This window comes from Ruditapes philippinarum, unplaced genomic scaffold (assembly GCF_026571515.1).
Source record: "Ruditapes philippinarum isolate M1 unplaced genomic scaffold, ASM2657151v2 ctg3517_1_1_1_1, whole genome shotgun sequence".
In the NCBI taxonomy this organism is placed as follows: Eukaryota; Metazoa; Mollusca; class Bivalvia; order Venerida; family Veneridae; genus Ruditapes; species Ruditapes philippinarum.
The window spans coordinates 1-126,506 of NW_026857532.1; the positions used below are offsets into that span (position 1 = coordinate 1).

Below are 126,506 nucleotides of genomic sequence, written 5' to 3' on the forward strand. Positions count from 1 at the left end.
AAAAGCATCTATCATATATTGTCCATATTGTGTCTGTATGTCATATATTAATAAATTTATATATAATAACAATGTTAGCTATTATGAATATGATGAGGTTGAATGTTACATTTTAAGATTGTGAATATATAGCCATTTTTAAACTTTTTAAAAATTCACAAATATGTGATAGGCATTGTAATGAAATTAATGAGTGATTCTATAATCTTTAAAAGCTTCCATTACAATAAAATTAACATGAATTTTCATAAATTTACTATATTCCTCCATTTTATTGTATGCATTGTTGTTTATATCTTGTAAAATAGATATACATGTATGTCAACATAATTGAAACATTATCATCCATGACAACAAGAAATTCTTAAAAAATTGTTTTGTTCTTTTAAAGCAGTACATGGTATGATAAATGCAAATAATCAAAGCCCAGGAAAAATGTAGTGTAATATATTTGAAAATTTTGTGTAACTAAAGCCATATGAACATAAAGGATTTGTTTTTTATTCTGACATTGACAAATTATTTTATGTAAAAAAGCTATTCAATAAGTAAGGGGATAAACGCTGTTTTCATGTGCCATGTTCACCATGAATGAATATACAAATGGGCACTTTTTGTCTTTGTCCATCATTAAAGCTAGAAATTTGTCATATGAATTTTACACTGTCCCAGTAACTAAACAAATCCATATTTATGTCATTAGGTTATAAATTTAATCACATACATTATGTTTACATGACAGTAAATAGTAAAGAAATTTTTTTTATTTTTTTTTTCAGGTTGGCCATATATTTGGGTTTCAACATTTGTCATTTTTTATAACATTCTGATACTTGATATTTACCTTCAAAGTATGACAGATATCAAAATTGTTCGATGTTGAAGAAATTGTGAAACTTGAATATTACATCAAGTTGACTAGTGCCTACTGATGTGGAGATTGTTATTTAGGATCAAAGGGAACAGGCTGTGTATTCATTGAATTCAAATTCATGAAATGTTGTGCTTTCAGGAAGATTAATGTAGTGATATTAATATCAAAGTGCAAAAAGTCATTGTGTAAGTGTTATAACCAGTTGAGAAGTGTTATACATACATCATTGTTTTGAAAAATAAAGAGGATTGAAATGTGTGCAAGACATACTTCAGATCAGAATTGAGTTATATGCTGTGAAAAGAAGAAAGTACCTTTGACTGATAGCAGGCAGTTTTTTATGATCAATTTGCTACATTTGAGAATTTCAGTACAGCAATTATAGTGAGAAGACAGGTACCAAAATATATTGATTTATATTTACAATTGATATGTACAAGGAAATGTTAAATGCCCATGTATATATTTTTTTAATTTTCACTCTTTCTTGATTAAAGTATCAGTTTGCATAGGATAACAATTTCTTTAAGATTTGTATGAAAATTTTTAAAAAACATTTTTATTAAAGGTTAATTAAACATGTAAAAAATATCAATCAGTCTAATATTCTTTATTTGGTTTATTTAACTGTATGAAAGTTACATATATATTTTTTATTTTAAACTTCTTTAGATTTTATAGTCATTAGTGTTCAAGGCAATAAGAATAATTGAAATTGCCAGTTATTGAAATTAAAAAAGGGAGTTAACTTTGATCAAACTTAATTATGGCATAGCTTGTACACCATACTTTGAATGAGAACTACTTTGTAAACAAATGTTTTTATAAACAATGTCATTTAATTGATGGAAAAAAATATCATTTTATCATCTTTTGCAATGGATTTATTTTGAAATTTTTTCAAGACTTCATAAAACAAGCAGTGGACTTTATCTTTTGTAAAAATTAAATAAGGAATTATTTGCAAATAGAAACTTTGATATCACAACAAACAGATGTTTTGAAGGTTTGAATTTTTATGTTTTCATAGTGTTTTAATTGATTTATTTCTTCAATTTTACTACCAATTGTATTGTAATTATTGTTTTTTGTAGTGAATAATGTTTTACTGTAGAAATTTAGGCATTGTTGCATAAAAACTTAATATCATGTACCCCACCCACTTTCAGTTAAATTAGTAAATTGATAAACCCTTAAGCTTACTGCGATGTACGTCATTATGTGATTAGCGAAATTTACACAATGGCTATTTGAAACAATATAATTGGTCTTGAAATAGAACATCCATATAACATTGAGGTTAGTTGACTTCAATTTAAATTTGTCATGTTAAATACGCCGAGCCTTGGTCCACCCATTCTAGTTTAGTATTATACTTTATAGTAATTTATACACCGATACAGTCTATGTATACATAAAATTACTTTAAGCACTTTTAGAATCTGTCCACAATAAAATCCATGTGTTATAATCCTAACCCTCACCCTCTAACCCTAACTCATAACAATAACCATTAACCCTAGAAGAAATTATTCCTTAAAAAAAATAAAGTAGTAGACTTTACAGTGGGTGGGGTATTGTCAAAATTTGTAGTTAACGGTCAGGAGATGCTATAAAAGATAAATTTATCAATCAATTATTTTAAAAAACCTTAGAAAGGCTCATTAGAGAACAATTTTATATGCTAATGTATCATTCAGACTATACCAAAGTCTTAAAACAGGTGCATTCCAATCAAACCATACAACCCTTTGAGCAGCCATATTGTTTATATCAGATTCGTACTCAAGACATTTCGTACTCAATATTGAATGTACAAGATTATGTATAAACTACCATATATCCATTGTCAAACTAACTGAAGGTATATTCACATTTCTCAAAAATTGTTTCAAGACACAAAAGGGCTTCAAAATGAACAATTAACAACCCCATTGTAGTAAAAATGGGCACATGGCAAATAAAAATTTGTCACACAGGTCGCCCATTTAACTTTTTAGGACTTTTTCCATTTAATTTAACTTTTTAGGACGCCCATTTGACTTTTTAATCTAAAAAAGAAGAAAGAAACTGTAATACACAATTAGTAACAGCATTAATTAACTTCACTGAGTGTGAAAGAAGTAATTAAAATTTAAAACTTACCTTCAAGAATCAGCATCAAGGCTAAGGCTAAATTCCCGCCAAAATCTATGGTCACTGAGACGCTTTTGAAAAATACGAAAATGAAAGCATCTCATAGACATGGATCAAAACCAGTCTACGAATGAAAATAAACCAGTCTAATGATGAAAGTAATGGTCTTGTCCAATGCTACACATGGACCCCAAAAAATTATTGGACATATTGGTGCTTGTGCTGCAATTCTAAAAAGATAACAAATCGTCACAGAAGGTATTTTGGACACAGTTTGGACACTATTTCTTGTGTGACTGCCACATAAGTCAAAAAATGCACCACAAGTATACTTTTTTTGGAAAAAGTGCCACACAAGTACACCTCTGTAAAGTCGGACAGACGGACAGACGGACAAGGCGCCGACTATATGCTCCCCCGAAATTTTTCGGGGAGCATAAAAAATGCTTAGTATTTTATTGATTAATATTTTGGTCAATTTATCAGGTTCATATCACTTTTGACTACAGTCAGAGTGTGACAATCCCTCATCACAGTCGACAGATGGGACCCATGCATGTACTTTGTAACAAGGCAGGAAAATAAATATGTTCGGTAATCCGCATTGACTCTACAAGTGGAAGCAGTTCAACTACTTAATAGATGAAGATCAGTCTATAGGTATGTTTAACTATATAACCAAATTTACTTAGAAACGTATATCATGACAGAATAGGATAGTGATTGGGATGTGGGTAAATGTTGGTTATTTCATGCACGTGCAGGCATATTGTCGTCCTCCCGAAAAAATATAATTATGATCATTGCATTAATTGAGTTTTACACTACGGTATATTATTGCCATTTTTTTATTAATTGATATAAAACTGTATTTTCATTTAAATTATTGTCACCTTACAGGTTTAGATGGAACTGGACACATGGACCAAATTCAGTATTAAGCATGCTCCATCATTGTTTACAGAATTATGGATTTGGCGAGAAAGGACTTTATCTTCATGCAGATAATTGCGGAGGTAAAATCTTGTTTTCACATTAACTTATGAATAAAAATATTCAGCATATTCATTGATTAATAATACTAAAACAAGTAATATAAAGTTATTTCCGTTCCTTTTTCTTGTTAATAGGTCAAAATAAGAATAGATACACACTGGCGTATCTTTGTTGGAGAGTAAACAGAGGGTTACATGAACACATGGCTATTCCCGGGCCATACAAAGTTAAGTACCTTGATATATTTATACATAGCATCGTTGCGGGCATATTCGTAAGCGTTGGTTATGTTACTCCTTATGTTTCGTCACAAAATTAAATAAAATCCTCATATTTTTATTCAGATATAAGTGAACACATAGTTAAGTAACAGCCTACTCAAAAATATGTGACGAAGTGGATTTTACTACTACAGTGTTTTTATGGTTATGTGATAACTAATTTGTTTGTTACTGTCATTCTTTAATTCTTGTACTTTATTTTTATCTAAGGTGTCTTGTCGATGGTGGCTTCGGGCGAATTAAAAAACTATTCAAGAGGTCTGATTGCGAGAGTCTGAGTCAATTTGCAGACATTGTGGATAAATCGGCAAGGAACAATTTCCGTTTTATATCGAAATGAAAACAATGATCAAACATGGAAATGGTAATTAATTTTCTACAGAGTTTAAAATTTTTTTTCGATAACGAGGTTAATAATATAATGTAGGCTTAAACATTATAACAAGCATGTATAATAATGATGATCACTATCACAGCCACGCCGATCGCTAGCAATACACATACATAGTTAGCAACAAACAAAAACGTTATTTATTTTTAAATGCAACAGAAGAAAAGAAATGCAATGCCTAAAATCTTTTTTTCACAAAGATGGTATATTTTTCAATAAGAATATACGTTATAACATTATTAACTGCATTTTAATAAAAATAACATTATTTAACACAGGTATGACTGGAAGTCGTAATTTGACGCGATATTTCCTACAAGTGAAAAGGCCATTACAAGAAATATCACTGCTTCAATTTTCTTGGCTGCCGGGACAAAGTCAGCTGTGTTTGTAAAGGGGAAAGAACAGGAGAGCGAGGAAGATTAGAGTTCCGCTGATAAGACGTAAATTACTGAATTCTAACAACAAAAACCTTTTTCCCCCCGAAGGTTCATACCAGCCCGCAGGATTAAGTTTGCTACACGGCGCGGGAATATTATACCGGTAACGGTTAGAAAAATATGTGCGTTCCTGCATACCAAGATGTCCACGTTCGCCCGCCATTACACTTTAAGAGGGATTCACGGCTGCATGCTACAGACTGACTGATGAATTTTGTTATTTGTTTTCTCAAAGTTTCAGTTGTTTACCATTTTTTTGTCTAATTAAATTTTGCTTTTAACATTATTAGCGGCCAAGTCTTATAATTATTTAACATTAAATTTTTTTACATGTTTTATTCCAAGAATACGATAATTTTGAAAAATAGTGTTATAAAAATTAGTTTTTTTAAAATTATAAATTTTATATTCTTACTTTATATTATGTTTAGTATTATTCTTAAGTAAGTGCAAAATTAAAAGTTTTGAAAAACACTTTGACTTCATTTGTTATCTGATAAACTACATTTGACGTTCGTCATAATTATTATAGAACGTTACGTAAATCTGTCGTTGGACGTTGCATTAATGTCCTCTTTTAAAAACCTCTATATCTCAAAAAGTATTTGCCCAATATCAATGTATGAAAATAAAGTGCATCGCCCTGCACAATAATGCATGTCCTAAAATATTAGCCATAAAACTAAAAATCATAAAAAATTGCCGATGCCCCTTTTTCTCGTGGCGGCGGCCATATAATCTATTATAACACACAAACATAGATTAAATACATTACAAAACATACCAAACACACACACAGGTGAATCGCTATATGCCACCCCCATCGCAGATGTTGCGGGTTAGGCCAAGACAGAGATATAGTTTCCTTTGCACTGCCCATCTACTTAATGAGATCTATCTACCTACAAAGTTTAATGTTGATACCTATTGTTTTTTCAGAGTTATGTCATGGACAAGAAAAAAACGGTGAATGGACAGACAAAAGTGGGGACTATATGCCTCCCTTTTGAGAGGCATAATGATTGTTTTTTCAGGAGTTATGTCCTGGACAAAGAAAAACGGCATGGACAGACAAAATGGCGACTATATGCCTCCCTTTTGGGAGCATAATGATTTTTATATGGGCCAAACGTTTGATGACAAAAAAAAAAAAAAAGACTCTGATATGATGTTTAAGATTATAGATTTTTTTGTTCAAAATCAATTATTTACAAAGGCATTTTTTTTTCAAATACTCTGTATGTTATTTTTTATTGAAGTATCAAAAAGACATTTAATGTACCAAAATTTAAAATAAATAACAATTTTTTACTAAAATAAGTTGGTTTTATATGACATTCATGGTAAAACCACAAACAGTGTCTGTTGTCGCCTTAAAGATCTAAAATCTTACCTTACAAAGTTTCTTGTTGATAGCTTCCTGTAGTTTCAGGAGTCCCAGACAAAGAAAATGCAGACAGACAGAAAGACAGACAAAGGGGGCGACTCTTCGAGGTAGGAGTATTAAAAAAAACTGACCTGTTTTGGATCATCATTGTGTGCCTACAAAGAACTATCAAGTCACTCCTTGCTGGCTTTCTTTCACCGTGGAAAATAATAAAAACAATTTATTAGAAGCTCTGAAATCTTTGTAGGATACAAATAGAATAGAACCAGAGCTGCCTTATTCATGCTGTCTTGATCCTTGCTGACAAAAATTGATCACATGATCACTCCAATTGAGGTACAAATTACATAATAATTGAAAATTTCTCTAGGGTACCTAAAATGGAAAAAAAAATTGAAAAGAATAATAAAGAAATATACTCAGAATTAATTTGAAAATCAATATTCATTGTGATTCTTAGCCGATTTGAGTGTTGATTTTTTTATGGTCATTTTGCATAATAACTAGAAGTGTGTCCATAGGAAATCGGTTGCCTCCACACTCCACCGATTTGTCCCAATCTTTATGATGTCTCTAAGTTCAATTTTTTTTTTTTTTACATGTGCCCAAGTTGAAAAACTAAAAAATCTTTTATTAAAAGTTTAAAGGGCAAAATACTACAAATACTGTATTAATCCACAAGAAAACCCCCCAAGTGCATAAGTACACATGCTGACCAACATTGTTTGTAAACTTTCAGGCCTACAGGGTCATAAACTTTTTGAGTTACATGCAACACCAAGTTGAAAATTTTGTCGCTGATTTTAATTGACAATAATGGTCAATTCTATAGTTTACAAGCTATACAAAGATATTTTACAAATTAATATAAATTCTTACTATATGCAAGGACCTTTAAGAGCCCTAATAAATCTAAGAGTTAAACTTGAAATCAATAATGAAACTTCTAACACTTATAAACCCAATAATCCCAAAGCAAATTCAAGTTATTCATGCAAAATGTAAAGGGTCATTAGGGAATTGCCATTTCTATTTATGAAAAAAAACTTGTAAAAAAATAAAAAAGTTCCGAAATCTCAAGAAAAATGGAAACATGAACTATCATTACCAGGAAAATTTCGAATGGGAATAAAGTCTATACTACTATTAACAAAATAACATCAGATACCAAACTTAAGATACTTTCAATACAAATTAATAAATTTAGATTTTTTAGCAACAAATACTTTTTTAACTAAGATTTTGGAATAAAAGATAACAATACATGACACTTTTTGCAGGGAAAGTAACGAAACACCTTTACACTTGTTTTTTATGAATGTCGGTATGTGAGTCATTTTTTTTGGCGGAATTAAAAAATTTTCATTAAAAAACTAAATGCCTGAATATTGCAGATTTATGAACTCTCAAAAGAAGAAATTCTTTTTGGTATAACTGATCCTAAGAAAACGGACGAAACATTAAATTTTATTTTCTTATTGCAAAAAAGATATACAGTGGAACCTGTCTAATCCGAACTCGTCCGGACCAGAAGAAAAGTTCGGATTAGAAAGGGTTTCCGGATTAGAAAGGTTTTCCGAATTAGAAGGGTTTTTTTTACATGTTTTTTTTTTTCATGTTATTTGCAAAAATATTTTAAGGCAAGAAAACGGGAATGCATTTGAAATTGCAATTTTTAAGATATTTTATTTTTGCAGTCTTTTTTTTTTTCCTTATCGTTCCATTTTAATACATGTGAATACAAAAAATAAAGAAATGAAAAATAAATAAGAATAAGCAAAAATATTATGTCCTTCAAGGGTAAGTTAACCTACGATGTTATTTACAGGAGGCCAAGACATGATTAGATATTCCTACCAGCATTTGTCAAATTGTTGCTTTACTCTCATCCGATTCAGCGACTATCCCGAATTCACTGACATTTTCCATTAATTTTCATTACTTAATCACGTATCACTGAATTTCCAATACAAAGGATAAAAAGATATTTCTATTGCATTATATCAAAATATTTATAGAAGCCCCTGACGAAAAAAACAAATCAATTAAGCAATTATAGAAGATATCAAGGCAAGCTAAGTGTAATTTTCACCACCTTCGCAGATTCATATGTTTTTTCAACCATTAATCAAGCTAATCAACACTTATCAGTTTGGTGTATGTTTTACAACCTGCCAAGATGTACGATTATTTGTTTTTTTTGAATGAAGGTGACATTTGGCAAAATCTGTTCGCGATCCGAGAGGTTAAATTTTAGAGTTAAAATTAAGAAAAAAAATTTTGAAAAAATTGTCCGGAATTCGGAGTAGACAGGGTTCCGGATCCGAAAGGTTTTTTACTATTGAAAATAGAACGAATAAAATCGGGACCAGACACTTCGTTTTCGGATAAGAAAGGAATCCGGATTAGAAGGTTCGGATTTAGCAAGGCTCCACTGTATTTACACGTGTTAGGTATAATAACCAAAATTTCAACATACAAACTTTTCATAAAACGTTTAGTTTTCCATTATAATGTAGAAAAGTATATCCAATTATTCTTCTTGCTAACTGCGGGATATTAAAATTCAATAGTAGGTGGTCTCCCTATCAAACTCTTGTCGACGTTCCTAATTGATTAAAGTTTTCTGAACATACTTTTACCATATATTGAAACACAAAGAAAATTAACTGTTAAAAGATCAGTCTTAACAAAAATGATAATAAATTTATATTACCATCCAAAGTCGGAGATGTGCCATATTACATATAGAGTGTTTTATTGGCCCTTATTTTAAAAAATAATGTAATAAAATATATTTTTGGTGACACATCATAAAAAAAAGCTTCAGGCAACTTAGTATATTGTGCATACTGCATTACATATTATACACTTCTAATGTTGATAAGATATGATATAATGTTTATATGATACAGAATTATATAGATATTAAGATTGCTGGAACTATGGCCTGTGCCACCTGTACATTTGGCTCATCGTGAAGTCGGGGGTACTCCTGGACTCCGACAACCTTTGAAGATCGAGGGTCGGGAGTGCAACTGGCATGGCCTGGGGCGCGCGTTGTCGCAGGAAGACCCATTTTTGGAGCTTCTAGGACCCATGTCATGCTCTGGTTGAGTTCAGGTCCACGATAGAGTGGGCAGAGGCTATCAGTTCCGGTTGATTTTAATATTATTTGAATCTTATGTTTTATGTAAATGGGAGCTCTGAAAAACTACCTTTTTTCGAAGATTATAATAAAGGGAAAATAAAATAAGTTAACGTATTTTAGGAAATTTATGGTAGTTATCCTTCTTTATGTGACATGACTTTTTAGAAGCATAGCAATGCTAATGTATATGGAATTATTGTCACTTTCTTTCTTTTACAAGATCTTGTTTTTTTTTTGTATTTATACACACATTTAAGCTTCTTCAATTATTAAATATAAAGATCCTGTGATGAGAATAGTATTTTGATCAACTATCTCGTTAGGAGACATTAAATGTGGTTTATTTTAATGGAGATAATCCTTGTCTGCGATGTTTATAAATAAATAAATATACCTACCATATATGTTAACATAATACTTCCGCTTCCGGTCATGTCGGACGTGTTTTGAGAGGCTCCTTTAACTCTGTTTAATTCTTTGGCTTTATTTGACAATTCCAACAGTGGAATGGATCTAGATATGTGTTAATGAACTATTAATGATCTTGGATTTAAGAATGTATAAGAACACGAAATGTAAGTGTACGTAAGAGACATTATTGCTACTGTTATTTCTTATTATGTCAATTCAATTCAATCCGAATTACAAGTATTACAAGTATCGATTATCAAAGACGTTATAAACGACAAGGGTCATGCTGAAATATTTTTCATATTGCCCAAGGGCATAGCGGCAAATTTGACCAGTGTTCATTAGCTTATTTACGATGGAGATAAATCCTATTATTGAATTTGAACCAGTGTCCACGGGTGAAAATACCGAAGTTAAGATACCAGTTACTGCACATGACGTCACAATATTAAACGCTGCAGACGACAATGATACGTGCATTTCTCCTTGTTTTGATCAACAAACAACAGGACATGGGCCTCATATTGACAATAGTGACACAACTTTCTTTTACGAATATAATAGGCTCATAAGCCTTTTTCGTGGTATGCCTTCTGTAACTTTTGTGGCGACCCTTGTAAGAGACTACGCATCTAGCGAATCAGATTTAGATAACGTGAGATCACAATTATTTGAGGCTCTTAAATCTAACGAGGACTTTCCATACAGAATTGACTCCGAGCTAAAGAGGCGTGTGTTTAGAGGTAGAGGCGATCCAATATCTATTAAATTGGCAAACGACATACATACGTTGTTGTCAGTAATGGAGGGGAGAGGAGTATTCCGTCATCAAAGAAATGATCAGTGCAACTAAGGTTCGAGCCTCTTCACAATCGTCTACACAACAAACGCCTAGGTCAACGAGAAAAGGGACAACCGGAACCGGAACGACACTCAATACTGGAAACCACACCTTGTCATTGCAATATTGAAATTCAGATGCTTAAAGACACCGTTTCCAGTTTACAAGCGGACATATTACTTTTAAAGCAAATGAGTCATGCAAATGATAAATTGCGCACCGACCAGGTTAATTGTGTCTGCTCAACAGTTAAAGGAATTACACAAGACATCGTAGACTGCAAAAGGCAGATCACTGAAGCAGTAAGTGAAGGACTCTCGCAATGTAATATCATTAAAACTTTAAGTGCATCAAATGAAGGGAAACTACAAACCCTTCAGAAGAAAGTCGATAGTCTTGAACACTTTGTAGATAGCGCTGGTGTTGTGAAAATAGCCCAGTGCAGTAAGCACCATACCCCATATCATTTCAATTCTGATGAAAACACCAATGTGGAAACCACCGTCGGAGAAATCTTTCCAGATGCCGATACATATTTTACACACACAGAAACACCATCGTGTGATCAAAATATAACTGAAAAATGCTTAATTCAAAATGTAAATGACCAATCAGAACCCTGTTCGTTTAACGATAAAAACGAAATTCATACAGAGCAGTGCAGAGACTTAAATATCTCTGAAAAGCAATGTGCGACTTTGAAGTTCACAGAAATGCGTGTTAATAAAGCATGTCAGGACGCCAGTAAACATACTTCTCGCCCAGACTCTAGAACATTTTCTATTCCAAAATCAACGTTTCCAAAAATGAAAAATATACCAGTACGGGTTACCACGCGAGCGGAGCGAGACATACGTCAATATGAATACTTTGATTGGCATGTTACAAAACCGACAAAGAGATTCTTTGTTGGGGGGTTCAGTAAGTCTGCGTCAATTCAATATTTGTCCAAACTTTATAAGAAATCGAGGCGCTACTGTTTCAATGATCCGCAAGTTTCCAATGCGTAAATCACCAAACAAAGTGATAATAAGGTTAAATTTAGAGGCGAATGAAAATGCTGACTTAGTACTAGATCCGGGATTTTGGCCAAGGGGAATAACTTGTTCGCCATGGTTATCGCGCACAGAAATCAGAGAGCGTAATAATAAAGGCAACCGGAATGCAGATAAACACTCAAGCAGGATACGCAACGTCGAATCAAGGAGGAATAACAGAAAGATCAATAGACGAGTTTCCTCCCTTTGCTCATTTTAACATGTACAGCCATCTAGATGTTGACTTTGAATAAAATGTTAAATAGTAAGACAGAAATAAACCTTGTTACATGGAACGCTACCGGCATAATGTCGTCGGCAGCTTACCTGTGCGATATGTTAATAAAATACAACGTTGGAGTCTTAGGTTTATCCGAACATTGGCTATTTCAGCACAGTCTTTATTTTCTGAATTCTCTGAATAGTGATTATAGTTGCCATGCAGTATCAGATTTTAGTCTGTCATTACCTAGTAATAGGAAAGTGGGGAAAGGTGGGGTAGCCATTTTGTGGCACAATAGGCTTAATAAACTAGTAGTACCTCTTCCGATAGAAGACGATCATATAATAGGTATACAGTTGCAAGTAAAGCCTGATATGTTTTTGTTCATATTTCAAGTTTATTTACCTTGTTCAAATTATTCAATTACCATGTTTAGTGACTATATTGACAAGTTGTATGACTTATGGTTTAAATACAGAGATTATGGTATACCGATATTTATTGGTGACTTCAACGTCAATGTGAGGGCTGATTCTCAAACTACGAGAGAAAAACTATTTTATCAGTTTCTCTGCAACACAAATTTGACTGCTATTAACAAACTAGAAATATGTAATGGTGCTTTAAGTACTTATGTATCATATGATAGCTGTTATGAATCTCTGATTGATCATATTTGTTTACCTATTGAATCGCTAGATTTTTTAATGAACTGTGAGATTGTAGATGATAATTGCCTGAATGTATCACGACATCGGCCTGTACGAGCGTCATTGTGTTTCCCGTTATATGATAACGATAATACCGAGCGATTACAGTACGCTCTCAATGAACCAAAGATTAACTGGAAACGTGTGACTGATAATTGCGCTAATCAGTACAAACAGGTATTAAAGGATGATACTGAATTAATGTCTTTAGAATATTGTGAGTTAGACAAAAAAGGAATTGATTTTGCATATGGAAAATTAACTAAATCAATTACAAATGCCTCTAAGTGTCTTCCAGAATCAAAAGTTAAGAAGTTTTCTCAAACCATACTGGAATCATGAACTTGAAAACGCGCACAAAATTATGATTGAAAAAAGAAAGGCGTGGTGTGCGGATGGAAGACCTCGAAATCCGTCGGATAATATATACTGTCAGTACAAAATTGCAAAACGTGAATTCAGGCGCACACACAGATATCACGTGCAACAATACCTTATGAAACTAGACCATGAGTTAGATCGCACGGCTGAAGTTGATCAAAAACAGTTCTGGAAAATTGTCAAGAGTCGCAAAAACTCAGCTAAAATATCCACAGGTGCAGGTATAAAATTCAACGATCATATCTACAGAGATGCACAAGATCTGACTGAGCAGTGGCGTCATATTTCAAAAATTTGTATAGTCCATGTGAGAACCCATTATATGACGACAACTGGTATGGTGTAGTAAATGAACTAGTCTCTGATACTATCCTAATAAATGCCCCAGATAAACATGTTACAGTTACACCAGATAGTGTGATAAAATTAATAAAAACGTGTCCAAAGGGAAAAGCCTGTGGAGCAGATAAAGTGTATTACGAGCATTTAATTTATGCATGTGAAGCTATTTCTCCCATTATTGCAAACATTTTTACTTTCATGTTGAGAAATGCTTACATCCCAGACTCAATGAAAAGTGGCATAATTATAACCTTACACAAGAAACATGGCAATGCCACGAAACCAGGTTTTCAATTATCACCATAGTAGATAAATATGTTGTATTTGAAATACAAATACAAGCAACAAACAATATAACTATGTGCAATGTAAAACATGAATAATGTAGGAGGAATTGCCACAGAAGAAGTGTTCACTATACATGTATATTCTGTATGAGGAAAAAAATCAAAGGGTCATAATTAGGTCAAAAATTATCCAATCACAAAACCCAGACAATATGCGCCAGGGCACTTGATGACAAAGCTTCTATGAAAGTTTAAACAAAATCCGTTGAGAAATGTAGGACGAGTTCAGCACAGAAGAATTTGTTCACTAAATATTGATAATTCTGTATAAGGAAAAAAAAACAAAGGGCCGTAATTAGGTCAAATATCATCCAATCACAAAACCCTGACAATATGCGCCAGGGCACTTGATAACAAAGCTTCTGTGAAAGTTTGGTCAAAATCAGTTGAGAAATGTAGGAGAAGTTGCACACGGTAAATTTGTTCACTATATATTCTGTCTAAGGAAAAAAAACAAAGGGCCATAATTAGGTCAATTATTATCTAATCACAAAACCCCGATAATATGTGCCAGGGCACTTGATGACAAAGCTTCTGTAAAAGTTTGGTCAAAATCTGTTGAGAAATGTAAGAGGAGATACGCACAGAAGAAATTGTTCACTATATATTCTATATAAGGAAAAAAATCAAAGGGCCATAATTAAGTCATATATTATCCAATCACAAAACCCCGACAATATGACCTAGGGCACTTGATGACAAAGCTTCTGTGAAAGTTTAAACAAAATCCGTTGAGAAATGTAGGAGGAGTTGTGCACAGAAGAAATTGTTCACTATATATTCTATATAAGGAAAAAAAACAAAGGGCCATAATTAGGTCAAATATTATCCAATCGCAAAACCCCGACAATATGCGCCAGGGCACTTGATGACAAAAGCTTCTGTGAAAGTTTGGTCAAAATCCGTTGAGAAATGTAGAAGGAGTTGCGCACAGAAGAAATTGTTTACGCCCGCCCGCCCGCCCACCGCCCGTCCGCCCATCCGCCCGCCGACATACCTCAATCTAATAACCAGTTTTTTCCTTCGGAAAACCTGGTTAATAAAGGCGGCAATAAGAGGAAAGATGATCCGAATAACTATAGAGCTATTTCCTTAACTTCAACTATTCTTAAACTATTTGAAATGGTTCTGCTAGAACGTTGTAAAGATAAATTACTTTCGACAATAAACAAGCAACAAGGTGGATTTCAAGAACAATTAGGGACATTAATGACGTCTTTATTTTGCGCGAGAGTGTATTTTATTCACGTGAGCACAGCAGCAAGCTTTACGTTTTTGTTTTTTAGATGGAAAGCAAGCGTTTGATCGAGTGTGGCATAACGGCCTTTTGTATAAAAACTGCTTGAAACTGGAATTGACATGACATCATTCCTTACATTCTCAAATTTATACAAAAACATAACTAGTTGTGTGAGGAACCAGGGATTCCTATCAGCATGTTTTCCAATTATGCAAGGTACCAGGCAAGGTAGTAAGTGTTCACCAACTTTATATCTCATCTTCATAAACGGGCTTATCAACGAATTGACAGATAGTAATTTTGGTTTTTGTATGTTTAATATGAATGTATGTGCACCCCACTGTGGCAGATGACATGATTCTAGTATCTTTTTCTAGGAAAGGTTTGGAGGAAATGATGTCAATTTGTCATAATTACTCTGTGAAATGGCGTTTTGAGTATAATGCGAACAAATGTGGTGTGATTGTGTTTAACGAGGCGGGAAACAGAAATATGGAACGCCGATGGAAATTAGGTCCTCAAACCGTCAATGAAGTAGTGGAATATACACACCTTGGTATTAATTGTAATAGTTTTTTTATCAACCAAGAAATCAATCCAGGACGCTTGTATTAAACTACGAGGAACGTATATTAGTGTCCTTAACAGCGGTTTGCATCCGAATGGAATTAATCCGCTTACTTTAAAAACAATTTACAAATCCGTTGTGATTCCGAAGGCATTGTATGGGAGTGAACTCTGGCACACGTTTGCTGAGAGGGAAATACGTCAACTTGAGATTTCCCATCGTTTTTGTGTAAAGAATATACAATCTTTGAAACCTGGAATAAGTACAGACTTTTCACTTTCTGCATTAGATATAGACTCTATAGAGACAATCATAGATTATAAAAAGCTTGTCTTTTTCGGGCAGCTGTGTAGACTTCCGGCCCATTATTTAGCCAAACAAATATTTATACAACGTTTAACTAGGTACCTGAATAGTGATGGTCAAATATCTGGCTTTATACCTGATATATACAGACTTCTCAAAAAATACAATTTACTTAATGAACTAGATATATATATAAGTACCGGCATATTTCACTCAAAACAACAATGGAAAACACTATTACATCTACATGTGATAATTCCAGAGAAATTTCAGAGGAATGAACGATTAAACCAAAACTTTTCAGACACTATATCAAATGTTGATTATTTGCCAAAGTCCGGGCACCCGTGTGATCTTTGGATTATTGCAACAGTGCATCCAGAGTTACGTCCCATGTGTGCCGTAGCTGTTATGCTTGCCGGAAAGAGAGTTTCACGTCAGTTTACAGAACTATGTAAAAAGTGTGAAAATATTTGTGACGATGTAAATGACCATTTATTGAACTTTTTGCCAAGTCAACAATTCAGTCAGACAGTCAGTATGGAACACTATAATTAATGACGTCGGCTTAAACTATTATTTGAAATGGATAAATCAAGCAAGAGCTACTCAAATGGACATGCTCTTAAACTTAACATACGCGAGTGCCAGAAAATCACGTTTTCTACTGTTGCGTTTGATTTATCAAATGTTCAGTTGATTAGGTGTAGCAACAGTGACACAATGATGCTATGTTTGTTATTATCACTTGTTTGTTCTTGTTGTTTGCGCTGTTTGTCATGCATATTTTGATCTGAATACGCTTTAATCGCTAAAGTTGTTATAACGACAACTTGTTTCATAAACGTAAACCTAAACATTTGTTTAAAGTTCAGATGGTTATCCATCATATATCATCAGTGATAATTAATGAATAATTCTTATCTATATTTCACATAACTATTTTATATTACATGTATATATATATAATTTAATATTGTAATGTCGAGTGACTGTTCGCTAAACATATATATAATAATTTATTTGATAATTACAGTTTTATGTCACTTATATTCAGATAACTTGTCTAACTTTTCGAATAATAGACAAGTGTTGTTTTTAAGTGAAGTATATATTATTCATTTACCAGAGAGAAGTTTCTAGAGTTTCGTTTCGTCTAGAACTCGCACTCTAAAAAGCTTTACAGTCACTCACAATTATGCTATATAAATTCTTTTCATATATTTAGATGTCACGAATATTTGTATTGTTACATTATGTACATTGTATGTAATTGCTGTTATTGTTTGTTCAGCTCTTCAAATATTGGAGGAAATAAAAGTATCTATATAATATTTTACTCTTTATTCAATAACTATCCACGGAAAGACCTAATTTGTTTTTCGCATACACTTTTCGTTTAGGTTATCTTGCTGGAAAACTTTTGGAGGACAGGATAAAAAAAAATAAATAAAAACAAGATTGCATTTGTAAAAAATGCTATGCCACCGCATAAATACAACACTAAAATAGTAATGTAGGAACAATTTTTTTTTGTTTTGACCCTAGGGCTTTAATTTGAATAATCTTGCTAATGTTTCACTACACAATGTTTACTGCAAAATGTCTCACCTCTAGCCTTTGTCAATTCAAGAAGGTGATTTTTTAAAGTTTTTACTATATACATGTAAAGAAAATCTATGACCCCGGGGCAGGGCTAGTTTTGACACCAATGGCAAAATTTGAACAACTTTGGTAGAGTACCTATAAATGATATCATATACCAAATATCAAAGCTCTAAGCCTTGTACCTTCAGACAATAAGATTTTTTAATTTTTTACTATATGTACATAGTGAAAATCAATGACCCCCAGGGGTGGGGCCAATTTTGACCCGAGGGCTATAATTTGTTCAATCTTGCTAGAGGTTTAATACACAATGTTTCATGCAAAATATCTAACCTCTAGCCTTTGTCAATTTAGAGAAGATGATTTTTTAAGTTTTTACTATATACATATGAGGAAAACCTATGACCCCCCGGGGCGGGGCTAATTTTGACACTAGAGGCAAAATTTGAACAACTTTGGTAGAGTACCTATAGATAATAACACATACCAAATATCAAACCTCTAAGCCTCGTACCTTCAGACAAGAAGGTATTTTAAGTTTTTACTATATGTACATATAGTGAAAATCAATGACCCCCGGGGCGGGCCGATTTGGACCCCAGGGCTATAATTTGAACAATCTTGGTAGAGGTCTACCAGACAATGCCTTATGCAAAATATCTAAGCTCTAGGCCTTTTGGGTCTTTACAAGAAGATTTTTTAAATTTATTCTTAAAATTCCTTTTGGTTGCCATGGCAACCAGAATTCTGCATGAAATGAAATTCTTTGAACAACTTTGGAAGGCCTTCACCCAAGGATCAATCCTGCCAAGTTTGGTTGAAATTGGACTAGTGGTTTTTCACAAGAAGATTTTTTAAGTTCACTATATAATCTATATAACACACACACACACAAACAAACACACACACAGGTGAATCGCTATATGCCACCGCATCGCAGATGCTGCGGTGGCATAAAAAATAAACTGTATATAAATGAAAGTAAAATCATCTCAAAAACCATCCGTTCATAATTATTATATAATGTTATTATAAACCATTGTTTTCTTCTAACGTTCTTTTTATATTCTCTCATCAACTTCAAAATTTATACTATAAATGTTGTGTGAAAATCTTATGTCTCCTTTTATTTAATCTTATGTCTCCTTTTTGATCTTATAAAATGTTTAAAGATTTATTGTATGATGTGTATTTGCATGGTTATGTATGATTATATGATTGTACGTTTCGTTGATTTATTAATAAATGGGGTTCCACATTTGTGGACCTGAAGCAATGTAAAAACTAGAACTCCGCGAGTCGGATGTGTCGCCTTGTGAACAATGTAGTTTAGGGGAAATGGCCAGGACAAAAATGAAATATGAAAAATAACAAAGGGCAATAACTAAAAAAATAATACGTGCAGAGCAGCATTTCTGTACACTGCACTTCTTATCAATAAGATCTATCATTCTATGATGTTTCAAGTCCATAGCTTTCATACTTGAGGAGAAATGACCAGGACAAAAATAAAGTAAGAAAATCAACAAAGGGCAATTACTCAAAAATAAGAAATGCAGAGTATCAGTTCTTATGCACTGCACTTCTTTTTAATGAGATCTATCATCCTATGAAGTTTCAAGTCCATAGCTTTTATACTTAAGGAGAAATGGCCCGTACAAAATTAAAAAATGAAAATAAACAAAGGGCAATAACTCAAAAAATAAGAATGCAGAGTACCAGTTCTTGTGCACTGCAATTCTTCTTATAAGACCTATCATCCTATGAAGTTTCAAAGTCCATAACTTTTATACTTTCGGAGAAATGGCCAGGACAAAAATTAAGTATGAAAATTAACAAAGGGCCATAACTCAAAATTAAGAAATGCAAAGTACCGATTCTTGTGCACTGCACTTCTTAATAATAATATCTATCATCCTATGAAGTTTCAAGTCCAAAGCTTTTATACTTAAGGAGAAATGGCCTGGACAAAATTAAAAAATGAAAATAAACAAAGGGCAATAACTCAAAAAATAAGAAATGCAGAGTACCAGTTCTTGTGCACTGCACTTCTTCTTAATGAGACCTATCATCCTATGAAGTTTCAAGTCCATGGCTTTTATACATTAGGAGAAATGGCCCGGACAAAAATAAAGTATGAAAATTAACAAAGGGCAATAACTCAAAAATTAGGAAGTGCAGAGTACTGGTTCTTGTGCACTGCATTTCTTCTTAATGAGATCTATCATCCTATGAAGTTTCAAGTCTATAGCTTTTTTAGTTGAAGAGAAATGGCCCGGACAAAATTAAAGTATGAAAATTAACAAAGGGCAATAACTCAAAAAATAAGAACTGCAGAGTACCGGTCCTTGTGCACTGCACTTCGGGTTATTGAAAGAAGCATGCATACCAAGTTTGAAGTCAATCAGACTTATAGTGACTGAGTTATGCTCCGGACAAGCTTTAGCGGACGCCGCCGCCGACGCCGACAACGACGCCGACACAGACGCCGCCGACACCGCCGACAAAAGTAACCCCTATATGTCACCTTTTCAAGGCGACACAAAAAGAGAAAAAAAAAAGAAGTGTGTCCATAGGAAATGGGTGCCTCCACACTCCACCGATTTGTCAATCTTTATGATGTCTCTAAGTCAATTCTTTTTTTTACATGTGCCCAAGTTGAAAACTAAAAATCTTTTATTAAGTAAAGGGCAAATACTACAAATACTGTATAAATCCACAAGAAAACTCCAAGGTGCATAAGTACACATGCTGACCAACATTGTTGTAAACTTTCAGGCCTACAGGTCATAAACTTTTTGAGTTACATGCAACACAAGTTGAAAATTGAAAATTTTTACTAAGTCAAGGGCAATAACTCTAAAAATACTAATAATATCCACACCAAAATACCAAGGTGCACAACTACACATGCTGAGCAACATTCTTGTAAGGTTTCATGACTCTGGGTCAAATATTTTTTAGTTATGTGCGACACTAGTTAACAAGAGGGCCATGATGGCCCTGAGGTCGCTCACCTGTATATAGGCCCCCCCACCCCCGGGCCAATTTTTACCCAAGGGCTTTTATTTGTTTATTTGAACAGACTTGGTAGACACCCATAAGAAGATGTTTCATGCAAAACATCTAAGTTCTAGCTCATTGGCTTTTTTAAAAGAAGATTTTTTAAGTTTTTACTATACACATATAGTTAAAAACAATGACACCCCTGGGGCAGGGCCAGTTTTGACCCCCGGGCGTTTATTTTAACAAACTTTGTAGATATTTACTTAAAGATGTTTCATGCTTAATATCTAAACTCTAGCTATTTGGGTTTTTCCAAAGAAGATTTTTAAGTTTTTGCTATACACATATAAGGAAAATCAATGATCCCCCCGGGCGGGGCCAGTTTTGACCCCAGGGCTTTTATTTGAACATACTTGGTAGACACCCATTAGAACATGTTTCATGCTAAATATCTTAGCTCTAGCTCTTTGAGTTCTTTAAAAGAAGATTTTTTAAGTTTTTACTATATGCATATAGGGAAAATCAATGACCCCCTGGGGCGGGGCCAATTTTGACCCCAGGGCTTTTATTTGAACAAACTTGGTAGACACTCATTAGAAGATGTTTCATGCTAAATATCTTAGCTCTAGCATTTGAGTTCTTTAAAAGAAGATTTTTAAGTTTTTACTATATGCATATAGGGAAAATCAATGACCCCCTGGGGCGGGGTCAATTTTGACCCAAGGGCTTTTATTTGAACAAACTTGGTAGACATTCACTAGAAGATGTTTCATGCCAAATATCTAAGCTCTAGCTCTTATGGTTCTTTAAAAGAAGATTTTTTAAGTTTTTACTATATGCATATTGGGAAAATCAATGACCCTCGGGGCGGGCCAATTTTGACCCCAGGGCTTTAATTTGAACAAACTTGGTAGACACTCACTAGAAGATGTTTCATGCTTAATATCTTAGCTCTAGCTCTTTGGGTTCTTTAAAAGAAGATTTTTTAAGTTTTTACTATATGCATATAGGGAAAATCAATGACCCCCTGGGGCGGGGCCAATTTTGACCCCAGGGCTTTTATTTGAACAAACTTGGTAGACATTCACTAGAAGATGTTTCATGCCAAATATCTAAGCTCTAGCCCTTACGGTTCTTTAAAAGAAGATTTTTTAAGTTTTTACTATATGCATATAGGGAAAATCAATGACCCCCAGGGGCGGGGCCAATTTTGACCCCAGGGCTTTTATTTGAACAAACTTGGTAGACACTTACTAGAAGATGTTTCATGCCAAATATCTAAGCTCTAGCTCTTATGGTTTTTTAAAAGAAGATATTTAAAGTTTTTTCTTTTGGTTGCCATGGCAACCAGAGTTCTGCATGGAATTAAATTCTTTGAACAATTTTTAAAGGTGACCACCAAAGGAACATTCCTGTGAAGTTTGGATGAAATTGGCTTAGTGGTTTATGAGGAGATGTCATTTAAAGCAAAAGTTTACGGACGGACGGACGACGGACGGACGACGGACGGACGGACGGACGCCGGACGAAAAGCGATCACAAAAGCTCACCCTGTCACTTTGTGACAGGTGAGCTAAAAATTGGAAATTTTTACTAAGTCAAGGGCAATAACTCTAAAAATACTAAAAATATCCAGACGAAAATACCCAGGTGCACAACTACACATACTCATCAACATTCCAGTACCAGGTTTCATGACTCTAGGTCAAATACTTTATAAGTTATGTGAGACATAAGTTGAAAATTGCAAATTTTTACTAAGTCAAGGGCAATAACTCTAACAAGAGGGCCATGATGGCCCTGAGGTCGCTCACCTGTATATAGGCCCCCCCCCCCCCCCCCCCCCAACATTGCAGGGCCAATTTAACCCAAGGGCTTTTATTTGCACAAACTTGGTAGACACCCATAAGAAGATGTTTCCTGCTAAACATCTAAGCTCTAGCTCATTGGGCTTTTTAAAAGAAGATTTTTTTTAAAGTTTTTTACTATACACATATAGTTAAAAACAATGACACCCCTGGGGTCGGGCCAGTTTTGACCCCAGGGCTTTTATTTGAACAAACTTTGTAGACACTTACTAGAAGATGTTTCATGCTTTAATATCTAAACTCTAGCTATTTTGGGTTTTTTTTCAAAGAAGATTTTGCTATACACATATAAAGAAAATCAATGACCCCCGGGGCGGGGCCAATTTTGACCCCAGGTCTTTTTATTTGAAAACAAACTTTGTTAGACACTCACTAAAAGATGTTTCATGCTTAATATCTTAACTCTAGCTATTTGGGTTTTTTCAAAGAAGATTTTTTAAGTTTTTGCTATACACATATAAGGAAAATCAATGACCCCCCGGGCGGTGCCAATTTTGACCCCAGGGCTTTTATTTGAACAAACTTGGTAGACACCTATAAGAACATGTTTGATGCTAAATATCTTAGCCATAGCTCTTTGAGTTTCTTTAAAAAGAAGATTTTTTAAGTTTTACTATATGCATATAGGGAAAATCAATGACCCCCCCCCCCCCCCGGGCGGGGCCAATTTTGACCCCAGGCCTTTAATTTGAACAAACTTGGTAGACACCCATTAGAACATGTTTCATGCTACATATCTTAGCTCTAGCTCTTTGGGTTCTTTAAAAGAAGATTTTTTAAGTTTTTACTATATGCATATAGGGAAAATCAATGACCCCCGGGGCGGGGCCAATTTTGACCCCAGGGCTTTTATTTGAACAAACTTGGTATACACCCACTAGAAGATGTTTCATGCCAAATATCTAAGCTCTAGCTCTTATGGTTTTTTAAAAGAAGATATTTAAAGTTTTTTCTTTCGGTTGCCATGGCAACCAGAGTTCTGCATGGAATTAAATTCTTTGAACAATTTTTAAAGGTGACCACCAAAGGAACATTCCTGTGAAGTTTGGATGAAATTGGCTTAGTGGTTTATGAGATGTCATTTAAAGTAAAAGTTTACGGACGGACGGACGGACGGACGACGGACGGACGCCGGACGAAAAGCGATCACAAAAGCTCACCCTGTCACTTTGTGACAGGTGAGCTAAAAATACTAAATATATCCACACAGAAATACCCAGGTGCACAACTTAACATGGTGATCAACATTTCTGTAAGGTCTCATGACTCTAGGTCAATTACTTTTTGAGCTACGTGAGACACAAAAAGGGAACGGACCGATGGACGGACGAACAAGGGTAAATCTAAATGATCCCCCTATAGTGGGGGCACAAAAAAATGATTGTTCTTGAAATTAGGGATGAGTAAAAGATCTAAAATTTGCACACAAGTTATTTGCATTGACTTTCTTTAAATGGTATAAAAATCTCAAAAAAAAATCAAGTCACATCCTTGCAAAAGAACTTCAGTGAAGTAGTCCTCTTTAAAAAAAGATTGAAATAATTTTACATAATAATTACATGATAAACACCTGCCATCATACTGACCTAGGCTTATCCCCAAACTGTCCTTTAAATTCATCCAGAGTTTGGTCCAATTCATCTTGTGTTACAAGATATCCTCGGTCATGGCACAACTGCAATGTAATAATACTGAATAATAATATATAATTCTTATAATGAATGCATTTAAAATCAAACATCAAATTTGTATCATTAACCCAAGATTTTTTCCAGTTTTCCCCAACAATTTCCTATCTCTGGCCAGTGATGAGCATTTAATTATAATTACATGGCTTGTCACAGTATCACTGAAAGCAGCACCCTTAAATGTTTTATGATCCTATCATGTCTCAAGAATGTACAAGTTAAATGTTGATGCTGCACATCAAAGACGCTGCCAAATGATGTGAACAGTCAATCAGCATTGAAAATCGTTCTCTATTACAGTTGAATATCCGTTCTCTATTACAGTTGAATATCTGTTCTCTATTACAGTTGAATATCCGTTCTCTATTACAGTTGAATATCTGTTCTCTATTACAGTTGAATATCCGTTCTCTATTACAGTTGAATATCTGTTCTCTATTACAGTTGAATATCCGAGGTACAAATCAATTTTTTCTCCATGTTCTTGGACAGTGCTTGTTGTTTAATAATAAAGTTGCATATTTTTGTGAAAAAGTAGAACCTAATGCATAAATTCACAAAGTAATGCCATATCTGAAATTCTAAAATGTGTTTCTGTTGCGACAAAGATTGAAACGTCTGGTCGAAGCAAAATAAATTGGATAACAAGTAAAATTGAAATGATTGGTATACTTAAAATGAATTCAAGACAATATATGCCGAGAATATATCCATTTGAATATTGGTACGAATTGCATAATGTTTCGAATGGTTTTGAGGACAAACTGTTCTGCAGTGATCTCCCATTACTGGCCGTAGCGTAACGAGTTTACGGTTGCGGAAGAACCGCCTCTCTGATAATGGGCGTGGTTTAGGCTTTGTGACTTGTAATTTAATGATTCGACAAGTGATATTGATCAAAGTTGTCCTGGTTCCCTTCTGCCCCGTCAACGAAGACTAAATGCTAGCATACGGAGCATCATTTTAAATTTTTGCGACAATTTAAGGCGGAGCCGAACTTCAACAGAGGCGGAGCAAATGAAGTAAGTGACACTGCCTCAGTCGTAACCTCTTTCAACGGTTAAGTTTTAGAACGATCGACTATAGACTGGCTCATTGGCACGTTATTTATTATGTAGATAAAATTAGATAATGATAAAAAGAATATGATATTCAAACATGGCATTATCATTTCAGTTAGACGTTTATTCAAATCCCTTAAAGCTCCGTGACATGTTGTACATCAGAAAAGCTATTTTTATTAGAAAATTTGAGAACAGTGTGATTTTGTTAAAACAAAAAAAATACACAAAATCAAGTCTAAAATTTTCCCCATTGCTGTATGGACAAATGCAATGTAATAACAAATTTATTCGTGGCAAGAAAACTATTTTATAAAATCCAGAGATTGGGAAAGAATTTTTGCAAACGAGACTATGTTGGAAAACTTATGAGACATTTTTAAAAGTTATGAGACATTGTTCAAAACTAATGAGACATGTTTTTCTTAATGATTATAAAGTAGGATAAATGTCTAAAATGTGTATTTTGACTTCTCAAATATTTTATAAGTACCTTTCCATAACATATCAAGTAATATATGACGTAATATGGAGCAGAATTTGGGTATTTATTCATTTGACTACTTGTTGTTTTCATTTGCTTAAGTTTAAATCATATTCCTACAAATTTGATTCATCTGTGAGTAAATCAAAGTTCTTTACTTAAATATTTATTTATTCTTTCTTACTTTGTTTATAGTAAGTTGTAATATTCTGAAGCCAATGCCAGTACTTCATCTTTATTCGTTTAATTTAATATTAAATACAAATAAATTACTTTTTGTTTTAAACATGTGCTATTTCTACTTATTTAAAAAGAAATGTGTTTTCTCAAACTTGTTTCTTACAAATGTATTTGTGCAACTCTTATTTTCATTCGATTCACACTGAAAATAAATTTGTATGTAGAGGCTATAAGAATTGTCCTAGCTGGGTACCAGACCTAATATTCTAGCGCAAAATCTTAGTGACGGGAGATAACTCATGTATCGCTTCGGTATTTTCCGTGAGCACAAGGTGTGAGGATACAATGCTACGCGGTGATTTAATCCAAGTTTAAAGGTAGCACACTACAGTCATGTAAGCCACAGCTACGAATGGCCTGGGAGGATTTTTTGGATATAGTAAATATTCTGGATTTAACCTTTTACCCCATGAGCATATTGTGAACAAGAGCCACCGCCGGGCGGGGGCAACGCTCGACTTTCTACTTTTTCTAAACGCAAACATAGAAAGGTTTGAACATATCTTAACGTTTCCTTTTTATAAATTTAGTTGGTCTGTCTTGTCACATTAGTTTTGTTTATCTATTTTGTATATATATATATATATATATATATAAGCAAAAACGCTAATTTAAATTTGCCGTAGCTTTCGGCCTTGCGGCCTTCTTCAGCAGCATTTATTCTACATACAAATATATCAAACAAAACAATGGAAGTGACGTAAAGTCAATGAACGACGCCCGCCGTGGCGTTGTTTGCCGTCTGCCGCGTTATTCTTTGGTATTTACTCCATACGGTCTACAGTTTCTTAATTTATTTTTCCACAAATTTTCTATTGTTTTGCTGTATTGGTCATTCCCGTATAGATTTTCCAGCCCCATTATTGAAAAATCATTTACTGTGTGGTCGTTCGTGTAAAAATGCGCCACTAACGGATCGTTGTATTTGCTTCGTATTCTGGATAAATTAAGAAGGTGTTCTTTGGTACAACGTATCCCCTGTTTCTCCAACATAAATATAACGTTCGCAACGCTTACAATAAACTGCATGCACAACATTCGTAAGATTTGCACGTGATCTGATTTCGAACCTTATACGAGGCCCCGTTCACACCAATGAATGTGTCTGCTTCAATAAGTTATGGACAAATCGCACACTTTTTGGATCTGCAAGGAGCACAGGAATTCGGCTGTTGAAAAAATAGTTTATTGTGTTTCTTATGAACGAGAATGTCTTGTAGGTTATTATCTCTTCTAAATGCTGCAATTGGTGGATTCGGGAATATTTCCTTCATTCTATCTGAGGTGTGTAATTCAGGTAGGTGTTTTCGTACTATTTGTCCTACATTCGGGAGCGCTCTGGAAATTGTCAGTACCAAAGGGATTCTTTCAGTGTTTTCTTTATCTTTATTATAATGTAATAGGTCACTTCTTTTTTTACTATCTACTTTATTTAATTCTGTTTCAATATGTCGATCTTCATAGCCTCATTTCTGTAACTGAGTTTTAATATTTTCTCTATGTTGTTTGTAAGTCGATTCATTAGTACATATTCGCTTAGCACGGAGGGCAAGTCCATATGCTATTGATTTTTTTGTCGATTCCGGATGAGACAAATTTTTATGCAAGTACAGGTGTTTATCTGTGGGTTTAGTATATAGGTCTGTTATTAAAATGCCATTCTGAATCTTCGTCATTACGTCGAGAAACTCAAGTTTTTCAGCTGAATATCTTAATTCTAATTTTATTCTTGGATGAAGGTTATTCCCAAGCTCATGGAATGTTTTTAACGACTCGATACCGTGAGTCCAAAGGCCCCAAACATCAACATACTGGAAATACTCAAGCGGAAGTTTATCTGTTATCGTCATCAGCTGTGATTCCCATGATCCAAGATATGTAGATGCGTAATTCATCCCTAATCGTGAGCCAATCGCTGTTCCTTCTGTCTGCGTGAATTTTCTTCCATCAAATGAAATAGTGTTATTTTCAAGGACAGTGTCCATCATATTAAGAACATCTTCTGTTGGTATGTTAGGGTTGGCACGTTGATTTAATGCAAAAAACAACAAAAAAAAACAAGATTGCATTTGTAAAAAATGCTATGCCACCGCATAAATACAACACTAAAATAGTAATGTAGGAACAAATTTTTTTTGTTTTGACCCAAGGGCTTTAATTTGAATAATCTTGCTAAAGTTTCACTACACAATGTTTACTGCAAAATGTCTCACCTCTAGCCTTTGTCAATTCGAGAAGGTGAATTTTTAAAGTTTTTACTATATACATGTAAAGAAAACCTATGACCCCGGGGCAGGGCTAGTTTTGACACTAGAGGCAAAATTTGAACAACTTTGGTAGAGTACCTATAGATGATATCATATACCAAATATCAAAGCTCTAAGCCTTGTACCTTCAGAAAATAAGATTTTTTAATTTTTTACTATATGTACATAGTGAAAATCAATGACCCCTGGGGATGGGGCCAATTTTGACCCCAGGGCTATAATTTGTTCAATCTTGCTAGAGGTTCACTACACAATGTTTCATGCAAAATATCTAACCTCTAGCCTTTGTCAATTTAGAGAAGATGATTTTTTAAGTTTTTACTATATACATATGAGGAAAACCTATGACCCCCCGGGGCAGGGCTAATTTTGACACTAGAGGCAAAATTTGAACAACTTTGGTAGAGTACCTATAGATAATAACACATACCAAATATCAAACCTCTAAGCCTGGTACCTTCAGACAAGAAGGTATTTTAAGTTTTTACTATATGTACATATAGTGAAAATCAATGACCCCCGGGGCGGGGCCCCTTTGGACCCCAGGGCTATAATTTAAACAATCTTGGTAGAGGTCTACCAGACAATGCCTTATGCAAAATATCTAAGCTCTAGGCCTTTTGGGTCTTTACAAGAAGATTTTTTAAATTTATTCTTATAATTCCTTTTGGTTGCCATGGCAACCAGAATTCTGCATGGAATGAAATTCTTTGAACAACCTTGGAAGGCCTTCACCCAAGGATCAATCCTGCCAAGTTTGGTTGAAATTGGAATAGTGGTTTTTCACAAGAAGATTTTTTAAGTTCACTATATAATCTATATAACACACACACATACACACACAAACAAACACACACACAGGTGAATCGCTATATGCCACCGCATCGCAGATGCTGCGGTGGCATAAAAATGAAACAAGGCTATGAAGATCGACATATTGAAACAGAATTAAATAAAGTAGATAGTAAAACAAGAGCACCGCTAGGCGGAGCATTATATGCCCGAAAGTGATTTTTTTTTCAGTAAAGATGAAGCATTTGTAAGACATGGGAATTAAATAAAGCATTACCTCCTTCAAATAACAATCCTCCTTTGAAGTTTCAACATTGTGGTCCAAATGGAACTTAAGTTATGCCCCAGATACTGTTTTCAATTCTAAGGTAATAGTGACCTTGACCTTGTGACCCCAAAATCATTAGGGGTCTTCTACTCAATATGGACAATCATCCTATGAAGTTTGAATATTGTGGGCTAAATTGAACTTAAGTTATGCTCAAGAAATTGTTTTCAATTTCTGAGTAACAGTGACCTTGACCTTTGACCTTGTGACCCAAAAATCAATAGGGGTCTTCTACCCAATATGGACAATCATCCTATGAAGTTTGAATACTGTGGTCCAAATGGAACTTAAGTTATGCTTCGGAAACTGTTTTTAGTTTTAAGTTAATAGTGGCCTTGATCTTTGACCTTGTGACCCAAAAAACAATAGGGGTCTTCTACCCAATATGAACAATCATCCTATGAAGTTTGAATACTGTGGTCCAAATAGAACTTAAGTTATGCTCCGGAAACTGTTTTTAGTTTTAAGTTAATAGTGGCCTTGACCTTTGACCTTGTGACCCCAAAATCAATAGGGGTCTTCTACCCAATATGAACAATCATCCTATGAAGTTTGAACACTGTGGGCCAAATGGAACTTAAGTTATGCTCCGGAAACTGTTTTCAGTTTTAAGGTCATAGTGACCTTGACCTTTGACCTTGTGACCCCAAAATCAATAGGGGTCTTTTAACCAATATGGACAATCATCCTATGAAGTTTGAACACTGTAGGCCAAATGGAACTTAAGTTATGCTCCGGAAACTGTTTTCAGTTTTAAGGTCATAGTGACCTTGACCTTTGACTTTTTGACCCCAAAATCGATAGGGGTCTTCTACCCAATATGGACAATCATCCTATGAAGTTTGAATATTGTCGGCCAAATGGAACTTAAGTTATGCTCCGGAAACTGTTTTCAGTTTTAAGGTCATAGTGACCTTGACCTTTGACCCTTTGACCCCAAAATCAATAGGGGTCTTCTACCCAATATGGACAATCATCCTATGAAGTTTGAATATTGTCGGCCAAATGGAACTTAAGTTATGCTCCGGAAACTAAATTGCTAACGGTTCTTTATTTAACTACGGAATGAAGCTCATAATAATCAAATGTTGGCTCGGACGGACAGACGGACGGACAGACGGACGGACGCCAGGGGGTATAACATAATATGCCCGAAATTCTTTCACATTCATTGGTGTTAACGGGGCCTCGTATAAGGTTCGAAATCAGATCACGTGCAAATCTACGAATGTTGTGTATGCAGTTTATTGTAAGCGTTGCGAACGTTATATTTATGTTGGAGAAACAGGGGATACGTTGTACCAAAGACACCTTCTTAATTTATCCAGAATTACGAACCAGAATACAACGATCCGTTAGCAGCGCATTTTTACCACGAACGACCACACAGTTAATGATTTATTACTAATGGGTCTGGAAAAAGCTATACGGAATGGACCAATACAGAAAAAACATAGAAATTTGCTTCGAAAAATAAACTAAGAACCTATAGACCGTATGGAGTAAGATACAAAGAATAACGCGGCAGACGGCAAACAACGCCACGGCAGGCGGCGTTCATTGACGTTAAAGTCACTTCCATTGTTTTGTTTGATATATTTTGTATGTAGAATAAAATGCTGCTGAAGAAGGCCGCAAGGCCGAAAGCTACGGCAAATTTAAATTAGCGTTTTTGCTTATATACGGCAAGTTAGAGATTTTAGAAACACGCAATTCTAAAAATAGAAACACGCAATTCAATAAATAGAAAGACGTACTTCTATAAATAGAAACACTCAATTCTATAAATAGAAACCCGCAATTCTATAAATAGTAACAAGCAAATCTATAATTAGTAACACGTAATTCTATAAATAGTAACACGCAATTCTGTAAATAGAAACGCAATTCTATAAATACTAACACGCAATTCTATGAATACTAACACGCAATTCTATAAATAGTAACACGCAATTCTGTAAATAGAAACGCAATTCTATAAATACTAACACGCAATTCTATGAATAGAAACACGCAATTCTATAAAGAGTAACACGCAATTCTAAAAATCGTAACACACAATTCTAAAAATAGAAACACACAATTCTATAAATAGTAACACACAAATCTAAAAATAGAAACAAGCAATTCTAAAAATAGTAACACGCAAGTCTAAAAATAGTAACACGCAATTCTAAAAATAGTAACACGCAATTTATAAAAATGGGTCAAAGACAGAAAAGGCCGGGTTGCATTTGTACACCAAATATCATGAGGCTGTGATGTTACGAAAAAAAATTTCCATTGACCCATTAATGTTGAAAATTTAATTCAGTAGGGTATACAGGAAGTGGATGAGCTACACACCTAAAATCGAATCCCACAGTATGGGACCATGTGTCAATGCTGTATGCCAAATATCAAGAGGCTGCTGAGTTGCTTATCCTATGCTGTAATGCCAAATATCAAGAGGCGCTGTGATTAGTAGTTTGCTGAAAAAACTGTTACGAAAATTTCCTACCATTGACCATTAATGTCGAAAAAATCTAACTAATTTAACTAAAGTGGATAAACAGTAAACGGAAGTGGATGAGCGACAGACCTGAAAATCAAATCCCACAGTATGGGACCATGTGTCAATGCTGTATGCCAAATATCAAGAGGCTGTTGATAAGTAGTTTGCTGAGAAACTGTTACGAAAATTTCCTACCATTGACCATTAATGTCGAAAAATTCTAACTAATTTAACTAAGTGGATAAACAGGAAGTGGATTTGAGCGACAGAACCTGAAATCAAATCCCACGGTATGGAACATGTGTCAATGCTGTATGCCAAATATCAAGAGGCTGTGATAAGTAGTTGCTGAGAAAACTGTTACGAAAATTTCCTACCATTGACCATTAATGACGAAAAATCTAACTAATTTAACTAAGAGGATAAAAACAGGAAGTGGATGAGCGACAGACCTGAAATCAAATCCCACGGTATGGGACCATGTGTCAATGCTTGTGTATGCCAAATATCAAGAGGCTGTGATAAGTAGTTGCTGAGAAAAAACTGTTACGAAAATTTCCTACCATTGACCATTAGTGTTGAAAAATCTAACTAATTTAACTAAGTGGATAAACAGGAAGTGGAATGAAGCGACAGACCTGAAATCAAATCCCACGGTATGGGACCATGTGTCAATGCTGTATGCCAAATATCAAGAAGGCTGTGATAAGTAGTTTGCTTGGGAAAACTGTTACGAAAAATTCCTACCATTGACCTTAATGACGAAAAAAAATCTAACTAATTTAACTAAGTGGATAGACAGGAAGTGGATGAGCGACAGACCTGAAATCAAATCCCACGGTATGGAACCATGTGTATGGATATACCAATGTGTCAATGCTGTTTGCCAAATATCAAGAGGCTGTGAATAAGTAGTTGCTGAGAAAAACTGTTACGAAAATTTCCTACCATTGACCATTAGTGTTGAAAATCTAACTAATTTAACTAAGTGGATAAACAGGAAAGTGGATGAGCGACAGACCTTGAAATCAAATCCACGGTATGGAACCATGTGTCAATGCTGTATGCCAAATATGCAACCAAGAGGCTGTGATAAGTAGTTGCTGAGAAAACTGTTACCGAAAATTTCCTACCATTGACCATTAATGTCGAAAATCTAACTAATTTAACTAAGTGGATTTAACAGGAAGTGGATGAGCGATCAGAGACCTGAAATCAAATCCCACGGTATGAGACATGTGTCGATGCTTGTATACCAAAATATCAAAAAATTGGCTGTATATGGTTAGTTGCTGAGAAAAACTGTTACGAAAATTTCCTACTATTGACCATTAAATGCTGAAAATTTAAGTAGGTCAGCAAACAGGAAGTAGATGAGCGACAGACCTGAAATCGAATCCCCACAGTATGGGACCATGAATTGATGCTGTATACCAAATATCAAAAGGCTTGTGATACGTAGTTGCTGAGAAAACTGTTACGAAAGTTTTTTCCCCCCCGAACCCCGCCCGCCGCCCGCCCGGACGCCCGCCGCCCAACATTCACCATACTATAACCAGGGTTTGCACCAGTGCAACCCGGCCAAAAATAGAAACACGCAATTCTAAAAATAGAAACACGCAATTTCTATAAAAAGTAACACGCAATTCTAAAAATAGAAACACGCAATTCTAAAAATAGAAACACACAATTCTAAAAATAGAAACACGCAATTTCTATAAATAGAAACACGCAATTCTATAAATAGAAACAAGCAATTCTATAAATAGAAACACGCAATTCTATAAATAGTAACACACAATTCTATAAATAGTAACACGCAATTCTAAAAATAAACAACAATGTTCTGTTATAATATGAAGTTGATCGCTTTAATAATAGCAAAGTTACAGTCAGTTACCGCCAAAGCAATGAAAATTTCAATAATTTGACCTTCAAAGACAATGTCATTAATGAGTGAAGGTCAAGGTCTTCCGGTAAATTTTTAACAGTTATCTTTGAAGATTATTATGTTCAAGTTTCAAGACAATCCATTCAAAAATAACAAAGTTACAGCCAATAATAGCCAAAAAATGAATATTTCAATAATTTGACCTTCAAAGTCAAGGTCATTTATGAGTGAAAGTCAAGGTCTGTCAGTATATTGTTAAGGAATATCCCTGAAGATAATTATGTTCAAGTTTGAAGACAATCCATTCAAAAATAACAAAGTTACAGCCAATAATAGCCAAAAAAATGAAAATTTCAATAATTTGACCTTCAAAGTCAAGGTCATTTATGAGTGAAGGTCAAGGTCTGGCTGGTTATTTTTAAGGGATATCCTTGAAAATTATTATGTTCAAGTTTGAAGACAATCCATTCAAAAATAACAAAGTTACAGCCAATAACAGCATGAACAAGCAAAAATTGGACTTTTAACCTTGAAGGTCAAGGTCATTTATGGATGAAGGTCAAGGTTAGTGTGGTCTACTGAAAGGTCTTGTCCCAAGGGTTGTTGTGGCCAAGTATGAAGACAATACACCAAGAAATAAAAAAGTTATGTTCCAGGTACAAGTTTGCGGACGGCAACGGCTATGGCAACGGCAATGCCGCCGCGACTATAACAATACCTCTACTTTTTTTTTCAAAAAAAAAAAGTCGAGCTAAAAATGCAACTCTCAGTTATACCTACTTCACAGAATCAAGCAATACCTAGACTTACATGCAAGAAAACTATTCTTTAACTCATACATCTTACCACACCTACCATCTGGGGCAATTGCAGCAATGATCTGATCAATGAAATCATAAAATTTCAAAAAAGAGCAGCAAGAATATTTCTAGATAAAAGTTACGATGCACCCTCCAGTGATTTGTTTCAAGAACTAAATTGGATGAGATTTGATGAAAGAATGAAATACAAAAAAGCAATCATAATGACATACCATATCCACAATACATGCAAAGTAAATTCCAATTTGTTTACCAAAAACATGACCGCAACTTAAAGGAACTCCACTGAGATCCAATAGCCTAAAATAATAAATTTTGAAATTCTTTCTGAAATCAACTGGTATATTTAAATTTGAAACCAAGCAATAGATGATACATACATATACACGGCATTGAATTGATAACCGATTTTTATGCGATTTTTTGGCCGATTTGAGTGAAAGACGTTTAAACGGTTTTCATTTATTGGGCCAATTTGCACAATAAAATTGATTATTTCTGGAAAACGGAGTGAGCGAATGATCTGAAATTTTGTACATGAGTTAGTGGTCCAAACATACATCTAGTAATACAAAAATCTCGAAAAAATAGTTTCGGTCCCTTCACTTCAAAAAAAACCTCAGTGGAGTCCCTTTAAGATATACAAATAGTTCAGCTGTTCCCCGACCTAAGAAAGAATTTTTCAGAAAATCCCTAGTATACTCTGGCCCTAAATTATGGTTTAATATCCCTCTTAACATAAGAAAATCTAAAACAGTTTAGGAATTTCAAGCTTCATATCTATCCTGGCATTTCTCATCATTAAATTAATCATTTTATAATAAAATTAGAATCTAATCATTTGATGTACCACCTAAAACGTATTTCCCACTTCGTTTAACCCTTTACCTCATATATACGCGAAACAACGCACTTTCGACCCCCCCCCCCCTTTTTTAGGCCTCAAATAGTGAAAAAATGTCCTATTTGGGCCCCAAACACATGTTTTCTTTTGAGAAATGTTGCTTAAAAAAAATGAGCACTTTTTCGGCGCCGCCCCCCATCCAAAAGATACATCAGGGGGTTGCCAGAAGGGGGATGTGCCCCCTTCTGTTAGGGGGGTTTGAAGGTGGGGGGCCCGAGTCCCCCTCATCGCCAAGAAAATTTTGGACTTGTGAGAGGCTAAAAATGACCCCAGGTCGATCATAATGTAACGGGTAACCAACGCTGAAAAGCCTTTGACTCTATCTCAATCCCTTGAGAAGTTGCAGCATTTTGAAATAAATTTTGATGGAAAAAATCGAGGCAAAATAGTGATTTTTGGCAATTTTGAGATGTCCCTTCGTTGCCATGGTAACAGGAAATTTAAGACTGAGCATGTCGTTACAAAGGCAATGGTCCAGTCAACATTTGTGCCAAGTTTGATTAGTATTGAAGCATTTTTCATAGTTTCATAGCAGTTTGAACTTGTAACAGGAGGCTTTTCAGTGAAAACGGCCATTTTTCACAATATGCTCATGGGGGAAAGGGTTAATTTGATATGTACTTCTTTGACATGTATTATGCTATAAATGGACTGTATATACATGTATTTAACATGTATTTCTTGTTCTGACAATTTCAATGTACATTGTAACACAATGTTGTTGCAATTATTTTTGTAATATTGTAGTTGTATATATTGTAAATTATGTTTTTCATAGAGGCCCACATGGAAGATTGGGAAACCAAATGTGTAGCCTCGATAAATAAAGCCTTTACTTACTTACTTTACTTACTTAATTTGTATAACTTAATTCTCAAATTTAAGTTATCTTTAAACATAAGATCTACCCATTATGCAAATCTTTATTATCCGTTGTGCCGAAATTATGTCCATTTCGCTGTCCATTTAGAATCTGATATATTCAGTATACTACCTAATATAAAATCTAACATGTATAATATATGTTAAACAAGCAAATTCGTTGAATTTATATCCCCCGCCGAGTACTGGTTATTACTAACACAACAACTGAAGACATACTAAGGCTTTATTTATATATTTATCATGGCACAAACAATAATATTCTTTGTACTTGATAAATATTCAGGGCAATAACAGAGCCATAACTCTGTGTTAGATAGTAATATCTGGACATGCAAATGAAATGTAAATTGCCTTTGTGTATCTATGGTTGCCATAAAGTTTTGTTGAAATCAATACAGCAGTTGCAAAGAGCAATATTGCTCTATTATAGTCTATATGCATACTACATAACTAATCAAGGGCCAAAACTCTGAGTTAAAGTGTCTGACCTGAACAAGGGGACTATATGCACATCTCCTCTTGGTATTGAAGGTTCCCATAAAGTTTTGTTGAATTCCATCCAGAAGTAGCAGAGACATAGCGCGGAAACGATTTTTACTCTATATGCATACTGCATAACTAATCAAGGGCCATAACTCTGAGTTTAAGTGTCTGACCGGAACAAGGCGACGATATGCGCATCTCCTCTTGGTATTGAAGGTTCCACTAAAGTTTCGTTGAATTCCAGACAGTAGTAGCAGAGAAGTAGCGCGGAAACGATTTTTACTCTATATGCATACTGCATAACTAATCAAGGGCCATAACTCTGAGTTAAAGTGTCTGACCAGAACAAGGGGACTATATGCACATCTCCTCTTGGTATTGAAGGTTCCCATAAAGTTTTGTTGAATTCCATCCAGAAGTAGCAGAGACATAGCGCGGAAACGATTTTTACTCTATATGCATACTGCATAACTCTGAGTTAAAGTGTCTGACCGGAACAAGGCGACGATATGCGCATCTCCTCTTGGTATTGAAGGTTCCCATAAAGTTTCGTTGAATTCCAGCCAGTAGTAGCAGAGAAGTAGCGCGGAAACGATTTTTACTCTATATGCATACTGCATAACTAATCAAATGCCATAACTCTGAGTTAAAGGGTCTGACCGGAACAAGCTGACTATATGCGCATCTCCTCTTGATATTGATGATTCCCATGAAGTTTCGTTGAATTCCAGCCAGTAGTTGCAGAGAACTAGTCCGGAAACGAAATTCGGACGGACGTTCTAACAGGAGAGTAATAATGTGGCTACTCTATTGTTCTCTCTATTGTTCTTTTTAGCCACACAAAAGAAAATAGCCACATAAAAGCATTACGGAATGAATGACATCAAAGAGAAAGAACAGTTACCTATTGTCCCTCTAGCCACATAATTACTGTCCTGTGAATGCGGACAGACGGACGGACGAACAACGCCAAAACAATATCCCCCCATCCATCGTCCGGGGATAAAAAGTTAACAATACCAACTTTCATATAACTATTTTTTGTTTTAGAGATAAAAAAAACAGTACATTGTTTGCTAGTACATGTATTAAAAAAAAATCTTTCGCAAAAAATCATCGGCACAACAGAGTTATGAAAGTAATTACAACAATACAATGAATGCTTATAATAAAAAAATGTTTTTTAGCCGATTCTGTAATTTCAAATTATGACTGTATTTAGCATAATATTATATTAATACAAATTCAATAAAAAAGTACATTGCTAGTTTTGAAAAAAATAATTCTCCGATGCGCCAAAATTCATCGGCGCAACGGAGATATGAACGGTATTCAGTGTTTTTTTATGAAGTTTGAATACTGTGGGCCAAATGGAACTTAAGTTATGCAGTAGTATGTTTTTTCCCCTCTCAAAGCCGAAATTTCCCCTTCATATGGCAGCCAAAATTTGCCTGCAATGGATACCATTTTTTTTGCATATAACTGGTGAAAAATGTTTTATATTACGCATGTAAGACTTACTGTTAAGGAAAGTTGTTTACAAATTGTTCCCGGGTATGTAAGGGGAGCTACTTCTGGCGTCCCAACAAGTTTAACATCAGTGGCGTAGCTTCCTATAGGCACTGTAGGCACGTGCCTACACTTTTTCCTCAAAAATGAAAAATTAAATTATTACAAAAATGCAATAAAAATTTAAGGGTAAGGGCAGTAGTTATGTAGGTCCTAATATTAGAAAATGACCTGTAATCTTGCTTATTTGGAACGAGTTTTATACTCTTTATATCAAGTTTTATTTCATAACGAAAGTGTTGCCGTGTTATAAAGTTGTTCTGTGGTAAAACCTATCAGAGACGGATGGAGTTTTTGACAATATTAAAGTTTTTGAGCGCTTCGATTCAAAATATAAATATTACAAGTATGCACGACAATGATCGGCAATATCCAGATATCGGTAGTGCTAGCTTTATACGACTGATGAGGAAGCTAAGCGATATATTTCGAATGAAGGCTTGACATCTTGTCTTTTATATTATCTTCCGTTCTTAAGGTATTCATGATTTAATTATTTGTACGTTATTCTGTTCAAACTGCATTTCCGTCAAATCTTGAGCACAAATAAAACCTGGCAAGTTCATAAAGTCGATTTGAAGTAAACGTGAAACATAATCTGTGTAATTACATATTTTTAGCTCGACTATTCGATAAGAATAAGTAGAGCTATTGCAGTCTCCCGAGCGTCGGCGTAACCACTTATGTTAAAGTTTTTGTAATAGTTCAAATATTTTCAAAGTCCATTGACATATGGCTTTGAAACTTTGCACACTTGTTCACCATCATGACCCCAACCTGTAGACAGGAGGAGGTAACTCTATCAAGCATTTTGACAGAATAATGCCCCTTTTTCGACTTAGAATTTACGTTAAAGTTTTTGTAATACCTCAAATATTTTCAAAGTCCATTGACATATGGCTTTGAAACTTTGCACACTTGTTCACCATCATGACCCCAACTTGTAGACAGGAGGAGGTAACTCTATCAAGCATTTTGACAGAATTATGCCCCTTTTTCGACTTAGAATTTATGTTAAAGCTTTTGTAATACCTCAAATATTTTCAAAGTTCATTGACATATGGCTTTGAAACTTGCACACTTGTTCACCATCATTACCCCAACCTGTAAACAGGAGGAGGTAACTGTATCAAGCATTTTTTTTTTACAATCAAGCACTTAGAATAGTCCAGCGTTGCTGTCCTACCGACAGCTCTTGTTTTAAATGTATTTTAATTATATATAATATTTACAAGTAATATGTTTGAATATTGAATACACATCAAAATCTGCATTAATTAGCGTACTGGCGGAGAGTTTGCTTTAAAAGCTAGCGATGCAATTCTCTTTTTTGTAATTTATACTTTAATGAAACTTTATTTATTCATTAAATTGCACATAAAGTAACATTTACAAATATTTCACAACAATGTTATTCAGATTGGATTGGAAAATATCATTTGTAAAACAATACCTCTCCAGCTAAAGTAATTTTCAAAATAAAGATACAAAATGTTGCGGATAGATGTAAGCTCTTTGAATGTACAACGAAAAATAAGAGAATAATTGATTGTTGAATTATCACTATAGAGAGACTTAAGTAACATATGGAAAGGAAGAATGTAAGGAAACACATGATTGAAAATATCCGGTTTTTAGTAACTTTTCTTAAAATAAACATGTACATGTAAATGAATATGAGCGTTTTGACATGCCAAGTTCATTCACACTGATAGTAATTCTTACAATTGTGAAAGAGATTTTTGAACATTCTGACACTACTTCGCTCAAATTACAAAAATGTTTTATAATAAAAGTCTTCGGAATTCTTTTTCTTACATTACTGTAGGTAACGTATTGGAGGTGTAAGTTTGCTTTGTCTTTACTTTCTTTATATAAACAGGCTATTCTATGTTCTATATATGTTTCACTAAGGCTTTCATACATGAATTATGGGAGCATAAAATCTTATTGAGACGCTGTTTGTGTGACATTAGATATTTCATCATCATCATTGGTATGTAGCAAGGTGTTAGTACGGATGCATTTAGTTAATGGCGTTCGATCTTGTTGATCTTTGTTTTCATTATTTTCTAAGTATATATTTAGACAACCTTATTTTGAATTTTTAAATTTTGATGATTGCTCAAAAATTTGCATAAATTTGTTCTTTTTAAATGTATAGTTCTGGATTCATTTATTATTACCCCAAAACTATATATGGATAAAAGCTCTTTTTGCCAAAATGTCACAGTAGCTTTGCGTTGAGTTAGTGGTATAAGTTATAATGGTCATCTTTAAATTGATGGAAAAAAATGTAACCAAAATTCAGCAAAATTATGAATACTCTTCCTTCAGAACATGCCTTAACATGCCCCAGAATGCATCTTTGGCAATGTAGATTTTCAAAAATTTCCGGGGGAGCATGCCCCCGAACCCCCCTAACACAAGTGCCTACACATGGGTTTCGTTCAAGTTACGCACCTGAACATGCGACTCTTTAAATTCTGCTGTCAATATTTTAGATCCGTATATTAAGAAAAAGCGACATATTTTAAACTTGTGTTGCAAGAGTTGCTCCCCTTTCCTACTCACTGGAAAGAAAACAATGTCAAACAAAAGTAAATCTTACAGTGGTAAGTGATGTACAGTCGAGACTGTCATATGCGACTTTCCAAGGGATCTTCAGAAAAAGGTCACATATGACAGGGAGTCTCTTAATACAGTCTCAAAGAAAATTAAATTTAAATACCATCTATCTGTCTATATACCATTGTGACTTAACATACATAACTGTGTGAAGGAATAATATCTAACCAATTGCAAATAAACATGGGTATTCGTAAATTTTTTATGTAAATAAAATAAGAATCTATGTAAAACAAATAAATATTAGCATGTATATCACATAAAATTTAATTTTATTTTTTGTAATAAGATTTAAGTATACATTAACTGGAATTTGATGCATTCAAATCCATACTTGTAAAAGTTAAACATACTCTATCCATATCCAAATCTTTTTCTGGTTTGGTATCAATATTTTTTCAGTATTAATTATGCAGCAATAGAAAGGTAAATTAAAAAAAATGCTGCCTAAAATATCTTCCGTTGGCACTCTATAATTAAAAAAAAATCTGACACAAGCTTAATCCAGTTTACTAAGGTCACATTACACACACATCGACTGCATCATGCTTCCCATGAACAGACGCTTAGTGACGTCACTCGATACCTGTATACATGTTAACTGTGTAATTGAGACAGAGGTGTGTAGACTTTGTTTGCTACTGGATTATAATTGGACTTAATTATTTTGGCCCTCTGGGTGTTAAAATATGTATTATTTATCTGTTTAACGGACAATTAAAAGGTGTGAAAGTCGTTTAAATCAGACAAAACATTGCATTGGGACCAGACAATTAGGGTCGCTTGTCACATATGACAGGGAGTCGTTTAATTCAGACCATTTATATAGGAAAATACGTTGGGAGTACTGAAACAAGGTCGGATAAGACAGGGAGTCGTTTAAATCAGGGGGTCGCTAAGGCAGTCTCGACTATATTAAAATATGCATTGGATTCGTTTTTGTTTCTTCATTTGTGAAGAAATAAAATTCCCCCTCCTTTTGCATTTTTCCCCCTCTAAACGGAACCGACCCTCTTCCCCAAAAAGTGAAAAAAACCACTGGTATTGCTAAAATACAATGCTTATACGGGGAAGTCAAAGACCGGGCCCGCGAAGCGGGTCCGGGCTTTGGCTTGCCCGGCTATAGACTAAACGTGAATATTTAAAAGAAAATCAAATAAAAAACAATTAAAAAATATATAGAATTCTATACCTATCAATGAAATTTTCAGTGTCAGTTCTAGTCGGGAGCCACCATTTACAATGTATGTCAATGATAAAAGGCGGGGTATTCCGATAACGGAACAAATCTCAACTTTTCGGATTAGTAATAATCGTCGAATGTTCCGAGTGAAAACGGAAGCGGTGTATGTAATATCGAATGACACCTTTAAAACGGAAAGAATGAAAGGATTTTTTAACGACTTCCCCGTTCATAGGCTTTGCCTAATTTCATATTATTAAAGGAATAGGAATGGATGGATTGATGTCCGTCTAATATAAATATTAATGATTTAAAAAGAGGTACCATGACAGTTTTTCTGTTGACATCAACCCTATAAGTGAGAAATTCGTGTTTTAAGACACTATTTTTTACTTGAGAAATAAGTTCACGGGTGCCGCCATTTTGACGTACTGTCACTCTCGCGAGACAGACAAGACAGAGATTGTGACGTGTTACACCCACTTCCGGTATAGGTGTACACGCTGGTACAACTGAAATATATCTTGATGAAGAACTTATTTATCTTATTGCGTACATTATATATTATTTATGAAAACATCATATGGAACTGAATTGTTTTAATAAATTAAATGAAGACGCCGAGACATTAATTATCATTTGTCCGATTTTCAAGCTTGCTGATGATCCCACCACATGATTTAAGAAATGACTGCTTAATTAATAATTTTCAAAGGCAAACCATCGTACTATGAGAAACTTCTTCAAATTGACGATATATCCTTTTATTTTGTACTTAATTTTCGATAGACAAGCTGTCCGAATAGGGTACATCGCCGGTCATGTATCTTTTTTCAGCGTAAAATATCAACTTAATCCAATATGCAGAGATCTGCTGAGGACACAACGCTAAAAATGGCGCAGGAAAATCGGCAGCCAGACTAATATCGTATGAAAACAAAACTGTCCGTTAGGTTATTTAGGCATCCAGTCAAAACTGGTACCAACAGCAACAGGTTGCCCATTCCCCTGTAATTACGCATATTCTCCAGTTTATCCAGTTCTTTATAGCTTTTTTTCCACGTTATCTACTTACCCAATCCCTTTCTCACACAGATACGCATTTCTACTACCGTAAATTTAATCCAATTAAACAAAAAATCATAAATCTACTTAATATTAAAATGATTATTGGTAACTGAAAAAAAATGTGTTGCTATTTTATGAAATGCTGTTATTTACAGTATAATTTGACAGGTGTGGAACTTAATTCCCCTAAGGTCATTTAGTTCACTGATGAAGCGTAAAAAAATAGATGTCATTTCGTCTTTAGAATATTTGACAAGGGTGATTAACCAATCAGGGCAACATTGTGCATGATCAAAAGGTCTGTCGGCACAGAGGCATACAAGGAGCAATAAAATTGTCAGTACAAAGTGTGACAGGAACATTTGGTGCAAATTAGGAACAATTAAAATGGATAATGCACAGTATTAGACATAAGTAGTAAGAACCAGCAATTGTGTGAATAAATTATGCAAATTAGATTTTTGAGCTGCCATAAAAATGTTTTGCCTACAGTTAATATTAGGCTACGATTACGATGTAAATAAATACCACGCAGCATCATACGTTGACAGACATGTTAACAATTCACTTTTCAAAAGAGTTGTTTATATTTTTGAAATGTGTACATCAATTGTAACAGATGTTCACACCTTTTAATTTGAAAGTCAGAATCAAACTGCAAAAATTTAATTACATGTACTATTAAGAACACGTTTTAGTAGGATTTTTATAATAATGACAATTATCGCCGTTCAATAATTAACAGCCAATTTTTCGTTGGTGCGTTTGTTTATTTAATTGCATTATTTGATTGTGAAACTTTGTTAAATAATAACATGTGTATTTATTTAATCTGTGAAATATTGTTTAATTACATTAAGATGAGACTTTAATGAACATAATTACGGGCATCACTGGCCTGAAGTTGTGCGACCGCTAGACGTTGATTTTTTTATTTGTTTCTTTATTTTTTATTATTTTTTATTTTTGGATATTTTTAAGTATTTTGAACCAAAAAAATCTCCTCTACACCTCCTGTCAAAATTAATTTGTCTGGTCAATACTTTATTATATTAATAATTCGCTACGATTTTACTAGATTTAGATGTGGGGAAATGACATCACGCGCACCTGTTTTTATACGGCCAATACTAGTGATGGAAATCGGATGAAATTTGTCCCAATCGATCATCGGTTCAGTCGGATGGGACATAATCAATAACTTTTCGAATAAAGTCGCGTTTAAAAAGAAATAGGGAAGTAACATTTCTTCCCAAGGCACTTGATTATATTCAGTAACATGAACTTCATTTAGCACTTTTCAACACAGTTTTAACCTTGTATAGTCATAATTTTACGAAATAGCTTTTATTTTTCAATGTATGTCAAATAATAACATTCAAATCACATTACATTACTATTGTTTACATTACTTATTGATTCTGTTTAACTCCAAATTGTCTCTGACATTATTTTTTTGCGATCGGCGAGGTGAAAATTACCGTCAGAATAATTCCCTTTGACACTTTAAACATTTTCGACGACGTCGCGGAACAAATTTTTATGAATCGATTATTGTCGCTTTACATAACAGTAAGTGATTTTCGGCGACTGGCGACAATCGGAACATCACTAGCCAATACACAAACATGGCCGCGCCTACTGATTTTTAGAAATCGGTGATTTAGCGATTTAAATTTTGTTATCATTCGTTTAATATCATTATTTGGCGGCAGAAAATTTGCAGATTTATTATTTATAGTATTCTTTTTCTGAAATCAAATTTTTATTCTAACCTTGTCTTTCCCTTTAAAGAAAATATTGCTTTTAAATGATTTATATAATTTCAAAATATTACTTTATTCAGCACATGCTTATAATATCAAAAAATGCATTGCTAATCGTATTTTATTGTTTTATTTTAAATTTTGCACTCTGTTGCGCCAATAAGGCCAAATAAAAATATATGTCTGGTTCAGGAAACATTGGCCCAAAAATTAGGAGGGTAGGGATTTTCATTTTTGTTTTTTTCTTCTTTTTTTTGAAATGACTTATTTTTCATTTTCAGATGTGTTGCTTGCATACTTAAACAGAGATTGTAATCAATCAATGCAAACACCATTTTGTAACTTCCAGCATAGTGTGTTTCACTGCAGTTTCAATATGAATGGTATCGGTAAAGAATTATATTAAAATGATCACTGTCAACAAGTTAAGAATGACACAAACAAACAGTTTAGCAACTTTTCGCTTGAAGCAGCTCTTGTAAATGAAACACTTTTATCAAACAAATGCCCTAAAACATGTTACTTCACCTTCCAAAAGGTTGCCCCTTGGATGGCCGTTGACATCTCACACTCGACGTCGTATATAATACTTTAATGATAAGTTTTTTGAGATTGGCCAAACATTAAGTTGACTAAAACAATGCATGTACATAGTTTATTAAGTAACTCATATCAAATATTTGAAACAATGAACAATGAATTGCTTTTTCATATTCAAAAATATTGAAGCTTATTAAACTTTTCGTACCCAAAATATTTCGTATCAAAAATCAATAAAAAAGTTTGGGGTTGGCAGTTAAAAAAAAGGGTAGGTCGGGTTCCCTGAAACAGACATATTTTTTATTTTGGCCTAATTCTCCATTGCGTATTTTAGTGGTACCGGTGATATCATAGAACCCCGGGCTAATAAATTATTAATTAGGGATTAAAGTGTCTTAGTTGTTTGTGTCATCAATAAAATATACTTGTATTTTTTAATCATTTTAAGTATTCCCTTTTAAATATCATAAAATGGCCGAAACGTCACGCGGAAAATGGCCGAAACATCTTAGGGTCGATTTTTTCACTGGGGACGATTTGGTTAGGGGCCGAAACGTCCTGTTTGCTCGTGGAAACCCGGTACCGTTTCAGTATATAGACACTTTACATTTTTAAGTTGTAGTATTGTTGCCAATCAGTTATTCAGTACCTGCATGATAGTTTTCCTTATTTTCCAAAGTTTGTAAGTTTCTGCCTCATCATCCATTATCGATTTTGTAGTAAACAATAAAATTCAATTCTTGCCCGAAAATTACGAAACTTTAGTTAGCCTTTACCGGAAGCTATCAAAGTTAGATTCGTATTCAGTGACTCTTTCAAAAATGATTAAACATAACAGAGCTTATATGAAATAATAAAACCAGTTATTTTTCAAGTTTGTATTTTAATTGGATTAATCTGTTCCTTTGTCAAAAAAAGTTTGATTTGCTCTTTTTATTGCAATATGTGGCTTCAATATAGTTAGATAAGGAAAGTCTCAAAACATATTTTCATTTTTCAAGAAGAGGTCCGATTCGTTTGAAATGTAGATCTATATATCGCAATACTACTGGGATTATATGCGTGAAAAGGGTCCTTAAAACTTTTAATTTCTTCAAAATACACCATATTTTGTATAAAATTAATGTGAAAAACACTTGCATAAAAAAATTTCTTATTTAAGTATTATTTGAAATATCTGGACATTCATGCTGGGACATTAGTAAGTTATCTTATGTCCCAGATTCATGGTACAAAGTACCTCCCGGTATGAAGTACCTTCAGGATATATATCGTCACTTAACGTCACCCATCTTTGGAAATAATATTTTGTTGAGTGAAGGATTAAAGCCATCTTATCATGAATGACTCGTATGTTTGATTTTCTTGAGTTGACTATATTCCAAGTAAGGATATTTTTTCGTATTTCGTAACGAAGTAGTTTAGTGCATTTACTTGTCTATAAAGCTGCTATATACTGCCAAAACGAATGATTTCTCTGCGAAAAAAGTGGAAATGAAATGTGCACACTTGTTTCCCTTCAGTATGATAGATAGATCTCCACGTTAGTATTTTCACGATTGATTATTTTCTTTATTAGTTTTATACAATAGAGAATAGATTTCAAATCGTTTTGACAAAAAATATTCGTTTTTACCACAAAAAAAAACAACTAAATAAACCCTTTATGATATACAAATACCGTAATTCAAAAAAATTGTGATAATAAATTGAAAAGGATCATATAGGGGGCGTGTTTTCTTACCGAAATTTCAGAGAGAGAGAGAGAGAGATCGAGAGAGAGAGAGAGTAGTTTAATACTTCTACATAAAACATTTTTATGGAGTCGTGTTTTTCCTTCGGTGTTTTCAGAGTAAAAAATATAGGATTTAAAATAGAGAAATTTATACTTCTGCTCAATTCATTTTTATTTTAAAGGCATCCCTAGAAAGAGAATGTCAGACGTTTCACTCCCAAGACGTTTCACTCCCAAGACGGTTCACACCTAGACGTTTCACTCCCATTTTGTCAATTGTATGGACGTTTCACTCCAAATTTTTAGAGATGTTTACTAGGAAAGTTAACAAATTTTAATTTCAGTAATATTAAACAGTGTAAAAAGGAAATTCAATTTAATGTTTTATTTTGTTGAATTCAATGGTATCATTTAATTATGGGTTGAGTGATAAGAGGTGTAAATGAAAGACACATTTCTAAAATATCACTTTTATTATCAGTGTAACAACATGAGAAAATTCTATTTACAGTAAATAAAAAAAATAGAATAACATAGAAAGAACAACAAAAACATCTATATTATAAGTATCAGTTTAAATATATTGAAATCATTACCAGTAAAGTAATAAATACATGTATCACTCAAATAATAAAAAATATCGATATATTAAATATATTGACTATGTAATGATTATTTTTTGTAAGTCTTAAACAATGAAATGCAAAACATGTGTATAAAAACTATAAAATAAATTATTTTTTAAAATTATTTTCTTCATCAATTTATTAAACCCATTAAAAAAACTTAAGTAATTGTGGTGTTATCTCATTGGCTAATTAGTTGTATAAACACTGAGACAATCAACTAACAGTTTGACACACTATTAAATCAGTTGTATAAACACAGCAGTTTACTAATCAGTTGTTTATTAGACCATTAAAATATTTTTTGACAACAGCCAATTTAAACACAGAAACTTCTCCATAAGTTTTGTTTATATAATAATTGATTTTAGTCACAAAAAATGATTATACATGACAAATATTGAAAAAGTCCTAATGCTTCTAATTTTATTTAAAGATGTTTCTGATTTCAATGGCCATTAAATTTTTTGAAATATATCGCAAATGCACTATACTAGCATAAAATATTTTAACAATTTTTGATCCGATGTTTAAAATTAACAACAAAAAACATGTAACTCAAAGTTAATTCTTGTCACAAGATTGTTATGCTTTAAATTAAAATTGCCTATTGATTCCATGTTTACAAAAGATCAAATACTTAGTTATATTAAAGTGTTATTTTAATCAAAAATATTTTTTCTTTAAATGAAATAATGTGATAATCACTGATTATTGCACATTTGGATCAAAGAATAGAAAAACACCTTATTTCAAAACAATAAAGAAAATAAGCTAACTGAAATGATAGAACTTAAAGAACTGAGTTGACAAAAAATTGAAATCCTTCTTTTTAATTTATTAAATTTAAGGTCTATTTTAGTATATCATAAGTATCAAAATAATTTTGGTATAACAAGGGAGTGAAACGTCTTGGTGTGAACTGTCTGGGTGTGAACCGTCTCAATAGTGAAATGTCTGTCTACCCTAGAAAGCTCATGAAGTAATTTTTAATTTGATATCAAAATTATTAAAATTGATTACGAAATAAAGAAGTTAAAGGAGCTTCATGTTTCCCTTTAGTTTTTTTTTCAGAAATAGGGTAGAGGCGCCGGGTTTTATGCCCGTTTACTATACTGTACAGTACTCAGTACGGGCCTCCTATTTTTACGAAAATTTACCTTGAGATTTTCCCCACATCTCCAAGTCTTGTTTACCTTAATGTTATCAGTCCGCGTGATAGCGGTGAAAGTCTATAAATATATGGGATCATCTTGTTCATCAAAGAACATGGTGAGTTACAATATCTTTCTTGTTTAAAATTTTGTTTCTTAGTTTATGTGTTCCCCCAAACAAATAAGATTAGCACATTAGTAGCACATATAGTTTTAGTGTAATAGGAGGAGCTTACAAGCTTGGCTTAAATGCTGAGAAGTACAGTAAAGGTAGCCTGGAACCCCGTTGAATCGATCTATTTACCCATAAATCACAACTGCATTTAAAAAATTCAAATCTCCCTGAATATTTATTTTGTATTATTTATTTTGATCCTTTTGCCATAATATTTACATGGCAAACATCACTGATATATAGTTTTTAGCTTTGGAATATACGGATATTTACAGACATGTCAAACTGGTTGATGAATTAGGTCACGTCATTATATCGATGCATTGTGAGAATCGCTCAGTTAGCCAAAGTTTGGGAAGCCTTAACCATCTTTATGTTAGATATTTCAGTCAATTAGAATCAAAGATGTCAGTTTTAAAATGTCAGCACAAATTTAGGAACTTTTAACAGACAGCAAATGTACATTGTATTTATTATCTACAACGTCTTACGGTACTGGAAACATGTTTTTGATCATTTTACTGCACAAAAATAAATGCGAAAGATTTTCGTGACACTGTTGTAAATGTTAACAATCAGTAGGTGACGTATTTTGCAAAAAATCTAAAGATTAAATTCTGATTTGTAAATAGATCGATACAATGAATAGCACGATACAATGGGGTTCCACTATACTGGGATTAACGGACAAAAAATGATGTAGAATTCAGTAGATAGATCTATTGTCGCTTTAACTTTTATGTAAAAGCATAAAAAAGATTAAAAATTTTCCCAATTGATTTTGGGTTCTTTATACACGTAAACGTTGCTTTATAAAATACGAAATTAAACATTTTTACCTTCAAAGTAGGGCGTTGTAATAGAACATAGAATTGCAAGCACTGAGATATAGTCCAACTAAGACATTAAAAAAATTGTTGTTTCCGGTGTCCCTACTGGCATGCAAGCAGTTCCAGTACAGAAGCAGTACCCGCATTTTTCATTTAAACGCTTGATTTTTACTTGCATTCTTCAAAAAGTGATATCAAATTCACAGACACTTGGGATGTGGAGCTTAAAACGCCTTTAAAATCCAAATAAAATGTATATTTGTCAATCCAAGCACATGTACTGATCATACTGGTTGGGGACCATCAACCGGACACTTTTTGAACATTTTTTCGTACAGGTCAGATTTCATAATTTTTAACCTAGAGACCTTAAAATTTGACACAGTTCAGCAAGGTTCTTCTCCTAACTAACAACCTAGTTTGTTTATTTCTGATTGTATTGACACTTATATCTGAGGCTTGACAATGTATTGACACTTATATTTGAGGCTTGACAAGGAGGGTATCAAAATTACCTAAATTGTCTTCACTACAGTACCATGTGTCCGGACAAATATGTACATCACGCGATTTAATTCAGATAAAAGCTTGGGTGTTTTGATTTTAGATTTTTAACATTCAGCAACAAATGCTGATTTTTTGGATATTCTATTGTTTACTCTGCAAATGATTATAGCTGGTATATGAGATCAGGTATTGCTTTCTTGACCCCCCAAATTTCAACGTCAACATTGTAGAAACAGACATTAAAATATTACCATTTACGGAGGTTGAAATAAATTTATTACTTAATTTTAGAAGAAATGTGCATTTATTGTTAATGAAAAAGTGACTGACAACCACTGAACAAAGAAAATACTAAATTAAGCATTTTCTGGGCTGTCCGGTTTTGGTGGTCCCCAACCAGTATATATAAAAAAACTTAAATAAGCCGTTTTGAAAAAAATTCATATTTCGACGTCTATTATTATAGACGTTGAAATATGAAATTTTTTCAAAACAGCTTATATTAAGTTTTTTTTAGCTCACCTGAGCTTGCTCAGGGTGAGCTTTTAGGATCGGTGAATGTCCGTCGTACGTCCACAATTGCTTGTGAACACACTAGTGGTCACACTTATGACTCAATCATCATCAAACTTTGTCAGGATGCTTGTTTAGTCAATTGCTCGGATGAGTTCGAAACTGGGTCATTTCGGATGGAAAACTAGGTCACAAGAGCTAAAAATAGAAAAACCTTGTGAACACTCTAGAGGTCACATTTTTGACCCAATCATCATCAAACTTGGTCAGGATGTTTGTCTAGGTGATAGCTCGGATGAGTTCGAACATGGGTCATCTCGGATGAAAAAGTAGGTCACAGGAGCTATAAATAGAAAAACCTTGTGAACACTCTAGTGGTCACATTTTTGAACCAATCATCATCAAACTTGGTCAGAATGCTTGTCTAGTCAATTGTTTGGATGAGTTCGAACATGGGTCATCTCTGATGAAAAACTAGGTCACAGGAGCTAAAAATAGAAAAACCTTTTGAACACTCTAGTGGTCACATTTTTGACCCAATCATCATCAAACTTTGTCAGGATGCTTGTTTAGATAATAGCTCGTATGAGTTTGAATATGGGTCATCTCGGATGAAAAACTAGGTCACCGGAGCTATAAATAGAAAAACCTTGTTAACACTCTAGCGGTCACATTTTTGCATCAATCATCATCAAACTTGGTCAGGATGCTTATCTAGTTGATAGCTCAGATGAGTTCGAACATGGGTCATCTCGGATGAAAAAGTCGGTCACCGGAGCTAAAAATAGAAAAACCTTGTTAACACTCTAGCGGTCACATTTTTGCATCAATCATCATCTAAATTGGTCAAGATGCTTGTCTAGGTGATAGCTCGGATGAGTTCGAACATGGGTCATCTCGGATAAAAAAGTAGGTCACCAGAGCTAAAAATAGAAAAATCTTGTTAACACTCTAGTGGCTACTGTTGTAATCCAAATATTCTGTTAATTGGTCTGAAAGTTTGTTTTGATGATTTCTAAGTCAAGATCGAACATGGGTCATCTTGGATGAAAAACTAGGTCACACTGCCCAAATATGAAAAAACCTTGTTAACATTCTAGTGGTCACATTTTCGACTCAATTATCATCAAACTTGGTCAGGATGCTTGTCTAGGTAATTGCTTGGATGAGTTCGAAATCACATGTGAAACTAGGTCATCGGAGCTAAAAAAAGAAAAATCTTGTTAACACTCTAGTTGCTACTGTTTTGATCCAAGTATCCTGGAAATTGGTCTGAAAGTTTGTTTTGATGATTTCTAGGTCAAGTTTGAATATGTGTCACCTGGGTAAAAAACTAGGTCGCACTGCTCAAATATGGATAATCCTTGTTAACACTGTAGTGGTCACATTTTTGACTCACCTGTCATGAGACTTGGTCAGAATGCTTGTCTAGGTAATTGTTTGGATGAGTTTGATAAGTCAGGTGAGCGATCTAGGGCCATCATGGCCCTTTTGTTTATATATTTGATCAGTACATATGCTGGGATTGACAAATACACATTTTATTTGGATTTTAAAGGTGTTTTAAGCTCCAAACCCCAAGTGTCTGTGATCAAATCAAGCAGATGCATAAACGAGACAAAATCTAAGCGTCAGTTTGGTAATTAAATAGACTATGTAGTACATATAAAAAGTTTTCATTTTAAATCACTTTCACTTGTGCTTTGTCAAAACGTGACCTTCTTAACTTTGGGGGATTCTGTTAATGCGTGCATGCGCAACAATACTTACATGTGAGGCCTATTAAAGGGTTTTCCGCTTATACCGCCTGCATACAGATAAGTAGGCAATGCGATGAAAATCTGATTAATTATCAGAATTTTGACCAATATTACTATATTAACTAATTTTATGGCTTTAATGAGTAAAATATCAAGCATACAAGCATGCCATTGCATGTGTTTGCGTTGGGGTACCGGTACCGGGTAATACGTGGTCATCAGGATGCTTGTCTAGGTAATAGTTTGGATGAGTTCGAACATGGGTCATCTTGGATAAAAAACAAGGGCACAGGAGCTAAAAAGAGAAAAATCTAGGTAATTGCTCAAATGAGTTCAAATATGGGTCATCTTGGATTAAAAACTAGGTCATAGGAGCTAAAAATAGAAAAACCTTTTTAACACTCTAGAGGTCACATTTTTGACTTAATCATCATCAAACTTGGTCAGGATGCTTTTCTAGGTAATAGTTTGGATCAAATATCCTGGAAATTGGTCTGAAAGATTGTTTTTCTGATAATTTCTAGGTCAAGTTCAAATATGGGTCACCTGAGGTCAAAAACTAGGTCACACTACCCAAATATGGAAAAACCTTGTTAACACTCTAGTGGTCACATTCTTGACTCAATTAACATCAAACTTGGTCAGGACGCTTGTCTAGGTAATTGCTGACATGAGTCATCTTGGATGAAAAACTAGGTCACAGGAGCTAAAAATAGAAAAATCTTGTTAACACTCTAGTAGCTACTGTTATTATCCAAAAATCCTGGAAATTGGTCTGAAAGTTTGTCTTGATGAAAGTTAGGTCAAGTTCAAATATTGGTCACCTGGGGTCAAAAACTAGGTCACACTGCTCAAATATGGTTAATCATTGTTAACACTCTAGTGGTTACATTTTCGACTCACCTGTCATGAAACTTGGTCAGAATGCTTGGCTAAGTAATTGTTCGGATGAGTTTGATGGGTCAGGTGAGCGATCTAGGGCCATCTTGGCCCTCTTGTTTGTGATTTTTATGCTACCACAGCATCTGCAATGGCATATAGCGATTCACCTGTATGTGTGTGTCTGCATGCGTGCGTGTGTGTTATATAGATTATATAGTGAACTTAAAAAATCTTCTTGTGAAAAACCAGTAGTCCAATTTCAACCGAACGTGGCAGGATTGTTCCTTGTGAAGGGCTTTCAAAGTTGTTCAAAGAATTTGATTCCATGCAGAAATCTGGTTGCCATTGCAACCGAAAGGAATGATAAGAATGAATTTAAAAAAATCTTCTTATAAAGACCAACACAGCCTAGAGCTTAGATATTTTGCATAAGGCATTGTCTGGTAGACTTCTACCAAGATTGTTCAAATTATAGCCCTGGGGTCAAAATTGGCCCTGCCCTGGGGGTCATTAATTTTCACTATGGTGATATAGTAAACAACTTTAAAATCTCATTATCTGAAGGTTCAAGGCTAAGAGCTTTGATGTTTGGTATATGATATCATCAATAGGTCCTCTACCAAATTTGTTCAAATTTTACCTCTAGTGTCTAAATTGGCCCTGCCCCCGGGGGTCATATATGTATATCTTAAAATCTTAAAAAATCTTCTTCTCTGAATTGACATATGCTAGAGGTTAGATATTTGTCATGAAACATTGTCTAGTGGACCTCTATCAAGTTTGTTCAAATTATAGCCCTGGGGTCAAAATTGTTCCCGCCCTGTAGTCATTGTTTTTCGTTTTGTACATAATTATAGTAAAAACTTAAAAAATCTTTTTTCTGTGAAAGGAAACAACTTACATTGGAATTTCTATATTTTATGTAAAATATTCAATAGCTTGGAGTAAGTCTAAAGGTCACGATTTTCAGAGATATTTATGAAATGATTCAGGTCCTGAACTCTAGCAAGACATTAATTTTTGCTAGCTTTGTAGAGATATTAAATGAAACAATTTGAGCACATTATAAGGACATTATGATTCACACCATGTCTTTAATAATGATTATGTTTTTAGCTCACCTGTCACAAAGTGACAGGGTGAGCTTTTGTGATCGCTTTTCGTCCGGCGTCCGTCCGGCGTCTGTCCGTCCGTAAACTTTTGCTTTAAATGACATCTCCTCATAAACCACTGAGCCAATTTCATCCAAACTTCACAGGAATGTTCCTTTGGTGGTCACCTTTAAAAATTGTTCAAAGAATTTAATTCCATGCAGAACTCTGGTTGCCATGGCAACCGAAAGAAAAATCTTTAAATATCTTCTTTTAAACAACCCTAAGAGCTAGAGCTTAGATATTTGGCATGAAACATCTTCTAGTGAGTGTCTACCAAGTTTGTTCAAATAAAAGCCCTGGGGTCAAAATTGGCCCCGCCCCAGGGGGTCATTGATTTTCCCTATATGCATATAGTAAAAACTTAAAAAATCTTCTTTTAAAGAACCCAAAGAGCTAGAGCTAAGATATTTGGCATGAAACATTTTCTAGTGAGTGTCTACCAAGTTTGTTCAAATAAAAGCCCTGGGGGTCAAAATTGGCCCCGCCCCAGGGGGTCATTGATTTTCCCTATATGCATATAGTAAAAACTTAAAAAATCTTCTTTTAAAGAACCGTAAGAGCTAGAGCTTAGATATTAAGCATGAAACATCTTCTAGTGAATATCTACCAAGTTTGTTCAAATAAAAGCCCTGTGGTCAAAATTGGCCCCGCCCCAGGGGGTCATTGATTTTCCCTATATGCATATAGTAAAAACTTAAAAAATCTTCTTTTAAAGAACCCAAAGAGCTAGAGCTAAGATATTAAGCATGAAACATCTTCTAGTGAGTGTCTACCAAGTTTGTTCAAATTAAAGCCCTGTGGTCAAAATTGGCCCCACCCCGGGGGGTCATTGATTTTCCCTATATGCATATAGTAAAAACTTAAAAAAATCTTCTTTTAAAGAACCATAAGAGCTAGAGCTTAGATATTTGGCATGAAACATTTTCTAGTGAATGTCTACCAAGTTTGTTCAAATAAAAGCCCTGGGGTCAAAATTGACCCCGCCCCAGGGGATCATAGATTTTCCCTATATACATATAGTAAAAACTTAAAAAATCTTCTTTTAAAGAACCCAAAGAGCTAGAGCTTAGATATTTGGCATGAAACATCTTCTAGTGAGTGTCTACCAAGTTTGTTCAAATAAAAGCCCTGGGGTCAAAATTGGCCCCGCCCCAGGGGGTCATTGATTTTCCCTATATGCATAAGTAAAATCTTACTTAAAAAATTTTCTTTTAAAGAACTCAAAGAGCTAGAGGTAAGATATTTAGCATGAAACATGTTCTAATGGGTGTCTATTAAGTATGTTCAAATAAAAGCCCTGGGGGTCAAAACTGGCCCCGTCCGGGGGGGGGGAGGGGGTCATTGATTTTCCTTATATGTGTATAGCAAAAACTTAAAAATCTTCTTTGAAAAAACCCAAATAGCTAGAGTTTAGATATTAAGCATGAAACATCTTTAAGTAAATATCTACAAAGTTTGTTGAAATAAAAGCCAGGGGGTCAAAACTGGCCCTGCCCCAGGGGTGTCATTGTTTTTAACTATATGTGTATAGTAAAAACTTTAAAAATCTTCTTCTAAAAAACCCAATGAGCTAGAACTTAGATGTTTAGCATGAAACATCTTCTTATGGGTGTCTACCAAGTCTGTTTAAATAAACAAATAAAAGCCCTTGGGTAAAAATTGGCCCGGGGGGGGGGGGGGGGCTATATACATGTGAGCGACCTCAGGGCCATCATGGCCCTCTTGTAAGAATTGGTAATGCTTAATTGAAAAGATGGTATTTAAGAAAAAGTTACTGTACCTGCATTTCAAAGTTTAATACAATTATGTTATACAGTTAATACCTATTTTTTGTCAATAAAAAATTCTTTTTTATTTTTGATTCAATTCTTGCGCTATGGCCTTTGTATCTTAACATTAGACACATCTGCATATGTGTCTAATGATTTGACATGCTGAAATATGACCTTTACCTCAAACTCCACTAGACAGTACTGCATTATGGCAAAGTTCAATTGTATAGTAACAAAAAAAATCTACTTTTGTTATATTAATGCAGTGGCATAACATTTTTTCACAAATGCATTCTTGTTTTTCTTCTGTAATACACAAAAGGATTCATACTTTGACAAAACAAATGTGACAAGACAGACCTATTAAAATATAAAAAGGAAACGTTAGACTTGTTCAATCGTTTTTTTGTTTGCTTTTAGAAAAAGTAAAAAGTTGAGTGTTGCCCCCGCTCGGCGGTGGATCTTGTAAAAACAAAAGAAATCTTCTACTATTATACTATAGAAGCTTTATCTTAGATATTTTGTCTGAAACATTGTCTGGTGGACCTGTACAAAAATTGATCAAATTTTGTAACAGCCATAATTTGGTCAAAATCAGACCGGCCTCTGGCAATCATTGATTTTTGTTCTATGTATATAGTCAAAACAAAAGAAATCTACTATTAAACTATAGTGGCTTTGTCTTAGATATTTTGTATGAAACATTGTCTGTTGGACCTCTATTAAAATTGTTCAAATTTTGTAATAGTCATTTGGTCAAACTTAGTGGTCAGGCCTCAGGCGATCCTATGTTTATAGTAAAAACAAAAGAAATCTTCTACTTTTATACTATAGAGGCATTATTGGCTGGTTTGCACAGGACTGGTGCAAACCCGGGTAATAGTATGGTGAATGTCGGGCAGTGGACGAAAAAAATTTGTAACAGTTTTCTCAGCAACTAAATTTTTAATTTAAATGGTTAATAAATTTTTGATATTAATGGTGAATAGTAGGAATTAGTCGTAAGAGTTTTCTCAGGAACTACTTATCACAGCCTCTTGATATTTGGCATACAGCATTGACACATGGTCCCATACAGTGGGATTTAATATCAGGTCTGTCATTCATTTACTTCCTGTTAACTGACTTATTTAAATCTTCCACATTAAAGGTCAGTGGTAAATTTTTTTCGTAACATTACAGCATCATGATATTTGGTAAAGTAATGCAACCCGGCCTTTTCTGTCTGACCCATTTTTTATGCCCCCTTCAAAGAAGAGGGGGTATATTGTTTGGCTAATGTCGGTAGGTCGGTCTGTCCGTCAGAAGACCACATGGTTTCCACTGATTATCTTGAAAACTATATATCACAAAGTCTTCATATTTCACGTAGTGATCGGTCATAACTAGTAGATATCCTCTTATGATTTTGGGGTCAAAGGTCGATGTCACAGGGTTCTTAAATGTCAAAATGGTTTCCGCTAATTATCATGAAAACTATTCATCACAAAGTCTTCATATTTCACATAGTGATTGGTCAGAACTAGTAAATGACCTCATTGATTTTGGGGTCACTAGGTCAAAAGTCAAAGTCACAGGGCCTTAAATATCAGAATGGTTTCTGCTGATTATCTTGAAAACAATTCATCACAAAGTCTTCATATTTCACATAGTGATTGGTCAGAACTAGTAAATGACCTCATTGATTTGGGGTCACTAGGTCAAAGGTCAAGGTCACAGAGGCCTTAAATATCAGAAAGGTTTCTGCTGATTATCTTGAAAAGGATTCATCACAAAGTCTTCATATTTCACATATTGATTGGTCATAACTAGTAAATGACCCCTATTGATCTTTTGGTCACTAAGTCAAAGGTCAAGGTCACAGGGGCCTTAAATGTCAAAATTGTTTCTGCTGATTATCTTGAAAACTATTCATCACAAAGTCTTCATATTTCACATAGTGATTGGTCATAACTAGTAAATGATCTCTATTGATTTTGGGGTCACTAGGTCAAAGTTCAAGGTCACAGGGGCCTTAAATGTCAGAATGGTTTTTGCTGATTATTTTGAAAACTACCCATCACAAGGTCTTCATATTTCACATAGTGATTGGTCATAACTAGAACATGACCCCTTTTGATCTTGGGGTCACTAGCTCAATGGTCAATGTCACAGGGGCCTTAAATGTCAAAATGGTTTCTGCGGATTATCTTGAAAACTATTCATCATAAAGTTTTCATATTTCACATAGTGATTGTTGTTATAACTAGTAAATGACCTCATTGATTTTGGGGTCACTCGGTAAAGGTCACAGGGGCCTGAAATATAAGAATGGTTTCTGCTGATTATCTTGAAAACGGTTCATCACAAAGTCTTCATATTTCACATATTGATTGGTCATAACTAGTAAATGACCCCTATTGATCTTTTGGTCACTAGGTCACAGGGCCTTAAATGTCAAAAATGTTTTTGCTTATTATCATGAAAACCATTCATCACAAAGTCTTCATATTTCACATATTAAATAGCAATGTGTGGTAGATGTCTCCTATTGATTTTGGGATCACTAGTTCAAAGGGCAAGGTCACAGGTGCCTTACATGTAAATATTGCTTCGGCTTATTACCTTGAAAACTTTTTATCACAGTTTTCATATTTCACATATTAGTTAGTCATAATGGGGTCACTAGTTCAAAAGTCAAGGTCTTTATACTTCACATATTGATTGGGTATAACTAGTAGGTCATTATTTTGCTTTTTTCCATAACTGAAAACTTCCATGTACCCATTTATGGCAAGTTTCTATAACCAATAATGTAAGTCAAGGGCTAGAAAGGGGGTCATATGTGTGGTCCGACATTTCTTGTTTAAATTCATTTTCATACTCTTCGAGGTATACTTTTTAGACACTGGAAAATAGGGGAACTAAGTTTTTTTTTCGCTTTTGATATTTTCATCCAGCAGTGCAAGGTTCTTTTTTGAGCCTCGGAAATAGGAAATAGTCACAAGAGGCAAGATCTGGTGAATAAGGAAGATGAGGAAGCTCGACAACCTTTTCCTGTTACAGAATATTCTTGTACAATGACCGCCTTGTGTGACAAAAACATTGTCATGCAACAATCTGACACAGTGATGATATTTGCAAAAGATCGATTGTTGTATTTAGGGAACTTTTTATGCTCCCCAAAAATTTCGGAGGAGCATATAGTCGGCGCCTTGTCCGTCTGTCTATCCGTTGTCTTGTCCGGAGCATAACTTGAAAATCCTTGGAGATAATTTGTTGAAACTTCATACAGTGGTAGAGGGCATTGAGGGGGAGTGCAGTGTCAAAGAACCATTACTCTATTTTGCCCGGTTTTTGAATTATCTCCCCTTATAGACAAATCTTGTCCGGGGCATAACTCTAAAACTATAAGAGATATCAACATGAAACTGTGTAGGTGAATAGATCTCAATGGGTAGATGTGCAGTGCATAAGAACAATAACTCTTTTTGTCCTAATTTTGGAGTTATTACCCTTTGTTAATTTTAACACTTTGAACTTTGTCCGGAACAAAACTCTAAAATTATAAGAGATATCAAGATGAAATATTGTAGGTAGATAGACCTCATTGAGTAGAGGTGCAGTGCAAAAGAACCATAACTCTTTTAAGCCTCATTTTTGAATTATCTCCCCTTTTAGAAAAATCTTGTTCAGGACTTAGCTGTAAAACTATAAGAGATATCAACATGAATCTTTGTAGGTAGATATATCTCAATGGGTAGATGTGCAGTGCACAAGAATCATAACTCTGCCTTGCCTAATTCTGGAGTTATTGCCCTTTGTTTATTTTTACTTTTTGAAGTTGTCCGGGACATAACTCGGAAATCATAAGAGATATCATCAAGAAACTTTGTAGGTTGATAGATCACATTGATTAGAAGTGCAGTGCAAAGAACAGTAACTCTGCCTTGCCTAATTTTGGAATTATTGCACTTTGAACTTTTTCCAGGGACATAACTCTGAAACTACAAGAGGTGTACTTTCCTGTGTCCAAAACCTATTCGGGGAGCATCACCCGGCTCAAACCGGGCTCTTGTTTAACAATTGTTTGGAGATTCTTACCCGAGGCTGAGCAAGTTTATGCTCTTTTGTAGAGATGGGGTATCCGTATGGCAGTTATCCTTCTCATTTTTAAATCATGTCTGAGAATTGTATGAGCGGCTTCTACAGAGATACCAAAGCATTAAGCTCTATTCCTAGTTGTAAATCTTACATCAGTAGCAATCAAATCTTTAACTTTTTCAACCATTTTGGCGAAGTTGCAGTTCTCGAATGGCGTGCATTAGGTGCATCTTTTACTGAATTTCTTACACCAACGTGTGACAGAAGAAAAAGAAAGTTCATTGTTCCCATAAACATGACATATTTCATTAAATATGTCTTTGGCCTGTATACCATGAATGCAGCGGTTATTGATATAGGACCGTATTAGGTCAATGAAAAGAGACCTTTTCCCAACCATTTTAACTTTAGTATACACAAGTAGATAGCGCAAATCGAGCTATTGTCACAGCTGTACTGAACTGATTTGCCCATGTATTGTATCCATTGAGAGCCTACACAACCATCTATGTGATACATGTACATAGTTTGTGCAAAATTTGGTAAAAAGCGAGATATTGACCTAGTTGCATTCATATTTGAACACCTCGTACTATTAAAGGTATTTGTTCATTTAATATCATGGTGCTAGTTTCAGCCATAGAATTGCACAATTCTGCGTTACTTTTGTACTATTTTTGTTATGATATTATTGCAGTCAATGTATTCTGTACACTCATCCAGGCCATTTTCCTTTTCAGGCTACTTCCAAGAACTGGAAGATTGCTCCTAACATATATGAGTTTTCTGCTAAAGACATTGATGGGAATGATACATGCCTGGAAAAATACAGGTAAGTTTGTGTAATTCTTAAAGGTACATTATGTCGCAGAAATCCATATTTTTTTTAAATTTGTAGATATATCAATATGCTATTTGTTTTGTAAATTATTTACATTACAGGATCTTTATTTATTGCAAATCATATTACAAGAAACACAGAAAAATATTTTCATCATGAACTATCAATAATTTACATCTATAGGGATATATGTACGTCCCTTCTGGTTTGCGGTCACACTTGCATAAAGGTTAGCAACTTTTACATCTGTGTGATACAGGACTTTTTAGCTCGCCTGTCCGGCGTCCGTCTGTAAACTTTTACTTTAAACGACATCTCTTCATAAACCACTAAGCCAATTACATCCAAACTTCACAGGAATGTTCCTTTGGTAGTGAACTTTAAAAATTGTTCAAAGAATTTAATGGACCTTTCTGGTGTTTACAGTTTTATGTAAATTGGCTAACTTGTAATCCATTCGCTACACTGAGGTAATACATAGTCATTGGTTGACCTGGTTTGCACAAAAGAACACGTGCTTATGTTTGTGATACTGTTTGTGAGCAGTTGACCTAGCAATGAATGGAAAAGGTGTGGCTAAATGTTCCACTACGAAAAACCAGAAAGGTCCATTCCAAGCAGAACTCTGGTTGCCATGGCAACTGAAAGAAAAAACTAAAAATATCTTCTATTAGAAAACCGTAAGAGCTAGAGCTTAAATATTTGGCATGAAACATCATCTAGTCAGTGTCTACCAAGTTTGTTCAAATAAATGCCCTAGGGTCAAAATTGGACCCGCCCGGGGGGTCATTGATTTTCCTTATTTGTACATAGTAAAAACTTTAAAAAAATCTTCTTTTAAAAAAACCCAAATAGCTAGAGCTTAGCTATTAAGCATGAAACATCTTCTAGTGTGTGTTTACCAAGTTTGTTCAAATAAAAGCCCTGGGGTCAAAATTGGCCCCACCCCAGGGGGGTCATTGATTTTCCCTTTATGTATATAGTAAAAACTTAAAAAACTTCTTTTAAGAAACCTTTAGAGCTAAAGCTAAGATATTTAGCATGAAACATCTTCTAATGGGTGTCTTCCATTTTTGTTCAAATAAGGGCCCTGGGGTTAAAATTGGCACCGCCCGGGGCATCATTGATTTTCCTTATATGTATATAGTAAAAACTTAAAAAATCTTCTGTTAAAAAACCCAAAGAGCTAGAGTTTAGATATTTAGCATTTATTATCTGCTAGTGATTGTCTACCAAGTGTGTTCAAATTAAAGCCCTGGGGACAAAATTGGCCCCGCCCAGAGGGAGGGGTCATAATGTTTTTCCTTATATGTGTATAGTAAAAACTTAAAAAATCTTCTTTGAGAGCTAGAGCTTACCGGTAGATATTTATCATGAAACATCTTCAAATGGGTGTCTACCAAGTTTATTCAAATAAATGCCCCTGGGTTAAAATTGGCCCCGCCCCGGGGGCCTATATACAGGTGATTGATTTCAGGGCCATCATGGCCCTCTTGTTTAGGGTAGTACTATAAAAAAACGATTAGAAAATTTGATAACCTATATCAGGGGTAGTATTAGACAAAGAGCCAAGAAGGTTTTAAACTGATTCTAAACTTTGCCTCACTTTTTATAACAAGATATATTGAAGGGGATTATAGGAATGGCCTCCGTCTGTCAGTCCGTCCGTCTGTCAGCAATACCAAATAAGGATAGGGGGCCATATAACTGTAAACAAAGCAAAAGAGAAGAATAAAATTAATTCCGTAACAATAGAATAAGGGACCATGGCCCTTTATTAAACAAAAGAAAATAACAATAGAAATGGCCCTTTATCCCTATTCAGTCGGACGTCCGTCGGTCTGTCAGTCCTTAACACGGACGTGTCTGCTCCATAACTTTTAAACTGCTGAACAATTTTTAGCTCACCTGTCACAAAGTGACAGAGTGAGCTTTTGTGATCGCTTTTCATCCGGCGTCCGTAAACTTTTACTTTGAATGACATCTCCTCATAAACCACTAAACCAATTTCATACAAACTTCACAGGAATGTTCCTTTGGTGGTCACCTTTAAAAATCGTTAAAAGAATTTAATTCCATGCAGAACTCTGGTTGCCATGGCAACTGAAAGAAAAAACTTTAAATATCTTCTCTTAGAAAACCCAAAGAGCTAGAGCTTAGATATTTGGCATGAATCTTCTAAAGAGTGTCTACCAAATTTGTTCAAATAAAAGCCCTGGGGTCAAAATTGGCCCGGTCCCAGGGGGTCATTGATTTTCCCTATATGCATATAGTAAAAAAAAATCTTCTTTTAAAGAACCCAAAGAGCTAGAGCTAAGATATTAAACATGAAACATCTTCTAATGAGTGTCTACCAAGTTTGTTCAAATAAAAGCCCTGGGGTCAAAATTGGCCCCGCCCCAGGGGGTCATTGATTTTCCCTATATGTATATAGTAAAAACTTTAAAAATCTTCTTTTAAAGAACCCAAAGAGCTAGAGCTAAGATATTTAGCATGAAACATCTTCTAATGGGTGTCTACCAAGTTTGTTCAAATAAAAGCCCTTGGGTCAAAATTGGCCCCGCCCCAGGGGGTCATTGATTTTTCCTATATGCATATAGTAAAAACTTTAAAATCTTCTTTTAAAGAACCCAAAGAGCTAGAGCTAAGATATTTAGCATGAAACATCTTCTAATGGGTGTCTACCAAGTTTGTTCAAATAAAAGCCCTTGGGTCAAAATTGGCCCCGCCCCAGGGGGTCATTGATTTTTCCTATATGCATATGGTAAAAACTTTAAAATCTTCTTTTAAAGAACCCAAAGAGCTAGAGCTAAGATATTTAGCATGAAACATGTTCTATTGGATGTCTACCAAGTTTGTTCAAATAAGAGCCCTGGGGTCAAAACTGGCCCCGCCCCAGGGGGTCATTGATTTTCCCTATATGAATATAGTAAAAACTTCAAAATCTTCTTTTAAAGAACCCAAAGAGCTAGAGCTAAGATATTTAGCATGAAACATGTTCTAATGGATGTCTACCAAGTTTGTTCAACTAAGAGCCCTGGGGTCAAAATTGGCCCTGCCCCAGGGGGTCATTGATTTTCCTTATATGTGTATAGCAAAAATTAAAAATCTTCTTGGAAATAACCCGAATAGCTAGAGTTTAGATATTAAGCATGAAACATCTTCTAGTAAGTGTCTACCAAGTTTGTTCAAATAAAAGCCCTGGGGTCAAAACTGGCCCTGCCCCAGGAGTGTCATTGTTTTTAAATACTAGTATATGTGTAAAGAAAAAACTTTAAAGATCTTTTTTTAAAAAACCCAACAAGCTAGACCTTAGATGTTTAGCATGAAACATCTTCTAATGGGTGTCTACCAAGTTTATTCAAATAAAAGCCCTGGGGTTTAAACTTGCCCCGCTCAAAGGGGGGGGGGGGGGCTATATACAGGTGAGCGACTTCAGGGCCATTATGGCCCTCTTGTTTATACAAGTAATAAACAATGATTTTAATTTTTTTTTTCATCTTTTTAATGTCATTTTCATCTGAAATATTTCAATTACATTGTATATTAAAGTTTCACACAATTTATTACATTTTCCGTCTATGTATAACTCTTTCAGTATTTATATATAAAATGTTTCTATTATTATTTATAATTTTAATTAAACATTTTTAGTATTCAAAAAAGAAAGAAGCAAAAAAAAAAAAGGAAAAGAAAACACAAGAAGAAAAAGATTTATTGACAAAAGTAAATTTATCCCATATTCTATACTGTCAGCTTATTCGCCAGCAGTTTAGAACCGTCCACTAGAAGGTTTGTCGACAATGCGATAACGCGATGACGACAGTGCGACAATGCGATGGCGACAGTGCGACACTATCACTAACACTATCGCTCTGTCGACATCGTACTATTGCATTGTCGCCGTCGCATTGTCGTCGTCGCATTGTCGTCATCGCATTGTGGTCATCGCATTGTCGCCCTCTGTATTTTAACGTTTAACCACGATGGCCCTAACGGTATTCCATAATATGCACTAAATGATCTTGTTATCACAGCTAACATCAAAAGTGTAAAGTCCAGTGTGGCAGCTGTAAAAAGGTGCCCGTACTTCACTTAAGTGTTCTTATGTTTTCTCTGGTCCTTTGGGATCACAACAGTGCTGTGTGGAAGCTGTAAAAAGTTGCCAGTGTTTTAAATGTTACATTTTTCTGGTCCTTTGGGGTCATTGATACCAGCACTATTAAGTGTTAAGAATTGAGTTCCGTCCATTGGCAAAATTGGATCCCGCGATAATGCAAAAAGTCCTGAAAATATTATTATGAAACTTGATATATGGATAGATGGCAGTAAGGCCCCCACGGTTACGCGTTTAAACGGATTCGTTTCGATTTTCAGCCGAAAACGTTTACGATAATTCTTACCGTTTAATCGAAATGAGCATATTGTCTTACAAAATATCTTAATCATTGCCTGTAATCATGAATTCTATCAATTGTAATTGGTTTATTCCAAAGTTAAATACGGAAAATAGGTATTTACAACCCTCCACACAGCATTACCGTGCACTAATCGTGACATAATACATTGGTAAAGTTGATGTTTAATGAGGATACAATGCAGAAAATGTGTGTGGACTCAGTCGTAATGAGTTCTGAACATTAAATTATTTGTAAATAAAAAGTAAGTCATCATATGGAGACTTGAATACATGGTGTAGTATAGTACAAAGAAGTACCACCGTTTAAACGGTATCGTTTCGGTTCTTAGCAATCGTGTAAACCTTTACAAATATTGTAAACGTGGGAGCCTTAGATGGCAGTCTGGAGATTATGCATGTCTTTTTCTTTTCTTCTTATTTTGAAAAGTTTGGTTGCTATGGCTACAAATAGGCTTAAAATATGGCAAATATAGCAATATTTGTCATTACTCAAAAAGTAGTGAAACCATTTTTATAAAACTAAAAATTTATGATTCTGATCATCAACCGCATCATATGTGACAAGGTTTACAACTGTAGCACAACAATTTTTAGAATAACTTCCCTTGAACTTAGAATTTTCATGGAAAAAAAATGATGATTTTTTTTTTATAATTTCTTTATTACATAATGTATCTACTATAAACTTCATATATATGTGTCTTATTATTACTCAAGTCATTTGGGAGAAGGTTCAAACTCTAGCTTGACTATTTCCAGAATTATGTCCGTCTTGAACTTAGATTTTTTTTTCTAGAAATTATTATATTTTACTCAAACTTCTTCATTTCTTATAGCATTTCCTTCAAACTCCCACATCATAATAATAATCTAGAGTCTATATTTTCAGAATTATCTCCTCCTTAAACTTTGAATTTTTTTTACTCATTCTTTAACTTTCTTATTTCTCCATGGATTTACTTCAAATTTAAAAAAGACATTCATTATCAAGACCTTCTTCATATGTGATTAGATTTATAAGACAAGGGTTTTCATGATTATTTTCATTTCAACTTGAAATTTATTTGAATTTTTTCTTTTAATTTTCTTCTTTGTTACTATAAATGGTATATTTTGTTTCACTTTTCATTTTTGTGACTTTAAATGTTATAATCTGCTTTAAACCTGAGATAATTGTTCTTTGTTACATTCACATCATGTATGACAATGTTCATAAGTCTATCATCTTTATTTCAAGAGTTATCTCCTCTTAGTTTAAGAATTTTGCTTTTAAAAATGTTATATTCTGGTAACAACTAGGGATGTTTAAAGATTTATCCTCAGAGTCTCTGTCAGTTGGTCTGTCCTGTTCTAAAAACTGTTTCCTGAGATCACTTTTAAAGACATTGAAACATTTTCAACAAATTTACTTAAAATAGAGAAAAGTTGAAACATCAGTTATATATATTCATCCTGAGAAAATCGGATCTTTTGATAATCTGTTCTATGAATAATAATTAGGGAAACATTTACATATTACTTAGATACAGACAAAATAAGAACTAAAAAGATTGAAGTTTATTCATGACATTCATTCATTCAATTCCATAATTTAATGACCAATGGCAATGTTGTTGGGGTTCTAACTGGTAGGGGACTTAAGGATTGCTTGCATACTATGATAATTACTTGTAAAGGTTAGAAGTTTACTAAAACTTTAAATATCAATAGAACTTTTGATTATTATACCCCCGCACAACAAAGTTGTAAGGGGGGTATACTGGAATCAGCTTAGCCGTCCGGCTGTCCGTACGTCCGGCTGTCCGTCCGTCCGTCGGTTTTTTCTTGTCCGACCAATAACTTAAGATTCCTTTGATCCACAGTCTTCATATTTGGCATGGAGGTTAGTCATGATTAGTAGATGACCCCTATTGATTTTGAGGTCACCAGGTCAAAGGTCAAGGTCACAGGGGCCTTGACATCAAAAAGCTTGTCCGCCCAATAACTTAAGATTCCTTTGACCCACAGTCTTCATATTTGGCATGGAGGTTAGTCATGATTAGTAGATGACCCCTATTGATTTTGAGGTCACCAGGTCAAAGGTCAAGGTCACAGGGGCCTTGACTTCAAAAACCTTGTCCGCCCAATAACTTAAGATTCCTTTGAACCACAGTCTTTATATTTGGCATGGAGGTTAGTCATGATAAGTAGATGACCCCTATTGATTTTGAGGTCACCAGGTCAAAGGTCAAGGTCACAGGGGCCTTGACTTCCAAAAGCTTGTCCGCCCAATAACTTAAGATTCCTTTGACCCACAGTCTTCATATTTGGCATGGAGGTTAGTCATGATTAGTAGATGACCCCCATTGATTTTGAGGTCACTGGGTCAAAGGTCAAGGTCACAGGGACCTTGTCAAAAAGCTTTTCCCCTCAATTGCTTCAGAATGCCTGTCCAGAGTGTATTGATTTTGACATTTTCACATTTGAAGCATGTAGAAGTAGAATACATAACTTAGCAATGCACTGGCTTAGTAACCTCAGATTTGGCAGGGAGGTTGTCCTTGAGTTCTAAATGGCCACTGTCGATTCTGACAAAGTGGTATGCGGGGGTATTCACGCCATGACAGTGGCAGTTCTAGTTTATTTTTGCAACCTGTCTGTCTGTCTGTGTGTCCCAACCTCATTTGTGTTCGAACTGTAACCTTGTCATACATTGACAGGGATGCGGAATTACTATGCCCGACTTGCCTGACTCAGTACTTTTTGCAGCCGGACAAGTAAATTTTTACGTAGAGGTGGTCTGCAGACAAGTGAATTTCTGAGTCGAAAAAGGCAAAATGTTGAACTTCTAACTGTACTTGATTGTTAATTATGCCCCCCTTCGAAGAAGAGGGTGTATATTGTTTTGCTAATGTCGGTCTGTCTGTCCTTCGGTATACCACATGGTTTCCGCTGATTATCTTGAAAACTATTTATCACAAAGTCTTCATACTTCACATAGTGATTGGTCATAACTAGTAGATGACCCCTATTGATTTTTAGGTCACTAGGTCAAAGGTCAATGTCACAGGGGCCTTAAAGGTCAAAATAGTTTCCGCTGATTATCTTGAAAAGAATCAATCACAGTGTTGTCATACTTCACATAGTGATTGGTCATAACTAGTAGATCTATGACCCCTTTTGATTTTGGGGTCACTAGATCAAAGGTCAAGGTCACAGGGGCCTTAAAGGTCAAAATGGTTTCTGCTGATTATCTTGAAAAGAATCCATCACAATGTTGTCATACTTCACATTGTGATTGGTCATAACTAATAGATGACCACTATTGATTTTGGGGTCACTAGGTCAAAAGTCAAGGTCACAGGGGCCTTAAATGTCAGAAAAGTTTCCCCTTATTATCTTGAAAAGAATCCATCACAAAGTCTTCATATTTCTAATATTGATTGGTCATAACTAGTTAGTTACCCCTATTGATTTTGTGGTCACTTGGTCAAAGGTTAAGGTCACAGGGGCCTTGAATGTCTCATTTTGAAAACTATTTATCGCAAAGTCTTCATATTTTTCTTTTTTCCATAATTGAATACTTCAATGTACCCATTTATGGCAAGTTTCTCTAACAAAATTACCAATAATGTGAGTCAAGTATGTGTCTTTTGACATTTCTTGTTTTTTTTTTAGCTCACCAGAGCCGAATGCTCAGGGTGAGCTATTAGTATCAAAGGGGGATGCTCCGGCGTCCGTCATGCGTCAACAATCGTCTTCTTCTCTGAAACTACTAGGCAGATTTACTTCAAATTTGGTCTGTAGCATCCTTGTGACATGCTCATGTCATTTCAATTGGCCCCTTTTAGGGGTCAGCAGAGCTAAAATTAGAAAAACCTTTAAACATCTTCTTCTACAGAACTAATTGATGGATGATCACCAAACTTTGTCTGTAGCATTCTTGGATAGTCTTTTATCAAGTTTGCTCATATTAATTTGATTGGCCCCTTTTAGGGGTCTCTAGGGCTAAAAATAGAAAAAACCTTTAAACATCTTCTTCTACAAATCTAATGGATGGATGATCACCAAACTTTGTCTATAGCATTCTTGGGTAGTCTTTTATCAAGTTTGCTCATATGAATTTGATTGGCCCCTTTTAGGGGCCGCTAAAGCTAAAAATAGAAAAACCTTTAACCGTCTATTTCTACAGAACTAATTGATGGATGATCACTAAACTTTGTCTGTAGCATTCTTAGGTAGTCTTTTATCAAGTGTGCTCATAATAATTTGATTGGCCCCTTTTAGGGGTCTCTAGGGCTAAAAATAGAAAAACCTTTAAACATCTTCTTCTACAGAACTAATTGATGGATGATCACCAAACTTTGTCTGTAGCATTTTTGGGTAGTGTTTTGATCAAGTTTGCTCATATTAATTTGATTGGCCCCTTTTAGGGGCCACTAAAGCTAAAAATAGAAATACCGTTAAATGTCTATATTTCTAGAGAACTAATAGATGGATGATCACCAAACTTTGTCTGTAGCATTGTTGGGTAGTCTTTTATCAAGTTTGCAAATATTATTTTGATTGGCCCCTTTAAGGGGTCTCTAGGGCTAAAAATAGAAAAACCTTTAATTATCTTCTCCTACAGAACTAATGGATGGATGATCACCAAATTTTGTTGACAGCATTCTCAGGTAGTGTTTTATCAAGTTTGCTCATATTAATTTGATTGGCCCCTTTTAGGGGACACTAAAGCTAAAAATAGAAATACCGTAAAATGTCTATTTATAGAGAACTAATTGATGGATGATCACCAAACTTTGTCCATAGCATTCTTGGGTAGTCTTTTATCAGGTTTGCTAATATTATTTTGATTGGCCCCTTTTAGGGGCCTCAAAAGCTAAAAATAGAAATACCTTTAATTGTCTATTTCTACAGAACTAATTGATGGATGATCACCAAACTTTGTCTGTAGCATTCTTGGGTAATCTTTTATCAAGTTTGCTCACATTAATTTGATGGCCCCTTTTAGGGGCCGCTAAAGCTAAAAATAGAAAAACCTTTAAACATCTCCTACTTCAGAACCAATTGATGGATGATCACCAAACTTTGTCTGTAGCATTTTTGGGTAGTGTTTTGATCAAGTTTGCTCATATTAATTTGATTGGCCCCTTTTAGGGGCCACTAAAGCTAAAAATAGAAATACCGTTAAATGTCTATATTTCTAGAGAACTAATAGATGGATGATCACCAAACTTTGTCTGTAGCATTGTTGGGTAGTCTTTTACTTTTTTTTGCAAATATTATTTTGATTGGCCCCTTTAAGGGGTCTCTAGGGCTAAAAATAGAAAAACCTTTAAACATCTTCTCCTACAGAACTAATGGATGGATGATCACCAAATTTTGTTGACAGCATTCTCAGGTAGTGTTTTATCAAGTTTGCTCATATTAATTTGATTGGCCCCTTTTAGGGGACACTAAAGCTAAAAATAGAAATACCGTAAAATGTCTATTTATAGAGAACTAATTGATGGATGATCACCAAACTTTGTCCATAGCATTCTTGGGTAGTCTTTTATCAGGTTTGCTAATATTATTTTGATTGGCCCCTTTTAGGGGCCTCAAAAGCTAAAAATAGAAATACCTATAATTGTCTATTTCTACAGAACTAATTGATGGATGATCACCAAACTTTGTCTGTAGCATTCTTGGGTAATCTTTTATCAAGTTTGCTCACATTAATTTGATGGCCCCTCTAAGGGGCCGCTAAAGCTAAAAATAGAAAAACCTTTAAACATCTCCTACTTCAGAACCAATTGATGGATGATCACCAAACTTTGTCTGTAGCATTTTTGGGTACTCTTTTATCAAGTTTGCTTATATTAATTTGATTTGCCCCTTTTAGGGGCTATTAAAGCTAAAAGTAGAAACAAACCTTTCAACATCATTTCCTACTGAAATAATTGATAGATGATCACCAAACTTTGTAGCATTCTTAGGTAGTCTTTTATCAAGTTTGCTCATATTAATTTGATTAGCCCTGTTTAAGCTAAAGCTTAAATGCCCCAGGTCATGGCATTTCTTCAAAATATTGTTTAAACATATTCTATGCTCAAGTTTAATATGAGAATATATTGACATTCCAACACTGAAAAGCAGTTGTTTCTGGTGAGCGACTCAGGGCCATCATGGCCCTCTTGTTTTAGTTCTGATGTTGTTTAATCTGTGTTTACAAGGCGTAAATTTTATTTGTACAACATCTCCAACAGCACAAATAAATCTATACTTTAAGATGCTATTTCAACCCGTTTGAGGCCTCTCGCTTCTATTGGAAAACAAGTTTGGCGATTGAAAATGTATCAAGGAAACTAACTGGTGCCTTAGTAAAAAAGGCACAGCATCATATATTAATTGTTGGGTTACATAATGGACAAATTTTAGGTTAGGTCTAAAAAGAATCTGAAAAGTGTAAATCAAAAACACAGAGAGACGAAGAATATGACCACATACGCATTCCTGTGTTTAAATATAGCTGGTTAACCAATTTTACTGCTCCGAAAAGATGATAATTTGGACAAACTTTATTATCATGTTTGCGGAATGTTACCGCCAACTCGGCTCTTTACATAGGGATATCAATTATAAGAAAGGACACTCTAATATCACATCACATGTAGTTCAAACGTGTCATGTGTGTCCAAATACGAGTTTTAGCAAAACCCCAGTAAACAACTCATTTGTTAAATAAGACCAGTGTAATAAACTTTTTTTACTGTTTATTTGGACAAGTGAACTTTAGCTGCGGACAAGTAGAAATTTTAGTCCAAAAAAATCCAGAATTCTACACCCTTGATTGAGGGATTTTGGAATAGCTTGGCACAAATGTCTACCACATCAAGACGATGTGTTGCATTCCTACCTCAAAGGTCAAGGTCAAACTTACATTTTGATGTTTCACATTATCACAGTGAGAGTTAATAGGTACACATCAAAGGACTTTATAATAACTAGGCATAAATCAATGTCTACCACATCAAGACGATGTGTCATGTCCAAGAATTATGTCCCTACCTCAAAGGTCAAGGACACACTAACCATTTTGAAGTTTCACATTATCACAATTAGAGTTAATAGGTACACATTGGTGTCCGGGCTGTAACTTTGTCATGCATCAAAGGATATTAAAATAACTTGGCACAAATGTGTACTATATCAAAACGATGTGTCTTGGCTAAAGTCTGTGCGTCCTCACTTTCAGAACAATCATGTTTAGACTGTAACTTTGTCCTGCATGGAGGGATTTTGAAATAACTATGCACAAAAGTCTATCACATGACAATGTTGTGTGGCATCCAAGAACCACATCCCTTTTCAAAGGTCAAGGTCACACTTAAATTTTGAAGGTTCACAATTATCATAATTAGAGATTATAGGTACAGTCACATTCGTGAGTATAACTTTGTCATGCATCAAAAGATTTTAGAATAACTTGGCATGTGTTGTGTTTAAAACCCATGTCCCTACTTCCAAGGTCAAGGTCACTCTAATAGATTGAAGGTATTTATGCTCATAAGAAGAGTTTGAAGGTACACATTAGTTTCCAAACTGTAACATTGTCATGCATTGAAGAATTATAAAATAACTTGCATAAATGTCTACCACGTCAAGATGATGTGTAGCATCCAAGACCCTTGTCCCAAGGTGTTAAGTTTGCTATAAAAAGCATTTCATTCCACAAGAACAGTAATTTGTTCTACAGGATAAAATATAAAAATTACTATGTAAATATGTCCACTGACCTTTAATCATAATTATTTGCGTTACTTTTCACATGTATATAAAACATTTGAAAATTTCAAAATGTGATCTTGTTCATTTCAGGGGTCACGTGTGTTTGATATTAAATGTAGCATCTAGATGAGGAATGACTGCGAAGAACTACACTCAGCTTGCAAAGTTGCACGTCAAATATGCTGAGTCAAAGGGTCTTCGCATTCTCCTCTTTCCTTGTAACCAGTTTGGTGGCCAGGTAATTATTTTTAACATTGTACACTGTGGGAGAATTATAAGTTTTAACCCATAATCTTCTGAATTGCCTGGAAGAATATGTCCAAACTTTTATTTCAAATCGTAAAAATGAATTAACAGGAATATATCTACAAAATTCGGAAGTTTTGTCAGCTAACAGTGGAGTATAGTCCCTAATCAGACTGTACCTATGTGTCCTGTTTTGATGTCAAAGGATTGTTAGATTAGGTGTACCACTGACATAAGCTTAGCAACACCCTAATTTTTAATGTAATATAAAGCCTGTTCCATTAGCTTAGTCAATAAACCATAGTATCTTTGGATTGTAAAGTTTTGAGTTCCAGTGTGGCACATATTTTTACTTGCCAATTTGATTGATAAGCATCATATGTCTAACACAAAATGCTAGTTATTCTGTACAGATAACAAAGAACAAGCAAAATTACAAGTTGCCCAGTCTGACCAGTATAAACTACTTTCATCAGGTTTCTTTGTACATCTATATACCCCTAGGACCAGAGGTGTCCCTAAAGAAGACAAACTCATTTTTAGCTCGACTTTTTTTTTCTTTTGAAAAAAAAAGTAGAGGTATTGTTATAAGTCCTGGCGGCGTTGCCGTTGCTGTTGCCGTCCGCAAACTTGTCCGCCGCCCCGGGGATCTTTGATTGTCCTTATATGTATAAAGTAAAAACTTAAAAAATCTTCTTTTAAAAAACCCAAGGAGCTAGAGTTTAGATATTAATCATGAACTATCTTCTAGTGAGTGACTACCAAGTTTGTTCAAATAAAAGCCCTGGGGACAAAATTGGCCCCGCCCAGAGGGGGGGGGGGTCATTGTTTTTCCCTATATGTGTATAGTAAAAACTTAAAAAATCTTCTTACAGCTAGAGCTTAGATATTTATCATGAAACATCTTCAAATGGGTGTCTACCAAGTTTGTTCAAATAAAAGCCCCTGGGTTAAAATTGGCCCCGGCCCGGGGGCCTATATACAGGTGAGCGATTTCAGGGCCATCATGGCCCTCTTGTTTAATAGATCACTCCATGAAGGGTCATATCCCAGTTCCTTTGAAACTTGCAAAAGTTATGCCCCTTTTTAAAAAGGGAGACCCTCATATCCCCTCAAATTATAGACGTATATCACTTATATAAGCTGCATTGGAAAAATCATGGAAAGAATTGTATTAGTCCCCTACCGGTTTACCGGAGGGGACTTTAGGTTTACCCTCCGTCTGTCTGTCCGTCAGTCCATCCGTCCACAAAACTGGATCCCGCGATAACTTGAAAAGTACTGAAAATATTTTTATGAAACTTGGTATATGGATAGATGGCAGTATGGAGATTATGCACATCTTTTTCTTTTCTTCTTATGTTGAAAATTCTGGTTGCTATGGCAACAAATAGGCTAAAAATATGGCAAATTTTACACATACACTGGATCCAGTGATAACGCAAAAAGTACTGGAAATATTTTTATGAAACTTGACATATGGGTAGATGGCAGTCTTGGAATTATGCACATCTTTTTCTTTTCTTCTTATGTTAAAAATTCTGGTTGCTATGGCAACAAATAGGCTGAAAATATGGCAAATTTTACACATTAACTGGATCCAGTGATAAAGCAAAAAGTACTGGAAATATTTTTATGAAACTTGACATATGGGTAGATCATAAGATGGCAGTCTTGAGATTATATGCACATCTTTTTCTTTTCTTCCTATGTTGAAAATTCTGGTTGCTATGGCAACACATAGACTGAAAATATGGCAAATTTTACACATAAACTGAATCCAGTGATAACTCAAAAAGTACTGGAAATATTTTTATGAAACTTGACATATGGGTAGATAGCAGTCTTGAGATTATGCATGTCTTATCTGTTCTTCCTATTTTGAAAAAATATCAGTTGCCTTGGCAACAAATAGGCTTAAAACATAGCAAATATAACAATATTTGTGATTAGTCAAAAAGAGCTGAAAATTTTTATTTAATTGCATCTTTAATTCAAGAGTTATCTCCTCTTTAAGAATTTTGCTTTTAAAAATGTTATATTTTGGTAACAGGGATGTTTCAAATATTAACTTTAGAGTGTCCTTCAGTCCGTCTGTCTGTTCATAAAAACAGTGATAACTCAAAAAGTACTGGACATATTTTTATGAAACTTGACCTATGGGTAGATGGCAGTCTGGAGATTATCAGGGTTCCCACGGTCAGGGAAAAGTCAGGGAAAAATGAGTTTTTTTCAAGGTCAGGGAAAAGTCAGGGAATTTTGAAATTGGTCAGGGAAATTTGAAAAATAAGCAAAAGTCAGGGAAAAGTCAGGGAATTTTGTAGAAAATAATGTTTGTCAAACAGCAAGAAGCAAAATTAGTAAAAGTTAAGGCAGTTTCTTCCATTATTTTGGGTATCTTTATTGTTATTTTTGATTTTGAGCATCTGTTTTATTTTTATATTCTGATTATGCTTCTGCCTGAAGATTTTGTCATTAACAGTAACTATCTTTTTTATCAATGTGATCCTTTGATTACTAATCCAACACATTAACCACTCTGTCATGCCAACATAATGATAGAATCAGGGAATGATTATTACATGTACATTTATCTATCTGTCAGTAGATGATAACTAAAATATATATTTATCATAGTTAAAGTTGCTTTTTATTCCACTGCAGTATCTGCGATGCGGTGGCATATAGTGATTCTCCTCTGTGTATGTTTGTGTGTGTGTGTGTGTGTTAAAGATTGTATAGTGAACTTAAAAATTCTTCTCATTATAAACCACTTGAATAATTTCAACCAAACTTGCCAGGATAAATCCTTGTGTGAGTAAAGGGCTTCCAAAGTTGTTCAAAGAATTTGATTCCATGCAGAAATCTGGTTGCCATTGCAACCAAAAGGAATAGAAATAAACTTTCTTTTCTAGGACCAAACGGCCTAGAGCATAGATATTTTGCACAAGGCATTCACAGTCTTGCACATCAATGAAAATTGACCAGACCCTATACCTCTGGTAGCTTGATTTTACATAGGACAAAAGCCCCCCCCCCCCCCCCCAAAAATAAGGTAGGGCAAAAGTCCCCCAGTCCATAGTGTTATTGAGAATCTCGAGTTTAATTCCGGAACTTGATGTATTGAGACAAGTCAAATGCAATTGTTTTAAAAGATAATTTACATTAAAACTTAAATTTAAAGGTACTAAAGTTGTAATTTGGTTTATTTTGTCCACCTTGTTATTTTTAGAAGGGGGGGGGGGCTTTTGTCCTACTTTTTTCAAGTTATTTTATAGTTTGGTCATTAGTTTAAAGCAATTTTTTGTAGAGTTACAAATCACTGAAAATCAGTGGGAAAAAACAAACAAAAAAAGCCACACAAATTCAAAATTTGAACAGTTATTATAAAAAGAGTGTGATTTAAATATTTGAGTGGAAATTTTCCAATTGAATGTTTGTGTATCTAAATACCAAGTTGAGACAAAGTCATCAAAGTGGCTATCTTATCAAAATGTATGTGGGTCAAGCATGAGATTTTTCATTTATGAGGTTTCACACAAACACTTCAGATTTGCATTAATGTGGAGTAAATGGCCATTCAAGTTTGAATACTTAATCCATTGTTCTGTAACCTGAAAGATTGTACTAGGTTCTGATTTGTTTCAATTAGGAGTTGCTTGGACAACATAAATTATCTAATGAATAAAATTGTTTAAAAGGGGTACACTCCCTAAAAAAAGTCTCACAGGCAGTGTTGTTAAAAATCTATAGCCAGTGCTAGAATTTATCTTTTTTGTGCCACCGCATCTTAGATTCACCTCTGTGTGTGTGTGTGTGTGTGTGTGTGTGTATGTGTGCGTGCGCGCCTGCGTGTGTGCATGCATGCCTGCCTACCTTTCTGTAAGACTGAAGTCTATCAGCACATACCAAATGATTTTATAGACTCACAAATTTCTTGTGACTCAATTTCTTGTTTACTTTAAACCAAGTAGTCAGTCTTACCATATGGGTTGAATGTGGCTAGTGACTAATGGTTTCTAATGGCTAGTGTGGTTCTACTCAGGTGCCTATTTTCGTGCCTGAAATAATGCACAGTTTTTGCTCCATCAGAAAAGCTGGAAAGTTACCATATGACCTTTATAAAATTAGTGTAAACAAAACTACAATAAAAATCTTGAAGGCAGGTTGAAAAAAAAAGTAGCACAACCTTTAACATTCTGCTTTAATCATGAAAGACGAAGGCTGACATTAAACCATGGCAATAGGATAAAAATAAAGTGTAATGGCTGGTTTTCTGTCCATTAATTCACCAGTTACTTAAGCGTAGGTTGTCTATGGGCTTAGCATATTTTTGTTGGTTTGATATAGGTTTAAATTTTGATCATGAAACAGTTAAATGATATTTTTAAAGGGAAGTAAAGCAGAAATGTTTGGTACAAGTTATGTTTTATGTATTAACTCCCTTGATGTCTAAAAGTATTTTTAACTTTTTTTGCAAAAAAACAGTAGATGTATCGTTACATTCTTGTTGTTGCCATTGTTGTTGCCATCTGCAAACTTTAACCTTGATTATAACTTTTTATGTTCTTGGTGTATTGACCACCTCTGTGGTCGAGGGGTTAGAGTCGATGACTTCTAATCAAGTTACCTCTCTGGCGTGGGTTCGATCCCCGGGAGATGCTTTGGTAGTTTAGCACAAAGGAAGGTAGTCTAGTACTGGTGTAACTCTCCTGGAACGATGGTGAAACTACCTGCCTATATGACTGAAATACTGTTGGGAAAAGGTGTAAAATGAAACAAACAAACAAACAGAACTGTCTTCACAATCGGAACATCCACGGCTATTAGCTATAATAACCTCATACCACGTGGTTTTAGATGTAAACAGAAACAGAGAGTGTAATCTTCAATAATGTAAAACAAATGTATATATTTGACATCCAAAGGAAACAAATTTGATTAAAAATATGTCTGACAACCATTTGTAATTCAAATATGCCCACTGTTTTAAACAAATCCGACTTAATGTCAGGTTGGCATTTTGTACTTTCGGTTTCTACAACCATAATAATAAATATATAAATAATGTATTGTTTGCTTTTGTATTTATGAATTCACTTATTTTAGGTGGACTTTTACTTGATTTATTGGAAATAAACAACTCCCAGCATTAAATTACTATTTGTTTACATGTTAAGTTTCTTAGCCAAGGTCAGACCGAAATATAGTCTTTGCCATTGCCGTTGCAGTTGTCATCCGCAAACTTGTATGTTGATCATAACTTTTTAAGTTCTTGGTGTTTTGTCTTCATACTTGGCAACAACAACCCTTGGGACAATACCTTTTAGTAGACCAGACTAATCAGACCTTCATCCATAAATGACCTTGACCTTCAAAATTAAATGTCTAAATTTTGCTTGTTTTTTTTCACTGATTTTGCTATTAGTGGCTATAACTTTGTTATTTTGACTTGAACATAATAATCTTTACGGTTAGACCTTCAAGTTGACCAGACAGACCTTGACCTTTACTCATAAATTTGCTTGTTTCTTGCTTTTAGTGGCTGTAACTTTGTTATTTTTGAATGGATTGTCTTCAAAATGGAACATAATAATCTTTAAGGATGGCCCTTTAAGATAAATAGACAGACCTTGACCTTCACTCATATATAACCTTGACCTTGAAGGTCAAATTAATGCAATTTTCAAATTTTTTTGCTGTAACTGGCTGTAACTTTGTTATTATTAAATGGATTGACTTCATGTTATAACAAAACATTCTTTAGGAAAAGACCTTAATATATATCAACCTCATATTGACCTTGGCCTTAAAATGACATTGACCTTGAAGATTAAATTATTGAATTTTCACTGATTTTTGCTGTATATCATTGAAAAGACATTGAATTACCACAAAAACTGATTCCCATACCATCACAAGATGCGCTCTTGTTAGCCTGAAAAAGGGAAAACCAAAAGAGATCATTTATAAGCAATGCTGGTATACAAAAGGAACATTATGAAACAGATTTGTTTATTTTAAGGTGACAATGGAGTCCGTTATCACTTAAAAATACCTAAAATGAATTTTTTTGCTAAGTAGATTTATTAACCTTTTCTGACTACATTCATGATTTAATTTTGGAAGCAGTTAGTCCAGAAACTATGTTTTTAAACATTTTAAAACGATACCTATACCATTTTTATCTGCTATGCGCGTAACCTGTCCCATTATCTATAACGTGCTGCCCCCTTTTGAGGCATCAATGAGGGTAATCGGTAGCTCCATATATCCATGAATTACCGGTTTATTTGTTGTTAGTCGATACTGCTCGTAATACATGTATCATAAAAATACTTTACATCTTTTATGAATATTTCAACTTTATATCATCTACCATTTAAGTAGCCATTTAATAAATTAAGAAATTGTCGGCCAAGATGAAACAAAAAATTTAGCATAGCGATAAATTGCACGACCATGGGGATGGTTAAAACAATGTAGCTGCATTTATCCATAATGTGTGAAATTATTTATTTACTTTTCAAGATAATCAGCGGAAACCATTTTGACATTTAAGGCCCCTGTGTTCTTGACCTTTGATCTGGTGACCCCAAAATCCATAGGGGTCATCAGCTAGTTATGACCAATCACCATGTGAAATATGAAGACTAAGTGATGAATACTTTTCAAGATAATCAGCGAAAACCATTCCTGTAACCTGGACCTTTGACCTAGTGACCCCAAAATCTATAGGGGTCATCTACTATTTATGACCAATCACCATGTGAAATATTACGACTTTGTGATGAATACTTTTCAAGATAATCAGCGGAAACCATTTTGACATTTAAGGCCCCTATGACCTTGACCTTTTACCCCAAAATCAATAGGGGTCATCTACTAGTTATGACCAATCACCATGTGAAATATGAAAACGGTGTGATGAATACTTTTCAAGATAATCAGCGGAAAACAAGTAGACATTTTAGGCCCCTGTGACCTTGACCTTTGATCTAGTGACCCCAAAATCAATAGGGGTCATCTACTAGTTATGAACAATCACTATGTGAAATATGAAGACTTTGTGATAAATAATTTTCAAGATAATCAGCGGAAACCATGTGGTCTAACGAAGGACAGACCGACCGACAGACAGACAGAAAGACATTAGCAAAACAATATACCCCGTCTTCTTCATAGGGGGTTAAAAAAGTATCGTGTTTTACGCAGAAATACTTTATAACAATAAACAACAAAAAAGGGTACATATATTTAATTTTTTTCTTGATTTTCAGAGACATACTAACATATTTTCAACTTTTCTTTTTTGTGTCGCCTCTACGGAGTAGTGGCGACATAGAGGGATCACTTCTCCGTCGTCTGTCTGTCCCTCCGTCCGTCACAAAACTTGTCCGGACTACTCCTCATAAACTACTGGTGCAATTTCATCCAACTTTACAGGAATGATCAGTACCAAGTCTAGTTGTGCATATTGTCAGCATTTTCTGGTTCAATGATTTTTGTCAGAGTTATGGCCCTTTAATAATTTTTAATTTTAAAGTTTGTCCGGACTACTTCTCTTATACCACTAATGCAATTTCAATGAAACTTTACAGGATTGATCTGTAGCTCAAGTCCTTGCGCATATTGCACGGGTTTTCTGGTTGAATGATTTTTGGCCGAGTTATGGCCCTTTGATAAAAAGGTGTTTTTTTCTGTGTGTTGCCAGATACACAAAAGCTTGTCCGGACTACTCCTCATAAACTACTGGTGCTGCAAAATTTCATCCAAACTTTACAGGAATGATCAGTACCAAGTCTAGTTGTGCATATTGTCAGCATTTTCCGGTTCAACGATTTTTGTCACAGTTATGGCCCTTTAATAATTTTTATTTTTAAAGTTTGTCCGGACTACTTCTCTTATACCACTAATGCAATTTCAATGAAACTTTACAGGATTAATCTGTAGCTCAAGTCCTTGCGCATATTGCACGGGTTTTCTGGTTGAATGATTTTTGGCGGAGTTATGGCCCTTTGATAAAAAGGTGTTTTTTTCTGTGTGTTACCAGATACGCAAAAGCTTGTCCGGACTACTCCTCATTAACTACTGGTGCACTTTTATCCAAACTTTACAGGAATGATCAGTACCAAGTCTAGTTGTGCACTGTCCGTCTGTCTGTCCGTCTGTCACAAAATTTGTCCCAACATGAAATTGGCCATCATGAGGCGACACATGTGATTACTGATCGCTCTAGTTAGCTCGACTATTCGAAGAATATGAGAGCTATTGTAGTCGCCCCGGCGTCGGCGTCAGCGTCCGCGTCGGCGTCTGCGTTGGTTAAAGTTTTCTGTAAAGTCAAATATCTCAATTATTACTTGAGATATTCAATTGAAACTTACAATACTTATTTATAGTAACAAGGTACATCAGATTGACAAGTTGGATAACTCTGCCTACAATATTGACAGAATTATGCCCCTTTTTAACTTAGAAATTTTGGTTAAAGTTTTTTGTAAAGTCAAATATCTCAATTATTGCTTGAGATATTCAATTGAAACTTACAATACTTATTTATAGTAACAAGGTACATCAGATTGACAAGTTGGATAACTCTGCCTACAATATTGACAGAATTATGCCCTTTTTTAACTAAGAAATTTTGGTTAAAGTTTTTTGTAAAGTCAAATATCTCAATTATTGCTTGAGATATTCAATTGAAACTTACAATACTTATTTATAGTAACAAGGTACATCAGATTGACAAGTTGGATAACTCTGCCTACAATATTGACAGAATTATGGCCCTTTGGAACTTAGAAATTTTGGTTAAAGTTTTTTTGTAAAGTCAAATAATTATCTCAATTATTGCTTGAGATATTCAATTGAAATTTAAAATACTTTTTTATAGTAACAATGTACATCAGTTTGCAAAACTGCATAACTCTGCCTGCAATATTTGCAGAATTATTTGCCCCTTTGAAACTTAGAAATTTTGGTTAAAGGTTAAAGGTCTTCAAAGATATTTACTTGAAACTTTACACATGCACTTAGGGTCATAATTGGAGGGTCATAATTGTATGTCACTGACCAAGTTCCATAACTCTATCTTGCATTAAGGCTGATTCATATCCCCTTTTCTACTTAGTCTCTTGGTTAATGTTTACATGCAAGTTTTACATATCTCAATAACTATTAAAGATATTTATTTAAAACTTCACATATGCATTTAGGGTCATAATTGTAGGTCACTGACAAAGATCCATAATTCTATCTTGCATTTAGGCTGATTTTTCTCCCCTTTTTCAACTTAGAAATTCATGGTTAAGTTTTGCTTGTAAGCCGTGTTATCTCAATAAGTACTGAAGGGTTTGTGCCTTTTTTGGGACAATTTTATGCATTTATAATAATAAAGCAGTGATTTACTTGATAAAACATCTTAATAACAAGCCTTTGTACCTTTTCTGTCAAATTTATGTATTCATAGGTAATTAGTATTATTATACTCAATAAAACACCCTTGTGACATTACCTTCCGAATAGTCAAGCCAATACTGTATAATTAGACTCTCTCTAAGGCCTATAACATGAATTTATAACAAAAAATTAGCCCTTTTGTCAACTTAAAAAATTTATCATTATCAAGGCTCTTTTACTATCAAGCACTTAGAATAGTCGAGCGTGCTGTCCTACCGACAGCTCTTGTTTTAGCTCACCTGTCACAAAGTGACATGGTGAGCTTTTGTGATCACTTTTTGTCCAGCAGTTTGTCCGTCGTCCGTAAAATTTTACTTTAAACGACATCTCATAAACCGCTAAGCCAGTTTCATCCGAACTTCACAAGAATGGTCCTTTGGTGGTCACCTTTAAAAATTATTCAAAGAATTTAATTCCATGCAGAACTCTGGTTGCCATGTCAACTGAAAGAAAAAACTTAAAATATCTTCTTTTAAAAAACCCAAGGAGGTAGAGCTTAGATATTTGGCATGAAACATTTTCTAGTAAGTGTCTGTCAAGTTTGTTCAAATAAAAGCCCTGGGGTCAAAATTGGCCCTGCCCCAGGGGATCATTCTTTTCCTTATATGTATATAGTAAAAACTTTAAAAATCTTCTTTAAAAAACAGAAAGAATGAGGGCTTAAATATTTGGCATGAAACATTGTCGAATAAGTGTCTACCAAGTTTGTTCAAATAAAAGTCCCAGGGTCAAAATTGGCCCTGCACGGGGGGAGAGGGGGGGTAGGGTCATTGATTTTCCTTATATTTATATAGTAAAAACTTAAAAATCTTCTTTTAAAAAAACGAAAGAGCTAGAGCTTAAATATTTGGCATGAACATCTTCTAGTGGGTGTCTATCAAGTTTGTTCAAATAAAAGCCCTGGGGGTCAAAATTGGCCCCGCCCCAGGGGGGTCATTGCTTTACCTTATATGTATATAGAAAAAACTTAAAAATCTTCTTTAAAAAACCCAAAGAGATAGAGCTTAGATATTAAGCATTAAACATCTTCTGGTGAGTGTCTACCAAGTTTGTTAAAATAAAAGCACTGAGATCAAAATTGGCCCCGCCCGGAGGTACTGATTTTCCTTACAAGGTCAAGGTCACACTTAAAGGTCAAATGTTAAAAACTCTTCATTTCATAATAAAAAGTCTAACTTTTACTTTAAATGACATCTCCTCATAAACAGCTAAGCCAATTTCACCGCTAAGCCAATTTCATCCAAACTTCACAGGAATATTTCTTTGGTAGTCAACTTTAAAAATTGTTCAAAGAAATTAATTCCAAGCAGAACTCTGGTTGCCATGGCAACTGAAAGAAAAGACTTAAAATATGTTCTGTTAGAAAACCGAAACAGTTAAGAGTTTAAATATTTTGAATGAAACATCATCTAGTCAGTGTCTACAAAGTTTATTCAAATAAATGCCATGGGGTAAAAAATGGCCCCACCCCAGATGGTCATTGTTTTTCCCTTTATGTATATAGTAAAAACTTCAAAAAATATTCTTTTAAAAACCCCAAAGAGCTAGAGCTAAAATATTTAGCATGAAACATCTTCTAATGGGTGTCTACCAAGTTTGTTCAAATTAGGCCCTTGTGTAAAAATTGGCCCGGCCCCAGGGGTCATTGATTTTCCTTATATGTGTATAGTAAAAACTTAAAAAATCTTCTAATAAAAAACCCAAAGAGCTAGAGTTTAGATACTAAGCATGAAATATCTTCCAGTGAGTGTCTACCAAGTTTGTTAAAATAAAAGCCCTGGGGTTAAAATTGGCCCCTTCGAGGGGGTGGGGGGGTAATTGTTTTTCCCTATATGTATGAATTATAATAAAAACTTAAAAAATCTTCTTATAAAAACCCCCAAAGAGTTAGATATTTATCAAGAAACATCTTATTGTTGTCTACCAAATTTGTTCGAATAAAAGCCCCTGCTTTAAAATTGGCCTTTGCCCTGGAGCCTATATACAGGTGAGGGATTTTAGGGCCATCATGGCCCTCTGGTTAAGATAACTTGGCAGAAATGATCACCATTATGACACCATTGGCAGAGCATAATAATCAAGTCACAACTCTGAAGGTCAGGGTCATGCTCAAAGGTCTAATGTAAAAAACATCTATTTTTCATGTCCGCTGACTTTAACTTATTGACAATTCAAAGGTTTTAAAATGATCGTCACCATGACACAATCTGCAAAGTTCAACATCCAGGTTGCTACCCCCAATGTCAAGGTTATATGTTCTCCATAACTTTTTTTGTGTCGCCTTGAAAAAGGCGACATATAGGGGTTACTTTTGTCTGTGGCGTCGTTGTCGGCGTCCCCTAAAACTTGTCCGGAGCACAAGTCAGTCATTATTAGTTGGATTAACTTCAAACTTGGTATGCATGCTTCTTATAATGACCCGAAGTGCAGTGCGCAGTGCACAAGAACGGGTACTCTGCACTTCTTATTTTTTGAGTTATTGCCCTTTGTTAATTTTCGTACTTTATTTTTGTCCAGGCCATTTCTCCTTAAATATAAAATCTATGGACTTGAAACTTCATAGGATGATAGATCTCATTAAGAAGAAGTGCAGTGCACAAGAACTGGTACTCTGCATTTCTTATTTTTTGAGTTATTGCCCTTTGTTAATTTTCATACTTTATTTTTGTCCGGGCCATTTCTCCTAAAGTATAAAAGCTATGGACTTGAAACTTCATAGGATGATAGATCTCATTAAGAAGAAGTGCAGTGCACAAGAAATGGTACTCTGCATTTCTTATTTTTTGAGTTATTGCCCTTTGTTAATTTTAATACTTTATTTTTGTCCAGGCCATTTCTCCTAAAGTATATTAAAAAGCTATGGACATGAAACTTCATAGGATGATAGATCTTATTAAGAAGAAGTGCAGTGCACAAGAACTGCTTCTCTGCATTTCTTCTTATTTGAGTTATTGCCCTTTGTTAATTTTAATACTTTATTTTTGTCCAGGCCATTTCTCATAAATTACAAAAGCTTTAGACTTGAAACTTAATAGGATGATAGATCTTATAGATAAGAAGTGCAGTGCACAGAGACTGCTTCTCTGCATTTCTTATTTTTTGAGTTATTGCCCTTTGTTGATTTTCAAATTTCATTTTTGTCGTGGCCATTTCTCCTAAACTATATTGTTCACAAGGCGACACATCCGACTTGCGAAGTTCTAGTTTACTTTATGGAGGATTTCAAATAACATGGCACAAATAATCACCATCATGAGACTTTGTGCTTATGATATGCATGGCATAACATCAAGGTCGTGGCTGTAAAAGGTTCACTGCGGAAGGGGGTATAGCTGTCTTTCAGACTGCCTTGTTACAAGTTATTTTCCTTACTATTGTACTTTTTTTCGTAACATGAAATGATGTTTGCTTTTGTAAAAATAAAACATTTCATTATCAATACAGGGGTGTCAAAAGTCTGGATTAACCCCGAATTCCTGATTTTCTGCCAAAAAGTCATTTCTGAGATAAGTGCAAATTCGATAAAAAAATTAGAAGGGGGGGGGGGGGGGGTAAGGGTTCAGTTGTTTTAAAAAAAAAACTCAGTTAAGTTATTGACGGGAAGATACTGTAGTTAACATGAGTATCATGAAAAAGAAATCGACGAAAAACGGTATAAGTGCGACCAGTACTGGTATAGGTTTTAGCATCGTGATCAAAATCATCAGGCGCAATTCTTGCAAGCGTCTACTTATTACAATTCTCAAATTGTCTTTTTGAGGTTGTTTTAAAGTTATGTGCTTGTTTTAAAAGTTGTTTTATCTTTAATTGTTTACACTCAACTTTTATAACTCTTGATTAAATGCAACACATACGATAAAAGGAAAAAAATGATGTGACTTGGTCAGAGTGAAAATGGCAAAAATTATGACAAATACATTTAAAAAATATTGGTGAAGTGTCTGGGGAAATTGTTTCTAGTGCATCTTAAAATGCTGAAATTCAATTTTTCCTGGGGGACTTTGCCCCCCCCCCCCCCCCTAGACCGCCCACTGGGGCTTTGCCTCTTGACCCCAATGGGGACCTGCAGCCCCCAAACCCCCGACTTTTTCAGGATTTTCAATTTAGACTTGTTGACACCCCTGGCAATATTACAGTGAAACATGCTTATAACGTATTTCTCGGGACCTAACAAATTACTTCGTTATATCCAAAATTCGTTGTATCCATACAACGAAATTTTGTTATAAGTACTTGAATATAACGTATTTTTTGCTATAGAAGAAGATCCAATAATCTATAAGAAAATTGCTTTATTAAAAATGTATAAAGTAGATAATAAAAAAAAAAAAAAAATAATGATATGATTTTAATCAATGATGGTGATAATCTCAATCAATATATGGTATTAAAAAAAAAAAAAAATACGTCAATACGAACTGGCTAGTATATCAACATCATTAATTTACGATGTTAAATTAAAGTTAGTTTTTCCTAAAGGAATGACTCACTGATTTCTTTCTCATTTTTAGCTCACCTGTCACAAAGTGACAGGGTGAGCTTTTGTGATCGCTTTTCGTCCAGCGTCCGTCCGTCCGTAAACTTTTGCTTTAAATGACATCTCCTCATAAACCACTAAGCCAATTTCATCCAAACTTCACAGGAATGTTCCTTTGGTGGTCACCTTTAAAAATTGTTCAAAGAATTTAATTCCATGCAGAACTCTGGTTGCCATGGCAACCGAAAGAAAAAACTTTAAATATCTTCTTTGAAAAAACCCAAATAGCTAGAGTTAGATATTAAGCATGAAACATCTTCTAATAAGTGTCTACAAAGTTTGTTCAAATAAAAGCCCTTGGGTCAAAACTGGCCCCGCCCCAGGGGTGTCATTGTTTTTAACTATATGTGTATAGTAAAAACTTAAAAATCTTCTTTTAAAAAACCCAATGAGCTAGAGCTTAGATGTTTAGCATGAAACATCTACTTATGGGTGTCTACCAAGTTTGTTCAAATAAAAGCACTTGGGTTAAAATTAACTCAAAAATTTTCAGCGATACTCTTTTTCTTTAAACCTTTTTGAACTTCACTTAAAATTTCAAATTTTGTCTCCAAAGTAATAGCTTTTCGTTTTAAACCTCTATCCATTTTTAATCAAATAATCATGATAAAAACTGTTAAACACATAGGTCTAGAAATAGATCAGCTCAAGTCACATTTCATGGGAATGTTTATACTTTTAACAATCGAATTATTATAAGGCCTTTTTAACATTTTTTTAAACTTGTCACGAGAAAAACGTGTGAAAACATATCAAGCCCTCTTTTCAACGCATGATCAATAGAGATGTTATAATTAACACCTGTAGGCAATCACTTGTCTTCTCTTTGTTGTACTGTCAAAAATCGATTTCGCTATAACCGTGCTGATTTACATTAAAATATGTATCACGGGACCTCAGAATCCTTACATTATAACCGTTTTTTCGCTGTATCCAAATTCGTTCTAAGCAATTGTAAGGAGGCATATAAATAAAGAAGGGTTAAAGTCGGGGAATTGATTTCCTTTTGTTATAACCATTTTTTCGTTTGAACCGTGTTCACTGTATTCTTATTTCTATTTTGTATAGGAACCATGGCCAGAACCAAAGATAAAAGAATTTGTCCATGGTTACAGTGATGGATTTGAATTATTTAGTAAAATAGAAGTAAATGGAAATAATGCACTCCCCCTTTTCAAATATTTGAAGCATAAACAGGGTGGTACATTAGGAGAGTAAGTATGAACTATATATATTCTTGTATGTCTTTCTATCTTTTAATAGGACTATTTCATGAATATGTAGAGAATATTCAAGTTTTAACACCACACATTTGATAATTTATTTTCATTATTTTCATACAACACACTAAAATAAATCCATTTTTCTATAAATTACACACATGTACTTTTTTACGCCACCGCAGCATCTATGATGCGGTGGCATATAGTGATTAACCTGTGTGTGTGTTATATATATTATATACAGTAAACTCTGCTTATAACGAACTCATTAGGACATTTAAAATCTGTCCTTATATCCAGACTTGTTAGCATATAGCAAATTTGTTCCTTGTATCAGGACTTTTTATAGCGAACAGATTTACGCATAACGAACTGATTGTTTACCATCGTCCACTATTCTGAAGAGCATTTGTTTAAGAAAAATTAGTCATTTATTGCTCATACTTTTTGGAATTAAAAATCCTTTGCTATTTCACCCTTTCTCAATTTCTCATCAAATATCATATTTTGTTCCTTATAATCTCAGTGCTTTTCATTTTCTTTCCATGCTTAATAAGAATAAACAAGATTTTCGATTTTTTCCCTTCCTTTTATTAGCTCGACTATTCGATAAGAATAAGTAGAGCTATTACAGTCACCCGAGCGTCGGCATCGGCGTAACCACTTATGTTAAAGTTTTTGTAATAGTTCAAATATTTTCAAAGTCCATTGACATATGGCTTTGAAACTTTGCACACTTGTTCACCATCATGACCCCAACCTGTAGACAGGAGGAGGTAACTCTATCAAGCATTTTGACAGAATTATGCCCCTTTTTCGACTTAGAATTTACGTTAAAGTTTTTGTAATAGTTCAAATATTTTCAAAGTCCATTGGCATATGGCTTTGAAACTTTGCACACTTGTTCACCATCATGACCCCAACCTGTAGACAGGAGAAGGTAACTCTATCAAGCATTTTGACAGAATTATGCCCCTTTTTCGACTTAGAATTTACGTAAAAGTTTTTGTAATAGTTCAAATATTTTCAAAGTCCATTGACATATGGCTTTGAAACTTTGCACACTTGTTCACCATCATGACCCCAACCTGTAGACAGGAGAAGGTAACTCTATCAAGCATTTTGACAGAATTATGCCCCTTTTTCGACTTAGAATTTACGTTAAAGTTTTTGTAATAGTTCAAATATTTTCAAAGTCCATTGACATATGGCTTTGAAACTTTGCACACTTGTTCAACATCATGACTCCAACCTGTAAATAGGAGGAGGTAACTCTATCAAGCATTTTGACAGAATTATGCCCCTTTTTCGACTTAGAATTTACGTTAAAGGGCTTGTAATAGTTCAAATATTTTCAAAGTCCATAGACATATGGCTTTGAAACTTTGCACACTTGTTCACCATCATGACCCCAACCTGTGAACAGGAGGAGGTAACTCTATCAAGCAGTTTGACAGAATTATGCCCCTTTTTCGACTTAGAATTTATGTTAAAGTTTTTGTAATAGTTCAAATATTTTCAAAGTCCATTGACATATGGCTTTGAAACTTTGCACACTTGTTCACCATCATGACCCCAACCTGTAAACAGGAGGAGGTAACTGTATCAAGCATTTTTTTTACTATCAAGCACTAAGAATAGATGAGGGTTGCTGTCCTACTGACAGCTCTTGTATTGAATATCTTCTATTATAATCAAAATCAAGGGTGACTTTTACTTATGAAAGCTTTAGATTTCTTTTCATTTCAATCCAGCGTACTTTGTAGTTTTCAATGGATTAGCAAGGAATAGCATGCGTGATTATGTTGAAAACCAATTATAAATGATCATTATTATTTTACTCGAGAAAAGAAAGAATAGAATAAAAGAAATAACTGTTTAACTTGATGACAAGAACTCATGCTAAAAATATCTGTGCCAATGAAAACGAAAGTTGAAAATGCGGTATCTATTCATGGATAGCCGATATTTTGGATAATTTAAAGTGTAATTTTCTGTACTTTTAACTAAATTGGAACTAAGAAATGAGTTCCTTTTAAGCCATAATTCCTTATAACGTGTTTGCTATAACCGTATATTTGTGCCACCGCAGCATCTGTGATGCGGTGGCATATACAATTCACCTGTGTGTGTGTTTGTGTGTGTGTTTGTGCATGTGTTCTATAGATTATATAGTGAACTTAAAAAATCTGCTTTTGAAAAACCACTAGTCCAATTTCAACCAAACTTGGCAGGATTGATCCTTGGGTGAAGGGCTTTCAAAGTTGTTCAAAGAATTTCATTCCATGCAGAAATCTGGTTGCCATGGCAACCAAAAGGAATTATAAGAATAAAGTTAAAAAATCTTCTTGTAAAGACCCAAAAGGCCTAGAGCTTAGATATTTATACCCACAAAATGTGGGGGGGGGGCTATAATGGATTCGCTTTGTGGCGTCCGTCCGTCCGTCTCCATTTTCGTGTCTGCTCTATAGATCCTATACCAATTGAAGGATTTTCTTCAAACTTGGCTCAAATGTTCACCTCAACAAGAGGATGAGCAGAACCCATGTTGCCCATGTGTCAGCTCGAAGTCAAGGTCACAATTGAAGGTCAAATATCAAACACAATCAAATATTAGACAGTATGTCGTGTCCGCTCTGTAAGTCCTACACTAATTGAAAGATTTTCTTCAAACTTGGCTCAAATGTTCACCTCAACAAGGGGATGTGCAGAACCCATGTTGCCCATGTGTCAGCTCAAGGTCAAGGTCACAGTTGATGGTCAAATATCAAACAATCAAATATTACACAATATGTTGTGTCCGCTCTGTAAGTCCTGCACTAATTGAAAGATTTTCTTCAATCTTGGCTCAAATGTCCACCTCAACAAGGTCATGTGCAGAACCCATGTCACCCTTTTGCCCGCTTAAGGTCAAAGTCACACTTGAAGGTCAAAAATTGACTTAGAAAATATTCTTACATTTTAACATGTAATTTGAATATTTCTGAAACTAGAAAAGGTTTTTGCTTGAAACTTAAAATATATATGAAATGTCACAATTAAGATATGCTGGTCAAGTTTCATAACTCTGTATTGCATTTTAACAAAGTTATGCCCCTTTTTAAGTCTTCAAATTTACATACAATCAAATATTAGACAATATGTTGTGATCACTCTACAAATCCTATACTAATCGAAGAATTTTCTTCAAACTTTACTCAAATGTTCACCTCAACAATGTTATGTGCAGAATCAATGTCACCTTTGTGCGGGCTAAAGGTCAAGGTTACACTTGAAGGTCAAAAATTGACTTAGAAAATGTTCTTAAATTTTCACATGTACTTGAATATTTCTGAAACTAGAAAAGGTATTTGCTTGAAACTTAAAAGATATATGAGGTGTCACAAATAAGATATGCAGGTCAAGTTTCATAACTCTGCATGCATTTTGACAAAGTTATGCCCCTTTTTAAGTCTTTAAATTACATACAATCAATACTAGACTATATGTTGTGTCCGCTCTATAAATTCTATACTAATGGAAGGATTTTCTTCAAACTTAACTCAATTGTTCTCCCCAACTGGGCAATGTGCAGAACCCGTCTTACCCATGTGCCAGCTTAAGGTCAAGGCCACACTTGAAGGTCAAAAATTGACTTATAAAATGTTTAGTACATTGGGAAAATGAAAGGTTATTTGTAACTGTTTCGAACATGTTTTGATAATAAATATTTATACTATTACCTGTACAATTAGTCTTTTTTTCACCAGAGATAATTTCTTTTTATGTATTTGTGCCACTAAAGTTATTCCCTTAACCACCTTTCCAAGTTGTCTTCTGTCAAGGACATTGGTGGGTGTATGAATCGCATTCAGCGATAGTTCTAGTTTGCATAAGGCATTGTCTGGTAGACCTCTACCAAGATTGTTCAAATTATAGCCCTGGGGTCAAAATAGGCCCCGCCCCGGGGGTCATTGATTTTCACTTTATGTACATATAGTAAAAACTTAAAATACCTTCTTGTCTGAAGGTACAAGGCTTAGAGGTTTGACATTTGGTATGTGTTATTATCTATAGGTACTCTACAAATATTGTTCAAAATTTGCCTCTAGTGTCAAAATTAGCCCTGCCCCGGGGTCATAGGTTTTCATTATATCATATATTATATGTATATAGTAAAACTTTAAAAAAAATTCTTCTAGCAATTGACAAATGCTAGAGGTTAGATATTTTGCATGAAACATTGTGTAGTGAACCTCTACCAAGATTGTTCAAATTATAGCCCTGGGGTCAAAATTGGCCCCGCCCCAGGGGTCATTGATTTTCAATATGTACATATAGTAAAAAATCAAAAAATCTTATTGTCTGAAGGTACAAGGCTTAGAGCTTTAATATTTGTTGTATGATATCATCTATAGGTACTCTACAAAAGCTGTTCAAATTTTACCTCTAGTGTCAAAATTAGCCCCGCCCCTGGGGTCATAGGTTTTCCTTATCAGTAAAAACTTTAAAAATTACTTCTCTAAATTGACAAATGCTAGAGGTAAGATATTTTGCATGAAACATTGTGTAGTGAACCTCTAGCAAGATTGTACAAATTATAGCCCTGGGGTCAAAATTGGCCCCACCCCCAGGGGTCATTGATTTTCACTATATAAATATAGTAAAAAATTAAAAAATCTTATTGTCTGAAGGTACAAGGCTTAGAGCTTTGATATTTGGTATATAATATCATCTATGGTTCCTCTTCTAAAGTTGTTTTAATTATGCCCCTAGTGTTAAAATTGCCTGTCCCAGAGGCGATAGTTTTCCTTATATGTACAAAGTAAAAACTTGAAAAATCTTCTTCTCTGAATTGACAAAGGCTAGAGGTTAAATATTTGGCATGAGACTTTGCGAAGAGAACCTCTACCAAGATTGTTCAAAATTATAGCCCTGGGGTCAAAATTGGCGCCGCTCAGGGGGTCATTGATTTTCATTATGTTAATATAGTAGAAAAAATAAAAAATCTTTTTGTCTGAAGGTACAAGGCATAGAGCTTTGATGTTTGTTATATAATATCATCTATAGGTCCTCTACCAAAGTTGTTCAAATTTTTTCTCCTGGTATCAAAATTGGCCCTGCCCGGGGGCATTGATTCTCATTATATACCCATAGTAAAAACAGAAACTAAAACAAATGTTTTCTGAATTGGAGAAAGCTACAGCTTAGATATTTGACATGAAATGTTGTTTGGTGGACCTGTATCAAGATTGTTTTGAATTAAACCCTTGGGTCAAAATTTTGCCTTGCCCAAGGGGACAGTGACCTACTTTCTTGTCCTTTGATGTACAGCAATGATATTTTGACCATTTTCACAGTTTTAGTTGTAAAATTGAACTTTGATATCAGGTGACCTAGATTTTGATGATGTGACCTACTTTCTTGTCCTTTGATATACAGCTATGAAATTTGAACCATGTGCACAGATTAAGATGTAAAGTGAACTTTGATATCAGCTGACCTAGATTTTGACAAAGTGTCTTACTGTCTTGTCTTTTGATCAAGTCATGAAATTTAGGCTGTGTGAAATATGACCTTCACCACCAAATTCACTAGACTCAACTGCATTGATATATTCCTACTCTGATCTTTTATTTGAATAACAATAGATTTAACCACTAATCTGATAAAAAGAATTAGATAGGTCAGGGATCTATGCGTTATGACAATCTTCAATTGTATAGAAACAAAAAAAATCTGTTCCTACACTACTATTTAGTGTTGTATTAATGTGGTGGCATAGCATTTTTCACAAATGCAATCTTGTTTTATATTAAATAAAGAGGAGTAAAATTAGGGCCAAAAAAATTGTTCCTTATATAACTGTGTTCACTATAAGTGAAGTTTACTGTAAAACCTCCTGAAAAACTATTAGTCCAATTTCAATCAAACTTGCCAAGATTGTTCCTTCGGTAAACAGCTTCCAAAGTTGTTATACCATGGCTGTACCCGTGTCCTATGGACACATTTCTAGTTTTTATTTTTTTATGCTCCCCGAAAAATTTCGGGGGAGCATATAGTCGGCGCCTTGTCCGTCCATCTGTCCGTCCGTCCGTCTGTCTGTCCGTTGTCTTGTCCGGAGCATAACTTGAAAACCCTTGGAGATAATTTGTTGAAACTTCATTCAGTGGTAGAGGGCATTGAGGGGGAGTGCAGTGTCAAAGAACCATAACTCTATTTTGCCCGGTTTTTGAATTATCTCCCCTTATAGAAAAATCTTGTCCGGGGCATAACTCTAAAACTAGAAGAGATATCAACATGAAACTTTGTAGGTGAATAGATCTCAATGGGTAGATGTGCAGTGCATAAGAACAATAACTCTTTTTGTCCTAATTTTGGAGTTATTGCCCTTTGTTTATTTTAACACATTGAACTTTGTCCAGAACATAACTCTAAAACTATAAGAGATATCAAGATGAAACATTGTAGGTAGATAGATCTCATTGAGTAGAGGTGCAGTGCAAAAGAACCATAACTCTGTTAAGCGTCATTTTTGAATTATCTCCCCTTTTAGAAAAATATTGTCCAGGACATAGCTGTAAAACTATAAGAGATATCAACATGAAACTTTGTAGGTAGATATATCTCAATGGGTAGATGTGCAGTGCACAAGAATCATAACTCTGCCTTGCCTAATTCTGGAGTTATTGCCCTTTGTTTATTTTTACTTTTTGAAATTGTCCGGGACATAACTCGGAAATCATAAGAGAATCATAAGAGATCATCATCAAGAAACTTTGTAGGTTGATCACATTGATTAGAAGTGCAGTGCAAATAACAGTAACTCTGCCTTGCCTAATTTTGGAATTATTGCACTTTGAACTTTTTCCAGGGACATAACTCTGAAACTACAAGAGGTGTACTTTCTGTGTCCAAAACCTATTCGGGGAGCATCACCCGGCTCAAACCGGAGTGACCACACGGCCATTATCAAGGCTTTGAACGAAACGAAACCGGGCTCTTGTTTATCAAGGTCTCATATTTACAAGGAACATACCTGTACATATATATAAGGTAGTTTCATAAGTTTTGATGTAGTTTGGGGTCTCTGGTTCAAGGTCAAGGTCTTGCATTTATATATATTTGAAAAAGTTTAATTGTTAAGTTAAATATTGTTCAATTTCACCACAAGTCATAGTAATGACTTGCCAACTTATATTTTTCACAATTTCAAAACACCTGGACTGACAAATTATATAACTATGTTTACAATGTTTTAGCAATTTTCTGTCCATAACTGAGTGAATGGGTAATCCTTTTTGAAAAATTGTCACTGATAAGAATTTGAGCCGGGCGTATGTGTGTCTAAGAAACTCATTTTCTTCGGAGATTTGAGCTGGCCCAAAAATAGTTTGAAGCAGCTGGCTCTAAATGACAACACTGCTTTATACCAGTCATGTTCATTATCATTACCCACTAACTCTAGGATGGAATTTTACTGATTGTTTGCTGCCATTGTTAATTTACAGAATTTCTGGTTTAAATTTTCAGATCTGATTGCATTATTATGTGTTGATATTTTGTTATAAGGTCAGAGCTTTAATCTTATTTAACATTTATTAAACCTTACCTCTAACACATTCATCATTTTTAGAGGTAAAAATATGTACTGATTGAACAGGGAACAGTGTTCATTTGTGTTGGCTGGTTTTGGGCTGCACAAGTCACATAGGTAGCAGCTGCCTAAGGGCTAAAGATATTTTCTCTTTGCCATTTGCTAGCTTATGCTTTCGATGGTTATTTAAAAATAAGAATTAGGTGTAAGAAAAATTTCTCTTTGTCACAATTAGTTCCTCCTTTTTCAGCTTTATCAAATGGAACTTCACCAAATTCTTGATAGATAAAGAAGGAATACCTGTGAAAAGATATGCCCCAAATGTTGACCCTGAAGTAAGTATTAATTCTGAAAATTTCATTTCATTTTCCCTCCTCAAAAGTTGTATGAATCATGCACATAGGGTAAAAAGTGCACCCACACTGGGGGTTATTAAAATTTTTTAGTATACCGGTATTAGGATAATTAAGATAAAACATTTTTTGGTCAAACTTCATGAATTGGTCTCTATACTAATTGAAAGATTATATTTAATTACTTAAAGATATACTATTCTCAAATATGATATGAGAAAATATTGATGATTGTTATACAGTCTCTTTAAAAATATAAAATAAACATGTTTTGATTTCAAACCAAAGAGGATATGTTAAGTTTAAAACTTCTAAAACTCTACACATTATATGTGATCACAATATGATTATATAGAGATATTTAAAAGAACTGGCAGTTTTTTAAGAACCTAAGTTGACCTGTAATATAAAACGCAGCTTCACATACATAGTCATATCATCCTTATATTCAAATTAGTCATACTAAGTAAGAATGTCATAGATTTCTATACATTTCTGCATTTAAAATATTTTACTTAAGGATGAGCATAGTATATCTTTAACAAATTTTCATTTACATGTATATTGTCCAACCTTAGCCATGTAAAAGAACATTCTTGTCAGACTATAAGGTTTTGTAGTCTGGTGTGGCATTATTGTGGCCAACCTTTCTGACCCACTGGTAATGAATACAACTTGTCATTGTTAAACTGAGTCATGTTGAAAACAGCCAGAGAAAATGTTTATTATCATGAAATATCCAGGCAATTTAGAAATTGAGTTTTAGTTGAAATTCCTAACTATTATGTTGCACGTTTAATGCATAATGTTTGGTTATTGACTGTACATATAGGGCAAATGAACTTGAAACTTCGATTCATGTGGTGAAGAAGGTGTTTAATCACATTACATGTTGGGCACATTATCTTGAAACCCTTATTCATTGGCATGTGGTGAAGTTAATGGTTACTTGCAGAGATTTCCGTAGTGAGATGTAAGATACCAAATAAGTATACTTATTTCTGCAGGTTTAATATTCTGCGATTTTTGTCAAAATAAGGGGTTTTAAATTTCTGCGTATCTTATTTCTGCGGTGTCATCATTCTCCCATTGATGCATTTTATTTCTGTGTTTTTATTAAGATATTTGTACAAAATAAACAAATAAAAACTGACAACATTTCAAGATTTGTTGATGTTACATAACTTCTGGTTTAAAATGCAGACAACTAATAATGTGTTTTAAGCTCACCTGTCACAAAGTGACATGGTGAGCTTTTGTGATCACTTTTCGTCCGGCGTCTATTCGACGTCTGTCCGTAAACTTTTACTTTTAACCACATCTCCTCATAAACCGCTAAGCCAATTTCATCCAAACTTCAGAGGAATGTTCCTTTGGTAGTGAACTTTAAAAATTGTTCAAAGAATTTAATTCCAAGCAGAACTCTGGTTGCCATGGCAACCGAAAGAAAAAACTTAAAATATCTTCTTTTAGAAAACTGAAAGAGCTAGAGTTTAAATATTTGGCATGAAACATCATCTAGTCAGTGTCTACCAAGTTTGTTCAAATAAATGCCCTGGGGTCAAAATTGGCCCCGCTCGGGGGTCATTGATTTTTCTTATTTGTACATGTATATAGTAAAAACTTTAAAAAAAAATTCTCTTAAATACCTAAATAGCTAGAGCTTAGATATTAAGCATGAATTATCCTCTAGTTAGTGTCTACCAAGTTTGTTCAAATAAAAGCCTTGGGGTCAAAATTGGCCCTGCCCCAGGGGGATCATTGTTTTTCCCTTTATGTATATAATAAAAACTTCAAAAATCTTCTTTTAAAAACCCCAAAGAGCTAGAGCTAAGATATTTAGCATGAAACATGTTCTAATGGGTGTCTACCAAGTTTGTTCAAATAATGGCTCTTGGGTAAAAATTGGCCCCACCCTGGGGGTCATGGATTTTCCTTATATGTGTATAGTAAGAACTTAAAAAATCTTCTTATTAAAAACCCAAAGAGCTAGAGTTTAGATACTAAGCATGAAATATCTTGTAGTGAGTGTCTACCAGGTTTGTTCAAATAAAAGCCCTTGGGTCAAAATTGGCCCCTTGTTTTTCCCTAAATGTATATATAGTAAAAACTTAAAAATCTTCTTATAAAAACCCCAAAGAGCTAGAGCTTAGATACCATAAAATCATGATTTAACGCGCCCCCCACCCACTTTTGAAAACTTAATGTATAATTTAAACAAAGAAATTATAGAAAATAAAGAAACTCTCTTACTTGTTCGGCGATTTATGATATATCCAATATCATTCCGTTTATGAAAAATGTCTGTAAATCAAAACTTACACTTTAAAGTTCACTAAAACAGAGTGTAGTCTGCTTGAAAACAGTAAATGTTGAAAACACAAAAGGGTAAACATATTTACAGCACACACTATCGATATAGCTTTGCACCTGGACAACTACACAGATCTGGAAGCGGGCCTGTTGACACATTGTAAATTAGGAAAGTAGCATTGATTACGTCAGATTGTTGGCAAGATCAAAGGAGTGTCTACCAAGTTTGTTCAAATAAAAGCCCTAGGGTCAAAATTGGCCCCGCCCCAGGGGGTCATAGATTTTCCTTATATGCATATAGTAAAAACTTAAAAACTTCTTTTAAAGAACTCAAAGAGCTAGAGCTTAGATATTTAGCATGAAACATGTTCTAGTGAGTGTCTACAGTATTTGTTCAAATAAAAGCCCTGGGGTCAAAATTTGCCCCGCCCAAAGGGTGTCATTGTTTTTAACTATATGTGTTTAGTAAAAACTTAAAAAATTTCTCTTTTAAAAAACCAAAAGAGCTAGAGTTTAGATACTCATGAAACCCCATCAAGTGAGTGTCTACCAAGTTTGTTCAAATAAAAGCCCTGGGGTTTAAATTGGCCGAGCCCCGGGGGGCCTTTATACAGGTGAGCGACTTCAGGGCCATCATGGCCCTCTTGTTCGTAATTATCATATATCAGTTTTTACACGGAAATAAAATAAAAAACAACAACATGCAAACACAATTTAAATACAAGAACGGTGATGGTTTCTTTAAGAAATAATATATCCCAAACTGTGATTTTATTGCTCAATAACATCACTGTTTGGAGTTCAGATGCGGGGAATTATATCACGAGGGCGTAGCCCGAGTGATATAATGATGCGCACCCGAACGACAGACAGTGATGTTATCAAGCAATAAAATCACTGATTTGGATATATTATTTCGATTCTAACACGACATCAACAAATAAATGCTGCCGTACATGATAATTAGCTAAATTGCGCCTGATTTGTTTCCGTACTTATTGTCAGCGCGTCATATTTTTAGTGGTTACGTCGCGTGTATAATGATTACGTCACATGTCTAAATATAGAACGTCAAACAGTGATTTTATAGCATAATAACACACACTTCCGGTTCTTCTATGTTCAATAGGGAAAAATGCGGGTCGTGTTAGAATTAAAGTTAACTTGTGAAGGTAAGTGTGAAGAATAAACAATGGCAAATCACTCAGAGACACAAGCTACATGTATTGTATAAATACAAAAGACTGTTTACTGCAGGCATTTATTACAATAACAAACAAGGTTTATTTTTAGCTCACCTGTCACAAAGTGACAGGGTGAGCTTTTGTGATCGCTTTTCGTCCGTCGTCCGTCTGTCCGTCCGTCCGTAAACTTTTACTTTAAATGACATCTCCTCATAAACCACCAAGCCAATTTCATCCAAACTTCACAGGAATGTTCCTTTGGTGGTCACCTTTAAAAATTGTTCAAAGAATTTAATTCCATGCAGAACTCTGGTTGCCATGGCAACCAAAAGAAAAAAACTTTAAATATCTTCTTTTAAAAAAACAAAAGAGCTAGAGCTTAGATATTTGACATGAAACATCTTCTAGTGAGTGTCTACCACGTTTGTTCAAATAAAAGCCCTGGGGTCAAAATTGGCCCCGCCCCAGGGGTTCATTGATTTTCCCTATATGCATATAGTAAAAACTTAAAAAATCTTCTTTTAAAGAACTCAAAGAGCTAGAGCTAAGATATTTAGCATGAAACATGTTCTAATGGGTGTGTACCAAGTTTGTTCAAATAAAAGCCCTGGGGTCAATATTGGCCCACCCCAGGGGTCATTGATTTTCCTTATATGTGTATAGCAAAAACATAAAAATCTTCTGAAAAAACCCAAATAGCTAGAGTTTAGATATTAAGCATGAAACATCTTCTGGTAAGTGTCTACAAAGTTTTGTTCAAATAAAATCCCTGGGGTCAAAACTGGCAATGCCCCAGGGGTGTCATTGTTTTTAACTATATCTGTATAGTAAAATCTTCTTTTAAAAAACCCAATGAGCTAGAGCTTAAATGTTTTGCATGAAACATCTTCTTATGGGTGTCTACCAAGTTTGTTCAAATAAAAGCCCTTGGGTAAAAATTGGCCCTGCCGGGGGATGGGGATGGGGGAGGTCAGAGGTCATTGTTTTTCATTATATGTGTGTAGTAAAAACTTAACATCAAGAAACATCTTCTAATGGGTGTCTTCCAAGTTTGTTCAAATAAAAGCCCTGGGGTTTAAACTGGCCCTGCTCCAGGGGCCTATATACAGGTGAGCAACCTCGGGCCATCATGGCCCTCTTGTTTTATCATGTCTTTGATAATGATACCGCTAAATATATTTAAAAATGAGAAGATTAAAACAGCGATATAAACAACAGTATAAACCACACATGAACACAATTTAGTATTTAATTGCAATGATATACAATATAATTTTTATCGAGAATTTGTTAGTATCATATACAAATATTCTGAGAAAATGTTGATTATTTAAACAAATAGAACAAGCAAAGTAAGGATTTGTTTCTAATTGTTTATTCACGACAGATACGCAAAGAAAAAATCCCAATACCATTAATCTCTACAAAAGCAGATAACGATGCATGGTAATTTAATTATACAATACTGGTAGTTAAAATATTCCGACATATACTTAGGGAAAGGCTTAATATTCTGCAGTTTTTAGCTTGACAATACGAAGTATATGGAAAGCTGTCCTCACCCCGGCGTCCAGATTTCAGATTAAAGTTTTGGTGCAGTAAAATGTTTTTCACTATAACTTTTTCATTTCTTAAGGTATCATCTTCAAGCTTCAAATATATGTACCTTATCATCAACCACATCTTATGCAACAAGGTTCATAACTATAGCACCAATATTTATAGATTTATCTCCCCTTGAACTTAGAATTTTCCTTAAAAAATACAATTTTTTACTGTTACTTCTTGATTTTTTAAGGGATCAACTTTATACTTCAAATCTGTGTTCTTTTTCATTAAATTATAACCAGATCTTATGTGACAAGGTTCATAAAATTAGCACCAATATTTATAGATTTATCTCCCCTTGAATTTTCCTTAAAAAATACTATTTTTTACTGTTTCTTCTTTATTTCTTAAGGGATCAACTTCATACTTCAAATATATGTACCTTATCATCATCCCCATCTTATGTGACAATGTTCATAACTCTAGCACCAATATTTTCAGATTTATCTCCCCTTGAACTTAGAATTATTTTCCTTAGAAAATACTATTTTTTACTGTTACTTCTTTATTTATTAAGGGATCAACTTCATTCTTCAAATATGTGTTCCTTATCATTAACCACATCTTATGTGACAAGGTTCATAACTCTAGCACCAATATTGAAAGAATGATCTCCCCATAAACATAGATGTTTTTACTTGAAAAATGGTTTTTATGCCCCCGGGCATATAGTAATTGAACAGTCCGTCCATCTGTCCGTACGAGGTTAACCTAGAACGGCAAGTTGGAATTTTCTTAAGTTCTACCTGTACCAATGGCTTCTTAGTTTACACACTTACTAATCAATACAAAGTACATGATCTTGTCAAGTTACATAACTATGGCTTCATTATTTACCAAGTTATTGCCCTTTTCAGCACTTAGAAAATGAATAATGTTTAACCTAAAACGGCAAGTTGGAAATATCTTAAGTTCTATCTATACTAATGGCTTCATAATTTCCACACTTACTTATCAATACAAAGTACATGATATTGCCAAGTTATATAACTGTGTCATCCATATTTCCCAGTTATTTCCCTTTTTTCACTTTGAAAATAGGGCCTTGTCTGGTTAACCTATTCCGGCAAGTTGGATTTATCGTAAATTTCTCTTAATTGCTTAATTTATTTAATGATATCTTGCATATTTGGTAGGTGGATACCTTTAATGGTCCTCTAATTTTTTGTGGAGTAAGTGGTCTCTAGGGTCAAGGTCAAGGTCACTGGTTTAGAAAATAAATTTAAACATTTTTGCTCATACAGCCTTTATTTTTTGGTTGATGTCTTTCATGTTTAATACAAACATGCCAAGGGAGGTCCTCCTTCTTTGGGTACAGTAAGGGGTCATTTGGGTCAAAGTCAGTGTCACCAATGTCAAGGTCACCAATGTTAAAAATAGATTTTTACATTTTTACAGGTGTATTAACTATATTCTATAGACAGATGTCATTTATTATTGATAGGAACAGTTAGTGGTCAGTTGGGTCAAGGTCACCAGTGCTAAAAATAGATTTTTACACATTTGCTCATACAGCCTTTATTTATTGACAGATTTATTTCATATTTGATAGGAAGATAACTTGCATGGTATTCATCCTTTTGATTTGCGTAGGGATCAGTGGGTCATGGTCACTTGTTCTACAAATAGATTTTTACACTTTTGCCCATACAGGCTTTATTTATTGACAGGTGTATTTCATATTTGATAGGAAGATAACTTGCATGGTATTCTTCCTTTTGATTGAGTTAGGGATCAGTGTGTCAAGGTCACTAGTGCTAAAAATAGATTTTTACTCTTTTGCCAATACAGCCTTTATTTATTGACAGATATATTTCACATTTGGTACGAAGATAACTTGCATGTTATTCTTACTTTGGATGGAGTTAGGGGTCAGTTGGGTCAAGGTCACAAGTGCTAAAAATAGATTTTTACACTTTTGCCAATACAGCCTTTATTTATTGACAGATTTATTTCATATTTGGTTGGAAGATAACTTGCATGGTATTCTTCCTTTGGATGGAGTTAGGGGTCAGTTTGGTCAAGGTCATCAATGCTCAAAATAGATTTTAATATTTTTGCCCATACAGCCTTTATTTATTGACAGGTGTATTTCATATTTGGTAGGAAGATAACTTGCTATATAACTATAAGCTATATAACTTGTGTTTACAAGTTTTTGGCAATGTTTTTGCCCATAACTGAGTGAATGGGTAAACATTTTTTGAAATATTGCTACTGACAAGAATCGGAGCCGTGGGCATTTGTGTTTAACAAACACGTTCTTGTTTTTTACTATAACTTCTTTAGTTTTAAAGGTATCTACCTCAAACTTCAAATATTTATTCCTTATCATCAATTACATCTTATGTGACAAGGTTCATAACTCTTGAAGCAATATTTTCAGATTTATCTCTCTTTGCACTTAGGATTTTCGTTAAGAAATATTATAACTAATTTACTTTTTAAGGTATCTACTTCAAACTACAAATATATTTATTATCATTACACACATGGTTTGTGACAAAGTTCGTAACTCTAGTGTGACAATTTTCAGAATTATTCCCCCTTGAACTTGGAATTTATGTTAACAAATGTTATTTTTTTACTATAACTTAATACATAATAATACATAATTGATTTTTCTTTCATAGTTTTGTCATCCTTACTTCGTCCATTATTTTCTGTACGAAATCTGCTGTGGTCATAGTATTATTTTTACAATAGGTTTATCTCTTAGATTTGGTTTGCTAAATTGCTAATCATGGTCATGCAACTACATAGTTAGGTGAAGAAGCAGGCGCTTGTTTTGGTTGAGTCTATTATGTTTTGTTTAGGGGGTTGAGTTGTCATACACAAAGTTACAATTTATATGCATTTATTTTTTTCCAATGATTGTTATTATCTTAAATGCTTCTGGGATTGTTGTTTTATCAATTCATTTGTAAATAAGATTGTTATATGTCTATTAACGGAATAATTTTAATGAACACGAAATTAGTTCACACCTACATGTGTATTGGTAACGTGATGGTTTAAGCCAATGAAAACACGTCAATATTATTATACTCAGGCAGAAAAAAAGTGTGCAAAGAGTAAATCGATAATCTTTATGTAGCCAGCAAACTTTGAATTGCAAGTATTTTTTCATATCTTTTCGGCAGGATAAACTGTCCGAGGATTCGTATCGTAAAATGGCTGCCATTTACAGTACCAAGTGATTATCCCAAGCACCACCGCGACTTAGCGCGGGAATTTTAATTATAGCTAACCTCGGCGCGTATACCTTTTTCATATTTTATTGTAATAAATATTTACAAACTGTGTCTTTCGGGGTTTTTTTTTATCAATATATAACCAATAATGATGTTAATATGAATAAATAATCATATCTCAAATCTTTGACTATGATTTACAATGAAATTCTACCTTAAGTGTATTAAAAAGGTTTTTAAATTCCTGTAATTTTATTTTGTGATTATGCTTCAAAGCAGTCAATTGACCGTGAATTTTCTTTTCTTATTTTGATTTCCTTGAAATCATTTTTCTCATCTGAAGGCATGCAACTTTAATATGGTGATACATTAATTACATTCCATGAAAATGTTTAAAGATATAAAATATCTCATGACATGTTTGTTCATTTTACATTACACCTTTAATTCAGCAAACATAAAGTCTTCACAAAAAGTAGTATGCAATCGTACCTATATTACATACGAATGTATGTAATATTATTCTTGTATAAGTCAAGCTTCACTGTCTCCTGTGACAGCTCTTGTTAAATCTGCAGTGTCATTATGAACCGCAGAAAAAGCAGAAATAAAGTTCCTGCAGAAAAAGTACTTATATGGTCATCATTATAAACATGATTGTGTTGTGTTTCAGGGATTTTTTTATTGAGTCATATTCCCAATTGAAAATAGTATATAATTTTCCGAATTCACAGGAAAAAATTCCGAATTGAAAGTTACAAAATAAAAATATTGTTCATATATGTCTTTTCTAACTGTACAGGTGATAATTTATGTATGTGATTTCTCTTGTTTATTTGCAGACTGTAGAAAAAGACTTTGACCAGTATTGGTAATGATCTCCTGCTTGATATAACTTAAAACCAGACACTGTCATGATGATCAATTCTGTTGTGTAGAATATCCCTGATAAAAACAAACTTAGCTCTTTTCTCACACAATAATTTTAAAAAAAAAAGCAACAAGGAATATGGCAACTGGTATTGAAAAGAAAATAATAGTGGAAGTTAAAATAATTCAAATTTGGAAAGTCAAAAGCAACTGATATTGACAACAAAATAGCGGTACATGTAGTTAAAATTAGTTAAATTTTGTAGAATGTGACAACTGGTATCACCAAATATTATGTTGTGAGAAAAACAAACTTTAATTCATTTTTGGTGTACAATTGATCAAGAAAATCTGTTTATGATATTTTTGTTTTGTGTTAATTTATACAATGCTCTTTGCTCTTTGAATTTTAGACATTTAAATTTGCATATTTAAGGCAGGGAGTTATGCATTATTCAGGAATGTTACACTTATTATTGTTACAGATTGTGATGTTTGCCATTAATGTTTAGAATATAAGTTACTACATATGCTGAAGTGGTCACATAACCTTTGGACTGATAGTGAACCTTCTGTACTTGTCTTTAGAAACTATTCCGAGATTCGTTGTTGAACATAAAGTTACATAGCTAAGAAAAAGTAACATGTACAATACAGTCAAAGTCAAAATAATAAATGGTAAAATTTATCAAATGTTAAGTCTGCGAGCTGGCAATGCCAGTATGGTAAACAAATTTTGCAATTTATATTTTAACATCTTGTCAAGTTCTAATATACATGATATGCTGATTGATTAGTGTATGTAAATGATGTTTTTTTTATGTGAAGTAAGGTATTTATTTGTTGTTGTTAAGTAGTTTATGGTACCTACATGTATTACTATATAGTTTACAAGAAATGGTCTAACTGGTACTTTTCGGGTTTGGAGATTTTGTCAGCAGACTTAATGACGGAGTTTTCTGTAAACCAGTCTCTGGTCTGAAATTCCTGAATCTTCATTGACGTGCTGAACTGTCTGTCTGCCTAAATCAAAGGTCCTGAATATATCAGTTATGACTTAAATTGTACAAACAAAAGTATTAAGAGATGCATTTTGATGGTTTTATTTTGTGCTTGTTTTTTTATGCCCTGGGCATATAGTAATAAAAAACCCAAAGAGCTAGAGCTTAGATATTTATCATGAAACATCTTCTAATGGGTGTCTACCAAGTTTGTTCAAATAAAAGCCCCTGGTTTAAAATTGGCCTTGGCCCAGGGGCCTATATACAGGTGAGCCATTTCAGGCCCATCATGGCCCTCTTGTTTGAAAAATTGTTACTGACAAGAATTGGGGCTGGGGCATTTGTGTTTACCAAATTTTTGTTTATGATCCATTTGTTCATATATTAAATTTATTCTGTACATTACTGTGTGGTTGACTAACTTCACCAAGATTATCTTTGACAATGTTTTTACTTTGTTCCAGCAAAGGTAAATCAATTTATTCAGTATCCATGAATCTTATTATTCTTTTAATTTATATCTTTTAAGTTTAAAGTAAACATGTATATCCTATACAATGTTAAGGTACCAACGAAATGTGCTTAAAAAATGGAATTATATGTTCCAAAAAGTTTCCTAAATTGTACTGATTCTTTATCTGACAAGTTAAGGACATAGGTGGCAATAAGTCTAATCATTATCATTTATGTACAGATTTAATAGTTCCAAGTGTGTTTAACAAATTGTAATCCCCCGCCGAAAGGCGGCGGCGGGGGATATAGAAATAGTCTCCTTCCGTCCGTCCATCCATCCGTCCTTCCGTTAGACATTTTTGTCAGGAGCATATCTCAAAAAGTATTTGAGGTATCAACTTGAAACGTCATAGGTGGATGGATATCATTGAGGAGAAGTGCAGTGCACAAGAATAATAATAATAACTCTACCCTGCATAATTTTTGAGTTATTGCCCTTTGTTATTTTTCAAAATTAATTTTTGTCCAGAGCATAACTCAAAAAGCCTTTGAGATATCAACATGAAACTTCATAGGTGCATAGATCTCACTCAGGAGGTGTGCAGCAAATAAGAAGGATAACCTACCCTGCATTATTTTTCAGTTATTGCCTTTTGTTATTTTCAGCCATCAGTATTCACATAGGTTTCAAATCTGTTACCACTCTTCAGCCATCAGTTTTCATTACCAAAAGACCTCTTAAAATTGAATTATTCTGCTCTACTACATATACATTCTTCCAATGAGCAAACACATTCGGCGGGGGATGGCCATGTTGACATGGCTCTTGTTAACATTCTTGAAGATTATTTTAGAAACTTATTGAACTCAAAATTCTTTTTGCTGTTAACATCCCATGTTTTGATGTTGTTTGACGCTAAATTGTTATTGAACATGACTATAGAATTAAAATTTGCTCATGCTCAGAATTTGCATATCTTTTATTCTATTCAATGACAAAGTAAAATTATATAACTGAAGACATTGTAATCTTGTGTTCAATAGGTAAATGTCAAGTATTATAAAGTCACCAGCATTCTACTTGCCTGAGACAGGGATTCTAAGTGTTATGTCAAGTTTCACAAGTGCCAACCATGTGTGTCTGTGGCTGAGTGGTTATGGTTGTTGAATTTAAACCTCTTGCCACTCATTGCTGTTAGTTCTGCCAGGGACTTTGAAGAATTCGTTCATGTGTGGAAGCTATCCAGTTTAGCTAACTGAACATTGATGTTCTACTATTTCAGCATGACATTACTGTTTAGTTTGTTGTACTTTTAGTTTGATCTATTTAGCTTTTAAGCTCATCTGTTGAGTTTTTGTGTCATAATTTGTAATTGGCGTCATCGTCTGTCTGTGCATTCGTCATCAACATTTTTACAAACAACTTCTCAGAAACGACTGGGTCAAATTTGATGCAATTCTTCTTGGATGTTCCTAGCATGATTTTCAAATGGTTCTGCTCCATTGAACATCTGGGTCAGAAGGGCTAAAATAGATTTTTTAACTGAAATCTTTTAAAATCTTCTGTGAAAGTGCATGGCCTAGAGCTCAGATATTTTGTGTGTAGCTTCATCTAATGAAACTGCAAAATTGTTCAAGTTAAAAACCTGGGGTTAAAATTGGTCCTGCCCAAAGGGGTCATTGATTTTCCTTATAAAGTAAATACTTCAAAAATCTTTTTAAAAATATCAAGGGCTAATTATCTTAGATATTTAGCAAGAAACATTGTCTTGTTGCTTTCTAAAAAAAATGTTCAAATTATAGCCCTTGGGTCAAGAATGACCCCGTCCCAGAGGAACTTAGATTTTCCTAATATGTATATAGTATATATATGTATAACTTAACCCATAACCGCATGAGCATTTTGTGAAAAATGGCTGTTTTCATTGAAAAGTCTCCTTTTACATGTTCAAATTGCTATAAAACTATAAAAATGCTTCAATACTAATCAAACTTGGCACAATTGTTGACTACACCAAACCGCCTCCGTGGTCGAGGGGTTAGAGTCGATGACTTCTAATCCAGTTACCTCTCTGGCGTGGGTTCGATCCCCGGGAGATGCGTTGGTAGTTTAGAGCGGAGGAAGGTAGTCTAGTACTGGTGTAACTCTCCAGGAACGATGGTTAGGAAACTACCCGCCTATATGACTGAAATACTGTTGGGAAAAGGCGCAGACAAAGACTACATCATTGCCATTAACTGCATGCTCAGTCTTAAATTTCCTGTTACCATGACAATGAGGGTACATCTCAAAATTGCCAAAAATCACTATTTTGCGTTGATTTTTTCCATCAAAACTGATTGCAAAGTGCTGCAACTTCTTCATGGATTGAGATAGAGGCTTTTCAGCGCTGGTTACACGTTACCTTTTGGTCAACCTGAGTTCCTTTTTAGCCACTCTGAAGTTCTACATGTTCTTGGTAATAAGCAGGGTGGAAGAAGGGGGCATATTCCCCCTCTGACACCCCCCTGATGTATCCTTTTAATAGGGGGTGGCGCCAAAAAGGTGATCACTTTTTAGCTCACCTGTCACAAAGTGACAGGGTGAGCTTTTGTGATCGCTTTTCGTCCGGCGTCCGTCCGTTCGTTCGTCGTCCGTCCGGCGTCCGTCCGTCCGTAAACTTTTACTTTAAATGACATCTCCTCATAAACCACTAAGCCAATTTCATCCAAACTTCACAGGAATGTTCCTTTGGTGGTCACCTTTAAAAATTGTTCAAAGAATTTAATTCCATGCAGAACTCTGGTTGCCATGGCAACCGAAAGAAAAAACTTTAAAAATCTTCTTTCAAAAAACCATAAGAGCTAGAGCTTAGATATTTGGCATGAAACATCTTCTAGTGAGTGTCTATCAAGTTTGTTCAAATAAAAGCCCTGGGGTCAAAATTGGCCCCGCCCCGGGGGGGTCATTGATTTTCCCTATATGCATATAGTAAAAACTTAAAAAATCTTCTTTTAAAGAACCAAAAGAGCTAGAGCTAGAGCTTAGATATTTAGCATGAAACATGTTCTAATGGGTGTCTACCAAGTTTGTTCAAATAAAAGCCCTGGGGTCAAAATTGGCCCCACCCCGGGGGTCATTGATTTTCCCTATATGCATATAGTAAAAACTTAAAAAATCTTCTTTTAAAGAACTCAAAGAGCTATGGCTAAGATATTGAGCATCAAACATTTTCTAATGGGTGTCTACCAAGTTTGTTCAAATAAAAGCCCTTGGGTCAAAATTGGCCCCGCCCCAGGGGGTCATTGATTTTCCCTATATGCATATAGTAAAAACTTAAAAAATCTTCTTTTAAAAAACCAAAAGAGTTAGAGCTAAGATATTTAGCATGAAACATGTTCTAATAAGTGTCTACCAAGTTTGTTCAAATAAAAGCCCTGGGGTCAAAATTGGCCCCGCCCCGGGGGGTCATTGATTTTCTATATATGCATATAGTAAAAACTTAAACAATCTTCTTAAGAACTCAAAGAGCTATGGCTAAGATATTTAGCATCAAACATGTTCTAATAGGTGTCTACCAAGTTTGTTCAAATAAAAGCCCTGGGGTCAAAATTGGCACCGCCCCGGGGGTCATTGATTTTCCTTATATGTGTATAGCAAAAACTTAAAAAATCTTCTTTGAAAAAACCCAAATAGCTGGAGTTAAGATATTAAGCATGAAACATCTTTTAGTGAGTGTCTACAAAGTTTGTTCAAATAAAAGACCTGGGGTCAAAATTGGCCCCGCCCCGGGGGTCATTGATTTTCTTTATATGTGGATAGCAAAAACTTAAAATCTTCTTTGAAAAAACCCAAATAGCTAGAGTTTAGATATTAAGCATGAAACATCTTCTAGTAAGTGTCTACAAAGTTTGTTCAAATAAAAGCCCTGGGGTCAAAACTGGCCCTGCCCCAGGGGTGTCATTGTTTTTAACTATATGTGTATAGTAAAAACTTAAAAAAAATCTTCTTTTAAAAAGCCCAATGAGCTAGAGCTTAGATGTTTAGCATGAAACATCTTCTTATGGGTGTCTACCAAGTTTGTGCAAATAAAAGCCCTTGGGTAAAATTGGCCCTGCAACGTTGGGGGGTGGGAGTTTGGGGGGCCTTTATACAGGTGAGCGACCTCAGGGCCATCATGGCCCTCTTGTTTAACAACATTTCTTAAAACAAGTGTTGGGGGCCTAAATAAAGCATTTTTTCACCATTTAAGACATCAAAAAAAGGGTGAGGGTGAAAAAGTTGTTAAAAGGCATGTATATATGGTAATGAGTTAAAAGCATTTCTTAATGAGATATCAACTTCAAATTGTGTACGTTTATAGATCTCATTGACTTAAAGTGCAGTGCAAAAGAACATAGTTCTGCCTTGCCTTATTTTGGAGTTATTGCTCTTTGTATATGTCACTTTGAACTTTGTCCAGGTAATAACTCTAAAACGACAAGAGGTAGGTAGATAGATCTCATTGGGTACAAGTGCAGTGCAAAAGAACCCTTACTCTCCGTTGCCTAACTTTTGATTTTTTGCCCTTTGTTTATTTTACACTTTGAACTTTGTCCAGGACATAACTTAAGAACTTGAACTATGAAAGGTATCCACATGAAACTATGTAAGTAGATAGATCTCACTAAGTGCAGAAATCTCAGGATTATTTCTTTTATGTAGATCTGATGACCACCGTTTATGTTAATTATCCCCGCAAATGGAATCAGGAGGGGGATATTGTTTTGGTGTTGTCCGTCTGTCCTTTAATCGGTCCCTCCGAATTTCGTTTCAACGCCAGGTCTGTGCAACTACTGGCTGGAATTGAATGAAACTTTATGGGAATCATCAATATCAAGAGGAGATTCGCATATAGTCAGCTTGTTCCAGTCAGGCCTTTTAACTCCGAGTTATGGCCCTTGATTAGTTATGCATTATGCATATAGAGCAAAAATCGTTTCCGCGCTACTTCTCTGCAACTACTGGCTGGAATTTAACGTAACTTTATGGGAACTTTCAATGCCAAGAGGAGATGCGCATATCATTGGCTTGTTCCTGTCAGACACATTAACTCAGAGTTATGGCCCTTGATTAGTTATGCAGTATGCATATAGAGCAACAGTCCTTTCCGCTCTACTTCTCTGCAACTACTGGCTGGAATTCAACAAAACTTTATAGGAACCTTCAATACCAAGAGATGTGCATATCGTTGCCTTGTTCTGGTCAGACTCTTTAACTTATGACCCTTGATTAGTTAAGCAGTTTGCATAAAGAACAATAAACGTGTCTGCGCTACTTCTCTGCAACTACTGGCTGGAATTCAACGCAACTTTATGGTATTAATCAATATAAAGAGGAGATGCGCATATCGTCGGCTTGTGGTAAGATCCTTTAACTCAGAGTTATGGCCCTTGATTAGTTATGCAGTATGCATATACAGCAATAATCATTTGCCCGCTTCTTCTCTGCAACTACTGGCTGGAATTCAACATAACTTTATGGGAACCTTCAATACCAAGAGGAAATGGGCATATCATCTCCTTGTTTCGGTCAGACACTTTAGGAGTTATGGCCCTTGATTAGTTATGCAGTATGCATATAGGGCAAACTTTATGGGAACCTTCAATACAAAGAGTTGATGCGCATATCATCGCCTTATTCCGGTCAGACACTAACTCGGAGTTATGGCCCTTGATTAGTTATGCAGTGTGCATAAAGAGCAATAATTGTTTCCACGCTACTTCTCTGCAACTACTGGCTGAAATTTGGGAACCATTAATACCAAGATGAGATGTGCATTATTTGTTGCCTTGTTCAGACCAGACCCTTCATTACAGAGTTATGGCCCTTGATTAGTTATGTAGTTTGCATATAGAGAAATATTGCTATTTCTTTGCAACTGCTTTATTGATTTCAACAAAACTTTATGGGAACCATAAATACAAAAAGGCAATTTACATCTCATTGCCATGTCCAGATATTACTATTTAACACAGAGTTAATTAAGGCTCTGTTATTGCCCTGAATATTTATTATGTACAAAGAATATTACTGTTTAAATCATGATAAATATATAAATAAAGCATTGTGTCTTCAGTTGTTGTGTTAGTTATAACCACTACTCGGCGGGGGATATAAATTCAACGAATTTGCTTGTTGCCTTCTTTATAATCCGGGTTTCCCGAGAAAGTTATTTTTAGCCATGCAATCAAACCGGTTTTTACATAGGCATTAGAAGAAGTATCAAAATATCATTATCCGTGGAACAATAAATTGTTGATTTTTTTTAGAAAAAAAAATGTTCGAAGTAATTTTTAACAAATTAACTTGAAATAATAAGAGTCAATCTTTAATGGGCAAGATTGCTTTGCCAGTTTACCTGTCGGATTACGGACAACGTCATGTTTGTTCTCGAAATCGTGAAAATTACCTACACAGTATTTGAGTAGGGTGACAATCAAGCCATTCAGAAACTTGAATCAAAACCCATTTTTAGCTCCATTTTTTTTTTTTTTGAAAAAAAAAGTAAAGGTATTGTAATAGTCCTGGCAGCGTTGGCGTTGACGTTGCCGTTGCCGTCCGCAAATTTGTATGTGGATCATAACTTTTTTAGTTCTTTGTGTATAGTCTTTAAACTTGGCCACAACAACCCTTGGGACAAGACCTGTAAGTAGACCACACTAACCTTGACCTTCATTCTAAATGACCTTGACCTTCAAGGTCAAAAGTCCAAATTTTTGCTTGTTCTTGCTATTATTGGCTGTAACTTTGTTATTTTTAAATGGATTGTATTCAAACTTGCACATAATAATCTTCAAGGATAGCCCTTTAAAATTAACCAGACAGGCCTTGACCTTCATTCATAAATGACCTTGACTTTGAAGGTCAAATTATTGAAATTTTCATATTTTTTGGCTATTATTGGCTGTAACTTTGTTATTATACCCCCACCACAAAATGTGGGGGGGGGCTATAATGGATTCGCTTTGTCGCGTCGGTCCGTCGGTCCGTCGGTCCGTCCGTCCGTCTCCATTTTCGTGTCCGCTCTATAACTCCTATACCACTTGAAGGATTTTCTTCAAACTTGGCTCAAATGTTCACTTCAGCAAGGGGATGTGCAGAACCCATGTTGCCCATGTGTCAGCTCAAGGTCAAGGTCACAATTGAAGGTCAAATATCAAACACAATCATATATTAGACAGTATGTCGTGTCCGCTCTGTAGATCCTACAATAATTGAAAGATTTTCTTCAAACTTGGCTAAAATGTTCACCTCAACAAGGGAATGTGCAGAACTCATGTTGCCCATGTGTCATTTTAAGGTCAAGGTCACAATTGAAGGTCAAATATCAAACAATCAAATATTACACAATATGTCGTGTCCGCTCTGTAAGTCCTACACTAATTGAAAGATTTTCTTCAAACTTGGCTCAAATGTTCATTTCAACAATGGGATGTGCAGAACCCATGTTGCCCATGTGTCAGCTCAAGGTCAAGGTCACAATTGAAGGTCAAATATCAAACAATCAAATATTACACAGTATGTCGTGTCCGCTCTGTAAGTCCTACACTTATTGAAAGATTTTCTTCAAACTTGGCTCAAATGTTCACCTCAACAAGGTTATGTGCAGAACCTATGTCACTCTTTGCCGGCTTAAGGTCAAGGTCACACTTGAAGGTCAAAAATTGACTTAGAAAATGTTCTTTAATTTTAACATATATCTGAATATTTCTGAATCTAGAAAAGGTATTTGCTTGAAACTTAAAATATAAATGAAGTGTCACAATTAAGATATGCTGGTCAAGTTTTCATAACTCTGTATTGCATTTTAACAAAGTTATGCCCCTTTTTATTCTTCAAATTTACATACAATCACATATTAGACAATATGTTGTGTCCGCTCTATAAATCCTTTACTAATGGAAGAATTTTCTTCAAACTTTTCTCAAATGTTCAACCTAAACAAGGTTATGTGCAGAATCCATGTCACCTTTGTGCAGGCTAAAGGTCAAGTCAGACTTGAAGGTCAAAAATTGACTTAGAAAATGTTCTTAGATTAAAACATGTTCTTGAAATTATTTCGGAAACTAGCATAGGTATTTGCTTGAAACTTAAAAGATATATGAGGTGTCACAATTACGATATGCAGGTCAAGTTTCATAACTCTGTATTGCATTTTGACAAAGTTATCCCCCTTTTTAAGTCTTTAAATTTACATACAATCAATACTAGACAATATGTTGTGTCCGCTCTATAAATTCTATACTAATGGAAGGATTTTCTTCAAACTTTACTCAAATGTTCTCTCCAATTGGGCGATGTGCAGAACCCATCATACCCTTGTGCCAGCTGAAGGTCAAGGCCACACTTGAAGGTCAAAATTGACTTATAAAAGTTTAGTATATTGGGAAAATGAAAGGTTATTATACCCCCACCACAAAATGTGGGGGGGGCTATAATGGATTCGCTTTGTCGCGTCGGTCGGTCCGTCCGTCGGTCGGTCCGTCTCCGTTTTCGTGTCCGCTCTATAACTCCTATACCAATTGAAGGATTTTCTTCAAACTTTGCTCAAATATTCACCTCAACAAGATGATGTGCAGAACCCATGTTGCTCATATGTCAGCTCAAGGTCAAGGTCACAATTGAAGGTCAAATATCAAACACAATCAAATATCAGACAGTATGTTGTGTCCGCTCTGTAAGTCCTACAATAATTGAAGGATTTTCTTCAAACTTGGCTCAAATGTTCACCTCAACAAGGGGATGTGCAGAACCCATGTTGTGTATGTGTAGGCTCAAGGTCAAGGTCACAATTGAAGGTCAAATATCAAACAATCAAATATTAGACAGTATGTCGTGTCCGCTCTGTAACTCCTACACTTATTGAAAGATTTACTTCAAACTTGGCTCAAATATTCACCTTAACAAGGGGATGTGCAGAACCTATGTTGCCAATGTGTCAGCTCAACGTCAAGGTCACAATTGAAGGTCAAATATCAAACAATCAAATATTACACAATATGTCATGTCCGCTCTGTAAGTCCTACACTAATTGAAGGATTTTCTTCAAACTTGGCTAAAATGTTCACCTCAACAAGGGGATGTGCAGAACCCATGTTGCCCATGTGTCAGCTCAAGGTCAAGGTCACAATTGAAGATCAAATATCAAACAAACAAATAATAGACAGTATGTCGTGTCCGCTCTGTAAGTCCTACACTTATTGAATGATTTTCTTCAATCTTGGCTCAAATGTTCACCTCAACAAGGAAATGTGCAGAACCCATGTCACCCTTTTGCCGGCTTCAGGTCAAGGTCACACTTGAAGGTCAAAAATTGACTTAGAAAATATTCTTAAATTTTAACATTTATATGAATATTTCTGAATCTAGAAAAGGTATTTGCTTGAAACTTAAAATATATATAAAAGGTCACAATGAAGATATGCTGGTCAAGTTTCATAACTCTGTATTGCATTTTAACAAAGTTATGCCCCTTTTTTGAGTCTTTAAATTTACATACAATTAATACTAGATGATATGTTGTGTCCGCTCTTTAAATTCTTTACTAATGGAAGGATTTTCTTCAAACTTTACTCAAATGTTCACCCCAACTGGGCGATGTGCAGAATCCATCTTACCCTGGTGCCAGCTGAAAGTCAAGGCCACACTTTAAGGTCAAAAATTGACTTATAAAAAGTTTAATATTGGGAAAATGAAAGGTTATTTGTAACTGTTTCGAACATGATTTGATAATGAATATTTATACTTTTACCTGTACAATTAGTCTTTTTTTCACCAGAGATAATTTCTTTTTATGTATTTGCGCCACTTAAGTTATTCCCTTAACCACCTTTCCAAGTCGTCTTCTGTCAAGGACATTGGTGGGGGTATGAATCACATTCAGCGATAGTTCTAGTTTGTAACTGTTTCGAACATGATTTGATAATAGATATTTTTACTATTACCTGTACAATTAGTCTTTTTTTCACCAGAGATAATTTCTTTTTATGTATTTGTGCCACTTAAGTTATTCCCTTAACCACCTTTCCAAGTTGTCTTCTGTCAAGGACATTGGTGGGGGTATGAATCGCATTCAGCGATAGTTCTAGTTTTTGAATGGATTGTCTTCAAACTTGAACATAATTATCTTCAATGATAACCCTTAAAAATAACCAGACAGACCATCATTTCAGGCCTTCACTCATAAATAAATAATGCACGGAGGGGCACCTGAGGTCTTCTTTCACCAGTAAAGCTGGAACGTCGCGATATGACCTATACTGTGTCCATGTGACGTAAAACCAAATCAAAAAACAAACTGCAAAATAATAAAATTAATATAATCACTTTTTCACCAAAGTTTTTAAATACAAAGGGAAGGCACCTATGAATATAGAAAATTTCCTGAAATAGGTGAAAAGGAATGTAATTGTAGTAAAATTCAAGAACAAGAGGGTCATTGTAGACTTATTTTGACAACTGCATATAACTTTGGTGATTTCATCTTAAAAATGGAAATAAAAGGACAAGAAAAGGCATGATTAACCCATTGCTTCATGAGCATTTTGTGAAAAATGGCTGTTTTCATTGAAAAGTCTCCCGTTACAAGTTCAAATTGCTATAATACTATAAAAACTGCTTCAACACTAATCAAACTTGGCACAAATGTTGACTGGACCATTGTCCTTGCAACAACATGCTCAGGCTTAAATTTTCTGTTACCATGGCAACGAGGGGACATCTCAAAATTGCCAAAAATCACTATTTTGCGTTGATTTTTTCCATCAAAATTGATTTCAAAGTGCTGCAACTTCTCAATGGATTGAGATAGAGTCAAATGCTTTTCAGCGTTGGTTACACGTTACCTTATGATCAATCTGGGGTCATTTACAGCCTCTCACAAGTCCAAAATTTTCTTGGCGATGAGGGGGACTCCGCCCCCCTTCAAACCCCCCAAACAGAAGGGGGCACATCCCCCTTCTGGCAACCCCCTGATGTATCTTTTGGTTGGGGGGCCGCGCCGAAAAAAGGGTCACTTTTTTTAACAACATTTCTCAAACAAAAACAAGTGTTTGGGGCCTAAATAAGGCATTTTTTCATCATTTGAGACAACAAAAAGGGGGGGGGGGTGAAAAAGGCGTTAAAAGGCGTGTATATGAAGTAATGGGTTAACAGAAAAAGATGAAAATACTTGAAATTACCCTAAATCGCGTTTTTTCATGTTTAAACATGGCCTGTCATATAAATTTGAAGAAAAATTGTTGTTTTGTAGATTTTTTTATTTTTTTCATTAACAGAAAATGATGAAAATACTTGAAATTACCCTAAATCGCGTTTTTTCATGTTTAAACATGGCCTGTCATATAAATTTGAAGAAAAATTGTTGTTTTGTAGATTTTTTTATTTTTTTCATTAACCCATTGCTTCATGAGCATTTTGTGAAAAATGGCTGTTTTCATTGAAAAGTCTCCCGTTACAAGTTCAAATTGCTATAATACTATAAAAACTGCTTCAACACTAATCAAACTTGGCACAAATGTTGACTGGACCATTGCCCTTGCAACAACATGCTCAGGCTTAAATTTTCTGTTACCATGGCAACGAGGGGACATCTCAAAATTGCCAAAAATCACTATTTTGCGTTGATTTTTTCCATCAAAATTGATTTCAAAGTGCTGCAACTTCTCAATGGATTGAGATAGAGTCAAATGCTTTTCAGCGTTGGTTACACGTTACCTTATGATCAATCTGGGGTCATTTACAGCCTCTCACAAGTCCAAAATTTTCTTGGCGATGAGGGGGACTCCGCCCCCCTTCAAACCCCCCCAAACAGAAGGGGGCACATCCCCCTTCTGGCAACCCCCTGATGTATCTTTTGGTTGGGGGGCCGCGCCGAAAAAAGGGTCACTTTTTTTAACAACATTTCTCAAACAAAAACAAGTGTTTGGGGCCTAAATAAGGCATTTTTTCATCATTTGAGACAACAAAAAGGGGGGGGGGTGAAAAAGGCGTTAAAAGGCGTGTATATGAAGTAATGGGTTAATATCTAAATTTGATTAAGATCCAAATTTGTTATGCCAAATCGTCAATATCTAAGGTCTAAGTGATATATAGAATAGATTGCTTTATTCAAAATTGGATTTACTTATAAAACACACACAAAAAACACTAATTACTGACGTCTTTAATGCCATCAAACTGTCTGAGATCTACAATAGTAATTATGTATTGAGTGTTTATAAATAAAATTTTATTTTTAAGATGTTTTGCATTTCGTAGTTCACTTTTAATTCAGAAAAAACAAGATTGCATTTGAGAAAAATGCTATGCCACCGCATTAATACAACACTAAATAGTAGTGTAGGAACAGGTTTTTTTTGTTTCTATACAATTGAAGTATACAATTGAAGATTGTCATAATGCATAGATCCCTGACCTATCTAATTCTTATTATCAGATAGGTGGTTAAATCTATTGTTAATCCAATAAAAGATTAGAGTAGGAATATATCAATAGTCTAGTGAATTTGGTAGTGAAGGTCATATTTCACACAGCCTAAATTTCATGTCTACATCAAAAGACAAGACAGTAAGACACTTTGTCAAAATCTAGGTCAGCTGATATCAAAGTTCACTTTACATCTTAATCTGTGCACATGGTTCAAATTTCATAGCAATACATCAAAGGACAAGTAGGTCACATCATCAAAATCTAGGTCACCTGATATCAAAGTTCAATTTTACAACTAAAACTGTGCACATGGTCAAAATTTCATTGCTGTACATCAAAGGACAAGAAAGTATGTCACTGTCCCCTTGGGCACGGCAAAATTTTGACCTAAGGGTTTAATTCAATCTTGATACAGATCCACCAAACAACATTTCAAGTCAAATATCTAAGCTGTAGCTTTCTCCTAATTCAGAAAACATTTATTTTATTTTCTGTTTTACTATGTGTACATATTAATGAGCATCACTGCCCCAGGGCAGGGCCAATTTTGACACCAGGGGAAATATTTGAACAACTTTGGTAGAGGACCTATAGATGATATTATATAGCAAACATCAAAGCTCTATGCCTTGTACCTTAAGACAAAAATATATTTTTTTACCTATATGTACATAATGAAAATCAATGACCCCCGGGGCGGAACAAATTTTGACCACAGGGCTATAATTTGAACAATCTTGGTAGAGGTTCACTACACAATGTTTCGTGCAAAATATCTTAACTCTAGCCTTTGTAAATTTAGAGAAGATGATTTTTTAAGTTTTTACTAAATACATATAAGGAAAACCTATGGCCCCCGGGGCGGGGCTAATTTTGACACTAGAGGCAAAATGTGAACAACTTTGGTAGAGTACCTATAGATGATATCATTTAACAAATATTAAAGCTCTAAGCCTTGTACCTTCAGACAATAAGATTTTTTTATTTTTTTTACTATATGTATATATTGAAAATCAATGAATCCCGGGGCGGGGGCAATTTTGACCCCAGGGCTTTAATTTGAACAATCTTGCTAGAGGTTCACTACACAATGTTTCATGCAAAATATCTAACCTCTGGCCTTTTACAATTGCTAGAAGAATTTTTAGTCCCCTACCGGTTTAACCGGAGGGGACTTTAGGTTTACCCTCCGTCCGTCTGTCCGTCTGTCTGTCTGTCCGTCTGTCTGTCCGTCTGTCTGTCTGTCTGTCAGTCTGTCAGTCCGTCAGTCCGTCCGTCCACAAAACTGGATCCCGCGATAACGCAAAAAGTACTGAAATATTTTTTATGAAAACTTGATATATGGATAGATGGGCAGTATGGAGATTATGCACGTCTTTTTTTTTTTTCTTCCTATGTTGAAAATTCTGGTTGCTATGGCAACAAATAGTCTGAAAATATGGCAAATTTAACACATAAACTGGATCCAGTGATAACTCAAAAAGTACTGAAAATATTTTTTATGAAACTTGAAATATGGGTAGATGGCAGTCTGGAGATTATGCACATCTTTTTCTTTTCTTCCTATGTTGAAAATTCTGGTTGCTATGGGAACAAATAGCCTGAATTTCAAGATTTCTGATTTAAATTTTTCAGCTTTTTCACTATATGTTCTTTATTTCTTAAGGTGTTTACTTCAAACTTTAAATATAAGTTTCCTGGTCATCAACCACATCATATGTGACAAGGTTTATAAACTCTAGCACAAAAAATATCAATATTACCTCCCTTGAACTTAGATTTTTTATGAAAAAAAAAATGTTGTCTTTTTTAAATAACTTCTTTATTTCCTAATGTATCTACTTCAAACTTCATATATATGTTTCTTATTATCACTCGACATTTTTGAGAAGGTTAAATACTCTAGCAAGACTATTTCCAGAATTATGTCCCCTTGAACTTAGATTTTTTTTCGAGAAACTGGTATTTTCACTCCAACTTCTTCATTCCTTATAGGATTTACTTTAAAATCCCACATCGTAATAATAATATGACAAGGTTGTATAAACATAATTTCCTTACTAAGCATGGAAACTTAACACATTACTGTGATATAGACAAACTTATTTTGTTATGTTTTGTGGTCGATATTTTCAAATACAGACTTCATCCTCAAATTCATTATAAATGGCAATACACAGGAGTGTATGACAATTAAAGAACTTTTTGAGGGACCGGTAGGGGACTACTGTATTGCCCGCAATACTATCAAATGCTTGTTTTTAAAGTTTTTACTATATACATTAAAGGAAAACCAATGACCACCGGGGCGGGGCCGATTTTGACCCCAGGGCTATAATTTGAACAGTCTTGGTAGAGGTCTACCAGACAATGCCTTATGCAAAATATCTAAGCTCTAGGCCTTTTGGGTCTTTACAATAAGATTTTTTTAATTTATTCTTATAATTCCTTTTGGTTGCCATGGCAACCAGATTTCTGCATGGAATGAAATTCTTTGAACAACTTTGGAAGCCCTTCACCCAAGGATCAATCCTGCCAAGTTTGGTTGAAATTGGACTAGTGGTTTTTCTCAAGAAGATTTTTTAAGTTTACTATATGATCTATATAACACACAAACACACACACATACACACAGGTGAATCGCTATATGCCACCGCATCGCAGATGTTGCGGTGGCATAAAAGCAAACATGCAATTCACTTGCATGGATAGTAAAGTTTGACACTGCAGAATATAACTTGAGTAGTTTAGGTATAGGGTAAAAACGTTAGACTTAATTTGAGGGCTTTTAACCTTGATGTTTCAAAGAATTGTTTTTTTAATCATTATGCCCCGGTCACATATTCACGGATAATGCCACGGAAGAGCTACGGTCTAATCGCTCACGGATTACTACGGAAATGTGAAATTCCGTAGTCCGCTACGGTTCCAGTACGGACACACAACGGTATGAGTACGGAGTCCGACGGATTTACCACCAAAAGCCCCCGGAGAGACACGGATTGTTACGGTCCGGCACGGTTTGATACGGAGCGACACGAATCAGGACGGACGCACTACGGATACACTACGGTCTGCTACGGTATAAGCACGGGTTAGTACGAATAAGTACGGTCTGATACGGAGAAGAACGTATTGATACGGAGAAGAACGTATTGATACGGAGAAGAACGAATTGCCACGGATCTATACGGACCTAATACATCCGTCCACAACCTCTTGCTTGCTCATTTTCAAAATGCCTCAAAAGAAAAGAACACCTAGAAAACGAATTGCAGAGTTCAATGATTTTGGTGGAGAGGATTCAGCCTAATCGCGTCCGACCCCCGAGACACATCAGGTCTAATTAAAGTGAATTTCTTAAAGGACGCTGGATCCTCAACAAGTTCGGCCATGAGAGCCTCATACTAAACATGAAGCGGTCTTCGTAAAAGCCGATCTCTAGTCCACCATCTCGTCTGTCTTCTCTTACCTGATTAGATATGGACTAGTAATCATTAATGAAAAATGTTGATCAATACTGCTTCTCTTTTAATTTTAAGATTTGCTGTTCATCTTTCAATTACATTAATTATCGTGATGTTTATGTTTTAAAAATATGTAAAAAGCGTGTTAATTAATCTTATTATCACTCAAGGGCCAGCGTCCGAGGCTTATGAGACACTTCGTTTAATGTACATATTTACTCCAATTTCACGATCCAATGTTTGTAAAATATGTAACATTAAACATGTATTTCTATCCATATTCATCATTACTGGATCTCCATCCAATTGATGAATTTATTCAACTGGTAAATTTTCATCTTATTCTGTTCTATTTGTTAATAATAAAAGAAATATTTTTTATGTTTGTATACATCTAGAATAGTCTGTAATGACTAAGATAGACAGATAAGAACAAACTATTTAGTAAACATGAGTTACATCCCTTCAAATGGAGAAAAAAATGAAACCCAAAAGAAATTCCCATGTCTAACAGACAGCAAAATTATAAAATGCTGCAGGCTCAGTTTGATTAGGCCTATTAGGAGGTAGTGGTAAAAATTGCGGGTCAAAAATTGTGGGTCAAAAATTGTGGGTCAAAAATCATTTTCAAGGGATTTTCTGATATGATTTACTTCAAATAATGGGTTATTATCAATATTTTTTCTTCTATGCACATGTATGTGACATATAATAGATTAATGACATTGCCAGCTAGACAACTCAGTCAGTACAGCCTACATACATGTATAATATTTTTAGGATCCACGGTTTGATTCCGGTTAAAGCCACTGACCTCCAGATGGTAAAATGAAAAAAAAATGAAATAAAATTTCAAGTAAACAGTAAATACTGATCAAGTTAGGTTTATTGTATAAATTCATCATCACTGACACCTTTATTTAAGAAAGAATGTTGACAAAAGCGTAAATATATCGGGTTTTTCTTTCCCATAATCTACTACGTTACCACAGGAACTTGAAATCTAATCAATAGATCACAAAATATGCGTGTATTAGTGATATAGCCCTTATATCTATATATATAGTTTTTTATATAGATATAAGGGCTATATCACTAATACACGCATATTTTGTGATCTATTGATTAAATTTCAAGTTCCTGTGACGTTACTAACGCAGTAGCCAAAATAAATAGGAGAAGATAATTCATTTAACGCGGTCACGTGTCACAACAGTGGTCCGGAAAAATCCCGGTATGCGGTATGCCCGGGATCGTTTATCAATTTTCGTCATTGAGTAGGCTCCTATCACATTTTTATGTAAAGGTACCGTAAAAATCAGTAAATTGGTCATCATTTATATGAAATAATTAATCAATTATAAATTTTAGGGCCACGAATTACTACAAATATAATCAAAGCACTGAATGTACTGATGGGGAGGCTATGACAGAATGTTTCAGACTTATAGTTTCTTTTCTTTTTGCTTAAAATGTGCTGTTAAATAAGAAGATATGCACATTGCGCCATTTATCGTTCAGCCATTCATATAAATGGTTAATATGGTTGACTATTCACTTTGTTAATATTCCAGAACATTTCATTGAGGTCTACATTCGGATTGTTAAAGAAAAACCTAAAAACCATTTATAAATGACATACCAGCAGGTATGACGACTGTTCATTATAAGATCATACAAGAAAAGCATTGATGCAAAGCATCAAAGGGCGTCCAAGCAAGAAATGCAGCAAGTGAAGATGAACTAGTAGACATATGATGACAATATATTCTTATAAACTACCAGAAATGTAGATCACTTCTGAATGAGCGGACGAAAAACATTGTTCATTATGAACTTTGATTGGCATGCTAGAGATAAGAATATTACTTGTTATTACTTTATGATCATGGTTATTAATAGCAACGTATATACATGTATACAATCAATTATAATCCATATGTGTAACGCATGACCAACACGTACAACACGTTTGTAATTGTCCCTTATTATGTTATCGCTATTAGCTAATTATACAATAATTGTAATATCTATTAATTTTAATAAAAAAATACAAATTTTATGAATATTGTTTTCTTTTCTTTTTTTGTGTTTTATGTGCTATTTTAATATTGAGTTTTTACTACTCTTTTTTTATTAAAATTGTAAAATAAATTTTAAGAATTCAATTGACATATTGACAGATTATTAGAATTAATAGATATTACAATTATTGTATAATTAACAATTATGCTCAACATGATCATCAATAAGTCAAAACTTAACTGGAAAAAGTCAGTAAATTATGGTTTATCTTTTAATATATAATATTGTTTATTCTTAAACCATGTACATGTACATTTGCATTTTTGCTTTTTAATTTTTTAAATTATCAATTAAATGAATAATTCATAAATCTAATTTGTAACTTTGAATAATTCCTCGGCATCTTTACTAAACACGGATAACAAATTAAATAAAATGTTTCAAAGTTGATAATGTCATATAAATACCATAAAAATGTACCTTTTTCTCAATTATTGTACATATTTATTGTTAGATAAAATGAAACATGCTATTGTTGTTGTTTTTTGTTTTTTAATTGTAACGATATCAAACATCTAATCCAAAACCGGGAGAGACCGGACAATAAACGTGTGATACTATTCGCCGGTCACTAGTAAATCCCGGTCAAAATAGACCGGGAGAGACCGAGAATTTACCGACAGGAGTGATAAATAGATATATCTAT

The 126,506-nt window shown here is 34.5% G+C and overlaps 1 protein-coding gene across 2 annotated transcripts; it reads left to right on the forward strand.

The window, feature by feature from the left end:
• The first annotated feature begins 46,909 nt into the window (after positions 1-46,909).
• Positions 46,910-108,825, forward strand: LOC132750097 (glutathione peroxidase-like). Of its 2 annotated transcripts, none has more exons than XM_060740036.1 (6): positions 46,910-47,021; positions 61,568-61,659; positions 73,931-74,078; positions 89,151-89,296; positions 97,132-97,216; positions 106,376-108,825. In XM_060740036.1, the coding sequence occupies exons 1-6, from the start codon at positions 46,980-46,982 to the stop codon at positions 106,406-106,408; spliced, it is 546 nt and encodes a 181-aa protein (XP_060596019.1). In that variant the 5' UTR covers positions 46,910-46,979; the 3' UTR covers positions 106,409-108,825. The 2 variants fall into 2 exon arrangements, with proteins under 2 accessions (XP_060596019.1, XP_060596018.1); XM_060740035.1 differs by lacking the exon at positions 46,910-47,021 and adding an exon at positions 49,202-49,269.
• The last annotated feature ends 17,681 nt before the right edge of the window (positions 108,826-126,506 follow it).